The sequence below is a fragment of the Peromyscus leucopus genome, chromosome X, assembly GCF_004664715.2.
Source record: "Peromyscus leucopus breed LL Stock chromosome X, UCI_PerLeu_2.1, whole genome shotgun sequence".
Classification (NCBI taxonomy): domain Eukaryota; kingdom Metazoa; phylum Chordata; class Mammalia; order Rodentia; family Cricetidae; genus Peromyscus; species Peromyscus leucopus.
Genome location: NC_051083.1, coordinates 47,165,621 through 47,293,385, shown reverse-complemented (window position 1 = coordinate 47,293,385; position 127,765 = coordinate 47,165,621). Strand labels below are relative to the sequence as shown.

Sequence of the window (127,765 nt, the reverse complement as noted above, 5' to 3'; positions counted from 1 at the left end):
TCAGCAAATGGTACACTTCGTTCTTTGTGGGTCCCAGGGATTGAACTCAAACCATCAGACTTGGTGGCAAGCACCTTTATCCACTGAGTCATCTCTCCAGTCCTAATTATTTGGAGATAGGGTCTCATTTAGCCCAGGTAGTCTTGAACTCCCTATAGAGTAATGATCTTGAACTTTTCGTCCTATGGCCTTCCCCACCAAAGAGCTGATATTAGACATGCACTGACACCTGTTTTATGTGGTTCTGAGTATCAAACCCAGGGCCTCAGGAATACTAAGCAATCACTCTACCAACTAAACTAGACCTCCAGCCCAAGGGTTAATCCTGGAGTTTCTCTTAAAAGGGGGGGGAATCTATTCTGCATAAATTAGTGATTTCATTTTGTGCTAAAAGCTTACAAAACATTTGAAGTTGTTTCAACTTTTAAAAGTTGTTAAATTAATAAGAATACTTCAATATAACAAAAAGGTAATCTAATAATATCACATATATTATAAGTGTGGAATAAAGCTTGCAAACACTGTGGTCAACAGTGAGGGGGGAGGGCGGCTAGAAATAGAAATGGTGGTAAGAGGAGAGAAAGTGTGGGGATTCCCCCCCACACAAGATAATGGATACCTTGTCATGAGCAGCTAGATAAAGAAGAATTTGACATCCAAATCAATCAATACTATGCTACAGTTCATAAAAGAACACTTTATTATATGGACATTATATGGAGCCTTTTAGGGTTCACAGTCAAACTGAGAAGAAAGCACTAATATTCCACACACATCCTCCTCCAACCTTGTAAGATGCGTGCTTCCCCCTTTACCTGATTCCGACTTCAGAGTAGAACACTGATTACATCTACACTGTTACATCATCACTCAAAGTCCATAGTCGCAGTAGGGTCACTCTTTGTTTGGATTTGTAACACGAATTGCTAGGCAGTCATATTATTATTAATAATATTAATAATAATAATAATAATAATAATAACTTGGAGCCAGGTATTGGGGTGAACGCTGAAAGATCAGAGAAACAGAACAAGCCACATCCACCCTCACCTTGCCAACTTTTCAGCTGATCTTGTTGCTTCAGACTTAAAGCCTCTGAGTCCTCATCTGAATGGATCTCAGCTGTACTGCTGCTAAAAAGCCTAAAAGTTTAAAAAGCCTCTTGTTCCTAGTCCTCACACCTTATATGCGTTTCTGCTTCCTGCCATCACTTCCTGGGATTAAAGGCATGTGTCTTTCCCAAGCAAAAACATGAAATCTCAAGTGCTGGGATTAAAGGTGTATGTCACCATGCCTGGCTGTTTCCAATGTGGCCTTGATCTCACAAAGATCCAGCTGGATCTCTGTTTCTGGAATGCTAGGATTAAAGCTGTGTGTGCTACCACTGCCTAACATCTATGTTTAATATAGTGGCTGTTCTGTTCTCTGACCCCAGATAAGCTTATTGGGGTGCACAATATATCAACCACATTGGTTTTGGTTTTTTATTTGTTTGTTTTGAGGCAGGGTTTCTTGTAGCAAAATTGTGTGTGTAAGTTCAGGATGATCTTGAACTTCTGATCTTTCTGCCTTTACCTTTCCAGTGGTGGGATTACAGTATGTGCCACCATGCCAGATGCATTAGGATTACTCTTGGTATTGTACATTCTATGGGGTTGGGCAAATATATAACACACTGTACTCACCATTAAGCATCCACACAGAGTAATTTCAATACCCTAAAAATATCACTCATTCTACCCCCCTCCTTGAACACCTGGTAATGACAAACATTTTTAAGTTTAAAACAAATCTTTGGCAATTTCATAACTGATTCCTCCTCCTCCACCCTCCAGACCTAATTTCTTCTTCCCCTTCCCACATTCATGTCTTTTAAAAAAACCATTGAGCCCAGTTAGTGTTGCTTCATATACATGGATGTGGGGCTAGTCACCATAGGTAATCTAAGAGTAGCCATGCCCCTGAGGTAAAAATGACTTCCTTTCCCCTGGTAGCCATCAATTGCCAATAGATTCTTGGCCATGGATGGAGCTTCATGAGCCTCTTTCCCATCCATGTCAGAATACCAACTGGTTTGATCTTGTACAGGTCTTGTGCAGGTAAGCATAGCTGCTGTGAATTCATGAGTACAATGATCATGCCCTGTTCAGAAACTAGCATTTTACAAGTCTTCCCCATCCTCTGGCTCTTTCGTTTTTTCCATTCCTCCTTCAGTGATGTTTGCTGAGCCTTGGGGAAGGGTTTGATATAGGTGTCTTATGTAGGGATGGGCATTCAACAGTCACTTATTTTCAGCAAAACGACTAGCTATGAGTGTCTACATTAATCATCTACCACTGCAAAAAGCTTTTCTGAACAAGGTTGAGAGTGCCACTAATCTATGGGTATAACCATAAATATTTAGAAGGCAGTGTAACAACATGCTTACTTAGTAAAATAACAGTAGCAGATTCCTCCCTAGTGCCTAAGATCTACCCCTTCATGGGACTTTGACCAGGTTTACAGTACCATGTTGCACAAATCCTAATTGGTCTTATAATAAAAACCCAGAGCCGGATATCAGGGTGAAAGCTGAAAGATCAGAGAAGCAGAGCAAGCCACAGCCACCACCTCTTACCCCATCAACTTCTCAGCCTGAAAGAGCCAGAGTTCCTGTCTCCTGCCTTAAATTCCTTTCTCTGCCCAGCCATATCACTTCCTGTTTCAACCTTCCTAGTGCTGGGATTAAAGGTGTGTGATCCCAAGAGCTGGAATTAGAAGTGTGTGCCACCACTGCCTGGCTCTGTTTCTCTTTTCGACCAGATTAATCTCATGTAGCCCAGTGTGGTCTTGAACTCACAGAAATCCAGACAGATCTCTGCCTCTGCCTCCTGAGTGCTAGGATTAAAGGTGTGTGCCACCACTGCCTGATCTCTATGTCTAACTCTGTAACTGGCTCTGTCCTCTGATCTTCAGGCAAGCTTTATTACAGAATATCACCACAGTACCAGGCATGAATTCCTCCTGTTAAGTAGTCCTCCTATCCAATCAGAAAGCAATTGGTTACCCCCATAACAGCCATGTCAGTATTGTACCAGTAGGCATATTTTGCCTGGGAAGTCCACATTGTAGCATGCAGTGCCAATTTCTGCCTGTGTCTATTGACTATTTTTCTCCCCCAGCAGCCTACATTGCACTTCAGACACTAGGAAATCTTACTAACAGGGAGGAACTGTTATCCAACGTGTGTTGTGTCTTCAGCAATGGGGTTTGACTATGTAGCTATAGTGGGCAACTAAGAACAATGGCAATAGCCTGCATTGTTGGGAGAACCTCTGGAACCTCCCTGACCAATAACTTTTGGGGGTATCCTTTGCTGGCACTGAGGTTTTCATGTAATAACCCATGTCTTCTGGGGAAAACATTTTCCACACATGCAGGGTAACTCCATTTAAATGCTTTTATAAAACATTATGTATTTTAACTAGTTTGCAAAGCAGTAGGTTTTCGAAGTAAGACTTTTCATACATCCTTAGTTTGGGTTAGCCCACCCCACCTTCTCCTTATCTCATCTCATCTCCCTATAAACAAACTTTTACCTTTATACTCTTTCTATACATTTATCTTTTTTTAAAGAACATCACATTGTTAGACTCATGCAACATGTAGGCTTTACACATCGACTTCTTTTACTTAATAATATATATTTATGTTTCCTCCATGTTTTTATAGCTCAATGGTAGATTTATTTTTAACATTCTTATAACAATCCGTTATTTGGATGTATCGTAGTTTATTCACCTACTGAAAGACATCTTGGTTGAGTCTAAGCTTTGAAAATGATGAAGGAAGCTACAGTAAACATCATTTGTGAGCTTTTAAATGCTAATACATTTTCAATTCACTTAGGTAGATACCATGGAGTGTGACTGTTGGATCATACGCTAAGAGTTTGTATGGTATATAATAAACCATCAACCTAGCGGAACATGGTAGCTCATACCTGTAATTTCAGTATTCAGAAGGCTGAAATGCAGATTGTCACTAGCTTAAGGACAGCCTGAACAGTGGAGTAAAACCTTGTCTCAAAAACAAACAGAAAACAAGAGATTGGGATTCAGCTTAGTTGGTAAAGTGCTTGCCTGTTTTGCAGGAAGCTCTGTGTTCTATCCTGGCACCTCATAAACTAGATATGGTGGTAAACTAAAGTAATCCCAGCCCTAGGGAGGTAGAGGCCAGTCTATATAGATAAGGTTAGAGACCTTATCTCAAAACATTAACCCCCACTTCACCCCAAAAATTAAAGCTGAAGCCAGGCATGGTGGGACATGCTTGTAATCCTAGTAATTAGGAGGATCAGGAATACCAGGTCAGTGTTGGCGACATGAGAACCCTATAAAAGAAAGAAAGGAAGATAGGAATAGAGAGGAAGGGAATAAGGGAGGGGGACATGAGACAGAAGAAAAGAAATAGAAAATGTCTCTGAAATAATGTCACAATATTTTTCAGTAATGGCTCAATTATTTGTATATGAAATGTTTTTGTTTTTATCTTGGAGAAGAGTAACTTTTGATTGATTCTATGCATTATATAACGTATGCATTAAGTTTTTATTTTCAAGAATAATGATAAGTACCAAAGACATTTATGTGCATCCCATAACCTAGTGATTGATGTCACATTTAAGTAACACTCCACAACATACCTTGATTCTTATCCTTATTTATTTCATCTATTGTAAGTACAGTTGAATTAACACAACTCTTTCTACTCTCTTAATAAAGAAAATCCAAGCAAGACATAGTAGCATGAACTATTGGTCCCAGCTATTCAGAAAGCTGAGTTTGGAAGATCACTTGAACCTGTAAGTTTGAGATCAACAAACTAGGATATCTCAAACATTTTTGTGTGCACATATATGTATGCATACACACACACCTCCTTCACAAACATATATGTCCCCCAAAGGAAAATGTGGATTGCTTCCCAAAAGAGATGGTCCCACTAAAAAGACAATGAAATCCAGTCATGGCAGCACACACCTTTAATCTAAGCACTTGAAAGGTTGATACAAGGAGATTGCTGAAATTTTAAAGTCATCCAAGATGACAAAGCAAGACTTGTCTCTAAAGATCAACACACCCCAAAGACAACAAATACACTTCAACTAAAATCATTGTCCCTCTCTCTTTTTATGTCCTAATTCAATGATAACTGAATTTTCAGCCTGATAAATTTTAATTATTAGCCCATTAGTTTAAAGCCACTAAATGAAGGCTTATAATCTCATTGAGATTAGTAAATACTCTTCATTTGTTCAATTTATAAATTAAGCCTACCACTTGACTTGTACAGAAGGCTGACTATTCTTTATGATAAGAGTACTTCAAAAGTCTCCAAAAGTTTAAACGTAATATAAGTGTAGAATGTGAACCCAATTGTGGTTAAATTAGCATTTTTGTTAGTATCTGTAATTTTTATTTCTCTGTATAATGTATCAATAGGCAAATAATCAGAAAGAACATACATCTTTGTCTCTCTTCCATTAGCCAGTAGAGACTTGGTTTGTAGCATAGTAAAATAAAGACAAACAAGCATGTACATAAGAAAGAAAGTATGGGGGTAATGTGAGACTGGTAAGGTTCAAGTCAACCTGGGTCAAAGATTGAGAGTCTGGCTTAAAAAGAGGAAAAAAAACCCTAGTTTTGAAGGAAGATTGCTGTCAGAGGCTGTAGAAAAACAAAACGATCAACAGGGTATGGTGCTGCATACCCAGTACACAGAAGTCCGGAGCAGGAGAAGAATGAGTAGGATGCTAATCTGCGTTATGTAGCAAGACCCTATCTGAAAAAAACAAAACAACAAAGAAACAAACACACAGCCAGTCATGGTGGCATACACCTTTAGTCCCAACACTTCCAGGCAAAGGTGGATGGGTGGATGGATCTTTGTGAATTCTAGGTCAGCCAAGTGCTACCTAGTGAGACCATTTCCAACACACACACACACACACACACACACACACACACACACACACACAGAGAGAGAGAGAGAGAGAGAGAGAGAGAGAGAGAGAGAGAGAGAGCCAAAACAGCCAGTAATCCTAACTTAAACACCACTTTGTTCTTAATAAATCCAACCATGATTTTAAAGATGTTCCAGGGATCATTCTTGTCCCAGAATAAATTTTCTTTTTCTTTAATTTTTATGTGATCATGAACATTTTTTTTTTTTTTTTGAGACAGAGTTTCTCTGTGTTGTCCTGGAACTCACAGAGATCCACCTGCCTCTTCTGCTTCCCTGCCTCCAGTGTTGGAATTAAAGGTGTGTGCCACCACTGCCTGGGCTGATCTTGAACAATTTAAATGTTTGATTAGCATATGTAAATTACTGTTTCAAGAATCCCTTCCCTGTGGAGAGGTGAACAAAACCTACTTCCTCCTGCCCAAATCAACTGCAGCTACCCCTGAAGTAAGACTCCATTAAAGTTCACCTAGAGAGACCAGTGAGTTTGCTAGGCTTACTTTACAGAGCATGGGTGAACAGTTAGGGGCTGGACTGGAGTGTAGGAGATTCTGAAGCAGCTGTCTGTACTGAAAGGTCAGCACTCAGCTTGGGCAATGGCTTCCTCACTGCAGTATAGACAAAGCCTCTTCCCTTAGCCTCCTCCAGCCTATAACTAGCACCTCCCTTAATCATGAAAGCCATGTGCATAAAAATGACTGGAAGAAGTGGCTGGAATATCAAGTACAGGTCCAGTGTCCCCACCCTTTCCTCTCTGCCTCCTGTGGACTCTTACAAGCAGGTACAGCTGATGTGATCAGCACAGTGGCAGTTTTGTTTGGGAAAGCGTGCAGGACAGCATTCCACTGCTTTCTCTGGTTCTTACACCCTTTCTGCCTCCCTCCTCCACAATGGTCCCTGAGCCCTAGAGGACGTGACACAGAGCTGCCGGACTTTTCTCCAACTCCAGCAAGGTACTAAACCTTCATGCCCTCTCACCAATTCCTCCAGCTGAAGAGAGTGATGGGTGATGAGTCTTGGACATATTCCTTTTACTAGAAAACCTGAGAGGAAAGGGAAGAAAATGGGAAAGGGAAAAATATCTGAAGGACACTGACAGCAACAATAACGGAAGTTGATTGTGAGCTTTTTCTCTATAAATGGTATTTTGACCATCAAGGCTCAATATTCATTTCTCCCACCTTGTAAAATTTTTGTGGAAATCTTTTGGTCTCTTCTACCTGGTTAAACTTTGTTTATGAAAAGGGCCACCATCCTTCATTACCTTTGCGCTGATTCTTTTATAACTAGTTAATAAGGAAAGACCATGGGGTTGGACTCCAATCAATGGTGAAAAGACACAATCACCACCTGCATTAGAGTCAAACAAGTGACCGCATTGCTCCAGTGTTCTCGCTAGCCCAGTTTGGTTTCTGGCACACGCTTTTTACAAAATCAATTTTCTTCCCAAGCAACTCTCACTTTATCCATGTATTCCTTTGTGCAACACCTAGATTATTCTTTGTTTGTTTTTAACAGCCATAAACAGTATGCTGGGAAAGCTCCTTAGCTGGAGCTTTCACATTCATTTAACAAAGTAATTGCAGTTACTTCTTCACTGGTGCCTATTACTTGTGTTTTAGTCAGTATTCTATTGCTATGAAGAGACACCATGACCACATCAACTCTTATAAAGGAAAACATTTAATTGTGGCTGCCATACAGTTTCAGAGGTTTAGTCCATTATCATCATAGGGGTAAGCATGGTGGCACATAGGCTGACATGGTGCTAGACAAGTAGCTGAGAGTTCCACATCTGGATTGCAGGCAGCAGGAAGAGAGAGTGACACTGGGCCTGGCTTGAACTTCAGAAACCTCAAAACCCACTCCCCCATGACACACTTCCTCCAATAAGGCCATACCTACACATCCAATAATGCCACTCCCTATGAGTCTATGGGGACCAATTTCATTCAAAGCACCACAACTTTTTTGGCTACAGATTTTTAATCTAAGTATCCAGTTCTGGATAGAAATTTTCCCTCATGGAGTGAGCCTTAATCCCATCAAAAAGTTAGTTCTATTCAAAAACCACTCAAAAATTTATTGAACTATCTAATACATCTTGTCTGGCACTTCCATTATGAAGCACGCAGGATTCACAGCTGAGCAGGGTTTTTGGCCATAATTCTCCCCAGCAACCTTAATAGCTCTTTCCAGCAATACAAGACCTAGAATACAGGAAGGGGATAAATTTTGGCTCAGCCCTGCCTTTAATTTTCTAGTCCTGAAACCAAATCATGTGGTGACTTCAGTAATAGGGTCTTACTATTTAGTTCTGGAGTGCAACCAATATCAGTGGCAATAGCCATTATTGATTGATTAGGGTCCTCTAAGGCCATCCCTGTATACCAATAACTCCCTAGGAGGTATCTTAGTTACTCTCCTATTGTTTTAAAGAGACATCATGACCAAGTCAACTTATAAAAGTGAGAGTTTATTGAGAGTCTCAGTTCCAGAGGGTCAGAATCCATGATCATCATGGTGGGGAGCATGGTACCCTATTCTACAATGACTCTAGTTTGTGTCAAGTTGACATAAAACTAAAAACTAGTCGGCACAATTGACCCCTTATCAATTTGACACACAAACACAGCACTTTTTTTTTTTGAGACAGGGTTTCTCTGTGCAGCTTTGGAGCCTTTCCTGGAACTCACTCTGTAGCCCAGGCTGGCCTCCAACTCACAGAGATCCTCCTGCCTCTGCCTCTGAGTGCTGGGATTAAAGGCGCGCCGCCGCCGCCGCCGCCGCCGCCGCCGCCGCCGCCGCCGCCACCACCACCAACACAGCACTTTTAAATCATAAATGTTCCTGTCTGTAGCAGGATTCTTAAAAGTTCTTATTAATAAAATCAAACCTGAGGCCAGTTATTGGGGTCCATGCTGGTTGATCAGAGAGACAGAACAAGCCATAGCTATCTCACCTCGCCGGATCCTCAGCTGGTCTTGTCTCCTCAGACTGGATGCTTCTGTGTCCTCATCCCGAATGGGTCTCAGCTGAATTACTGCTCAAAAGCCTGAATGCTTAACCAGCCAAAATCTTAACCAGCCAAATGCCCCTAGTTTCTGGTCCTCACGCCTTATATACATTTATGCTTTCTAGAATCACTCCTTAGGATTAAAGCCTTGCTTCCTGGGATTAAAGGTGTGAGTCACTATGCCTGGCTGTTTCCAATGTGGCCTTGAACTCACAGAGATCCAGAGGGATTTCTATCTCTGGAATGCTAGGATTAAAGGTGTGAGTGCCACCATTTCCTAGCCTTTGTATCTAGTGGCTGTCTGTTCTCTGACCCCAGATAAATTTATTAGAGTACACAATATTTTGGGGGACACAATACTACCACACCTGTCTTTTTGTTCCCAGTGTCATTAATATGAATATTACAACATAAAACATATTCCAAATTTTAAAAGTCCCATAGTCTTTAAAAATTCAAACTTTCAAAGTCCAGTCTCTCTTTTTTTTTCTCTTTTAGTTTTTTGAGATAGGGTTTCTCTGTGTAGCTTTGGAGCCTGTCCTGGAACTTGCTCTGTAGATCAGGCTGGCCTCGAACTCACAAGCCTCTGCCTCCTGAGTGCTGGGATTAAAGGCTTGTGCCATCACCACCCAGCTGAAGTTCAGTCTCTTTAATGCCCAAATTCTTGTGCTGGAGAGATTGTTCAGAGGTTAAGAGCACTGGCTGTTCTTCCAGAAGTTCCAGATTTGATTCCCAGCACCCACATGGTGGCTCACAAACCATCTGTAATGCTAGTTGCAGGGAATCTAATGCTCTCTTCTAGCTTCTACAGGTACTGGGAACATGTGTTGTACAAATATGCATGCGGGCAAAACATTCAAACATGTAAAATAAATTAAAAATTTTAAAAATATATCCAAAGTCTTAAAAATATCCAAATTCTCTCTAAAACTTCAAAATCTCTCAATTGTGGTTTCCTGTAAAATCAAAATTAGTTACATACTTTCTTTCTCCAGGAAGGAAGAGCCAGGCACAGTCAAATCTGAACAAAGCAAAACCAAAGTCCAACAGTGTAAAAAGCTCAGTGTTGGATATCTGGCATTCACTCACCATGTTCTGGGTTCTTCCTAAGAACTTGGACCACATCTTGTATTGACCCTCTACAGCACACATAGCTCATCTCCTAGGTTCAGATCAGTTCCACTCCACAACTGCTGCCATCATTGGTGGTCTTCTCATGGTACTGGCATCTCCTAAACGTGGGGGTCTTCACTGCAACAGGACTGCACCTTCACCAATAGTCTCTCCTAGGCTCCCTTCAGGGACTCCGAGCCTACCCTTTCAGTCCTGGGGCTTCTACTTCAATTGATGGTGCCCTTCACTGATGGCTTCTGCTGGCATCTCTTCAGGGACTCCAACCCCTACCAAACAGTGCCAAGCTTCAGCCTATCTCCACCACCCCTTGATGGCATCAAAACCCAGGGTCCACTTTTACATATTACCAAGCTCAGCTGCCAGCACAAGGTACTACTTTCGCTGCTTCTGCACCACAGCTTCCATGTGGTGACTCTGAAGAGACACTTCCTAGGAGATTTTTGCCTCAGTGATGCGGGTCTCTTCTTCATCACTGCTAATTTCTCAGCTCCAGCTATCCAGCATCAACTACCCCAGCAAAGAAAATCTTTTACTTCACTGGTTTTTTGTCTCCTAATAATCACAGCCAGTTCTTCAGTCCCAGTTGACCAGAACCACAGATGCTAGTCTTTTAAACACCGTATTTTTCTATTTTATTACATTTTTATTATTTAAAACAATTTTTAATTTAAATATATTTTGATCATATTCTTCCTCTCCCCCAAGTCTTTCCAGATGCTCTCCCCTTCCCTATCCATCCAACTTTAAGCCCTTTCTCAAAACAAAACAAAACTCAATTCAACAACAGAACCTCCCTAAACCAACAAAACAAAACAAAACACCAAACTGTAACCAAATAAAAGCACACATAAAAAACTGTGGAGTCGCCGGGCGGTGGTGGCGCACGCCTTTAGTCCCAGCACTTGGGAGGCAGAGCCAGGCGGATCTCTGTGAGTTCGAGGCCAGCCTGGGCTACCAAGTGAGTTCCAGGAAAGGCGCAAAGCTACACAGAGAAACCCTGTCTCGAAAAACCAAGAAAAAAAAAAAAACTGTGGAGTTCATTTTATGTTGGTTGCCTACTCCTGAACATGGAGCCTGTCCTGGAGTTGTTGATATACACAGTGTAAATCCACTGGAAAAAAACTGATTTTCCCTTTCCCAGCAGATATAAATGACAGTTCAGTTGTTAACCTTTACTCCAGTGGCTAGGTTTGCATTCATTCATTCATTTAAAAAAAAAACCAAAATAAAATGTAATAAAACCAAAATCTATCACATTGGAATTTGACAAGACAAACCAACAGAATAAAAAGAGCCCAAGAGAGGGCACAAGAATCAGAGACCTACTCATTTGCGCACTCAGAAATCCCATAAAAACTCTAAACTGGAAGCTATAATATATAGGCAGAGGACCTGCTGCAGACCTGTGCAGGGCCTGTGTATGCTGTGAGTTCATATGAGCTTTGAACATGTTGATCTAGAGGGTTTGATGAATATTCTTGATTGCCAACAGTTATATCTGGACCTTGAGGCAAGAAACAATATGCCTTTAATCCAGACCTCGAGGCTGGAAGGCACACTTTAATCTGGACCACACCTTCTGCTGGAAGGACAATGGAAGAAGGAAGGTGCTGTTTTTGTCCTTTGCCTGCTTGCCCTGGCCTTGTCAGCACATCTATTTCTTCACGGGCGTTGGAGCCTACTTCTTAGGGATTCCAGCATTTACAGAAGACCAGCTGTGACACCCAGCCTCATGGGACTGAGCAAATACTTGAACTTTCTGTTCACAGCTAGCCATTGTTGGACTGCAGCCTGCAAGTAATTCTAGTAATTTCCCATATACATACATTTAAATTTGACTTAAGGCCCACTCCATGAAATGTGTGTGTGTGTGTGTGTGTGTGTGTGTGTGTGTGTGAGAGAGAGAGAGAGAGAGAGAGAGAGAGAGAGAGAGAGAGAGAGTCACTCTATAAGTTCTGTGTCTGTAGAGAACTCTAATACAGAGGACCTTGTTTTCTTGGTGTCCTCTGTTAATATTCTGACCCGCCCATTGGTGCTGCTCTGCGTCTTGATGTAAAAATCTCATTTTAAGGAAAAACTCCTCTCCTTTCTCTTTCTCTCTCTTTTGCTGTTCTTACCATGAAGTGTGCACCCTCAATCTCTCTCTCTCTCTCTCTCTCTCTCTCTCTCTCTCTCTCTCTCTTTCTTATCTTTCTCTTCATCTCTCTATTATAATAAACTCTCCACATGGATGCAGCATCTGGGTTGTGAATTACTGGCCACCGCCATGCCTGCATGGTGTACGTCTGCCTTGCATGCCAGCATGTTTCCCTGAACATGCAGGATACCCTCGGGGGTCCCCCCCCAGCACAAATTCATAACATCCTCCATCTCTGCTGACTCTTGTACTCTTTGCTTTTCTTCAGTGGGGTTCCCTGAGCTCTCAAGGGAGGGATTTAATGGAGATATACCATTCAGGGCTGAGTGTTCCAAGGTCTCTCACTCTTTTCGTAATGTCTGGCTATGGCTCTCTATATTCGTTCCCATCTGCTAGAGGAGGAAGCTTCTCTGATGATGCCTGAACAAGGTACTGATCTATGATATGAGTATAGCAGAATATCATTAGGAGGCATTTATCACTATTTTTTTTCTTTTTTAGACTAGTATTATTTGGTTTTGCCCTTGATCACTGGGCTCTCTAGTCTCTGGTTCTTGGTCACCCATGCAGTGATGAATATAGGTTCTAATTCATGGAGTGGGCCATAAGTTAAATCAATTATTTCTCGGTTATTCCCACAAGCTTTGTGCCACCATTGCGCTAGCATATATTGCAGGCAGCGCACCATTGTAGATCAAAGGGTTTGTGGCTGGCTTGGTGTTTAGGTTTTTCTTCTTATAGAATGCAGAGTACCTTCCTGTATCAAAGACTCTAGAACATAGGGGTGAAGGCTCCACGTATGTACCAGCTTGACATCTCCATGTTCGATGAGTTGTATAAGTGTTGTTTTCAGCAATGGAGCCTTGCTGTAAGTTTGTGGAGAACGACCTATAGTCTTGGTAACAGCCTGGGTTATTTGGGGATTCTCGTGGGGTTCCTTTGTTTGGCCAACAATTCAATGAGATATAACCCAGTCTTAGTATTGGAAGCTTCACTTGGTGACAAGAGATGGCCAGTTGGGGCTCTGAATCCCCCATATTTGGCAATTTCATTTAGAATGACTTCATATATGGATATATATATATATACATATATATATATAAGTTTCGACTGTATTAGGTTTCCATATTACAACTCAATTGCCCCTTAATTTTAGCTGACTTCCCCTGTACTCCCACCCATGATTCCCTCTCCTCTCCCCCTCCCCACTTGATCCCCCTGTTCCATCCCCCCCCATTCGTCAGTGATTATCTATTCTATTTCCCTTTCCTAAGGAAATCCCTCTGTTCCCTCTAGTCCAGTGGTTCTCAACTTTCCTAACTTTAATATAATTTCTCATGTTGTGGTTACCCTTATCTATAAAATTATTTCATTGCTACCTCATAATGTAACTTTGGTACTGTTATGAATTGTAATGTAAATATCTAATATGCAGGATATCGGATATGTGACCTTTGCAAAAAGGGTCTTTTGATCCCCAAAGGGTCACGACCCACTGTTCTAGTCCCTTACTCTGCACCTACCCTCTGTAGTTCTACAGATTGTAGGTGGAAGAACCAAAGATTCTTAATTCAAAGCATCAGATAGCCATGACAGAGTCTTTAAGGAACTCTCAAATTTCCCTCTGAAACATCACAAACCAGGCCTCTTTAATCTGCATTGCTTTCAACATTCTTAGCATTCATTTTCCCACAACAGCCCATTAAGCTCTGAACATTCAATAGTTTTTCACCCTAAAGTTCCAAAATCTTTCCACAATATTCCTCAAAACAAGACCAGATCTGCCACAGCAATATTCCATTCCTGATGCCAATTTCTGTCTTAGTTAGGGTTTCTTTTCCTCTGATAAAACATGACCCAAATCAACTTGCGGATGAAAGGGTTTACTTCAGCTCTGTGTTTCCAGGTAACAGTCCCTCGTAGAGGGAAGTCAAGGTAGGAACCTAGAGGCAGAAACTAAAATGGAGGCAATGGACAGATGCTGCTTATTGGCTTGTTCTTACAGCACCCAGAACCACCAGCCCCCAGTGAGCTGGGCCCTCCCGCATCAATCACCAATCAAGAAAACTCACCACAGGCTTGCCCACAGGCCAGTCTTGTGAAATCATCTTCTTAATTGAAATTCCCTCTTCTAAGATGACTCTAGCTTGTGTCAAGTTGACATAAAACTAGCCAGCACACCTAGAAAGTTCTTTTGCAGGAGATAAATGTACAGTAAGTACTTAATCTTTAGGGATAACTACCTACCCCTGGGATATGTTTAATAGTCTTTACCTACACTGTTTCATCATCACTGCCTTCTGTGAACTATTATTGAGATTTCAAAACTTTTCTGTTCAATGATACATTAATGGCTGCCAAGTTCTTCCTCAGACACTTCAGCTTGACACAAATCTTGCCACATTTCTCTTCAAGTAATCCATGCAGACCTCTTTCATTTTGTGTACATAATTTACATGCTGGTCAAGGTCACTTAGATACATCAAAGTCTGTCCTACTTCATAAAACTCCCACCCCACCAAGGAGCTTAGCAATGCCACTAAAGTTCATGCCAGTATTGAGGTTCCTGACAAATTAAGTTCTTCCTTAACTCTCTTGTGAACAGTTTTACCTGATGCTGTGCGATGGACTGAATGAGTTTACCCCTCCCCATGCCATATAATTGAGCATCTGAATATTTGGCCCTCAGTTTGTGGGAATGTTTGAGGAGGCTTAAGGGGTATGGCCTTATTGGCAAAGGTATGTCAATGGTGGTAGGCTTTGAGAATGTAAAACCTTACCTTTTCTGGAGTACCCTCTTTCTGTTTCATGCTTGCACTTCAAGATGTAAGCTCTCAGATGCTGTTCCAACTGCCATGCCTTCCCCCTGCTCCGCTATGACAGACTCATCTCTCTGGATCTGTAAACCCAAACAATCTCTTTCTTTTATAAGTTGCCTTGGTCATGGCATTGTATCAAGCAATTGAAAAGCAACTAATATAGCCTGCGAACTGGGCATCATACACAACACACTGCTTTCCTCATACCCAGTTCCTACAGTAGTGCCCTGTCCATCTTCTTTTGTCTTCCAGCCTCGGATATCCCTGGGGACCTCTATTGGTGATGACAAAGTACCTGTAATAGCTGGTGTGAGCTAGTTCATTAGGGAACTGACTGCCCTTTCACTGTTTCAGATTGTGCAGCCTTTGTTTCTAGGAAGGATAGGTGGTTATACTGCTCAGTTGGTTTATTTCTGAAGCACTCAGCTTGATCCTATTGTTCCCATAGCCCACAGCCTCATAAGCTAGGTGGGGAGAGGTGTTACGGAATATTTAACTATGCAAAGATGGGTTGCTTTTGTTTATGTTTCAGATATTTGTTTAACTATGTAAAGATGTGTTGCGTTTGTTTAACTACGTAAAGATGTGTTGTTCTTTTACCTTGCCTGCCTAATTGGTCTAAGAAAAAGCTGAATGTCCAATAGTGTGGGAGAGTAAGTAGGAAAAGGAATTTAGGCTCCAGGAAGAAGAAAGAAAAAGAATTATCAAGGAGACACCAGGGTTCAGACAGACACACACGGAGGAAACAGGAAAATAGGACGTAAAGAATAAAAGGTAAAAATCTCCAAGGCAAAATGTAGATGAATAGAAACAGGTTAAATTAAGTTAAAAGAACTAGTGGGACAAGGCTAAGCTAAGGCTGAACATTCATAATTAATAAATCTCTGTGTCATTATTTGGGATCTGGTTGGAAGCTCAAAGAAAATTCCAACTACAAAGAGGCTCCTTCATTGATTGTTTAAGGCTTGTCCCTAATTCCAGCAATTTCACTGCTGAATAATCTCTGATTACCATAGCCTCTCACACAGACCATTGTTAAGATCCCCATCAGCAAGGCCAGATCATGCACTTTCCTTTTCCCTGTATCAAAGGTTAGACCAGAGTGCTGTCTTCTGTTACTTCTATTTTGCTCTTTTCCTCTTTACATCCTCGGGCCTTTCATGAGTTCTAGGCCTTCCAGGGGCTCCCAGGAAAAGCTCTTTAGTATGGATCTGATTGGTGATTCTTTTACCTTTCCCCCAACCATGAGAAATAGCAAGCCAATACCTCCAGCTCCTCCTCTCTTTTATCCAATTCACCCACTATATTGGAAGCCAAAGCAAAGGATGCCAGATGAATGACTTTCTCATTGACTTTTCTCCCTTTCATTCACAAGCTCCTTCTGAGCAACTAACTAGGCCTCAGAAGGATTTCTTTTTACCCATAATATGGCCAAGCAACCTCTGTAGCCTCTTGTCAGTACTCATGATCTTGAAGTGCTACTTTCAAAGACTGTAATAACTGCTGTAAACATTCAACAGTTCTCAAATAATTTTCAGATTATGGCATATCCCACTCATTGAATAAACATGCCACTCCAGACCACTTAGAAGCTACCACTCTGAGATTGCCATTACAGATACTCCATCTTCAGGTGTTCCTACCTTAGTTACGTATCTCACGATACTCTCAGTTGTCCATGCCACTGCTGCTACTCACAAAGGGCATCCCGCTACATGACATATGAGGATGGACAGCCATGTCAAAATTCTCTCTGGGGATGCTTCACCCTTAGCTTCAATTGTCTGTCTCATTACCCATAACAGAAACAATGCCATTGCTCTCCCAAACTCATCTCTGGTTTTGCCACATCTTGTTGACTATGCCAAGTGTTGTGAGAATTCCTTCTCCAGGGAGACTTAAATACCTACCAAAAGGTTATTCCACAAAGTCCACCCTGGGGAACCACTGAATTTATTAGGCTTACTTACAGAGCATGAGTGAGAAGTTATGGACAGGAATTTAGGTGACCCTAAAGCAGCTGCAAAGGAAAGTCTGCTCCCAGCAATGTACAATGGCTTCCCTATGGTCGCAAAGATGGGAGTACCTTCTGTTAGCCTCCCCCCCCCCCCCGACAATAATACTCTAGTACCTCCCCCATACACTGAGACCATGTGCAATTAAGACAAAATTGCATCCAAATGGCTGGGAGAATTAGCTGGAATACCAAATGAACTTCCAATGACCCACCACAGTCCCCTCCCTCTCTGGGAGAATATCTACAGTCTACAGGCCTGTTCCTCATAGACTCTTGCAAGCATGTACAACTCATATGAAGACAGTAGATGTTTTTTTCTTAGAAGATAGTCCTGGACAACATTACACATAATAATAGGTTTTATTATGACATTTTCATATATGTACAAAATGTATTTCAAATATATTTAACCCCATCATCCTTTCTTGTCTCTACTTGTCTCATTACAACTGACCCTTTCTTCTTCCCAATTAGTCCCACTACATCCATGTTTTTTTTTTGGTGTGTGTGTCCCCCAATGAGGGGTTTCATTAGGGTTGTTTACAGGAGCATGGGAAAGAGTTTATTTAGAGAAGCATGTGCTTCTTACTAGTGGTAAATCATTGAAGACAATGTTTCTTCATCCCTCATCAACTATTTTGTACATGTATGTCCTCAGAGAACAGTTGGGTCCATGAATCCCTTCCCTAAAAACAAGTTTCCAAACTATAAATGCCTCAACAAGTACCAGTTACTATACTTCAAACATGTTTGGAAGATGAGAAATTCTTCTCTCTCTCTCTCTCTCTCTCTCTCTCTCTCTCTCTCTCTCTCTCTCTCTCCCTCCCTCCCCTCCTCTTTCTCTCAAACATACACAGTCAAACCAGACCTTATTATGTTGCATTGACTGGCCTACGCCTCACTATGAAAACTAAGCTACCTTGTCTAGAACTCATATATATATATATATATATATATATATATATATATATATATCCATTTGCCTCTCCCTTTCCAGTGCTAGGATTAAAGTTGCATGCCACCATGCCAGGATAGAAAAGAGGAAAATGTCTGCATGCTCATATTTGTACTTTTTCAAATGTTCTGTGATTTTAGTTATAAAAAAATTAATAATTAAATTGCATAGAGATGACTCTAAAATATTATACATGGACTGTTTCTCTATTGTTGCGTAAGAAGTGAGTGAGTCCAAAACTACATGGGGCATGCTGCTTAAATGGCTCAGCGTTTCAGACCAATGGCTGTGCAATCATGAGGTCTGGATTTCAGATTCCAGCACCCACATGACAGGTTGGCTGTCTCACAAATCTCTGTAACTACAGCCCCAAGGGCTCCAACATCCTCTTTTGACCTTCACAGACAAATATAAACATACCGTGCTCATATTAGTGCAAGTACATCCACAGATACATGCACACATGCATGAAGTAAACCTTTAAAAATACTAAGTGGCCAAAAAACAACAAACATTTATTACTTCTCATGATCTTCCAGACTAATTAGGCACAGCTGAATGGATTTTAAGTTCTATGTAGAATTGACCAAGGTCATACATTTAACTAGGTCACTCATCCAGTAGCATCAACAGCTGGGAACTTGCTGGGGTTATACTATCCAAGATTATTTTGACATCTCTAAACATTATGACTGTTAACCTGGGGTACCTTGGGTCTCTACATGGCATCTCATTTGTTGGCAGTATAGATTATCTTTCTCAGAGAATGGCAGATGAGTTCCTAGAGGGATGGGCTGACTTCTACATATGAGCTTTTCAAATCTCAATGTGTGTCTTGCTAATAGTCCATCACTTGTACAAGTCATATTGTCTAAGCAGAAGGTCAGCATGGGAGGGATCAACAAACGGACATCATTGCTAGAAAGCATGAGTCATTGGGAGCCACCTGTCTAGCGGTCTACCCAGTGCACATGCGTGCGTGCGTGCGTGCGTGCGTGCGTGCATGCGTGTGTGCGTGCATGTGTGCATGCATGAGAGAGAACTACATTCATTCATTCATTCATTCATTCATTAATCACTGATACAAACTCAGGCCCAAGGGATATAACAATGATCAGGGCAAAATCCCTGGCAACAAGTAACCTACCTGGTTACATTTTGAGGGGAAGAATAAAAGAGGCTATAGCTGTTAACTTGCCTCTCAGGACTTGAGTTGGGCCTCGATTGCTGAAGACAGCACACACTTAGGATATAGGACTCAGATGATTCCAGATAGATTTGACCTGAAAGCCTCTTTTCTGGACTCTAGCTTTCATTGTTCCAGAAAATACTATGTGTGGTGGTTAGAATAAGAATGGCCCTCATAGGCTCATATATTTGAATGCTTGCTCACCAGGGAGTAGAACTGTTTGAAAAGATTAGGAGGACTAGGAGGTGTGGCCTTTTTGGAGTAGGTGTGGCCTTGTTGGAGGAAGTGTGCCACTAGGGGTTGAGCTTTGAGGTTTCAAAAGCCCATGGTAGGCCCAGTTTCTCTCTCTCACTCTCTGTCTCTTTGTCTCTCTCTCTTCCGGCTTGTGGATCAGGTTACATAGCTCTTAGCTACTTTGCCAGCATGAACATGCCTGCCTGCGGCCATTCTCACACCATAATAATGGATGATAATGATAAGATAATGATAATGGACTAAGCCTCTGAAATTGTGAGCAATCCCCCATTTAAATGCTTTATTTTGTAAGAGTTGCCTTGGTCATGGTGTCTCTTCACAGCTATAGAACAGTGACTAAGACAGAAGTTGGTACTGGGAGTGGGACATTGCTGTGACAGGCCTGGCCATGCAGCTTATTAGCAGAATATGGAAGACTTTGGGACTTTGGACTAGAAAAGTGGTTGGATGCTTTAAGTGTGGCCTTAATGGGCCACCCTAGCAGGAGCATGGAAGACAATGCTGAGGGCAATTTGAACTGTGGGGCCCAGCTCAAGAAGTTTCAGAGGGGAAGAATATTAGCAAGTGGCCCTGATACTAGACTGTTCTTATGATAGTTTTGCAAAGAATGTGGCTGCTTTCTTCCCTTGTCCTAAAAATTTGCCAGAAGCTAAACTGAAGAGTTTTGCGTTAATGGAATTGGCTGGGACCTGAAGATTTTAGATGACAGCATATGTAGAATGTATAATCCTAAGGCCTATATAAGCTGGTAAAACTTTGTTTGAGGCTGGTTCCTTTTCTGCATTAGCCAGAACCAGTTACAAATTAGTATTAAAGAGACTTTCCTTTATTAATCTCACTAAGCGTGTGGGAATCATTAACTTTATCACAAGTTAGGCTTTCTATTGTGGTGATAAAAGTAACCCAAAAGTAACGTGGGGAGGAAAGGGTTTATGTGGCTTACACTTTCACATCACAGTCCATCATTAAAGGAAGTCAGTGCAGGATCCCGTAGGCATAAGCTGATTCAGAGGTTATGGAGAGGTGTTGCCTACTAGCTTACTGCCCATAGCTTGTGTAGCCTGCTTTCTTACAGAACCTAAGACCACCAGCCCAGGGATGGCACCATCCACAGTGAGCTATACCCTCCGACTTGTGTACAAGCCAATCTTATGGAGATATTTTCTCAAATACAATTCCCTCTCCCCAGATAGGTTGAGGTTTTTGTCAAGTTGACAAAACACAAGCAGGATACTGTTATAGTCTCACCCTGTTATGATTACAGCACTGGGAAGTGATATACAATTTTTAGTAGTCAGATTCTTTTGTACTGGATATTAAACCAACTCTCCCTACCCCACATGATAGGGAAGCACTTTACTTCTGAGGTACATTCCTATCACTCTTTTTATTTTTTATTTTGAAACAGGGTCTCACAGAATTGCCCAGCATGGTCTTGAACCCACTCATTAGCCTAAGCAGTTATTAACCTTATGATTGTTCTTTCTTTAGCCTCCCAAGTATCTGGCACTGCAGGTGCACCACATGGCTAACATGCATATGAATAGAGTCTCTAAATTGCAGAGAGGCAAGACTAAAACTCAAGTATGTTTAAATTCCTTATCTGTTTCTACATCTGGTACCATATTACACAAACACTTCACAGATCTGCTCGTCACCCCAATTCCATAAAATGATATGCCTGTGCTTTCCATTATAAACATTTCTAACACTAACTTTCCATGTTATGCTTTTATTAGCTACATCTATCTATATACATCATTAAAATAGAGGAAGGATTAAGAAAATGTTATCTTTCTAAATTGATTAGGTGGAAAATTAAGTAAAACTTTTTTTTTTTTTTTAAAGGACAGTGTCTCACGCTGTAGCCAGGCTTGCTTCTAATTCTTGGCAATCTTCCTGTCTCAGCCTCCTGAGAGCTGGGCTTCTAGGTGTAAGCCAGCCACCACATCTAACTAATAACTGCTAGTTCTTAGGCAAACATGAGAAGATCAAGGAGTGTTACTAGAATATTCTCTAGGGAAATAGGTTTTCTGTTTATTCAAGATCTGCTTAAGTTAACAAAGAACAGGAAAAACCAGAGAAGTAATAAGTGAAACAATGAAAGATTCTCCATCAGGGGTTAACATTAGTTTCCTGCTCTACCAGTCAAAAATCATGACAGCAAGGGCCAGATACAGGCATACACCTGTAACCCCAATACACTGGGCAAGTGGAGGTTGAAGGGTCTGCCCCATTCTCTTCAGTAATATAGAAATGTAGAGGCTGGGCTGGGTTACCTGAGACTCCGGTGAAAGAAAAAGAAAGGGAGAGAGGGAGAAAGGAAAGGAAAAGGAGAATTATCTCAGTGAGCTTTAGATGGCTCAGATTCCTTAAACTATTTGTATGAAGAACATCCATCCTAGCCTTCACATCTGGATTGCTTTGGGAAAAGCAGACTTGACAATAAAACTACATGAATTTGGCCTTTCCTGCCTAGCTGTACTGCTTGTACAGTGCTTTCAGAGACATTATTACGTCAGTTAAGTCTCAGTAACTCGATCACGTCACTCTCGGTGACATTTTCCCTATTTTACAAGAGAGCAAAAGGAAGCCATAAGTGATTCGAGGTCACAAATATTAAATGTTGAACGGCAGAGGCACTGCTTTGCCTGAGATCTGTGCTAGTGATGGGGAGAATGATCAAGGAGGACCAGCATATACGATCTTCTGTTCTATCCATTCAATTCTGATTCTCTCCTTTCGGATTCTCTTCAGCTTCCATTCATTTAGGCTGTTGTGAAGGACACTAGGTTTGATGTCAGAATGAAATTCTAGTCTTGGATGTCAGAATGACATTCTAGTCTTGGAGGCTGGCTATTCTCAAATATATCTATTGTCTGTGCTCTCTGGTCTCTGGGACTCAGCTGACCTAGTGTTACTTCCAACATTTTCATACTGTCTCATTTGACAATATAAAAATGGAAGCACAATACCTATTATTCAGTTTCATAGAAATTCAGAATTTTTGGACTGCAGCTGAAGCTTGAAGGGATGGAGAAAGGGGAAGTAAAACAGAATAATTCTTCTTTTTCTTCCCTTCCTTTTTAGACAAGGTCTTATATAGACCAGTTTGGTGTTAATTCCCTTGTAGCTGAGGATGACCTTGAATTCCTGATCATCTGCTTCTACCTACCATGTGCTGGAATTCCAGGCATGTCAGCCTGACCAGATAAAAGGGAGAAAAATCAATCTGTGAAAGTTTAGGATAAATATTTAGGTTATGGAATTAAGATAGGCTGGGCTAGACTCTCCCATTTAGGACCCTTTTCTGGTCTCTTAGAGGACATTTGAGATATGAAAAATTCAAATAATATTTTGACTTTTCACTCTGTTTTGGTGAAAGCAATGAAGTTGTGAGATATATATACTGCTGTAAGAACCACAGGAAAAATAAATTGAAGGCTTTTCATGTACCTCTAGTTCCATTTAGTTTGAAATGACTGAATTCCGATCCCTACTGTGCTGCTGAACAAATAATTTGCTGTCCTGTTGGAATCTGAGCCACAACTGTGCTAAAGTTCAGACGTGGTCAGGATTTTTTTTTTAATGGTTCAACATAGTAAGTTCGGTGGCTTTGTTTTTTTTACTGACTTCTAGAACTAAGGAAATCCTTTCCCATATAATTTATTGAATTAATTAATGCCTATCACAGGTTCGACAGAGGCTGGCCTACTTTCCTCATCTGGAACACCAGGCTCTGATGTCTGGGTAGAGTATAGGAAATTGTGCTTTAATAGCAAATGTAGTAAAACTATATTAACACACATATAAAAAGTATATAAACAAATATGGATGAGTGAGGTGGAAGAGAGTAAAGTAAATTAGTGAAAATAGAAGGGATGTTGCAAAATAGTGTGACATTCGGAAAAGGGATGGAAAGAGATTGGGAATAGTATCAGTTTTGAAAATGATAAATAGCATGGTGGCTCACAAAATAATTTCTATGGTCCCCCTCCCCCTTTTTCGTAAGGTATCACGTAACCTAGCCTGGTCTTGATTTTGCTAGTTAAGGATGGCCTCAAACTCCTTTCTGATCCTCCTCCTACCTCCTAAGTGGGTTATATGGGCTTGCATTAAACCGCCTAGCTCGATTTAGTGACTTTTTTTCTATCAGGTTGTTTAAAAAATGGTATGCTATAGAGTGAAATACATAGAATGCATAGCATAGACGTGCTTTTAGAAAATACTTAAAATATACATGACTATATAGCATATAATTATTAAACATAAAATATGTGCAAGTGCAATGAGGAGCCCACAAACACCAGCCCCAGGTTGTTTTGAAAACTATTTCTCACTGTGTGTCTAGACCAAAGTTTGAAAAGCCTCTAGAACACAGGGCTCCAAAAGATCTGGACAAGGTAAATTCAAGGTCAAGTGAGAATCCCATTTCGCTCCCAACGTAGTCCATGGAGGTTAATAAAAGAGAGCGGAAATGGCGTGTAGGGGAGGGCATATTCGAGTGGAGCCAAACGAAAAAAAGCAAGGGCGCTTCAGGGCCAGGAGATGCCAGCGGCTTTTTTCTTGGTTGGTCAAATTGAGCTACCTGGAGACAATAATTTGAAATGTTTTCCTTACATAATAAACCGAAATAACTCGCGCGTTTCTTGTCCCTAGCCTACAAAGGTGAGGGATTCGCGTGGCTCCTGCGGCTGATCGCACCCCGGATCAATCCCAGTAGAAGAGTTTATTTATTATTATTATTAACCGGGGCTGAGCGCACGGGGCGTGGGAAGCGCGGGAAAGAAAAGACGGGGTCGTCCAGCGGGCGACTCAGGTCGCGCTCGGCACAGCCTACGGGAGAGGGAACAGGCGGTTCCGCACTTTGGGTGCCTTCTGCCGGCACAAGCCTCCGGGCCGGCTCTGCGGGGAGTGTTCTGGGCTTGCTCCGGGCCAATAGACAACGACCGCCTCCGCCCTCGGCTCAGCCTTAGCCTGGCTAAAAGCAGCCGCGGCTCCGCCCCCAACCATGTGACCCACCGCGCGGGCCCCCGCCCCCGCCGTAAAGCAGACCCCGCCCCTTTGACGTCTGACTGTCCTCAGACTGGCACGCCGCGGGGGCCTCTGTCCGTGGTTGCTCATTGGCCGTCCGGGAAGACAGCGCCCCCTTTGCCGCGCCCCCGAAGCCTCGGGGAATGCGGGCCGGGGCGGGGCCTGAGCCGGAGGGGCGGGGCGACACGGCCCGGCGCGGGTAAAGGGGCTGCCGAGGAGCCGCGCGAGCCTTCAGCAGAAGCGCGCTGCTTCACCCTCGGCTCTCCCTACTCCGCCCTCCGCGCCCTCCACAGTCACCCGGGAGACCGGTTGTCTTAAGCTCTCCGACCTGAAGCTGAGTGATTTCCATGGCAGCCGCGAAGAAAGCAGTTTTGGGGCCATTGGTGGGAGCAGTGGACCAGGGTACCAGCTCAACACGTTTCTTGGTGAGCCCGGGGTGACATCTCCTAGCCCCTGAACCGGGACGCTAGCTGGAGGAGGAAAGGCGGGGTGTTGCGTTCTCAGTCCGCGCCTCTTGCTTTCCTGGGCCCTCGGCTGCTGGGGCGAGGAAGGGAGGCCAAAAAGGGGACCTACCATGCTGGGGTTGCCCAGTCCTGGCCTGGGGGGATCTTGGCCTCCCAAGACCCCCCGCAGCGGAGTTGAACAGTCTCAGCCTAGATAGTGGAGCCAGGTCACATACCAGTGGGGAGATTCTTTCCCCAAAGAGAGCGAGTACTCTCCGAGCATCCACACTGAGCGAGCGAGGTGCAGCAGGGGACAGGTGGTCACACTGACACTGCAGCGGTCTTCCCCAGGAGCATTTGGCCTGCTAGGGCAGGACGTCCTTGGATGGAGGGAAAGCTGTGTCACGGCTGTGGTAACCCAACAGAGCGTCCTTTGGAGCAGTAGAACGAATAAAGTGTTAGCGTGATGATGCATTGTCATCCTCTCCCACAGAGGATAGACTACTGAGGGGGTGGCAGAGCAAATTAGGAAACAGACACATTACAGTTATTTTGCTGTAATCTCTTTCATTTCTAGAGCTTAACATTTCAATTCGGATACTTTGCCCATTACCAACAAATATTGTCCACTCCACTTGACAGTCTAATGTGACAGGGCAATTCTGTTCGTTTAGTATGCATGGCTAGAATTTTACCATAAAGAGGCACTGTTTAAATATCTCTCTGCTGATTAGTTTTGCAGTTAGGAAGTTTAGCTTTTTTCTTTTTTCTTTCTGTTTTGTTTTTGAGATGGGGTCTGCCTCTGTAGCCCAGAAAAGCCTGGAACTCAGGATCCTCCTGCCTCAGCCTGGCTAGTGCTGGGATTACAGCCACTAGCCAGGCTAGTGAGCCACTGCTCCCTCACAGCTAGGAAACTTGCTCTTGAAGTGATCTAGCACTCGGTTCAGTGAGATCATTTAAAAGTAATTTAAGTAAATAGAGCGTTGGTAAAAGCCCATGCTTCAGTGGACATTTGACTAACCTGGAAAGTTGATGTAAATATTTAGTGATTTATTACCTCCTTTATTTCTTTATCAAACATAATTTTTCTCAATTATTTATTTACTTTGTGCCCTTAAGGGTTGATGTCCTTGCCTGTAGCACAGTAGCAGGCACTCAACCACTGAGCTACACCCTCAGCTGCTCTTCCTGTAATATATATGTATATAATATTATTATACATTATATTATATATTATACTATATGTGTGTGTATGTATTATGTGTATTATACGTATGATATGTGTATTTTGTTCAGTTGGCACTTGGCTAAAAACTGTTGTGTTGTGATCATGAGAAGTCTTTTTTCTAAATTGAGAAACTTTCAGTCCACTTTAAATTTAAATCTTACTTACTGACTTAACCCTGATTTGAGCTACCCAACCACTGTTTCACATCTGCATTTTTAAAATCTTATGATCACATAAGGTAGGTTTCATTTTGTTTTATATTCATATAAACGTTCATATAATCCTGAATCACAAATAAGAAAGTCTTCATAGTGTGATCATGATCTATCCCTGGTGCGTGAGCTGGCTTTCTGCACTTTACTACCTATGGTTGGACACCTTGCTCACCCCTGCTAAATTGGGGAGGGGCTTGGTCCTGCCTCAGTGGAATGTATCAGGCTTAGCTGTCACCCCATGGGAGAACTTACCCTGTTGGAGGAGGAGAGGAGGGGTGGGGGAAGGGAGACAGGGTGGGGGGTGGGAGGAGGTAGGAGAGGGGCACCATTAAAACATGTGGACTGAATAACTAGGTTGATTTTTGTTTGTTTCTTTGTTTTTTGAGACAGGGTTTCTCTGTAGCTTTGAAGCCTTTTCTGGAACTTGCTCTGTAGCCCAGGCTGGCCTTGAACTCACAGAGATCCTCTTGCCTCTGCCTCCAGAGTGCTGGGATTAAAGGCGTGCACCTCCACCACCCAGTCAATTTTTTAAAATGCATTTATTTTATGCGTGTGGGTATTTTGTCTACATGTATGTCTATGAGCCATGTGTGTGCATAATGCCTGAGGAGGCCAGAAGAGGGGGTCGGATCTCCTGGAACTTGAGTTAGATACAGTTGTGAGCCACCATGTGAGTGTTGGCAATCAAGTGAAGATCCTTTGAAGAGCAGCAAGTGCTCTCAGCTGCTAAGCCATCTCGCCATGAGCTGATTATTTTGAGGTAGTATCTTGTTATGTAGCTCAGGCTGTTCATAAACTATGTAGCACAGGGTGGTCTGAATTTTACAGTCATTCTGTCTCAGCCTCATAAGTACTGTGATTAGGAGCACAAGCCACCAGAATCAGCCATGTGGGTTGAATTTTAAAGCCACATTTGGGAATTGTCACCCTAAGGGTTGGAGAGGATGCACAGTGGATAAAGGTGCTCGTTGCCAAACCAATGATCTGATCTTGATCCCTGGGGCCTACGTGGTGGGATGAGAGTAACTAACAAATCTTCCATTTATTGTCATCAAAGCTGGGGCTTTTGAATCTGTGGCGAGACATTCTTGCTTTTTTTCTTGTCTTTCCAGGTCTTAAGCGGTAATAATTACTAACTCAGAGTATTGGGGGAAACCAAACCAAGTATGATAATTGTTTGCAAGTTTGTGTAGCCTTTGCCCTATATGAATGTGAGTAAAGTGTTTTACAACTTTAGAGGTTTCCTTCTTAGGAGCCAGCCTGAATGAGCTTGCCTGTAGTCCAAGCAGGTTTTTTTTTTTTTTGGTTTTTCGAGACAGGTGTGCGCCATCACCGCCTGGCCAAGCAGTCTTTTTTTTTTTTAACGCACTGCAGGTTAAATGGTGGTTTATGGTCCTTCATGTTTTGTTGATAAAGAAGGAATTTACCAAGTTCTTAATGCTATAATCATTTGTTAGTTTGTAACATGAACAATATTAAGTTTCAGAAGCTGGGCATGGCGGTATATGCCTGTAATCAACACACCTGGTAGATGCAGAAGGATGAGAAGTTCACATCACCTTCCACTAGGTCAGCCTAGACTGTAAGAGACTTATCTAAAACAACAGCAACAACAAAAACCCTGCCGGGCGGTGGTAGTACACACCTTTAATTCCGGCACAGGGTGGTGGGGGGGTGGGGTGGGAGTGGGGTTTGAGGCAGGTGGATCTCTGAGTTGAGGCTAGCCTGGTCTACAGTGAGTTAGTTCCAGGACAGCCAGGGCTACACAGACCTGTCTTGAGGGGAAAAAAAAAAAAAACATAAAAACAAGCTGGGTCATGGTGTCGCACTCCTTTAATCCCAGCACTCAGGAGGCAGAGCCAGGCAGATCTCTGTGAGTTCGAGGCCAGCCTGGTCTACAAAGCGAGTTGCAGGAAAGGCACAAAGCTAAACAGAGAAACCCTGTTTTGAAAAAACAAACAAAAAAAAAACCATAAAAACAAACAAAATTGTGTTTCAAACTGGGAATATTGTTCATTGGTAGAGCACCTGCCTAGAATATGTAAGGCCCTAGGGAGATACCTGGTGCTGTAGACAATGTTTGGTTGCAGTTATTGGGCCCTCTATGAGCACAATAATAATGTTCAATTTCAGAAGATTCCTCCCTACTGGGAAAAAGATATATAAAAGTTAATTAAAAGTCAAATGTGGTAGTTTATACTTTTTTATTTTTATTTTGTTTTAGATTTATTTGTGTGTGTGTGTGTGTGTGTGTGTGTGTGTGTGTGTGTGTGTGTGAGAGAGAGAGAGAGAGAGAGAGAGAGAGAGAGAGAGAAGAGAGAGAGAGAGAGATGTATGTGTGTCCCTTTGGAGGACAATGGGACCCCTAGAGCTGGAATTCCAGGATTTGCGCTGCATGACACAGGAGCTCGAAACTGGAAGTCAGGTCTTCTGGAAGAAGCCCTAAGCCATCTCTCCAGTCCTGGTGGTGCGTACTTGTAATCCTAGTGCTTAGAAAGTTAAGGTAGGAGGATTGCCGAGAGTTCCCTGCGATACTCAGTTCTAAGTCAACTTGAGCTACATAGTGAGACCATGTCTTAGGAAACAAAAATAAATAAATGATAAATGACTAAAAATAAATGCTGATCAATAACATTGTCTGTTCCTTAAGAAACAACTGCGAAATAATGCCAAAGTGGGTAATTTGGAAAACGTGGGAATGGTTTAGCAAGATAGTGTTTTCTTTGGCTATAAAATTTCCTGGAGAATGCAGATAGTTGAATTGCTGAATAAGCGCTTCACTCATAAGGCGATTCCCAGGAGTTGTTCCTATATTACTCTTCCATGTTGTAATGATGACTCAAAGCTAATATAATGGCCTACCTTCTCAGGTAAGAGTACAGTGGGGAGGAACTGTTATAGATAGGAAGCTCACAAGTTAAAGACATTTACACAATCTAATTAGTCTTCATTTAATTTGCATATTTAAGTTATTGGAGGCCAGTATCCTCTTTAGCTTTCTTCTTCCCTTTTTTATTAGTAAAAGCTTTATTTCTGCTCTTTCATCCAATGTGAATTCCTCTTCCTCTGTGCCCTATATGTTTCTTATGGTTCTATTCGACCTGTAAATAGTAGTACAGTAGCCATCCATCTCTTTAGTTTCCCGCAAGCCCTTAATCATAGCTTCTCTCTTCCATCAAAGCTTACTGATTTATTTTTGTGGTGCTCAGGATCAAATGCAGGGTCTGACACGTTACCAAGCAAGCGCTAAACTACGGAGTCCCCCATCCCACCCCTGTATAGCTCTTTCTATACTACCATCAATAGCTCTTATCCCCTTGACCCTTGTTTGTATTATGTACCTGTTATATTGAAGGAAGAGGCCTCCTTAAAAGCCCTGTTCATTCCTGTATTCCTTAAAATTTTTTAGTCATCAGTGTAGCAAATAAGCTTGTGTTTTGTTGACACAGAGAGAGCAATCAATCTATTAAATAGAAATAGTTTTTGTTCTTTGATTTTTTTTTTAATGAAATAGTTTCACAAAAGCCAGATTGGTTTTGAACTCACTGTATGATAGGAATGACCTTGAATTCCTGTTCCTTCTCTCTTCACTTCCTTAATAATTGCTATCACAGGTAACCAATAGCATGTCTGGCTATTACATAGATTTTTATTCTCTTTTAATAGGTCAACTGACTTTTAATTCTGGTATTCTTTCCTTAACTTGCCAGAAAAATATATAAACTTTCTCTGCCTCTGTCTCTGTCTCTCTCTGTTTTGAGACAAAGATCATGTCTCACTTTGTAGCGCAAAGTGAATCCAAACTTGCAGCAATCCTCCTGCCTTTGGGTCTGGATGGCTGGACTACAGATGAGCCACCACACCAAGCAAACAACAGAACACAACAAAACAAAAAACCCCATTCAGATTGGATTAATTTCTTTTGACTTTAGTAGTAGACCTTCCATTTTATTTCTATTATTTTTTAACATGTATGGGTGTTTTGCTTGCATGCATGTACCACATGCGTGCATGCAGTGTCCAAGGAAGCCACAAGAGGTTTTTGGATCCCCTGCAACCAGAGTTACAGATGGTTGTAATCCACTATATGGGTGTCAGGACTTGAACCTGGGTCCTCTAGAAGAGCAACAAGTGCTCTGAATCACTGAGCCTTCTCTCTAGCCCATAGACCTTTCATTTCAGATCTAAAAAATGTTCTTACATTTTATCCATTTATTCACTGTGTGTTTGTATGTGTGCACATGTACATACACTCAGTATGGCATTTGTGTGGAAGCCAGAGGACTACTTGTGAGAGTCACTTTTTGTTTGTTTGTTTGTTTATTTATTTATTTATTTTGAGACGAGCTTTTCTATATAGCCATGGCTGTCCTGGAACTCTCTCCGTAGACCAGATCGGCCTCAGATTCAGAGGTTCTTCTGCCTCTGCCTCCATAGTTCTAGGATTAAAAGTGCCCCACCACCACCTGGCTTGAGAATCACTTCTTTGTTTCCACCTTGGAGATCTGGCGGGGTTCAACTCAGGTCATCAGGTTTGATAGCACACACCTTTACGCACCAAGCCAATCCTCCCAGCCCCATGCTTATTTCTTCACCAATTGTCAAAGAGTTCAATTTTGGGATCCTGTGCAAATGTTTTGTACTAGAGGAAAATCCCCAACTTGTCTGATAGGCAAGTGAACCTGTGTTGGCACACAGGTTGCAGAGTAGGAAGGAACTTCTTGGAAAGAGAATTAGTGTAACAGGTTTTAAGGAGGGGCAATTTCTTCGTGAGAGAAAAGTTTCAGCTTAAGCAGTCAACTTCCTTCTCTACTTTGGTAACTTAATTTTTTCCCATTAAGTCAAATGTTTACCAAAAGGTTTGGTTTGGAGAATGTTGTGACTTCCAATATGTCAAGGACAGAGTTGAGAACTTGCCTAGCCTCATTCGATTTGGTAAGATCTAGATAGTATTCAGGGAAGCACCTTTCCCTGGGTGATGAGACTGTGCTGAGGATTTGAGGATTGGGCCCAAGGTCACATAATAACTGGTAGAACAAGAATTCAAGTCCAAGTTCTTGTACTCTGAGGCAGATTATACGAACCAGTGCCTGGAGAATGGTGAAGAGGGGAGAGATTCAGGAAGGCCCTAGCCAGTCAAGTGTCACTTCTGATTATAGGATTATAGCCATGCATGAATGACTGTCCACCAAGAAAAACATAGTCTTACAAATTGGCTTCACAAGGTATGAATAAATCCTGCTTTGACTAAGTACTCAGGTTATGATCATTTTGTGTGACTCAGGTTCAGTGGGTCCTGGGCGGGGCTCAGGTGTGTCACCATGGATAATGGTTGTGTAATCACTTTCCTCCAACAGCCAGTGTATATGAAGAATGAAAAGAATTGTGGGTCTATGCTTACTTTGGCAAGAAACTTTGCCTTGGCCCTAGTTGTCTCGTTATACTTAGAGATGTCAGAAAGCTTATGGATAGATCTCTCTCTCTCTCTCTCTCTCTCTCTCTCTCTCTCTCTCTCTCTCTCTCTCCTCTCTCTCTCTCTCCTCTCTCCCTCTCTCCCTCTCTCCCTCTCTCCCTCTCTCCCCCTTCCTTTTTTTTCCTTCTCATTCAACACATCTGTTTTCGTTTTTTTTTTTTTTGGAGACACTCTTACCACTGGAGCCCAAGCAGGCCTGGAGCTCACTATATAGCCTAGGCTGGCCTCAAACCTAACACTCTCTTTCTTCCTGCTTCACCTTCTTCCGTACTGAGCTTACTGGAATGAACCACCATGCCCAGCTTTTACTCTCTTTCTTCCTGCTTCACCTTCTTCCGTACTGAGCTTACTGGAATGAACCACCATGCGCAGCTTTTAAGAGCTTTCGATTTTGACCGTGAAGGACTTGGCCATATCTTCGTTTCGTCCCTAATGGCTTGCAATAGTTATTTACTATCCATGAGCAAGTGCGTGAATCAAATGAGCATCCGGGGACTGAGATGTGTTGACTGAATGAGAACTTGGGAAATTTCAAATTTGACCACTAGCTGTTTTAGATGTCTGCCTATGTGCTGAAATATTTTTTTTGGTGCTGGGGGCCAAACTCGGGGCCTTGTAAATGTTACATAGGAGCTACAGTACTGAGCTATGTGCTTTGCTTTACGAATTTGTTGCTGCTGTTTCAGATGACCTTAGGTATCCCAGGCTGGTCTCAAATGTGGTATGTAGCCAAGGATGACTCCTGATCTACCTGTCTCCACTTCCCAAGTGCTGGGATTGCAGATGTGTACCACCACATGTAGCCTACAGTTTCATTCTGTTTTTATTACACACACACACACACACACACACACACACACACACACACACACACGCATGCACACATGCAGACACACATAGACACACACACACACACACACGCATGCACACATGCAGACACACATAGACACACACACACACACAAACACACACGCGGGGTGGGGGGGTGGGGGGGCGGTGTACCCGTAGGAGTGTGCATTCTCTCAATTTCACCAATGGGTCTTGAAGACTGAACTCAGGTAGGCCTGGCAGCAAGGATAGTTACACTTGAGCCATGGTGCCAGCACAATTTCACTTATAAAAGACTTTATTTTTATTTTATTTTACATGTATGAATGCTTTGCCTGTGTTGTAAGTCTGTGTGCCACATGTATGCCTGATGCCCACAGAGGCCAGAAGAGGGCATTGGATCCCCTGGAACTGCAGTTACAGAAAGTTTTTGCATTGTGGGTGCTGGGACTCAAACTCCGTTCGTTTAGAAGAACAAGTGCTCTCAACCACTGAGCCATTTCTCCAGCCCCTGTTTTTCTTTTTAAGACTTTGTTTTACTTTTGTATGCATATATCTGTATATATGTGTCTGTGTAGGTGTGTGTTCACGTGTGTGCTGATGCCTATAGAGGCCAGAAGAAGGTGTCAGATCACTTGGGAATACTGGGATCTCAACTCAGGTTCTCATGGTTGGGTACTAAGTAGTCTTAGCTACTGAGGCATCTAGGCTCCAGTTTCATTCAAAATGTTTTAAAATTACATTGTATTTGGTGGGGGTGTGTCTCTGTGTATGTGAAGGTCAGAGTTGGTTGCTAAAGTTGGTTCTTTCCTTCCCCTATGTGAATCCCAGGATTTGAACTCAGGTCCTCTGGCTTGGCAGCAAATGTCTGCCTGTACCTGATGACCCTTCTCACCGGCCCCTACAATTCCAGTTTTAGGAAATGGTGTAATGGTGCATGGCTGTAATCTTCTTGTGATACCAAGGCCACTCACAGAGATCTGCCTGCCTCTGCCTCCCGAGTGCTGGGATTAAAGGTGTGTGCCACCACCGCCTGGCTCTATTTTGATTTTGACACAGGGTTTTATGTGCAGGGTGACCTCAAACTGGCCATGTAGTTGAGGATGATCTTGAGCTGCTAATCCCCCTGCCTCCAAACCCAAATACTGGGATTGTAGATATGTGCTACCACACCCAGCCTACATTCCTGAATAATGTCTTATCACATAGTAAATTTTAGTGTACCATAAAATAGTAGGCTGCTGGAAGGGTTGTGTGGGCAGGAAGATGAATGTGCATGTTTATGATGGTATGGCTAAATTAGTCATAGGCTGACAGAAGCAAACCTGCAGGGCACTTAGGAAAGAGAGCATGGAATCTTTCTATGACGCTTCACAAGTCAGGGGACGTGTCCACCAGTATGTTTCAGCAGACTAGTGTAAAAGGTTTAAAATAACAATTTTCATTCTGCAGTTCGCATTATCTCTGAAATTGAGTAGTCATTTAGTTGTAGAGGTGGAATAGAGGTCTGGGGACTTTTAAAAAAGTGTTTGTGAGAGTTCAAGGTCTCACATAGCCCAAACCTTTGAATTTGCTACACAGCCAAGACTGGCTTTGAACTCCAGATCCTCCTGCCACTGCCTCCCAAGTGTTCGGATTGCAAGTGTGTGCCGCATTGCTCAGCTCCGCTCTTGTGACATCTAATTCTGCTTCTAGCAGGTAATGCAGTAAGCAGGGTAAAGGTAGGAGGAGGAGTAACACATATGTTGGAAACGGCAACTGGATCTGTGCTGTAGCTGCTCTCTGCCAAATGCTTTTCTACGTTACTTAGCCTTAGACTTACTCTGTAGCTGCAGATAACCCCAAAGTTCTGATTCTCCTAGCCTGAATCTAGTGTTTACAGGTATGTACTACCATTCCTGCTTTATTCCATGTGGGGCATTGAATATGGGGCTTTATTTATGCATTCTTAGCAAACATTCTACCACCCAAGCTATATCACCAGACTACATATTAGCTTTACTTTTTTCCTTGCTCTCTTTTTCTTTTACTTTTACTTTAAAAAATTTTATGAATGGGTGTATGGCCTGCATGTATGAATGCATACTTGGTGCCCAAGGAGGCCAAAAGATGGCATCAGATTCCCTGAAATTGGAGTTGGAGAGGATTATGAGCTACCATGTGGGTGCTGGAAATCAAACTCTGGTCTTGTGAAAGAGCAGCCTGTGCTCTTAACCACTGAACCATCTCTCCAGCCCCATATCTGTATTATTTCAATACTGAAAATATAAATCAGGACCCAGGCAAATAAATGATTTACTACTGAGTTATGTCTATAGCCTCCCCAGAACAAATCTGGAATTGAGATATGATGTCTAGAGGTAAATGATTTATTTGTTTGTTGTCATTTTGGGACAGGATCTCATTTAACCCAGGGTGGCCTTAAACATAATATGTAGCCAAGAATGACCTTGAACTCCTGTTCCTCCCGCCTCTACTTCCCAAATTCTGAGATGGTAGATATAAGCAACCACATCTGACTGTTTTATTTCATTTCATTTTTGGTCTTTATGTATTTTATTTATTTGTTTATTGAGACAGAGTCTCATTGTCCCAGGCTGGCTTGGAACTCAGTATATAATCCAGGCTGGACTCAAATTCACAAGACTCATGCTTTAGCCTTCTAAGAGCTGGGGTTACAGATAGGATCCTCTATGTCTGGCTCCAGGTTATTTTTATTCAGACTTTTGTTTTTTTTTTTAAAAAAACAAAACAAAACAGAGTTTCTCACTGTATATCGAACCTTAGGTTGGCCTAAAATTCTCATACTCAGTATGCTGGGATTACAGTCATGCACCACCATGACCAGTTATTCACAGATGGAAAATTCACGAGGCTCAGAAAAAATGAAAGTCAAACAGCTGATGTGGGCAGGGTGGAGGCTCAACCTCCCCATGCTTTGTGTGCCTCCAGGTCCTATGCTTTTTTTGCTTCTGAATTATGCCAAACATGAAGTTCTTGTCTGCTTCTCTGGCCCACAGGAAGTTTTGAGAACAGATACTTCTTGAAACGGATGATCTGAAATAGGAACGACTGGGTGCTGGGCATCCTTACTCTGAGCCAGGGCAACACCTCAAGCGAGCATTGTCCAAACTGAAGCCTGCAACCTGGCTCCATTTTTCCTGTCCTGCAGCTGTTGCACTGCCCCGCTTTGTCCTGTAAACACTGTCTCCACATGCTAGCCTGCCACAAGTTGTGTCCTTTCGGAATGCTTCCCCTTTTCCTGTTGCAGCCTCATACTTAGATTTCAAGTCTCTCAGTCCCAACTGCCGCTGCTTCCCTGAAGGAACCCTCCATGTGGCATACTTATTCTTACTATAGGTACAATAGAGTGGCTTTCCTGGACCAAGCCTTGTCTCCGTCTGCTTCTACCATAGCAGTAGAGAGCATTATGTACTCTCGCCCACCTGTACACCCCACTCACATGCATTTCCTGCATCATGTGGCCACATTTCTGTTTAACCAGTTTAGAGGTTAACACTTCTGGGAGCCCTTACCTGACTCCCACACGTCTGGATGAGATGTGTCTTTTACTCTTCATAGCCCTAGCAGGTCTATGTGAGAAGATTTCTCTGTATCACTGCCATGGGATAGATGGTGAAAAATAAATAATTGTTAGTATGATGTCAAAGTAGGAAAGGACTGTGTCTTAAGGTTATTATTGCTGTGATTAAATACCTGATTAAAGCAACTTAGAGAGGAAAGGGTTTATTCAGTTTATGCTTCCACATCACATCTCATAATCAAAGGAAGTCAGGACAGGAACTCAATTGGGGCAGGAACCAGGAGGCAGGAGCTTATGCAGCGGCTATGGAGGAGTGCTGCTTACTAGCTTGCTCCTCATGGCCTGCTCAGCCTGCTTTATTTTCTTTTTTGTGTTTTTTTAAAGATTTATGTATTTATGTATTTATTTATCTATGTATTTATTTATTTATCATGTATACAGTATTCTGCCTGCATGTGTCCCTGCAGGCCAGAAGAGGGCACCAGATCTCATTACAAATGGTTGTGAGCCACCATGTGGTTGCTGGGAATTGAACTCAGGACCTCTGGAAGAGCAGTCAGTGCTCTTAACCCCTGAGCCATCTCTCCAGCCCCTGCTTTCTTACAGAACCCAGAACTGCCAGCCCAGGGATGGCCCCACCCACAATGGGATGGCCCTTCCCCATCAATCACTAATTAAGAAAATACCCTACAGGCTTGCCTATAGCCGATCTTATGGAGGCATTTTCTCAATTGAGGTTCCCTACCCCCTGATCACTCTGACTTGTGTCAAGCTGACATAAAACTAGCCAGCATACACTGAATTGGTATTGAGAAATCTGATCCTTAGCCATTTCTCAGTATTATCTAGTCTGGCTCCTCACCTGGTAAATATGAGTATAGTGTTATTGGAGCCACAGGTTCCGGTTGGTAATGTCTTTTGGTTTTTTATCTTAAAACTGTTGTTTATTTTTTGAAGAATTTGAAGGTGGGAGCTGAAGTCCAAATATGATCTGCAGGTAGGATCTAGTCTGCAGGCTCAGCCGGAGGCTTTTGTCTTTCCTTCCCAGCTTCTGAAACGTTCTAGAGAAGTAATAGCACTGTTTGAAAATGCTGGGCCACAGGATCTCTAGCATGTCTTCTTACTCCCATAACCTCATTGTGCTTTGGTTTTGTTTGTTTTTCTGAGACAGGGTCTCCTGGAGCCCAGGCTGGCCTCACACTTATGATCTTGCCTCATCCTTTCAAGTGCTGGTATTACAGATGGCAGGCTTGACAGTGGCTTCTGAAGTCCTCTTGGGAAAAAAAACTGTAACAACCAAGTAGAGTTACTGGTAATGTGTTATTATGTGCAGTTAGTTACCTTCCACCATAGAATTCCTTAAGACTGTTCACGTGACCCTTGATATATATAAACAATAATGTACTGTAGACTTCCTAGCCTTATGTGACTATTGACTATTTTTATTTTTTTCCTTATTATTTTCCTCCCTTCCCTGGATTTGAGACAGGATCTTACTCTGTACTCCATGTTGGTCTGGAACTCACTATGTGGTTGATGTGGTTTCGGCTGTCCTCAAATTTATGCTAATCTCCTGCTTCAGCCCTGTGAGTGCTGAAATTATGACCATGCTGGGCTTGAAAAAGAAAGTGTCTCTTCTTCATTCGTTTTTTGCATGTGTGTGGTGTGTACGTTGCATGAATGTGAGCGTATGGGTGCATGTGTCCATGTATGCACATGCAGAGACAGGAAGAATACAGCATGTGTCTTGCTCTTCTGCTTTTCACTGTATTCCTTTAAGACAGAGTCAGTGATAGGGAATCTTGTCATTCTGGCTGGGTTGGCCAGCCAGTGAGCCCCAGGGATATACTTGTCTTCAGCACCAGTGCTGAGGTTATAGGCACATGGAGTCATGCTTGGCTTTTAATAATGAGTGCTGGTTTTTCTAATTCAGCTTCTCATATTTACACACACATCATGCAAGTCCTGGCACACACCTAGCCATCTCCCCAGCTATTTTCTCTACTATCTTTTCGAAAGATGATTTTATTGAGCTGTCTTCCTAGTCTCCACCAATCTGTAGAAAGAAAGGCTCTTACATTATAGTCTAGACTGGCCTGGAACTTACCATGTAGCTAAGACTAGCTTCAAACTTGAGAGTCGTCTTCCTGTCTTAACCTTCCTAGTCCTGGGATTACAGGTATACATCACCATACCTAGCTCCTAATCTACCATTTCTGTTTGTTTGTTTGTTTCTTATTTACTTTGAAACAGGATCACATTAGGTATCTCTAGCTGGCCTAGTACTCACTATGTAGACCAGCTGTTCCCAAACTCAAAGAGGTCTGCCTGCCTGTGCCTCCAAAGTGCTGGGATTAAAGGTGTGCATCATCATGCCTCGCTATTTATTTATTCAGACAATGTCTTATGTAGTGAAGCCTGGCACTGAATTCTTGATTTTCCTGTTCCTACCTCCTAAGTGCTGGAATGAATTTTAGGTTTATAGGTATGTACCATTGCATTTAGATTCATACAGTTCTGGTATCAACCCCAACGTGTATTATAGCACATGCTTGGCAAGCATTCTACCACATGAACTGTATCTATCTCCCTAGCATTCTTTTTTTTTTTTTTTTTGGTTTTTTGAGACAGGGTTTCTCTGTGTAGCTTTGTGCCTTTCCTGGAACTCACTTGGTAGCCCAGGCTGGCCTCGAACTCACAGAGATCCCCCTGCCTCTGCCTGCTGAGTGCTGGGATTAAAGGCGTGCGCCAACACTGCTCAGCTTTATCTTCCTAGCATTCTACCATCTCATTTTACCCCTTCCTTTTTGTTTTTTTGTATGTTTATGTTTATTTCCTATGTTCCTCTGACTGACCTCTAGCTCAGTAATATGTAGATATCTAAGACCAAGCTAGCCTTAAACTTGCAGTAGCCATTTTCCTGCCTCTGTTTCCCCATTTATTAGATTACATATGTGAGCCACCGTATCACCTCTGCTATTTCTTATCTGATAATTTTTCTTCAAGTAAGTACTTATAATAGAGTATACTTTTTTCAGACCTTCAACAAGTGTGCAAGGTACTGTTCTGTGTCCTGGGCATATGTCCATAAATAAAACATAGCCAATTGAGCCTACATCCTAGGTACATACTTTAGTACTGAGCTATAAATCATAAGATATGAAATGGGGTTCTGTCAGCTTATTTCTTTATGATGTTGAGTTAACCTTTGACTTGTAAGATATTTTATCTCCTCAGAGAACTTTAGAACTTGCCTTCTGGCTTTGTATTTATCACTTCTCCAGAAAAAGTGGTGTGCATCAAAACAATGGAAGGAAGCAACTTGCCAGAGAGTGTTTTCTAATCTTTATTTTTGCTTTTTTTAGTTTGTAGTCAACAGGTATTTTTCTCACAGGAAACTGAGGCATGGAGCTACTCTCTGAACTAATTAGAAATGAACTTTATGCTATAGTTACAGTGACTTGGAGAGTTAATTGTAGTTAAATTATAAATTCTTACTCTGAAACCATAAAAAAATGGGTACTCAAGTACAGGTACTAACTGGTAGAAACAATATCTAAGAAAAACTGTGACTAAAGTTTTAAAAAGTGCTGCTTAACTTCATTGAAATTGTGGTGAATTGTATAGCTTCTTTATTAGCTTTCATCCCCTGGTTTTAATGTTTTATATCAAGGGTCTGCTATTTATGGTACAGATGCCTGGTGGATGAGGCCTCTAGTTAGCTATTTTTCTCCTTGCTGATAAGGCTCTATTTTCCTGGTAAACGAGCATGATAAAGACACTACTGAATCTCTCTGTAAAGGAATTCACAAGTACCAATCCTGTGTGAGCATCCTTCTCATCTAAGATAAATGAGGAGTGAAAGCTGCTATTACCATCAGTATTATGTCAACTTCCTGATTCTTCTTGGTTTTTCTATTCACCAAGGAAATCTATGCTATTAATTGTATTAATTTCCATTTTGGCTTATTTAGGGATAAAGAGCCATTTTTTCTTCTTTCTTTGTTATTTTGAGGTAGGGTTTCTCTGTGTAGCCCTGGCTGTCCTGGAACTTGCTCTGTAGACCAGGCTGGCCTCACATTCAATGATCTGCCTGTCTCTGTCTCCCGAGTGCTGGGGTTAAAGTGTGCACTACCACCACTATTATTATTATCATCATAATATTTGATTTTTTTGAACACAGCCTTGCTACGTAGTTCAGGCTTGTTTCAACCTTATGGCAATCCTCCTGTCTCAGTCTCCAGAATGAATGTTGGGGTTACAGGTGTATACCATCACACCTGGCAGAAAATTTCCTCATTAAAAAGGTTATTATGTTTTATTTTCATGGGAGAACATCTTTTACATATGTTTTTAAGTTTATTCTTTGACCCATCCAGTCATATGTCTCATGGATTTTAGTTGTTTTCACGCCCATTGCCCTCTCGTTCCTTCCTCCATTTCCTGCTGCAACCCTTCTGCCGAAGAAGTTCTGCTCTTGCGTCTCCCTTTTATTGTATCTGTGACCTTCTGACTTTAATCAGAGTTGCTTGCATGAGTGGGGGTGCCATTGCCAAAGGTCTGTCAGGGAGATGGTGCCTCCTGAGCCCCTCTCCATCTCTGATGAAGCACTGAGAGATCGAATCTTGTGTAGGTATTGTGCAGGTAAGCACATCATGAGGGCAACGACCATGTCATGTCCCAAAGACATCTTCTTGTGCCATACACTTCCTCATCCTCTAGCTCTTGCATCGTCCTCATCCCCTTTTCTCGGATGTTCCATGAGCCTTGGAGGGATGATATAGATGTCCTGTCATCCATCATCACTTTTATTCTCGACACTTGGATTACTAATGGATCTCTGCATTAACTGCCACCCACAGCTACAAGAAGCTTCTCTGAAGAAGATTGAGAACAGCTATGGGTAAAAACATGCGTATATAGAAGGCAGTTTAATAACATGTCCATTTAGCAAAGCAGTAGTAGCAGGTTCCCTGCTAAGCCTACATCCTGCCTATCCATAGGCCCCTGACCACGTTTACAGTACCATCTCAGGAGACAATTATTTTTTAAAAAGATTTATTTATTTTTATTTTATGTGTATGGGTGTCTTGCCTGCATGTATGTCTGTATACCACATGCATGCCTGATGTCTATGGAGGCCAGAAGGTATCAAATCTCCTGGAACTGGAGTTACAGAGGGCTGTGAGCTGCCATATGGGTGCTGGGAATTGAACCCGGGTCCTCTGGGAGAGTAGTAAGTACTCATGACCACTGAATCATCTCTACAGCCAACCACATTGTAATGTTTTATGATTCTGCCTGAAGAATACGCCAAACATTCTTCATTGGTGGCCATGTCATCTGATTCATTGTTTTATATATGTTAATAAGAACTTCATTTGCTCAGTAACTTTAAACAGATTTTATATCAACCTGCATTATTATACTGATGTGTTTTTCAGGTTTTCAATTCAAAAACAGCTGAACTTCTTAGTCATCATCAAGTAGAAATAAAACAGGAATTCCCAAGAGAAGGGTATGTTTCTTAATTTAATATGTAAAGACATGTCACATTATTGGCTTTCCTCACCCCATGTACTCTGTGAATTAGTTTGATAAACTTAGCCAGACACCATCTTGAGAGGACCTGAGAGATTGGGATTGGCCAAGAAATGCAGCTCTAATGTCGTAGTTCATCAAGGGTAGCTTAGGAATTCAGCAATGGAAAGCAAAGTCTAATATAAGTAACACATCAAAGGCATAGTAACCATCAGCAGTTCTGCATCAACTCTGAAGTCATTTAATTCTGTGTCCTTATTGTTACTAATGGTGCTAAAATGGTGACTGTTTAGGAGATTGGTTTTGTTTTGCTTTATTTTCTGGCTTTTGGAACCAGGATAGTCTCACTCTATAGACAAGCCTGTCCTGCAACTTAAAACAGTCATCCTGCTTTAGCCTCTCAAGTGCTGGGATTTGAAGTGTGAGCTACCACACCTGGCTAGTGACCATCCTTAGAAGGATGGGTTATTATAATGTGAAGAATAAGAAAAATGTAAGGGAAATAGTTTTTTTCATTACTTTAGAATGTAGAATATAGATATGCTTTGCTTTCCTATTTTTTTCACTTATGTGCTAGGCACATCTAATGGGTTAACTTATTTGTGGAAACATGTTAGGTTTGTAATGAATTCTTGGAGACTAACACATTTATCCTTTTGTTCCAAAGATGGGTAGAACAAGACCCGAAGGAAATCCTGCAGTCTGTTTATGAGTGTATAGAGAAAACATGTGAAAAACTTGGACAGCTCAATATTGATATTTCCAACATCAAAGGTATTTTGAGTATTTTCATCTTCTAGTACAGCTCTGCCAATCCCCTTCATTAATTTATCCTTTCAGCTCATAATTGAATCTTTATGTACTACAAGCCTTTTTGTGAGAACTTGTGGGCACAACAATAAACAGGATTCAGTCCCTGTTCACACAGCCATTTTATTCACATGAACACAAGGAAAAATAAAAGAAGACAATACAAGTTAATTTCAGATACTAATAAATTCCATGTGGGAAATTAAAAAATGAGTGATATGATAGGGTGTACCTACAAGGGCTTACCTTAGATTAGATGGCCATGGGAGGCTTCTCTTCTCTGAGGAGGTGATTATTTTGCTGACATTTCAAGGGACATGAGGAGTCAGTCATGTGACTGTTGGGAGAAAAACATTTGAAGAAAAATAAACATTGCATGCAAAGATCTCAAGGTGAGACTAGACCAAGGTAGTCTAGGGTCACAAAGAAGACCAACATGTCCTAAAAACAAGTTGAGTGGACAGAGTGGGTAGGTAAGGGGTTTAATGGAGCCCAAATTGGAGAAATCAGTGGGGTCTTCTCAGCATATTTTTGAGTGTGATTGTTAGTTTTAATATCAGAGGCCGCAGGACATGACTTCCCAGTCAGAGACAGTTCCATACCTGGTGTGTAGAAAGTGGACTGTGATGGAGAGACCAGTGTGAGGCTTCGGTAGAAGTGTGGCAAGAGTATGGGGGCTTGACTGACAGCAGTCACATTGAAGCAAGGAAGAAAGACCAATGCTTGCTGACTGGCTGGCTCCTAGGGTAGTAGAGAGTAGTGAGTATTCGGGCAAGGGGAAGAAATGGGTCAAAAGTGATGCTTCAGAGTCTTGTAGTTTTTGTTTTATTTTGTTTCGCTGTATCTGGTTGTACATTGCTCCTGGGTAGATGGGATGGGATGCCTTTTATTAAGAAGGAAACACGACGGGGAGGAATGCTTTGGGGGAATAGTTTTTGAAATCCAAACACTTTACTTATAGAATTTCTATGAAATCACTGTCAGAAAGAACGAGTTTGTTGTAGATATCTCTGTGAATTCCTAGTTTCTGGTAGAAGATCTATGCTTGGCTATTTATTATTTATACAGGGAGAAAAGGTTACTTGCTACCCAAGGGTGCTGCAACATTGTATAGGGTGAAAAATCAATGTGGTCAGTTGCTGCTTCTTGTCTCTTGTAGCTTGTATTGTGTTGTTAAGTTTTGTTGAATATTTGTTTGACTTTTGTTTTGAAACAAGGGCTAAATAAATAGACCCATCTGGCTTCAAATTTGCTATAATTATCCTGCTCCTGCTTTCTTTCTTTATATATATATATATATATATATATATATATATATATATATATATATATATTTAGGTTTTTTGAGACAGGGTTTCTCTGTGTAGCTTTGGTGCCTGTCCTGGATCTCACACTGTAGACCAGGCTGGCCTTGAACTCACAGAGATCCGCCTGGCTTTGCCTCCCAAGTGCTGGAATTAAAGGCGTGCACCACTGCTGCCTGGCTGCTCCCGCTTTTTAAGTACTGGAATTATAGGCATTTGGTGTTTTGATTCATAGCCTCTTGGCTTCAAGACTTACCATACTCCTAAGATTTTTGTCCTAATTGGATTTTTTCTTTATTTGATTATTTTTGTTGGTATTATTATTTTCTTTTGGTTTTGATTTTTAAACAAGGTCTGTCATAGTCTGTAGCTGTGAAGAGACACCATGACTGTGGCAAGTCTTATAAAGGAAAGCATTTTATTAGAACTGGCTTACAGGTTCAGAGGTTTTATCTGTTATCATAGCAGGAAGCATGCCTGCATTCAGACAGACACGGTGCTTCAGTAGGAGCTGAGAGTTCTATGTCTAGATCAGGAGGCAGCAGGAAGAGAGATATAGGGCCTGGCTTGAACATTTGAAACTTCCAAGCCCACCTCCAGTGACACACTTCCTATTCCACAAGACCTCACCTACTAATAGGATCACTCCCTTTGGGGGCCTGTAGCTGGAATTTTCTCTGGTCTCACCCAGCTCTGCTGTCCTGCAGCTGCTTATAAAATAATCATTCAGAGGCTTATATTAATTACCAATTGTATGGCCTATGGCAGGCTTTTTACTAGCTAGCTTTTATAACTTAACCCATTTCTATCAATCTATAAGTTGCCACGTGGCCATGGCATTACCAGTCTGCTGGCATCTTGCTGCTCCTTTGGCAGTGGCCAGCCTCTCTGCAGATTCCACCCTTCTTTTCTCTGTCCCTCCACTTGAATTTCCCACCTGGCTATAAGCTTTCTTGCCATAGGCCAAAAAAGCTTTATTTACTAACCAATGGGAACAATGTATATTCACAGCATACAGAAAGACATCCCATAGCACTTGCCCTTTTCTGTTGTATCAAAAAGGAAGGTTTTAATTTTAATATGGTAAAATTATATATAACAAAGCAGTTATTAAGCAGGAATTACAGTTACAATATCTAGTTTATTTATATCTGGCAAAATTAGAAAATATTCTACCATCTATCCTATTTTGTGAGTCTAAAGTTTCATATCTAACTTATCTCTTATCATGACTAAGGAAAGCTAAAATTATAACTATCTAGTCTTCAGTTCTATCAAAGACCTCAGAAGGATATATTACCTAAGTAAACTGGAAGTGCATTGTAAGCAATTTCCAAAAATCTAGAATGACAGAGACATCTGGCTGCTTGGACAGTCATCCAAAGTTCCTCTGTAATGTTGGGGCATCCATCTTCAGCCTATAGGCCTAGAGTTTCCCTGTGTCTTGTAGAATGTCTGGCAGTCTCCTCTGCAAAGCAGGAAACTAAAGGACCATTTTGCCTTGTTTTGGCAAAATTTAGTGGCCATTTTCCAGTGGGTCCTGTATGTCCAGTTTATACAACATATTATCAAGCAGTCCAGACACAAGCAGTTTCTTGCCCAAATGGCTATTTTTGCCAAGAAGAAGACAAACTCCATATAGAGTGTCTTAGATGCCCATCTTCCTCTTTGAAGTAAATTGGTGCTGCCAGGAGCAGACAGGTTTGTCTCATTGTCGAGAAAAGTCTAAGTTTTTAAAACATTTTAAATGCCATATTCTGTAGGTGTTTGAAGATTACCTACCTAATTGAAATATATAACATGACTATAAGTTTGATTATCATAGATAATTAACTATTAATCTATATTTTTTAATGATACATTACAATTTTAAATGCATTGTATAAACATAATACGTTAAGTGAGTAAAAATATACATACAGTATAACAAAATTAACTTTAAATTTCTGTCAATAAACTAAAATCCATAGCAATGTAAAATATTTCAAACAAGTTGCTCTTTTTTTGGTCTTTTTGTTATTTTGTCTTTTTTTTTTTTTTCTGGAGCCGAGGACTTAACCCAGGGCCTTGCACTTGCTAGCTAGGCAAGTGCTCTACCACTGAGCTAAATCCCCAACCCCCAAGTTGTTGCTCTTTAAAAGTAGATTCAATAATCTACCCTTTCCTATCTATATCCTAAATTTCTATATCGGGGCCATTTTCTTTCAAACCACCACATTCTACTCCCTGGCCCCAAAGGCTTGTAGCCATATCATAATGCAAAACTGCATTCAGTCCAACTTCAAAAGTAACCCTTCCATAGTCTATCACAGTCTCAACACTGTTTCAAAGTCCAAAGTTCGAAGTCTCTTCTGAGAATCATGGCAGTCTCTTAACTTTAACCCCCTGTGAGATCAAAATGAAAAAGCAGATCACATACTTCCAACATACAATGACACAGGATATACATTACCATTCCAAAAGGAGGAAAGGGAGCATAGTGAGGACATACTGGATCAAAGGAAGACTGATGCAAGAGCTCTTCAGATCTCCAACTCCTTTCAGCTTTGTTGACTCCAACACCCTTCTTTCTCTTGGGCTGGTCCACTCTCCATTAGCAGCTCTCCTCGGCAGGTATCCCATGGCTCTGGCATCTCCAACATCTTGGGGTCTTCACCTTCTCAGCTTCACACAAAGGCCATTCAGAGACACCTCTGACTCATGCCTGGCCTCAGCAGGCTTACCTTAGTGATGGAGGAAGATTTCATAATCCCTTTCTTGTATCCTTAACTCTAAAGCCAAAACCATGTGGCCAAAGCTGCCAAATTCTGCTGCTTTCTGGTGCTGGAACATGGCCCACTCGTTCAAATACATTTTCAAAGCCTTCTGGTTCTGATAGTTTCTTTCACTGCCTAAGCTTGGCTTTTCTGAAACTTGAACTGTAGACCAGTCTGGCCTTGAACTCTGCCTGCCTCTGCTCAGAGTGGGATCTTGCCCTGAGGTCACCACTTCCTTTATTCCATTTAGGATAAGGCTTTTCTTTAAACTTATCTCCTTGGGCTCCGTTACACTTCCTGGTGCACCCTTTCTCCTTAAACAGTATATTCTGTGTACAGTTTCCTTGTTCCTTGTTCAGCTTGCTCCTTTTCATTATAGATCTACATGATAATCCATTAATAGCCACACAACACAGTCAATGGAAGGTTGTTTGGAAATGCTGTTAATCCACAACTCTTCAATTTAACCTCAGGCAGATTTTTGGGACAAGGGCAGAAAGCAGCCACATCTTTGTCAGAATATCACAAAATTAGTTTCTAGGTCACATCCTAAAGTTCTTCTCTGAAACCTCTTGAGCTGAGCTCCCACAGTTCAAATCATCCTCAGCACCACTGTCTTCCATGTTCCTACTAGGATGGTGCATTAAGTCCCGCTTAAAGCATCCAAGTGCTTTCTTAACCCAAAGTCCTAAAGTCTCCATTTCCCCCCAAACAAAAGCACAGTCAGGCACATCACAGCAACATCCAACCCCTGGTACCAGCTTCTGTCTTTGTGAGGGTTTCTCTTGCTGTGAAGAGGCATATGAACATGACAACTCCTATAAAGGAAAACATTTCATTGGGGCTGGCTTACAGTTCAGAGGTTTAGTCCATTATCATCATGGTGCAAAGCATGGCAGCACACAGGCAGACATGGTGCTGGAGAAGGAGAATTCTGCTTCTGCCTATCTTTGCCTCCCAAGTGCTGGGATTAAAGGCATGCACCACCAATGCCCAGCTATTCTTACATCTAAATAGAAGTGCAATCACCAAATTGATGTGAGCTGTACATCAAAATGATTGCTATTTTTTCTTGGGGGATATTCTAACAGTCTGCAACAGTATAAACCACTAATAGATGCTCAGTAATGCTCAGAAGAAGTAATGTCAAAAGAATCATTGTCTCTGAGGCATAAATAAACTTCACAGCTTAAAGAGATGTTTCATATAGAGTCCAGGATAACTGACCTCGGCATTAACATTGTTCTACCTTCCTGACACATAAGGTGGGATGCAATATTGTGCCTTCTGGGTCCACCCATATACCTGTCTTTCTGGGGTTTGTGGGGTATGTGAAGATGACACACAGTTCCAAAAACCAAGGAATTTGTCTTGCAATTGCAACAACTGGCCTGTAAGACTTCAGCATGTATCTGTTTCCTCTACCTCTTCCTCTTTCTCCTCCTCCATATGTAGTTCTGGCTGTCTTGGACCTCTCTATGTAGATTAGGTTGGCCTCAGCCTCAGACATCCACCTGCCTCTATCTCCCAAGTGCTGGGATTAAAGCTACTGTCTTGTTGATATACCTATTTCTCCAATATAAAAGTCATACCAAACCAAAGTGATTCCTTCCCGGCAACAACAGCCTGTAGCCAAGAATGAGAATATCCCATAGTGCCTGCTATACTAGGCAAGTCACGCTACTGCTTTCCCCTGATAATTTACTGAATTGTCATCAGAAGGGCAAGATTTTGCTTTCCTATGTAGAACTATAGGTACCCGAACTATAAAAAGTGTAAAGGATCAGCAATCACCTAAAGCAGCTTTCTTTAACTGCAGTGGAGGAAGAAGACTGTAGGACATGTAGCTGTTCATTAACAGAGGGCATTAAGTACTGCTCTTATAACTCTTGGACCAGTTTTTTTCCCTGAGCCACATTGTTAATAATCTCTCAAAACATTTATGTTTCCTATGCAACAAGTGAATGAGCTTTGCCAGTGAAGAGCAGTATCATTTAGTCTTATCTGATAATCATTGACAGAGTTCATCATATCTGGTTATAAACCTTTCCCAAATTCCTGATTCATTCATTTTAGTTGTCTCCATCTATCAAAAAGTACTGACTTTGAAGTTGAGTGTGATCATGCATGTCTATATTCTCAGCACTTGGAAGGCTTAAGCAAGAGGATTACTTATGAGTTCAAGATCAGAGTGATCTACTGAATTGAGACACCTTTTTCAGACACCCTCACCATAAAAATGTCTTTTTTAAAAAAACTTAAGCCACTGTGAACAATGTCTCCTAAATTAAAATATACTATCTAGTTGAACAGCACATTTAAACCTAAAGCCGGGCAGTAGGCTGCTCTGTCTGTGTTAGGCAGTTATGTTTGCCTTTAATGGCACTTGAGGAGTTACCGCATCCACAAAATTACAATGCCAGATGTTCTCGTTAAGTGATAGGCAAAAACTGTTTCAAAAACGAGGCCATGGGTCCTCAGGAGTTACATTCACAGCCGTTATTTTGGTGATAGAGTAAAGGAAAACCCACACATCCACTCTCACCCTAACACACAGACTGCTGTCCTGTCTTACGCATGTGAACCTCATGAGAGTCTCAGGGAAGCACCTTTTTCTGCAAAATAAAGTTCCACTAGTGGCCATATCTCATTTTGAATTTTCAAGTATACATGTTACGTGTAAAACTACACATAGTTTTTCACTGCCTGAAAAGCAGAAAGGGTTTTTTTATTTTGAGACAGTGACTAGCTGTGTAGTTAGTTGGCTTTGAACCCACAAACTCTATCCTCCTGCCTCAGCTTACTAAATGCTGGGATTATAGGCATATGCCACCAAGCTCAGTGTGAAAAGCTTAATACATCTTCCCACATGTTGCTTGTAGTAGCAAGAAAGCTATTTTTGTAAAGCTTATTATTTTTCTCTGTGCAATTACAGGTTTTAATTCCAAAATGTGTTGCAGTGTTAAATTAAACCAGTATTTACTGATTTTAGCTGGGGATTCTGTACAGGGCCCCATACATGATAATCACTCAGCTGTATCCTACTCTGTTTTATTTTTCAAAGAATTCATATTATCCACAATATGGCCTAGATAATAATTACTAAGACTTCAAGTTTTAAGTACAAAGACTTTTTCTAAGTATATTTTGTTAATTGTGGTTATAACTTTTTGTTCGTCTATATGTATGTATGGTTTTATGTTTGTTTGTTTGTCTTTGAGATAGGAGATAAGATCTGGATATGTAGTCCAGACTTGTCTGAAACTTACTATGTACTGAGACTAGTCTCAAACCCATAGTGAACCTCCTCCTCCAGTCTCCAACATGTGCAGGGATTGTAGTCATGAGCCACCATGCTAGGCTTTGGGCAGGTAAGATTGCTCAGTAGTTAGAGGCAACTGCTCTCAGGCCTTGCAACCTGAATTCAACCCCCAGGCCCTCCATGGTGGAAGGTGAGAACTAATTTCTGCAAGTTGTTCTCTGACCTCCACCTTCAAGCCTCCTACTCAATAAATAAGTGTGATATATATATATATATATATATATATATATATATATATATGTGTGTGTGTGTGTGTGTATATGTATATAAATGTAATTATATATATATATAAATGTAGTTTAAAAAGGATTTTAGGGTACAACAGCAAGTGTTGGAACACTGAGAAAGCTCAGTGGCATTGCAGACCTGTGTGCTCTAATAAAGATACCTGTGGCCTGAAGAGAATCCTGAAAAGCGATTTCAGTGGACTTTGATTGTCTGCAAGGAAAGCAGTTTCACTTGACATGAAGAAATGGAATTAAGACAGAGGAGAAAGGGAGTGGTTTATAGAGAAATCCTGGACCCAAGAATCAGATGGAAATAGCTCTAGATTAGATTCTCAGTGTGAGTCAGAAGGAGCCAATAAAGAAAGGTTGCATGACAGACATGTGACTTGAGGATTGTGACTAAAACGAGCAGCCAGCTGATTTACAGGGAAATTAGCAATGAGGAAATGGACTCTTAGTTGTGAATTCACCGTGGTTCCACATTGTGAAGTTTTCATTTTCAAACAAGTATCACTTTCGCAATATTCCACTGTAGCCACCCATTGCTAGGCTCCTGCTGCTGTACCATCTGAGATTCCAAGGGATTCTCTTATCCTGCTCAGGCCAGGCTCATTGTCTGCAACAGTCTCTGCACTCAATGGTGATGATGACGGCAGCTCTGAGTGACATTTGCTTCAATACTTATTTCTACCAGACATTTGTTTTAATATGTAGTGACTTACTGCTAGGTGGGGACTTTGAACTTACAAGAAATGTTTACAGGAAATAAAACTCACTTTACAAGAAATAAAACGCCAAGGAGACAAAATAAGGGGACTCAAGATTGGAATTTAAACAAGTAGATATTTGGCTTTGGTGAGCCTAAGTGCTACTGAATATTTCCTTAATATTTCTGAACTTTGTAAAGACAGTATGTGTTGGGGTGGGGTTGTGTATGTACTACGGGAGTGTGTGTGCAGGTCAGAGGATAACTCTGTGGAGTCTTTGTAGTTAGTTCTCTGTTCATTTATCTTGATTCCAAGGAGCAAACTCAAGCCACCAAACTTGTGTGGCAAGTACCTTTACCTGCAGAGCCATCTCACTGACCTGTCTATCTTCGGGGACAGTGCCTCCCTTATATAGCCCTTGAGTTCCCTATGTAGCCCAGACTGACCCTGACTTCTGGTCTCCTTCCTCACTCAGCCCTAAACACGGCGATTGCAGGCACGCATTCCTACTACCGTGCCTGGCTGTGGCTATTTCCTTAAAATGCGTGTATGCACATATGTACACCTATAGGAAGGGACATTTCCCATAACAATTAGTAAACAAATTGTTTATTGTTGCACATAATACCAAATCAGTCATTGTAAACTGGTGAAGTTATTACATCCTTTGAGACAGTCTGGAGCCTTTTCTCAATAATGACAAGGATCCATGTCATTGTGTGCTTCAAGTGACGTAGAAGGATTCTGTAGCGTTAACAACTTTACATTGTATGTTCACTTTTTTCCCCCAAGGGTATTTAAGGAAAATAAACCAGATATCACTACCAATATTCCAAATGGAAGGCTGGGTATGGTGGCCTGTGTCTTTAATTATAGCATTCTGGAGGCATAAGTGTGTGTGTGTGTGTGTGTGGGGTCAGTCTCTGCCAATTCAAGGTCAGTCTATCTACATAGGGAGTTCCAGACTACATAGTGAGGCCCTGTCTCAAAAAAAAAAAAAAAAACCCGCAAGGTTTTAAAAAACGTTAGTTGTTCCTATTATCCTGAAGTAATATTCTACGTGTTTAATGTCTTCTTTCTGTTGACTTTCTTGTTAAAGCCATCGGTGTCAGCAATCAGAGGGAAACCACAGTAGTCTGGGACAAGCTAACTGGAGAGCCTCTCTACAATGCCGTGGGTAAGCCATCATGCAGAGGTGCAGCACAAGCCTTGTTCCATTTGCAGAGGTGGTCACACTAAGTCATCTGACTGGAAAGCCGTAGGTTCATGTTTCCTATAATCGGAGATGGGCAGCAGAGTTCTCTTCAGTTTTTTCAGATCATAGTTATTCACATATTTATTAACTCTCTCCCTTGCTTTCTCCTTTTGCTGATTATTTGTAATCATATAAATGGGTGGATAGTTCCAGAACTGTTTTATGACCCCCACTGTGTTTCTGACATCTCAGAGATCTTTCTACCCGCTACCCTAAAAACTCAAAATTGCAAGTGTTCAAAATTGTCTATAACCTATTTGTATATTGGTCCTTTCTATCTAAAAATTTGAACTTTTTAACATAAATTATCAGAATTTTAGATGATTCTGTTATGGATTTAACTGTTTTGTAGGGTATACAAAGCTCAAAAATCTCAAGATTACCAGTAGGTGTCACATCTTAGATGTAAATCTCCCTGAGTAGATACTAGCTAGCATCATCCTTAGCACATGACAGTTGCAGAGCACTAAATTATACTGTTACTTCCTGAAAGGAAAGTTGCGTTCTAAATCTATACCCATTAAAAGATTTATGTCACAAATAGGAAATCATGCTGGCTATGAGGGCACATGCCTAAAATTCCAGCACCGAGGCAGGAAGATTGTCTCAAGTTCAGAGCCAACTTGGATTACATGGCATGTTCTAGGTCACCTAGGGCTGTAAAGGAAAACTCTGTTTCAAAAAAAACAAAAGGAGAAAAGAAAAGATAAAATAATGTGTGATTATCATAGTAAGTTATAAAGAAGGGAAACTGAATGATTTTCAAAAAGAAGGAAAGGACTATGAAACAAGAATGGGAAGCAAATAAAAACATATAAATCTAAATATGTATCTGTTAAAGGACAGGATTTTTCTGTGCGGTGAAATTTATTCATTGAAACTGCTAGTTAGTTACTGAGATAGTGCAGTGAAAACGAAGAGGAGAAAAACTGGCCAGACCTCTTAGAGGCCAGATCCAGCGGTGGGTTTGTGCACTGGAGAAGTCCTAAGCATGAAGGAGGCGACTATTCTCTGAGAAGCTCACACTCGTGTTCTAGCTTGTGTCTTTTTTTTTTTCTGGATCCCTCTTTTCTTCTTAGCACTGTGCTTAAAATCTGTATTACATCTTTAGCAAAACCCCAGCACTGTTTCACAAAAGAGATGATAGAAAAATTAAAAAAATAAATTAGAGCTTATGAGAATGGAAGTTAGTTAAGTAATATTAAGGGAGGAAAATAGCTTTTTGTTTTATATGAGATATTAAATTTCTGATTGAAGCTATTTTCTAGCAATTAGCAATTAGATTGTTTTGAAAGTTTTTATTTATTTATAGTTTTGAAAGATTTGCCTGAAAGCTCTTATTCCATTTATTTATTGCATTTGTTTAGTTATTTTCAGGGAAGGCAGGCATACATTCTGTGGCAGGCATGTGGAAAAAAGAATAACTGACTAGGGTTACTTTTCTACTTTCACCTTGTAGATCTCAAGGGTCAAACAAGTTGTCAGGCCGGGCACCAAGCACCTTTCCCGCTGGGCTGTCTTGATGGACTTTGTGTGTTTTAAGTGTTCCATGCTGGTCTTGAACCCACTATGTAGCTAAGGATAACTTTGAACTCCTGGTCTTCCTCCCTCCACCCCCAAGTGTTTGATTTACTGGGGTGCACCACTACACTTGGCTTTAAATTGCTTTCAAAGGCCGGGTGGTCATGATGCATACCTTTAATCCCAGCACTCGGGAGGCAGAGGCAGGCGGATCTTTGTGAGTTCAAGGCCAGCCTGGGCTATAGAGCGAGATCCACGAAATGTGCAAAGCTACTCAGAGAAACCCTGTCTTGAAAAACCAAAATAAATAAATAAATAAATAAATAAATAAATAAATAAACAAACAAACAAACAAATAAATTGCTTTCAAAGCAGATTTGGAAATTTCCAGCACAGATGTGATCATCTCAACTTATTATAGATGACTTCACTATAGGAAGGAATATACAATTAAATCCAAATGCTTGGCTAGATACCTTTGTATGTTCCCTGTTCTGTGGTGACCCCTAAATATACCTCAGCAAATCAAGGAGGCTTGTCGTTTAGCTTTGTGTCACAGAAATGAGGAGTAGAAATTTGGCAGCTAGAAGAAGAAATGCCAGGAGAACTAGAGAAGAGAAAAGATTTAGAGAAAGAAGCTGCTTAACCGTCACAAGGAGAGATTTTCCTCCAACTTCATTTCACCTAGAAAAACATCGAATTATCATCCATCCATGTAGGTTTCAGTTGAGAGTTTCATCATGGTATTAAATACTTAGCAGCTTTATTCAAAAGAAAGATCACATGGGATTAGTGGAAACAGAATTAGATTGCCCCATGGATATGTGGTCAAGCTTCTTTGGCTTGTTTTTATTATGGTGTGATGTTTGCACTTTTAATTTTCTCTATCTTAATTCAGGCTGCTAGAACCAAAATACCATAGACTTGGTGGCTTATTCAGTAGATTTGTGTTTGTGATAGTTGTGGATGTTAAAAGTTTGAAGCTAAGATGAAGGTGCCCTCACAAGACCAAATCAACTGGCACCTTGATCTCCATATGGTGGAGAGCACGGTGCAAGAAAGCAAACTCTTTCCAGTCATAATTTTATAAGTGTACTAATCCCATTTGTGAGACTCTGTGGTTCTAACCTAATCACCTCCCAAGGGCTTCCCATCCTAACTCCTTCAAATTTGGGGTTAGGAGTTCATTATGATTTTTTTCTATGATGTATTCAGTCCAAAATCATTGGTGGTACATTGATCCAAGCCCTTGCGGCATGGAGCCAGGGAGATCAGGAGTTTATATGTACATATTCACTATATATAGATATTCCATATATATATATGTGTACACACACACACACACACACACACACACACACACACACACACACACACAGTATAGTGAATCTGAGGGCAGCCTGGGATATACATGACTCTAAACAAAACAAAACAGTGAAATCAGTTCAGAGCACTCTTTTTCTTCCTTTTCCTTTTCCTCTTGTAAAGCTGTCACTCTAGCCTATTTTCATTTTCCTGGTTTGACTCAACTGAATTATGTAACTAATGAACAATATTTATTATGAACAAGCAACTGAGAAGAAATGTTTGTATTTTTCTGTTTTAAAATTTCCCTGAGATGGCTTATTGGGTGCCTGATAACTTGAGTTTGAGCCCTGGGATGGATACGTGGAAGGAGAGAACTAACTTTGCTAGTGTCACAAAACTTCCATACACATGCCAGGCACACGCACCTTTACACACACACACACACACACACACACACACACACACACACACACACACACACAATGAAAAATGTAATAAAACAAAATGAAAAGAAAATCCCTTTCATGTGGCCTTGTTTTTTACTATATGCTTGGTAAACAGTGAATATATTTACCCCTAGTACAGGAACAGGGGACATAAGATGTAAGATCTTAAATTAATTAGTGGTCATGGTATAGGTTTATCCAACAAACAGAATCCTGACAAAGGCTATGCTAACTTGCAATAAAGCTGTGTGCTTACTGCTGTCTTTTCCAGCTGTAAACAGATGAAAGTTCAGTGGATCCCATAGGTACATATGACCTATTGTTAGCTGTCCACATATATGTTTATATATATATACATATATATATATGCATGTTCTAATATATATTAGAATTAATAAGGTACACAGTAGTACAGTTCACTTTACATCACTACTTCCCAGACACTGAGGTCTGTCATTGGCATTTTGGCTTTTATGTACTAACAGCTAAAGTTGATTTCAGATTCTGCATGTATATGCATTTGCAAACACACACACACACACACACACACACACCCCTTTCCTACTCCCCATTTTTCTTATGGCCCCTTTCTGTTATTGAAAATATTACCAAATGAGGGGCATAGTCTCTTCTTCCTTGTATATGAGCTTTTAACCAGCTTAATTCATAGCTTAACTATTGGCACTTACAATTCATATATTATCGACAGGAAAGAAGCCAGCAACATTTTATAAAACTCTGGTGGTCCTTGCTTATGGTGTGCTGGATAACATGGAGCCTTCCTTTCATCTTACCACACTGCAAACTGCTCAGGACAAACCATCTCAGAGGAGACTCACTATTTGCTTTGTGCTTAGCCAACCAGATATAGATGATTCCTAGCGATTTTTTCCATTTTCATTTTCTTAGATGTGCTTGTTGCTTCCTGTTGTGATGATTAGCCAAAATTGTTCAGATTTGTGATTTATTATTCAATATCCTCTGAAGATGATGATTTCTTCTGTACTGTGTATATCACTTAGCTAACAATGGTCCATAGAGATTGAAGGCAACTACATTTCTCTTCACTCTAAAACTCTTTTGTCAGGACAAACTAAATATATTAGAAGTGACTTTATTCACACCATCTAAATTATTTTTGTAAACTATTCATTGGATGGTCTGGACCATTGAAATCCCTATTTTCTCAGTCTAAATAAAAGCCATTAATAACTTCTAGAAGGGGTTTATATAGCATTCTGTGCTCCTTAGAGTTTATTTCCTACTATATATTACTTTATAACTTTAAGAATTAGCAGTTTCCTATTCCTAGTAAACAGTGCTGTTCCTGTCTATGGAAATGATTTTACTTCCAGCTACCCAATGAGGAAAGTACTTTCTTGGGATTGTACTTTCCCAAAATAGCTCTTTCATGTCCTGCAGCATATGACCACAGCAGGGACTGTAACATGTTCTTTTAACATCCCCTGAAGATGTGCTCTTGTAATGTATCATGCATGATTTTAGTTCGGTGATTTTTTTTGAACTAAGATGCATATATGTTGCCAAATAGGGAAGAATTTTTCTGAACAAGAAACACACACTTACATGGTTTTCATCCAAATGGAAGTGCTAGTGAACCAGACATTCAGACTGGACTTTCTTTGTTCCCTTCTACTCCATGCCTTTTCCATTTCTTTTTCTACATTCACATGTGTAGAAAAAAAACATTCACTCTGATGAACTTTATTCATTCTGATGAACTTGCCCAAGTGATCTACCATTTCCAAACAAGCATACATAGACCTTGAACCTGGCTGTCTCTAGCATGAATTGCCGTTATTTCTCCTAATGCTCCAGCTGCTCCAGTTTCTCCTGGCTCTTCAGTTCCAGTTGCCGTTGTGCCCTCTGGCTCTTCAGTTCCAGCTGCTGGTACTTCCTCAGGTATTGGTGCTCTGGCTATTGCTCACGTCCCAGCCTCCCAACTCAGACACGTTGGGGGAAACTGACTGCTGCTGCCAGATCTGGATCTGTCACTTCTTTTGATCTCAGAAATTACCTCCACAAGGGGCTTAGGCCTCCAGATTTGGGGGTCTTCTCTTTGGCTTTTGATCTCTTATTCTGCAAATCTAATTCTGCCATCTTAGCTTCTGTAATGAGTTTTCTAATTGTTTTGTTCTTAATTCAATTAATTTTGAACATTTGTGAGTTGCTTTGGTAGTATATCAACAACCACTGACATCTTTTTTCTTTGCCATTTATACTAATTCATTCCATATACTCTAATTGCCATGTACTCTTTGATTATAAAAAAATAAATAAATGTCATGGCAGCCTTCTGCAATCCTGGAACAGTGGAAGGAAAAGGACTTTAGATGCCATCCACTCCAGCATCCTTATTTTATATTTAGAGGATCCGGGTCAAGGAGGATTTAAATAATTGCACAAGTCATAAAGCTTGTTGGTAGCAAAGCCAAACTTAGAACTTTGATTTCATGATTTTACATTCAGTGTTTTGATTCTTTGTAGTGAGGATTTAACTCCACAGATACCACTGTTGTCAAGCTTAACTGCAAGCCTGGTTAACTAGTCTTTGTTAAGAGCAATAAAGTCCTTGGACTACTGAGATTCCTAGTGCTACCTTACTGTCAGTGTTTGCTTTGGTTTTCAATTAATTATTTGGAGCACATTAATACACTAAAGAACATGCCCTACAAAAGACATACTCACCAATTAGTATTGTGTTGGACTACTTGGAATACTCATAGAAAAGTACATAGAGTTAGGCCTGGCCTAGACTTAATCCAGAATCCTGCAAGGTAGGTCATGGTTAGATGAGTTCAAAATTTCCTAGGTGGTTCTATTATGCTTCCTAAGAAAGAATCACTGCCATGGAGTTCTAGTAGTGGTATTTGGAAGGAGGGCACTTATTTAAAGAGAAATTTGTGGGTCCAATTCACAGCTCTACTGTGCCCGAACCGTGAAGTATGGGGCCTGTCTTTCAGCCCCCCAGTAAGTGTTGTGTCCATTAAGATGTTCATAAACAGGGACTGCTGGTGTGGAATCAGTGGAAGAGTACTTGCATGGCATTTGGGAAGTCCCTATTCCATCTCTACCTAACCCCAGTGAGAGGCCAGGATGGTGGGGAGGGAGGAAGAGACAGAGGAGGGAGAACACCAGATGTAGGAGGCTTATATTATCAAAGAGGCCAGCAAGCCAAGAGTCTATGTACGTCAAATATATTTGTTTAGATCCCTCTCTAAGAAATGTATTTTATATTATGATTCAACAAAGCCATATAACTAAAACAAATGTTTCCCAAATTCATCTTTATCCTATGAAGTACAATAAACTCTAATATTTGCTATCCCAATCTACCATTAATTTTTTGAAGTAGGAATCAAAACTCACTAAATTGATTTTTCACCTCATAGCTCATTGTAGTTGAAAACACTGAGAATTAAGATGTGTTTGTTAATCGTACATATCACAGATTTAAAAGCTCTCTTCTGAATCCTTCCACTTTCCAAGTTACTCTTGTTAATCCAATAACATCTGCTAAGGTTGTTTATCTGTGAGCAAAGTCTATTTTTGCCATCATCACACAGTACTGTTACTTTGTAAAATGGAGCTGACTCTTGTTCCCTTGATATGGGAGATGTTGCCACCTCTGATGATATTGCTAATGGTTTGTGTCCTGACATTGTACTAGAAAACTCAGCTCCAACTAAGTCAAGTGAAAAAAAAATAATAAAAGCAGTTTATTTTGCTAATGGATCTAGTCACCCAGTGGTAGCGTAGTTTAGGTGTTGATTGGTTCTGAATACAGAAAGTCACTGGTATCCCCTTCAAGTCTATCTTTTCCAAGATGGCTCCTCACATGACAGACTCAGATCTCCTGTCATGAAAATAGCAGGCCCAAAACACACAGTGCCAAATGTAGCCGAAAATGACGATTGAAGGCTGACCATAAATCTCGGTTCGGTGATTTGGCCAAGAAATTTCTTGTGTAAGAACTTAGGGTTCACACCTCCCCCTGGAACTTGGGGTAGGGGAAATCCTTCGATAAACCACACAGCTGAGGGTTATGGAAATCTAAATCTCCCAAGGGAATTTGAGATAATGCTTCCGGAATCAAGGAGTAGGTGCTGGGTACCAAATGAAGATCTTACCTATAGGCCATCTATTTTAATGAGTTTTGTTCTCCTTCTCTTTTCTTAGTTATCATGTGAGTCACTTGCTTGCTGCTTTTTATACCTACAGAAACCAGTATTTTATCCTGAAGTCTCTGGTTTAAATCTCATGGGAATTAGTACTGTCAAAATGAAGCTCAGAGCTATTTAGATAATTAGAATGAATTTGTAAAAATTTACTACAGTGAAGAACTGATTCTAAATGAATAGAACAGAATAACACTGTTAAGTGAACTAAACAAGGTATCTGGCAACATTAAAAAATGTCGTGTGCAAGCTTGCATTATCTGCCCTGGAGTCCTTTAAATAGACTATGGGCCTCAGATTTTTTCAGGAAGCATCTGAGCATAGTGTTCTAAAAATACTGACTTACCACTAGTAGATTAAAAGTTAAATACAATAGACCCAGTCTCTTAAAAAACAAAAGATAGCAAATCTGGTTTATTGATCACTTATGCAATCTATTTTATAGCTTTTAGTGCATTCTCCTCCCCAAGCTTCTGTCACAAAGCAAAATGAGATATTTTCTGCTTGGAGTTCAGAAAGCAGGTAACAGAAACTTAGGAAAGAAAATGGTGGTCCATTTAAAGTAGAGTTTTCCCCATATAATCCAGCAACGAAATGGATTGTAATGAAAGAAAATAATGATTTCAGATCTTGCATCCTTTGAAAGATTTTATTACAAATAAGCATCCCGTCGGCTTCTCTACTTTGTCTTTGTCACAGTTTTCTCCCAAGGTTTCTAAGATATACATTTTATCCTGAGCTGTGCGTTTTGCACTGCCAACTAGCCTGCCCGGTTCTTAAGTCTTCTCTCTACTCATGTGTGTTTAGAAAATCCCTACTCCAAATGCTCTTTCATAGTTGTTGTCTTTCCTGTAATAATACAAAATAAATAATGCAAAATAAAAACCCCAAGGTTTGTATTGTTCCTATAATTTGGTCTGTAATTTTGCATAAAAGCTTTCAATTCTCCTTTGTAAATATATTTTCTTCTAACAGTATGTCTATTCATTTCTAATTTTCTAATTTCTATCCTTTAAAAGCTATAGCATTTTAATTGCTTATGGAAACTAATCAGTCTCTTATCTGTGACAGTGATTTTGCTAAGTTCTCATTTTTATGATGTTCTTCTTATGTATTATTATGTTTTGATCCATAGTGTGGCTTGACCTAAGAACCCAGTCTACTGTTGAGAACCTTAGTAAAAGAATTCCAGGAAATAATAACTTTGTCAAGGTAAGAAATCTCTTCAGAAGTACACTGTAAGAATGTGTATTAAAAAACAGTTTGCAGATTTCATGAGAAAAACTATTTCAGTCTTACAACCTATGGTAAAATGGTTATTTTATACAACTTGTAGAATATTTCTTTCAGATAACTGTGGTCAAATCAAGTCTTTAGCTTTCTTTCTTGTTCTGTGGGGAAATGAAATAACAGTACCCCAAGAGGACAGACTGGTAGAGATCCTAATGTCTCAGTAGCTTAAATCATATTCCCCAAGGGCTGCTTTCTTTTTGCCCACACTTTCAGACTCCATCAGCATAGTTCCCTATTGTCCACTGAAGAATGTCCTGAGTGCTTTTGAGTTTTTAGTAACCTGGATTCGGTGAGAAAGAAAAAGTAAGTAGGATTCAAGACCTTCACTAAAGACCTTTTTTTGTGTTTGTTTTTGTTTTAAATAAAACAAAGCAAAAAATAAAACAAACTTTTTTCACATGAAAAAGAATAATAAAATATGTCTAATTTTAAATCCTTATATAGATCTCTCTCTTTAGATAAGTGAAGTTAATTTCTTAGCAAGTTCAAGTTCTTCTAGAACCCAAAAGGAAGAAGTTCTTTTTCTTTTAATGAGATGTGTCCCCTTTTTATTTGCCAGTGGGAACTATGTTGGTTCTTGGATCTGAAGCTAATATTCAAATACCATTAATTATAACAGGCTAGCAGACAATCCCATGTCTGCTCCCTTCCTTGCCTAAGTAGTTTCAGGCTCGTCTTGCCCATTTATTTTCTATTTTTCTTTGTTTTGTCACCCTGCATAACCCTGCCTCCCACTGTCTGCACTGAGCTTCAAGGCTTGTGTAGTTTTCCCTGCATTACCACTGCAGGCAACTTTTACATTCCCTGTCTGCATCATTTAAGACTGTGTCTATTAGGTTTGCAGGATCTTCTGGAGGACAGCCTGTACCTCTGCGGGATGACCTTGCAACTCAAATAATATTTCCATGTGTTACTGTCTTCCCTTATTTCTGAGCACTGATACTCTCTACCCCCAACAACCCCCAAAAAGCTAGAAACCTTAAGATTTTTAACTTGCTGATGGAATTAAAGTATTTGAGAACATAATGGTTTCTGGTTATATGTTTTTATGGATTTTCTGTGTGTGTGTGTGTGTGTGTGTGTGTGTGTGTGTGTTTCTTTTGTCTTTTCTCTTTGCTTTTTTAAAATTATGGTTTGTTTGCTTATTTGTTTACTAGAAAGAGAGAGAAAGCACGTGGAGTTGAGTGGGTGGGGGGTGTGAGGAGGTGTTGTGGGAAGGGAACTGTAATCGGAATATATTGTACGAAGATTTTTTTCAATAAAAAATTTGGAAAACATTTTTTGAGACAGGGTCTTACTGTGTAGCCCTCCCTGCCTGACTTGGAGCTCACTGCATATACCAAGCAGGCCTGCCTCAAACTTGCAACAATCGTCTTCTATACCTTTTATTTTATTTTATTTTAAGTGTCTGGGTGTTTGCCAGCATGTATTAGCTGTGCACTGCATGCATGCCTGGTGCCCTCATAGGCAAGAGGGTGTTCGGTTCCCTGGGCCTGGAGTTTCAGACAGCTATTAGACACCATATGGGTACTGGGAACGAAACCTGGGTCCTCTGGAAGAGCAGCCAGTGCCTTAAGTGCTAAAGCCCCTCTCTCCACCTCCTCAGCAATCTTTTTGCTTCTGCCTCTCAAATGTTGAGATTATAGGTACCTACGTATCAGTATAGCACATCAGCTATGATTTGAGTTTTTTCATGACGTATGTTCATATGAGGTAAGAATAGGGGCATAGGATAAGGAGAGAAAGCTAATTGTATGACTTTTATGTTACATTAATTACATCTTTAATCCCTTTACTTGAACTTTATAAAGAAATTGGATATTTAATATGCTAACAAGAATTGGACTTCACTCATTCTCAAGAAAGAGCAATAAGCACACATGAGTTCCATTTTCTTCCAGTCATTGTATGTGCTGACTTTAGCCAGCTGCTTTCTTATGGACAGCAATTCTGTATGGTTTTAATCTGGCATGTCATTGACCTCTGCTTTATTTATTTATTTTCCATATGTATGTATGAATGGATGTATATGTGTATACACTCAAATATGGTATGTCATTAAATTATGTGTTTGAAAGTAGTTTTCTTGCTATTGTTATTAATTTATGACTATTAAGTTCACAGTCTATCATGAAAAGAAAAATAAAGTGCAAACTTTTGGTTTAGATCTACAGATGAGCGATTTATTGCAAACTGACATTGCACTGTCACTATCTAATTAAAAGATGGTGTGTCACTTAGTTTTCTTGTTACCTTGCTTATGTGATACTCTTTGAACTGCAAACATAATCACTCTGCTCTTTGGTCATGAGCATGCTTCTCTGTCCCATGGGATAGGAAAGGTACTTTCATTTGAAAGCCCATTGGATTGTCTTTAGACAATCCACTGAGCAGTTTGTTGTTGTTTTCTTTTCTTTAGAAGTTTGGTTTTCAGCTGTGGTAGGTGTAATTTACTGACTGCACTGTGGAACTGTTCTAGTCCAAGACAGGCCTTCCACTTAGCACTTACTTCAGCGCGGTGAAGCTTCGTTGGCTCCTTGACAACGTGAGAACGGTTCAAAAGGCTGTTGAAGAAAATAGAGCTCTTTTTGGGACCATTGATTCATGGCTCATTTGGGTATGTTTAAATGTAATGAATGCACAGAGAATGGTTGGGGGATTTTTTTTAACTGTCCTACCTACTATTTTTGTCCAACATTTTAGACTTTTATTTAGCATCATTATTGAGGAAAAACTACTCGAAGCAGCAGAATGTCTGTCTCCATTTGAGAGACATTTTTGTCTACTTCCCTTTTTACTTTTCTTGTTTCATTTGAGTGACAGCAGAAGATAATTACCAAAACCATATTTCATAAGTCTTATCATTGGAGCATGTCATTTAGGTAGCTTTTCTCTCGAGCCTAGCATCTCCTTCTATCCCACTAGTTATTTCTAAGATTTTATTTATTATGTATACATACTGCCTATATGTCTGGTGCCAGAAGAGGGGCACCAGATCTCATTACAGATGGTTGTGAGCCACTGTATGGTTGCTGGGAATTGAAATCAGGACCTCTGGAAGAGCAGCCAGTGCTCTTAACTACTGAGCCATCTCTCTAGCCCCCCCCCCTTTTTTTTGAGACAGGGTTTCTCTGTGTAGTCTTGGTGCCTGTCCTGGAACTCACTCTGTAGCCCAGGTTGGCCTCGAACTCACAGAGATCTCCCTAGCTCTGCCTCCCGAGTGCTGGGATTAATGGCGTGCACCACCACTGCCCAGATAAGAAATAACTATTTCGTGTATTAAAATACTTTTCTCCTTCATGGTCAACATTTTATAGCTTTCTCTTGTGAAATCATGCCAGGATATGCAACCAAATCATAGCACAAGTTAATATTAAAATGTTTTGTCTATAGCTGAACACAGACCAGTAGATATTAATGGCTTAGATATTTACATGACACATTTTTCTGTTTCAGCTTTTTTTTAGATAGGGTCTCAGTATATAGACCTGATCGGCCTGCAGTTCACTATATAGACCCTATTAGACTTGAACTTGTGCCAATCCTCTGATATCTGTCTCCTGAGTCCTGAGATGCAGACATGTGTCACTATATCCAGTGATTTCCAATCTATCTCTGTCTGAAGGTGTTATAGAAAACTTCAAACTGCTTTCAGGATGTGTGCAAAAAGATGTGTTATGAAAAAAGAAAAAGTGAATATAGAAAGTTTTCTATAAACCTTTGGAGGTAATATTCCACCTACTCAAAATTTTAAGGCTCTGAATTTTCCAAAGAGAGAAGATTAAAAACAGTACTGATTTTCACTGAATCAGAAATGAGCTAGAATTGTGTGAATAGAGTAGCCACATGAGTCTGGACATCTGAGTGCTCTCATTCTGAACTATAGTGAGTGTAAAATACACACTGGATTCTACAGATTTCAGACAAAAAGAAAGTCAAATGTATTAATAATGTTTTTCATTGATTATGTGTTCAAATGTTATTTTAGACAGATTGGCTAAATAAGACGAAATACAGGAATTATAGGTGTATTTTATAGTTCTATTTCTTTTGTGTTTTTTTTTTTTTTTTTGGTTTTTCGAAACAGGGTTTCTCCATGTAGCTTTGCGCCTTTCCTGGAACTCGCTTTGGAGACCAGGCTGGCCTCAAACTCACAGAGATCTGCCTGCCTCTGCCTCCGGAGTGCTGGGATTAAAGGCGTGCGCCACCACCGCCTGGCTCTTTTGTGTTTTTAATGTAGCTACTTTTTTTAATCCCATTTACTTGTGGGGGGGGATGGTGAGTGCATGCCATGACATGTGTGTGGAGGTCAGAGGACAACTTGTGGGAGTCAGTTCTCTCCTTTTTTACCATGTGGGTTCCAGAATTAACTCAGGTCCATCAAGCCTTTACCCGAGAAGCTGGATCTTGCAGGTCCAGCTACTAGACATTTTAAAATTACACGTGTAGCTCAGCTCGAATTTCTATGGAATGCTGCTGAAACCGCAATAATGGAAAGGTTTGGTTCTTCCATTTGTTTTATGTGCCCTGCTGCTAATCATTGCCCTTGACAGTATATAAATACATGTGCAGATTAGTTCAGGACTAACCTGTCCCTTTTGTTCTGTCTAGAGTTTGACAGGGGGAATCAACGGGGGTGTCCACTGTACAGATGTAACAAATGCGAGTAGGACGATGCTTTTCAACATCCATTCTTTGGAATGGGATAAGGAACTCTGCGAGTAAGTTATGGTTTGACCTCAGTGCAGTTTTTTTTTTTTCTATACATTCTTGTGTGCGTTATTTATTTAGAATCTAAATCTTACTGTTTGCAGATGGTAGTTGTATACTAACATTGTTACATTTCAACTACAGTTTGCAAGTCTATTTTCATATGTGGGTTTTTGTTTTGTTGTTGGGGGGGCGGCATTTTTTGGCCCAGCCTAATCTTGAATTTGTGGTGATTGCTTTGCATCAGCTTCACTAGTTCTGGGATTATACGTATGAACCACCACACAGTTTCTATTGTGTGTGGGTTTTTTTTTTAGCTTTCTTTTTATTTATTCTTTGTGTCTTTCACATCATGCATCTTGATCTCATTCATCTCTTCATCCCTTCATATCCACCCTTGCAACCTCCTCCCCAAAATAAAATAAAATAAAATTTGAGAGAGAATTAAAAAAAATCTCATCATGGAAGCTGTAGTGTGACACAGAGAGTTATCCTTTTGTCCATATATTTTCACTTGCAAGGGTTCATTTCAAAGAGTCATTGGTCTGGTTTGAGGCCTCTGGTTTCTACTACAGCCTCCCTGGGGCTCCTCTTGGGTACCCTGTTATTGCCCTATGTCATGGAGAATCTGTAGCTTTGGATCTGCAGGACCAGCCCGTTCATGTGCTCCACCAGATCATAGATGGAGTGGATGTTCTGCTTGGCCAACTCATAACCCTGGTTCTGGTTCTGGACCTGTGTAGTTGCAAGGATGATCAGCCTATCAGCGCCCCCCCACCCCCCGTCCTTACCACCAGGATGAGCTGTCCAGCATTGCCACCCCCATCCCCCCACCCCTACCCTCAGGGACACCCAGGTGAGGTGAGGGACAGGGACAGCTTTCTAGGTGGCATCTTTCCCTCGCCCTCACCATGTGTTTGTGTTTTAACTTCATATATTATATGTGAGTGTACACACTCACGTTCAAGGACACAGTGGCTATGATGTGTGTATGTAGGCCAGAGGGAACCTGTATGAGTCACTTTTCTCCTGCCCTTTGGATTTCATGAACCACACTCTGGTCCTTAGGTTTGGTGATAAGTGCCTTTACCTGCTGAGCCAGCTTGCCAACCATAGCTACGGCACATAGGTCAACAGGTCATATTAATTATTCTTTATGGATTAGCCTCTTTTAGAAAAGTTCTTTGCTTTCTGAGTATGCTTTAAAATTTGTAATGATTTGGTTGGCTAAGGTTGGACTGCTAAATACCCAAACATACCGCTATGTTTTCTTGGCTAATATGTTTACCACTATTGAATTCTATGCTCAAATGTACCTAATTTCTAATTATTTATATTTAAAATGTTTCCAAGTTTATTCAAACAGTGTTATATACCCAAAGCTATTATTTTTCAGATTTTTTGGAATTCCAATGGAAATTCTTCCCAATGTCCGGAGTTCTTCTGAGATCTATGGCCTAATGGTAAAATAAATAATAGGAGGAGGGGATTTTATTAAAAAAGAAAGATCTTTGCCATTTAGAATTCAACAGTCAACTTTATTATATTTTATAGTTTGGGATTTGGGACTTTCTCTGTGAATGTCCGTAGTATGTAAAATAAGGATTTAATGTTTTTAAATAGCTTTATAACTAAAAACTTCAAGTCCTTACTACCAATTGATTTTATATTTATAAACTTGAGTTGGCTTTTCTTTCAGTAATATTGTTTTTGTCTTTTGAATATTAATATTTTGAAGTATTATCGATAACCTAACTCTCAACAGCGGTGTGGGAATGTTTAAGCCAGTTTTCCCTTCCATATAACTGTAGTAGCTGTGATGTCTGCTTTTAATTTAGAGCAGGTACTATTCCCATCTTAATAGTGTTCTTTTTCCTAGTTAATCCCTTCCAATGACTGAACCATTGTTGTATATTTCATTCTTTGTCAGTTTGGAAGAATTTAACAAAGAAACTGAAAGCAAAGAGTCTGTTTCTAAATTAGGTTGCAAATTAAGGCAATTTCCACAACGGGCATTTTACTGAAACCCAGAGGGAGAAAAGTAAGTGTGCTTAGCATCACTGAAAATCTGTAGTCAAGTATCAGGAAGAGAAACCTTTAGGAGGTTTTGAACTGGTATTTCAGCACACAAATTTGAAATTCATGATAAAACTTATAAGTTTAAGGAAGCTTCAAAACTAGCCATTTCATGAAAAATATTAGGCATGCCATTCATGCAGTTAATAAAAATAGAATTGACTGCCAAATGCTTTAGCTGATGCTTGAGCAAGAATTTTTAAGTGTTCTTTGTAGAATAAGGCTTTTGAAGGCAATGTGGAATTGCTTAAGGCAGGCATAGTCCCTGCTTATCTATAGTGCTTTCATAGTTTCAGAATGATCACAGAATCACTGGGATCAGAGCAAAAGAGGTGACTTTTGAAATAGCCTCAGAGAATAATAGAAAGAAAGCATTTAATCAGCCTAGTTTTCTCTTGCATTGAAAATATTATGCTTCTGTCCCCTCTCTCCCCTTGCTGACTATAGAAAATCTCTCATAGTCTGGTGAGTAGGCTATCCACCGATTATGCTACCCATTCATTTCGAAAAGATACAGTGCATTTCCATTTATTTTCAGACAAGCACAAGTCCATTCACTAAACAAATGTTTCTAGAATTTGCATAACCTTCCAAAATATTATAAGCTGTAGTCATATTTTATTTTTTGAAAGGAAGCAGGATCTTGTTTATTTGTTTTCCCTAAGATTAAAATAGATGTTTCTAAAATTCTGGGGGAGGTTTCCAGAGATTTGGATGCTACTCATTGCAAAGTACAGTTGTGGTGTACTTTGGCCTTTAGCCTAGTAGGGAAATTAGAAATGCTTTTTAAATAGCCTGTGTATCGATTTTTCTAATATGTTGTCCAATGTCTCAGACCAGTTAGTTGGAAATGCACTGTCACTTTTTTTGCATGCTTCCTCAGAGGACCCTCCTGGAATCCTCCAGAAGCCTTTCCCCATAAAGAAAACAGAGCGCTTTACATGCCTGAACATTCCTTAGATTGTTTTAAAAGTTTGATTGTTGGAAAGTATAAGCAGACTTCTTATAATAAATTATCAAGATAGAAAGCCTCTAGGTTTCCTGATGATTATAGTTAAACCTTTTTATTTAGTCTAATCTTTATTAGTATCCAGGCTCATTTTAAAAGAATATATATGTATATAAAATAAATATCAGGCTGTAGACGGGGAGCGTAGCTCAGTAGTAGAGGACTTGCTTACTTTTCAGTAGGCGCTGAGTTTCATCCCTAACACTAAAAGTCCAACCTTGAAAAATAACTAGTCTTTAATTAACTAGAAAGCATTAAAGAAAGAAATAGTAGGAATCTAGAGGGCATTTTCTATTTTGATAAGGGCTTCCATATATATATACACACACACATATATATACATACACACACATATATACATACATACATACACACATATATATGTATATATATAAAATGTTGTTTCCTACTATCAAAGATACATGAGGAGGGTACTAGTGTTACCTTCTTCATGCTAACAGCTAGGTGTTACAGATCCCAGGGCCATTTGCTCACAAATGGTAGGCTCAGGAGACAGTCTGAAGGTTTTCATTCAGTGTTCTTTCCGCTACATCATCCTTACTTTAGGGATCACATTCCTTAATTTCTCTAATTCCTTAATATCTGCACAAATTGCTCTGTTGTAATGTTTTCCCTGCTGTGGCCCTGGGAACCAGACCTGAGGCCCAGCATATGCTAGGCAATAGCTGTAGCACCGAGATATATCCTCAGCCTTGTAATACGGTTTTTCAAAAACTATTTTATGAAGTTTTGATAACCAGCCACTAAAATCTCACTTCTTGCCGGGAATACCGATTGAAATTAAAAAAAAAAAAAAAAACAACATTCATAAATTAACTGTTACTTGTCCAAATTTAACTTTCTCTGAACAACTATCTGAAATCTAAGTACTCTTGGTATTTAAAAGTAGTTTGAGTAGAGAGAAGAGTTGATAAAATACAGCTTTCCGGAAACTATGTTCCATGCTAGTTTGATAGTTATTTAAAAATATCTCAGTTGTCGTTTCATAACAGCAGCAGCAATATCAAAACACTAACTTTGATCTGTGATTACGTAGCCCAGTTGTCAGTTTGTAAATAAACGAGTTGTGTAGAGCGATTCAGCAGCCTGCTTGTGGCCTAACACTAACTAACCCGGGCTAGAGCCCATGTCTCCTGACTGCTAGTCCAGTGTTTTCTGTTCCTCTGCAATGCCATGTCTCTTCTTGTCATTTCTATGAGTACTTTAGTCTCTGTCTCTGTTCTCCTCATGTAGTTGAGATACTTGCTTTGTCTTGTCTGCTCACATCCTTTGGCATGTTGCTCTTCTTCTTCATTCCTGTATAAGTTATGTTAGTAGAGCCAACATTTTGTGACTGTTCCTAATCCTTTTTAAAAATTTTATCAGAAAGCTGGGGCCTTGGAAGGAGTGCCAATATCTGGGGTAAGTATCAGTACCAACTATCTTCCTGTCATATCCCCGATCCCCACCTCTGTCTCTATCCTGCATTCCTCCTCGGTCTTAGTCCTTGCCTTTTCTTGAACTGGGGAGGACAAGTCAGAGCGGCACCACTGGCCACTTCTTGTTCTTCTGTGCCACAGGGTCGGTCACTCAGAATCTTTTGAGGAAATTCTAAGCCTGGCATGGTGATGCAGTACAAGCCCAATACTTTGGGTCCCAACTTTAAGTCTAGCCTCAGCCACATAGTGAGTTAGAGGCCAGCCTGGGTTACACGAGATTATGTTTCAAGATGCCTTTTATCTTGATTATCAAATGGGGGTAATGCCCATGGGAGACAATGTGAGGCACAGGTATTTCACTCCTTGATAAATTAAAATACACAAAAAGCAACCTGTGACTCAGGACTTTTTATTGTCATCTATAATTTCAGTGTTTGGGGGACCAGTCTGCTGCTTTGGTGGGACAAATGTGCTTCCAGGATGGACAGGCCAAAAACACGTGAGTTGACGAAAGCGCTTAGAAAGCGATGTTGTTTTCTTTCCTTCTCTTCCCTGCTGCTTTGAAATTCAGCCAGAATGCAATACTTTAGTCACTTCAGTATGGATCTGCACATTATTTTTATAATTTGTCTTCCCCTTTCTCCCCCTCTCCTGCTTTCTCTCTCTGCCTTGAGTTTTATATAGCCCAGGCTGGCCTGAAAGCCCCATCCTCCCGTCGGGATTTACAGGCATCTCCCATGACACCCAGTTTTATACAATTGGCATTCTGCCAAGTTAACTCCATCCCCTGCTCTGATTTTTGTCTTTCATTTTTAATTTGGTTTTGGTGTTTTTGAGATGGGCCTGACTCTCAGCTCCTGAAACTTGCACCAGGTAGCTTAAGACTACTAGTCAGAAATTCATGGAAATCCTTTTGTCTCAGCTCCCCATGTTCTAGGGCTTTGTTTTGTTGTTTACCCCAAGGCCATATTCGTTCCTTTTTTTAAAGCTACATTGGTGGCATTGGGAAGAAATGAGGAAAAGCCGTAATAGGAATTCTACTTTTCAGTGTGTTATCCTGCTCAGATGTTTCTACCTGTGACCAATCTCAAAGTATATTTTTACAGGATATTTAGTGCCATTTTCTTGACATGATGCTTTCTGTCTCATCTGAAGTGTCTCCACTGATGAGGAACAGAAAGAATGAAAGAAATGAAGACTTGATAATATTTTCCTCCTATTATTTTCTCTTAATTTGTTTTATTAAAAAGTGCCTACCCCATTACATATATTGAATGGCAGAAACAATACGTCCCAAGAGCTGAAATAATAGTGACAATTATAACACATACTCAGACAATGGCTATTGTGTTATTATGTAATGGTCCATATACTTGAGATATTACTCAATCCACATAAATTTTGTTATATGGGAATCCAGTTATTCCTGTTTTATGTCAGGGAACTAAGATTTAGAGAGGTAACTAATCTAGGTAATGTCATGCATCTAGTAAGTCGGAGGCACAATATTTGTACCTTAACTCATTGTATTCTTTAATTGTGGCTCTAACTCCTATGCTTTATTTACTGTCTATAATGTGTAGAAAATATTTTCATAAACATGGAAGACTGTCTTTTTAATGGTTCTTCTCATGATGAGTTCGTAATTCTGTCATCAAGAGTTTTTGTTCATTGGTTTGGATTTTGAAGGTTTTTTGTTATTCTTGTTTTGTTTGTTTGTTGTTTTCTTTTTGGAGACAGGGTCTTGCTATGTAGCCCAGTTTGCCTGGATCTCACTATGCATCTCAGTGTGCCATGAAACTTATCATCCTCCTGCCTCAGTCTCCCATGTGTTAAGATTAGAGGCATGTATCACTATACCTTCTCATGAGAGATCTTGTTTCCTGGTAGCTTGACTTGTTTTTCAGACGTCTCATGTAGCTCAGTCTGTCCTTGGACTTGTTATGATACTCTTGTCCTTATCTTGCTAGTTCTGGGATAATAATGATGGGATTGTAGGCATGTGCTACCATGATGACTTTTTTATTTTTGACTTAGGTAATTAAGTTCTTTCTCTGCAAATAATGAAATATCTAGCAGTCCTAAAATAATTGCTGCTCAGCAGGGTCAGCCACCCTCATGTGAGTGAGTAAGCTTATTTGAATGAAAGTTGGTTGGGAAGAGGATATATGAAAATTCTTTGTAGGCTGTGATGACCTCAGGTTATGAAGGAACACTTGAGCCAACATAATTGTGAAAACATTTTCTTTGAATCAGGGTTCCAGCAACTGAATCAGGAGTCATAGAAAACTAGGCTGTTTTTTCCCTTTCCTCCTCTGCCAGGAACACTAATGCTAGTAAATCAGATGCTATCTCTATGTGTCCATTACTTAGCACGATAAATAGAACATGGTAGGGACACAGTAAAATAGCCTTCATTTCTCCCTCTTCTGTTCCTTTCTTTCTTTCCCATTGTCAGCCAAGTCCATAAATTATTAATTGAAATCAGGTAATAATTGTTTGAGTACCTGTGTAGCTACTGCAGGTTGGAAAAGGGAAACGGCAAATCATAAGATCTTGATCTCACGTTTCTTACCCTGAGGGGAAACAACACAGATAGCCAGTTGATGGTGTATAAACTAGAGCTTGCATGACATAAGAAATGTTGCAGTAATGCCATTGGCTTTCAGAGTGAGGCCAGACAAATCATAAATGATTTTGGAAATGGCCTCAGCATATAGCTCAGTGGCAAGCTCAAGAGAACTCGCCTAGCATTCACAACACCCTGGACTTGATCCCAGCACTATAAAAGGAAAACATTATGATGCTTTAGAGGAAGAGCAATACTGGAGAGTGGAAGAGACACTCGACAAGGATACGAGGAGGAGGATTTAGTATAGAGAACCTAGAGAACCCTGGAGTAGGAAAATGGTAGAGAACAAGATGAGCCCAGCGGCTCTGAGTTATGTTCCAGGTAATTGGGAGATAGTCTGGGCTAAATGGTGAGTTCCACATCAGCCTGAGCTAGTCAGTGTAAAAAACCAAACAGGGCTGTGGGGGCGGGTGGGTATTTAGAAGAACAATGTAGTGGGAGCCCCATGTACTGGAGAAATTCCCATCATGGCAGACAGGAGGAAGAAACAGGACAGTAGATTGAGGACTTAGTATAACCTTCAGAGGCATACATCAAGGGATGTACACCCACTAGCTAGGCCCCACTTCCCAAAGCATCCATAACTTCCCCAAATAGCAGCACTAGTTGGACCAAGTGTTCAAATCATGAGCCAGTGAGGGGCATTTCATTCGTACCATAACAAGCATGCTGGAAAGCTATTTCAGGTCAAGACTTTTCTTTTCGTTTTCTTTTGATTTTTGGTTTTTTTTTTCTCCGCCTTGATAGGGAATGGATAACTTCTGAACATTTATGAGTTGGTGTTTAGGTGTGACTGGAGCTGTCAGTTAATATGATGACAGTCTTGGGTCTCAAAGCAAGGAGAAGGCAGAGGCCAAGAACCTCTGGTATAAACCACTATATCCTAATGCTACAGATTCCGAGGATGGGGACAGAAAGGAAGACTACAGGGATACGCAGGATGCTGCAGAGAGTCAAGGGAGAAGACCCAGGGATGGAGGGTTAAGATTAGCCAAAGTAAGGAAGAGGTCCAGTGAAGGAAGCTGTGTTTGGAACACGTTTGTGGTACTGCTAAGTTATGCATTGCACACACAGGGAAATGTGAAGAAGTGAGTTAGTGTAAGTTGTTTTCTGTAAACGTTTTGCCTACATGGGTGTCTGTGTACCACATGTGTGCTTGGTATACACGGAAGTCAAAAAGAGCATCAGGGCCGGGCGGTGGTAGCACACGCATTTAATCCCAGTACTCTGGAGGCAGAGGCAGGAGTATCTCTGTGAGTTTGAGGCCAGCCTGATCTACAGAGTGAGATCCAGGACAGGCACCAGAACTACACAGAGAAACCCTGTCTCAAAAAACCAAATACTACTACTACTACTACTACTACTACTACTACTACTAATAATAATAATAATAATAATAATAATAATAATAAAGAGCATCAGTTAACTTGGAACTGGAGTTACAGATGGTTGTGAACTACCATGTGGGTGCTGGGAATCAAACTCAGGTCCTCTGCAAGAGTAACAAGAGCTCTTAGCTGCTAGGCCATCTCTCAAGCCCCTGTTTGCCTTTTAAAAGCATAAAATTATCAGGTGGGTTGTCACATGCCTTTAATCCCAGCACTCTAAAGGCAGATCTCTGAGTTCCAAGACCAGCCTAGTCTACATAGGGAGTTTCAGGGCAACCAGGGCTACATAATCTAGTAAAAAAAGCATAAAATCTGTGTTTGAAATGCCTTTCAGTAAACTGCAACTCTTCTTTGAGACATCGACATCCATATTCCTGGGTATTGTTTTATTTTTTTCTTGAGTGCCTTTCTTTCTACTTTTAATAAAATCCCTACTCTGCTTCATAAAAAAAACAATCAAGTTTCCGTTTTAGTGGTGGGCAGCAAAAAAGTCCAGTATCTCATGTGCTCCAGTTTGTAAATGTATTGCCTGCACTTAGTGTATTTGGTAAGTGTCCATTCAAACTTCAATATTCAGTGGTCCCATACCTTTGGATGCATCACCTGTTCATTGAGCAGCCAGAAATCCACTTGGGTAAAAAGAGATGGAGTATTTAGAGGTAAACATTACTCTTATTGTGTATGAAGAAAATATTATCAGGAAAAAATGCATTTGGTTTGTGTTTATTGTCCCCCTCCCCAAATGAAGCCATCATGGTAGTAGTCATAGATTCTGCCATCACCATTCTGCCAGCTTGGAGACTAGGCACTCTTAGAATGTCACCAATGCAGTTTTAACCATGCTAGCACATAGCAAAGGAGCAAGACCTGTGAGGCGGGAATTCCAGGCTTAGGCAGAGTTAATGGTAGCTATAGCAGCCTTGGTACCTCTGCTCACTTGAAAACCGTTTCTCAGCTGTGTGGTGGTGGTGCAGAGGCAGACTGTTGCCTGCGTTCGAGGCCAGCCTGGTCTGTAGAGTGAGTTCCAGGACAGTCAGGGCTACACAGTGAAACCCTGTTTCTAAAAAGAAAACAAAACAACAAACCAGAAAACTGTTACTCTGTGACCCTTCCCTGTATCAGTTGAGGTTAGCAACTGATTTTACACACCCGAGTCAAAACTGTCCATTATGTCCAAGTGCCGGATTTGTGGCAGTGTCCAGAGCTAATACTGGTAAACTACCACAAAGGAAGTTCCGTTCTTCCATAGCAGCAGTGTTGAGTTCTGGTTGTGATTATCCCACCAGTGTTGGCATACATTACCCTGCAGGGAGAATGAGATCAGTAAGCCTTAACTAGCTTCTCCTTGTTGGTCACTTTTGGCCTAGTTTTCCAGCTGTCCTGTCTGCTGGTCCATGCTCATCCTTTCACCCTGCCAGAACATAGTGGTGGTTCTCAGTTCCTAGCTATTATTAGTGATAGCGCTAAGCTGGCCATCTCAGTTGGCGAAGGGCTCCCAGTCATGTTGCGTCACCATATGTGGACTGGTAGTCACTTAACGCGACTGACTGTAGAATTTGTTGTAATTAGTCATACTTTACAAACATACCCTTGGCCTCTGACTGACTAAATGCTAAATCCTATAGCTGCATTTTCCCCATTAATTATTCTCAATCTATGTCCTTCTAGACTGATTTTTAAAAAATACTCTTAAAAAGAATATTTAGTGTGTGATGTTTGGTAGCTTTCAACACTTTTTAAAAGCCTTCATAAAATGACTTATTGTGCTAAGTTAATTGTCAGTTTTTGATTATTGGTAGAACTAAGATTTTGCTATTTGCTTTTGATAGAATTCTCATGCTGTTCATTCTTCCTCCATGTATAGGTATGGAACAGGGTGCTTCTTACTGTGTAACACAGGCCGTAAGGTTGGTTTTTCTTCTAAATTCACTTTGATACAAGTCTTCTTTACATTCATATATATAATGCTTGAATCTAATTCATTATTAGTGTGCTTTTTGGGTCTTCAGCTTTTACTTAATCTTTATCATTGTTTAACTTGGTTCAATAGAAATGTTGAAAATCATGAAATTGGAGTGATTCTAACAAGAGGCCTTTTATGCTTTGTTAAAATTCCTATATATTCTTTTGATTGTGTTAATGGAAATCTAGACTTAGTGTCATGTCAGATTTTTTGTGAAAATCTAATTTGAAACAAGTAATAATGTTTTAGCTGTCTGAGTGTGTTCTTATTACCAATGACGAAGACTTAATTTTAGTAATTATTATTTTATTGATGGAATTATTATGAATAAACATTCTATTATATCTTTAAAAATGTTTTCACACTGAAGCTGGGCATGGTGGTATATGCCTTTAGTTCCAGCACTTGGGAGGCAGAGGCAGGCAGATGTCTGTGAGTCCAAGGCAGACCTGGTCTACTGAGTTCTAGGCTAGCCAGGACTCCACAGTAAAACCTTATCTCAAAAGAAAAAAGGCTTTATACTATCCTTTAAATTTTTTCCACACTAAAATATTTGTTTTTCTTTCCTACAGTGTGTATTTTCTGAACATGGCCTTTTGACCACCGTGGCTTATAAACTTGGCAGAGACAAACCTGTGTATTATGCATTGGAGGTAAGTTCTTTTCAGTCAGAACAGATATGACATCCATTCATAATTACAGAAAATTACCATGCCTTCTTGGGGAAGTGTAGCTAGAGTTTTCCTGCCTGGCCCACAGTCAGGACAAATCTTTGTCACCTGCCAGTCCCACAGCCGCTCAGACCCAACCAAGTAAACACAGAGACTTATATTGCTTGCAAACTGTATGGCCGTGGCAGGGTTCTTGCTAACTGTTCTTATATCTTAAATTAACCCATTTCTATAAATCTATACCTTGCCACATGGCTGGTGGCTTACCGGTGTCTTTACATGTTGCTTGTCCTGACGGTGGCTGCAGTGTCTCCCCCCTTCTTCCTGTTTCCCCAATTCTCCTCTCTCCTTGTCCCGCCTATACTTCCTGTCTGGTCACTGGCCATCAGTGTTTTATTAATATAGAATGATATCCACAGCACTTCCCCTTTTCTTCTTTTTTTTTTAAAAGGAAGGTTTTAACTTTAACATGGTAAAATTACATATAGCAAAACAATTATCGAGCAAGAATTATAGTTACAATATTAAAGATGTCCTATCTATCTTATATTTGTGAGTTTAAGGTTTTATATCTAACTTATCTTTTATCATAACTGAGGAAATTACAACTATCTAGTCTTCAACCACATCAAAGACCTCAGAAGGATATAATGGTACCTGAGAAATGGTAGATGGATGCAAGCAACTTTCGGGAATCTTGCAAGAGTAGACCAAGACAGTTGGCAGCCTGGACAGTCACCTAATGTTTCTCAGCATTGTTGGTGCATTCAAAGTGGCTACAGGCCTAGAATATCTGACAGACCATTTTTAGAAGCAGGAATTCTGAAAGACCATCTCACCCTGTCTTGGCAGAGTACAGTGGTCGCTTTCCTTGTGTCCCACTTGTCCAGAAAGGACAGCATTGCATTTGTACTGTCAGCAGTCAAGGCAAGGGCAGTTCTTTGCCCAGTAGGCCATTTTGTATCAAAAAGACAAACTTCCAAATGGAAATGTCTTAGAAGCCCAACATTCTCTCGGGATCAATTGGTGCAGCCAGGAGCAATTGTGTCTCACGTCAACAGAATTCTAAGTTATTTAAATGCCATATTCTCTAGGTCTATGAAGTGTTTGAAGATTACCTATCTCTCTGAAATATATCTATGTATACGTAGAAGACTTAACTAACATGGCTACAAATATGATTATCATAGATGACTAATTATTAATCTATTTTTTAATTATCCATTACAATTTTAAATGAGTTACATAAACATAATACCTCAAACAAGAATATATATATATATATATATATATATATATATATATATATATATACACAGTATAACAAAATTAACTTCAAGTTTGTATCAATAAACTAAAATTTATACCAATGTAAAACATTTTAAACATAAACTAAAATCTATACCAAAGTAAAACCTTTTAAACAAGTTGTTCTTTAAAAGTAGGTTCATTAATCTACCCTTTTATCTTATCATCTCTATATCCTCGTATATATCTATATCATATCCCCTTTTCTTTTTTAGAAAGAGATCACATTTATAATCAATCTGTTTTAAATAAAAATATTGGTTTTTCTCTGTCCCACACCAGAGGGCTCTTCTGATTTGGGACACAAGAATCTCTTAACCATTATTTTTAAGCAATATGTCTGGGTTTAGAGGGGGAGTGAGCCAATTCCACCTCTAAAGCCAGCTTGGTATATTTGGGAATTTGGGCATAGCATATATTACTACTTCCTGCTGGAGGGGGGCGCTGTATCTTATGGGGACACAAAGAAAATTTTAGGCCTATGGGGTAGTCCTTGAGGCTGTATTGTGGGAGCCAGTTGCCTTGAAACCGTTCTGGATGTTGGATCATCTGGGCCATGGTGTCATCGGATATCTTTCAGGGGGTCTTGGCTGGTGAAACCTGATGTATCTTAATCTGGTACAAATCCATAGCCTCTGGCTTTCTGTGGAAACAAAAGCAGAACCTCTTTTCCAAAGCAACATATCCTTATATCCAAATTTTGAAGTCAAGGTACCTTTAAAATTTACATTTTGGCATAACTGAACAGCTTTTATAATCAAATGTTTTTGTTTAGTTACGAATATCAAAGACAACATAATCCAGATTTTGTGTGTGATAGCCATCTTTACGTGGCTTATTACCTTTAGTGTTTTTTTTTTAAACAATTATTTTTAGATACTATTTGTTTATATAATGGTATATTTTTTTTTGTCTTTTAAGCCTACGTACATTTTTACATGTATTATAAACTATTTTATCTGAATCAGTCTTATTGACTGTAGCCTTCTAAGCCTGAAACGGAGCTGTGGCTGCTGGCTCCGCCCCTTCAGCTTTTCAACATGGTGGTGGTATGTTTTTTCCAGCTCTGGGAGTCATCAAGTCTCAGAAATAGTGGGTCTACGCTTTTATCAAAGCATCGTGTAGCCCAGAAACCTCTTTTTCTAAAATACTAGTAAAGACTAAATCTACCACAGAGATTAATGTGCTGCTGGCAGACACCTCATTCCCACCATACTGCTGGTCAAATGCACACGCCAGGAACCCGCCAGTGTTCAAACCTCTGTTTTGTGGTGTCTAGCTGCCCGTATGAGACAAGAAGCAGGAACCTGGTTTTGGCTCTGTTTAGAATTGGTTATTAAATATTCTCAGGTTTAAGGTGGAAACTCGAGCCGTTGGGCGCCATTTGTTGCTGGAGGGCTTCTCTCCAGCTTCCACCAAACCCCGCAGTCCCACAATCCACGTATAAAATAATCACTCAGACGCTTATAATACTTATAAACTGTATGGCCGTGGCAGGCTTCTTGCTAACTGTTCTTATATCTTAAATTAACCCATTTTTATAAATCTATACCTTGCCACATGGCTGGTGGCTTACCGGTGTCTTTACATGTTGCTTGTCCTGGTGGTGGCTGCAGTGTCTCCCCACCTTCTTCCTGTTTCCCCAATTCTCCTCTCTCCTTGTCCCGCCTATACTTCCTGTCTGGTCACTGGCCATCAGTGTTTTATTTATATAGAATGATATCCACAGCAGGGAAGAAGTATTATTTTTAGGCAGGATCTTGTCGTGTATCCCTGGCTGCTCAAGAGCTCTCTGTTGTCCTTTTAAATTGGTCTTGAACTTATGGCAGTCCTTCTCCTCTTGCACTCACATGAACTGCCACACCTGGAAAAGTTGCCATGTTTTCTAACCTCTTTTCTCATAATTTTAATATATGGGACTCAAACATTCCACTTTTTTGTCCTTTGATTGTGTAGAAAGAACCTTGAACTAAACTAAACTAGGGGTCAAGACTTCTGTGAGACAAGAATATACCATCTCCTTAGTTGTTGGTACCAATTGATTTTGTCACCTTGGGGATGTTAGTTTCCTGCTGTACAACCTAACATTTTCTGTCTTTAAACTTTAACGCAGGGCTTGGCTGTCTCAAGTACTTCTTTCCACTTAAAACTTTCTGCTTAGTAACTGAAATGCCCCAGTGTTCCATAGTGAATCATTGGGCACAGAAAGGCAGAGCAATTAATTCTCTTTACTTATATCTCCATTATTATTATGTTATGTATGGATGCGAGAAAGAAAGAGAGGAAACATCTGTTGCAAATACATTTGCAAATTATCGTAGGACTATGTCGATCTAATTCTGTAGGACACAATAGGTTTGTACAAGAGACATTAAAGGAGTTGGTGTAGAGCTCAGTGATAAAGTACTTTGTCTAATATTCTCAAGGTTCCAGCTGAATCCTAGATTCAGGCTCCAGAATCATGAGAAGAAACAAACAAAGCAATAGTTTGTTTGTAAATGCAGACACGTGTCTCGTGATTGGCTCTAGGACCTCAGGCGTACTAACTAGAAGCTCCATTTCTAACCCTGTATAATTAACATTGGAAGGACTACCTGAGAACTTATGGGGACTCATTTTTTTTTTAGAATATCTGATGATAATTTAGTCAAGGACTTAGACGTCTAGTCATGGTTCAAATATCTCAGCTGGTAGACCTAAAGCCCCCTTCTTTGTGGCACCAGTGGCTGAGCTCAGGGAATTGAAGCTGCTAAGCAAGTACACTGTGACTGAACTATATGCACAGCAATCTCAAGCCCTCTTCTTTAGACAAAGGCATCTAAAGCTGTCCTAACACTTCTTGGAATTTCAAATCCCATGAGCCCTTTCTCTCCTTTATTCCTCACTTTGGCGAATGCTCAGGGCAGCACTGTTCACATAAAAAATGGATGGTTTGGAGGATACCATAATTCTAGGAGCAGCTGGAGTAGTATTAATATGCTTTCTTTGCTCTTGCGTGAGAGACAGAATTTTAGGTATTTTAGATCTGGAAAAGGCCTCAAGGACGGGGTCACCTACTCTTCTCACCCAGTGTGAAATCTTCCTCTTGTCTCCTTTTTCTTTTGAAAAGTTAGAATTCCAAGCTGTTGGCTTTTTTTTTCTCCAGGGCCTTGTATATCTCAAGCAGCCTCAAATTTGCTACGTAGCTAAGGATGAGTGAACTAGAACTTCTGATCCTGCTGCCTTTACATCCTGAATGATGGGGTTGCAGGCATGTGCCTCCACACCCAGTTTCAAACATTTTCTTAGTAACATCCCTAGTAATGGGCCTAGGTCATCTGTAGGTCTCAAGTGCTAGGAGGCATCTCTCAGTTTGTCCGGTTTCAACTGCCTGAGTGCCCTGTTGTCAATCACTCACATACTGTATTAGATACATTCCACATCTCCAGTCTTCCATGTAATAGTTACTGCGTGTACTCAGCAGTGTGCTTTGCGCCTCTCTCACCATAAGCATGCATCTGCTATTCTGGCCTGAGAGTATATTTAATTTAGTCTAATACCTGCTGTACACCACCGGTTCTCAGAACATTTGCTAAAATATCCTCTTTCGCAAACCACGCCTGCTCCACTGTGTATTTGTAGAAGACTTTTCAGTTAATCTGATTGAGAACTTTATTTCCCTCTTATTTTCAAGATAGTTATACAGGGCTATTGTGCTATTGTCTCAGTTATTTTTCATTTGCCATAATATGCATGCACACCCATTCATTAAAAACCAAATTTTAAAAATATTAGTAGGTAGAATCCCCCTTTTTTCTTTCCTTAAACTTTTTTGTCAGTTAACAAATATTTAAAAACCTTTTAAGAAATTAAAACGAACTAAAAAAGAGGAATAACGCTAGGTTGATAAAACTTAGTAAATTTATACTAATTCTTATTTGTCAGCCTTTCAATACATATAATAATCATGCCTTTAATTTGACACATTGTTAGTAGGCTTTGAAATCAAAGCTATGAAATTTTGACTTTCTGCACTCTTTAGAAACTGAAACCATAGCTGTCTATCTTCACCCTATTTTGTTTTTGAGTCCTGAGATAGGATGTCACTCGATAGCCTGGAAAGTCCTCCTGCCTCTCTGCCTCTCTGCCTGCCAAAAGAAAGACTTCCAGATCTGAGCCGCCACATCCAGCTACTCAAGTCTTCCTTCACTCTCCTGCTGATTTGACAGATCAGATTTTTTTCAGTTTAGTGATTTTTTTTCTTTTACATTAAAAAAAATTGAAGTTTTCTAAAAGTATATATATATATATATATGTACATATATATATGGTTTGTCTATATATGTGTGTGCATGTGTATAACATATATATATATATATATATGTTTAATAGTTTTAATTTCCCAACCTTGATGAGGATTTCAAATACTGTATTCCTAGAAATTCTGCTAACAATGTTGAATTCTGTTGTTGAAAGCTTACATTTTCTCTTTTTTCTTCAACATAGCATTAGTAGTTTGCTTTGCAGTTGAGAATAAACCATATTTATTGACTCATTAGATCCCTTTCTGTATCCAATATCCTTGTCTGGAGGCTTACTCTGTCAGTGTAAGCCAAGCTGGCCTCTAGCATGCTTGTCTCAGCCCGCCAAGTGTCGACATGCTGTATATTCGCCACCACAGCCAGCCCCGGTGCCATTTCTTTGGTCCCAAACCTTTTATGTCTCCATTCAGTTTTCTTTTGTTCTTGTAATTCTTGTAGTAAGAATGTAGGATAGTAATCCCATTCTTTTTTAGGCTTTTTATTTTGTCCTTATTTGGGGTAAGTATAAATTTCTAGTTTTCCCACATCCCTTATGGTGCATTTGATTGTTTGAGACATGATCTTCCTTTGCAGCCTAGACTGGCCACAAATTCTAAATCCTCCTTCCTCTGCCTCCTGAGCACTGGAGCTATAGTCTGAACTAGCACAGCTGGCCTTTGGTACTAACGAGACCACAGCTGTCGTTTAAATGGAACTCCTTTACAGATTATTTCTTTTATTGCCTGAGAGCTTTTAATATCATCTCTTTATCATCAGTGCTCTTTAGCTTTGCTGTGAGGTTCCTGGGTTTGGATTTATTTTTATTTGTCCTGTTAGGTGCTTGGATCCCAATTTATCATCAGATCTGGAAAATTCTCAGCAACTATCTCTTCAACTATTACTCCATTACTTCCTTCTTCTTCTTCTTCTGGACTTGCTCTTGGATGGATATTGGAACCTTTCCGCCAATCTTCCATGTCTCTTAACTATCCTTGTTTATATATATTTGATCTGTTTCTCTGTGCTGCACCCCTGGGGAGTTACTCAGTATCTACCTTCCATTTCCAAATTCTGTCTTTAAAATAAACCTTAATACATAAAATCCATTTGCTTTTGCATTGTGAAATGTGAAGACACCCGAAGAAATACAAATTAGAGCTGAGAGATAGCTCATCAGTTAAGGGCATTGACTGCTTTTTCAGAGGACCCAGTTTGTACTTCCAGCAACTGTGTTGGCTCACACCTTCTGTAACTCCAGTCCCAAGGAATCTGTCTCCCTCTTCTGGCCTCCAAGGGCACTGCATGTAGGCCAAATACCCATACAGGTGAAACATAAAAACAGATTTGAAAAAATGGATTGGGAGAGGGGAAAAAATATGATAAAATATGTTTAAGTTTAAAAATTGCTTTAAAAAATAAAAAGTAATAAAATATTAATTAAATCCCGCTGTACATCTTGTCAAATTATTATAAAGAGAATATGGTATAATCTCTTCTCAGGTCCAGTAGTAGAATACCACCAACCTCTAGGAGCCGCTTTATGCCACCCACAGTCACAATGGCCTCCCTGTTCCCCTGAGATAAACAGTGTCCTAACTTTTAGCATAATCGTTTCCTATGTTTATTTATAGTCCTAAGACTTAAATCTGTAACCTCAAACACTAGAGTTTGGTTTTACATGGTGATGATAGCTTATATGTTAGAGAAGGTGGGGAAAGATAAAGAAACATGAATGTGTGCATTTGAGTCTGAGTCCTGCCTCTTTGGTCTGGCTTCTTTCACTCAGCATTATTCTTGTGAAATTGACCCGTGTCATTGGAGACAGCTGATTTTTCACTCCTTCTTATTGCTGTAGTTTTGCATGTATGTGTTGACACCTTTCTAGAAGAGTACAATTCTAGGCCAAAGATTGTATGTGTGTGTGTGTGTGTGTGTGTGTGTGTGTGTGTGTGTGTGTGTGTGTGTGTATTCTCTTTGAGTCCATGTTGCAAACAGTTTGTCACTGTACTGAGTTCAACTCCTCCTCCAACAGCAGTGTAGAGGATCACTAATCTACTCATCTCTGTGTGGTCTGGAGCTTATCCCTTTTATTTCATTTCGTATTTTTAGTTAAAGGAGTCTTCGTTTGTTTTTCAAATCTAGTGGATTTTGTTTCTTCTCTCACTGATTCACAATTTCTTGTTTGTTTTGAGAAAGGGCCTTACTCTGTAGTACCAGCTGGACTCAAACTTATCAGCTTCCTACTTAAGTCTCCCAAATCCTTGGATTATAAATGTGTGCCACTATGTCTGGATTTGTTGCTATTATTTTTAATGGAAGTCATGTCCTAATTTACTTCTTCAAGTTTGTTTTTTTTTTTAGCACTTACGTTAAGGTCATTGTCAGACTGAAATGAATTTTATCCCAGATGTTAAGTTTTGTAGGTGAACTTTTATTGTGGATTTCTTTATGAATTTAAGATTCTTTTAGTACCAGTCTCATCTTCCAGTATGGTATAGCCTTAGCCAATAAGTTGACTTTTTCCACACCCCTATACAAGCAGAGCTCTACCTAAGCCTCTGGCTCCGAGCCTTGAGCCTGATTGTCCTCCCTGTCTTGCACAGAACATTCTGGACGAGTTTCCTCTAAGGAAGCAGTTTCTGGCTACCACTCCTATTTCTTGACACACACACAGAGAAATCCATCAGAAGCCATCCTGCTCGCAGCCACAGTCTCACTGTGCTGCACATTTCCAGTCTTGTCCACGTAGATGTTACTGTGCATTTAAGTTAGGGTGTACTAGTTTATATGTCTTTCTTTATTTTGCCCGTTATCCTGTGTTGAAAACAAGCAGCATTTTAAAAATACGACTGACTACATTTATGTAAGCATCTGCATCGTCTTCATTGCCAAGAAAATTGTTTCCCTGTTCCTCCCAGGCTGCTGGCAGGTGATTCTAGGCTTAATATTTTTATCTCTGAGTTCTCACTTGATCGTATGTGAAAAGGAACTGGAGCACATGGTCTTTATCTTATTCTGAAACTGCAGTCTTGTATCAAGCTGCTTCAATTTGTCCTGCCCTTTCTGTTTGGAAAATGTTTCTCCATGGTGGAAGAAAGCAGACCACAGGAGGGCACTTCCGTGCTTCTGTCTTCCCTCTGTCAGTGGTCTGCAGGATACTGTCTTCCCAAAGCCATGCTTTCCTTTTCCTTGTCCCGCTTCTTTTTCTAGGTATTGTTTCACAAAACAAACCGCCCTTTTGGGGGCCTGTAATATGGTCATGAACTTGACCTTACAGCTTGAGACTTCCATGTTCTGTATTTTATTATTAGGACATAGGCTTTTTTTTAAAAGTGTGTGTGTGTGTGTGTGTGTGTGTGTGTGTGTGTGTGTGTGCGCGCGCGCGCGCGTGCACATGTGCATGTGCATTGAACATGGCATGGCATGTGTGTGAGGTCTGAGGGCAGCTAGTGGGAATACTTGCTGACCCCCATCATAGGCTTTCAGAGGCCAGACTGTTTTGCATATCCCTCTATTCTAACGGCCTGCAAAAATATAAACAAGATTAAAGCCTATGTTAAGCCATATTTTTCTCCTTTTAAATATAAGCATTAGAAGCTTCTTTATCTTCTTCTACTAGCTTCCTGAATGGTCTCTTTGTCTACCTCTACATTGGTGTGATTTATGATTACCATGTTAATACTATTTTTGAGATTTTCATCTTTCTTGCACAAGATTGTACATTTTCAGTGGAAGCCTCTGTAGTAGCCAGTTATTTGATATATAGCAATATGACCACAAGGTTGAGTGACTTAAGTAACACCCATTTATTGCCTCTCAGTTCTGGGTACTCTATCTAGCATCTCAAAAGGCTATAGTTAAGTGTAGACTGAGGCTCTGGGCTTATCTGGCATGCCATCTGCTTTCAGCCTGATAAAGGCTTTTGCCAGAATCTAGTTCCTTCTCCCACAAAGGGCTGTAGATGTAACCAACCATCTTATTAAATAAGAAACACAGAACCAATGCAAAGAAGAAAGCCAAGAGATCAGAGCTAAGAGCCTTACCCTGCAGCTAGCCTCTTCAGGCAAGAGACCTCTCCAAAAGAGACCTACTTTCTGTCTGTTCGTCTTTATATAGACTTTCTGTTCTGCCTTCTCATTGGTTGTAAACCCAAACACATGACTGCCTCATCACTGCCTGTATGTACAGCCCTTCAGGTCTTCTATGGTTGGTATTGAGATTAAAAGCATGTGTATCCAATGTTGGCTGTATCCTTGAACACACAGAGATCCACCTAGCTCTGCCTACCAAGTGCTGGGATTAAAGGTGTGCACCACTACCACCACCACCACCACACTCTTGCTATGGCTCTAATAGCTCTGGCCCCTGGGCAACTGTTTATTAACATACAAATCACATTTTAGTACAAATAAAATACCACCATAAAGGGCCTCAGTTTCTTCTTAGCTATCAGCTGGAGACCACTCTCAGCATCTAGAGGCCTCTTGTAATTCCTTGTCCCGTGGGGCTTCTCAACTTGGCCCTTGTCTTCTTCAGAAAATACAGGGGCAGGAGAGTGCCCAGCAAGACAGAGCAGTGGTTTTCTGCCACATAATCACATAATTTTTGTATAATCCTTCCACCTTTGATGAGCAGCAAGTGATTGGTTCCATTGTACAGGAAATCATGAAAGAGTGGGAACATTGGAAATTATGAAAACTATATCAATTAAGAATATAAATATTTGCCATTAATAAACATTCTTTGGACTTTTATAATGTACATTCTTGGAGGGAGTAGGGTAGCTCAATTGTAAAGGTGCTTTCTTCATAAGCATGAGGACTTGAGTTCGATCCTCAGAACCCCTCTGGAAAACAATTGGGCATTATGATTTGTAACTTGGCAGAGACAAGTGGTTTTGTAGGGATCACTAGCCAGCAATCCGAGCCTAGTGTAAATAATACATTCATCTTGTTGTATTATCATTTGATTTTTTTTAATACCATCTCAGTTTTCTATTGAGTCTTCCATGGAGTGCAACTGTTGATGCTTATATGCTTACATGAACCTTTACCAGTGAATTTAAACTTAGAACTGAGGCTCATTCCTCTTTGTAGGCGAGACATTGAAAGGTTGCATCTTTGTAGTTAGGATACAATTCGTGGTGACTTGAATAGACACTTTTGGTTTCTTCTGTACTCTTTTCCTGTCCAGCTTCAAAACATTATGCTATATTCTATTTTGTCTCCTGCCTCTGAATTCAGAAAACCACATGTCTTTTTTAGATTCACTTTAATAAATTCATTTCTTTTTATTTATGTGCATGTGTGTTTGTCTGTGTAAGGGTCTGCAGGTGCTCAAAGACGCCTGAAGAGGGCTCCGATCCCTTGGAACTGGAGGTACAGGGAGTTGTGAGGCCGGTGATATGAGTGCTGGAAATGGAAGAGCAGTAAATGCTCTTATTCACCAACCTTCTCTCCAACCCCTCATGCTTGTCTCTTCAAATAAGAGGTTTATGTCATTTTTATTAATTTCTTTAAAGTCTAAACCATACTATGTATTAGATCAAGATACCAAATTACATTCTTGTTTCAGATACACATTTTAGCTACTTTTATTGTTCTTTATTTCTTCAATTAGAACAAAACATTCCTTATCTCCTGAAAAGCAAATCTTTATTTATTGAGTGGCTGTGAGCACACATGTCACAGTGCAGGTGTGGAAATCAGAGGAGAATTTTGAGGAGTCAGTTTTCTCCAGTGTGGAGATTCTGGGGGTTGGCTCCGGCTTGGTAGTCGGTGCCTTTACTTAGTGAGCCGTCTTGTGGGCCCCGTGGCTTTGTAATTTTTAAAGCACTCGCTTTCGTTGAAACAATGCTCTGTAGTTGTTACCTTGTAATCAAAACCTTGGTCTTCCTTCTGTGTATTACTCCTTTAGCTGCTCTTGCTGTCTGTTGTCACTTTTGTTTTTCAACAAGATCTGATGTACCCCAGGTTAGCCACGGTGTGCCGCCGTACCCAGCTGCTTCCTTTTTCCTGTTTCTTCCATGTGTTTATTGAGGAGATGCATGGCATGGCACGTGGAGGTCAGTTCTCTCCTCCTGCCATATGGGTCACAGGGATGGAGCTCTGGCTAACAGGCTTGGTGGCAAGATCCTTTACCCGCTGAACCGTCTTGTAACTCCAGAAAGTGGTTCCTCCACGTGCACACTATAGCAGGGGCATGTGAAAACACACACACACACACACACACACACTAATAATAATCATAATTTTAAAAGATATTTTAGATATTAAACTCAGTACAAAGAAGAACTCAGTGATTTTAATATTTATTACATATTTAAATTTTACATTAATATGTTGTGTTAAATATACTTTAATTTTGATTTTATTTTTATTTTTTTTTTACTATTTAATAATTTTGCATATAAAGTTACTGTATAAAGAAAAACAGTGTATTATTCTTTGTGAAGACATATAGTGACTTCCATAGAAACTGGTAGAGGATATCAGTATATTCTCTGATTCATTTGCATTTTGGCAACTGACATCCAAAAGGGACATTGGGGTTGGTTGGTTGGTTGGTTGTTTTGTTTGTTTGTTTTTTAACCATTATTTTTATTCTATGTATATGGGTATTTTGCCTTCATACTTTTCTACAGTGCCCAAGGGAGCCAGAAGAGGGCATTGGGTCACCTGAGACTGGTGTACAGATGGTTGTGAGCTGTCATCTGGGGGCTGGGAAGTGAACCTGGGTTCTCTGGAATAACAGCCAGTACTCAACCTCTGAACCATCTCTCCAGCTCTTTTTTTTTTAATTGAAGGAAGGACCTAATGGAGCTCAAGCTGGTCTCTAACTCACTAAGTGGCCCTGGATGGCCTTGAACTACTCCATTCCCCCAAGTACTGGAATTATAAATATATAACATGATGGCCAGAAACACAATTTGAAATTCATTTAACTGACCTGGTGACAGGTTCTTACACTTAATATCATCTGATATTTGGTGTGGAATGACTCAACAGAAACAATTTTATGGCTGAAATTACAGAGCAATAAATTTGAATCCTTAAATATTGTTTTTGATATATTTTCTGCCTCTAGGATCTGATTGTTTGTTTGTTTGTGTTTTTGTAGGATTTGGGGTTGAGCCAGGACCTTAGACATGTTAGACAAGCTCTTAGCCACAGAGCCAAAACCCTGGTCTAATATGTTTTTATAACTGCTTTATTAAGTCCAAGCACCAAAATATCTTTTTTTAAGATTATTTCCTATCTTTTCATTTTTTTTTTCTGATTCTGGGAATGGAAAATAGGGCCTTGTGTATGCTAGACAAATTACTCTACCAACAAGCTACAATTCTAGCCCCAAATTTACCTTTATCATGTGTACAAATCTATGGTCTCTAGTATAGTTGTACATTTTTTTCTTTTTTTCCCCTTTTATTTTTTTTTACAATACAATTCAGTTCTACATATCAGCCACAGATTCCCTTGTTCTCCCCCTCCTGCCCCGCTCCCCTTCCCCCCAGCCCACCCCCCATTCCCACCTCCTCCAGGGCAAAGCCTCCCCTGAGGACTGAGATCGACATTTTTGCAAACAACAGCACAACAACTCCAGAATATTTCATAACCCTAAAGAAAAACCCCATTACAGCTCTGCCCCACACCATCCCACCCTGCCTCATTCAGACCTAAGCAAATATTAACTTACTTTCTTTCTCTATGAATTTACTGATCTTGGTCATTTCATATACATGCGATCATAGTTTATGCTACTGACAATTAAAGATTAAGAAGCCAGTGTTCATGTTTAGAAAGGAACTTGATGTGTATGCCCATAGTAAGAGGCATGGTAGTTTGTTTAGATAAGTATTGTAATAGTTACCATCATTCTGTAGGTAAAAACATGGACCTCAGAAAGCCTATATAATTTATCTGAGATCACATAGCAATTAAGTACTAAAACTCGACTCACATCTGACTACATTTCCTCCTTATTTCTCCCTCCCAATCCCCTGGAGATTGACTGGGTATAGGAGGGATACTAGAGATCCAATCCAGCGCCTTATCCATGTGACAATGTGATTGATTTTAAAGAATAATCACTTATGTCTGGTAGATTTTTGATTTTTTTCTGTGCTCTCTCTCTCTCTCTCTCTCTCTCTCTCTCTATATATATATATATATATATATATATATATATATATATATATATCATACTTAAATTTTTCGCTCTGTGGATGATGTAAGTTTTTTTTAATAGGTGACACTATGCCTCAGTAGCTTATCAGATTATACAAAGATCAAAGTGCTCACATGGTGGATGGTCAGCTTTTCGGATGGGTTCAAGGGTGTGCTACAAGAGTCCATTTTTTCCCTGTCTCATAGTCTGGGTAAAACGGTTTCTATTGGAAGTCATAGTTTTCCTATTTGTGGGGAGCTGAGAATGGAATTGTCGGACTATTCTCTGCTTCGAGGCATCATACATGGAGAGTGCCTTTCTCGTGGCAGCACATACTCCAGCTCGGATTTCTTTCTCCCTTAGGGCTCCGTAGCAATAGCCGGCGCTGTCATCCGCTGGCTAAGAGACAACCTGGGAATTATTAAGTCCTCAGAGGAAATTGGTGAGTAGGTTTTCTTGTAAAGAGTTAAAGTGTCTAAAGAAAGCCAGCTGTTGTGGTATGCGCCTTTAATCCCGATACTCAGAAGACAGAGGTAGGATCTGTGTGAGTTCCAGGCCACCCTGGTCTACACAGCAAGTTACAGGGCAGCCCCAGCCCCAGAGCAAGACTGAGCTTCAAAGGAAACATTCTAAAGGATGGAAAAGGTTACTGTTTTGTCCCTGCAGTCTGTAAATACCTACTTTGCCCCTAACCTGATCTATGAATTATGTAAAACCCTCTATGTAAATTTGATTTATCCAGAAAAGACTATTTGATGAAGATTTAGTACACAATAAATTGATGTAATTTGTGGTGGATATTAATAAAGTGGTAAGATGGGATATAAAAATTACCCATGCATGAAATTGAACACCAAAGAATGCCTGGTGGATCTGCAGGTAGAGCAGTGTAATTGCATTTTTCTGATGAGAAAGAGCTCTAACTTCTGGATTAGCGTGAGTATTAAAACACTGGTATCTATAAATTAGTATTAGTACGGCTATGGGTAATTAGAACTCAGCTATTCCCAGTTTCATCAACTTGTTTAACTTTGCCTGAAGGTAAGACCATCAGAAATGCATTTCTGGTTAGGTGGAGGAGAAGCCACCTCCTAGTCAAGAAACTTCAAAGTCCTGGAAATGGGGCTAGGGAGATGGTTCAGTAGGTAAAGTGTTGGCAGTGCAAGAACAAGGGTCTGAGTTTGGTTCCCAGAATCTACATTCGAAAAAAAAACAAGCTTGCTGACTTCCACATCTAATCCCAAGCCGGAAAGTTGCAGACAGGTGGCTCCTTGGGGCTGGCTACCTCTTTGGGGCTGTCTAGCCTTTGTGGCATGTTCTGGGCCAGTGAGAAACATTGTCTCAATGAACAAGATGGACATCTCCCAAGTTACAACAACCAAGGTTGACCTCTGGCCATTACTTGCACACACACCCTCACCATGTACACAATACAGCAAACATACACATGGAAATGAACCAAAATACCCAAAGTAAATGAATCCAGTTTCTTGAGTTCAGTTTTTGTGAGGGCATTCAATGTGGGGAAATATTCTTACTGCTCTTAGCATTCTATTGTAACTTTTCTACTAGTGAACTAGAAATGAAAAATCCTGATCTAAATTTGAAAGTATATATGTTTATTTAACAAAGCGAGATACTGATTTGATTTTCTTTTTGCTTTTCGTTTTTCAATCCTAGAAAAACTTGCTAAAGAAGTGGGTACTTCTTATGGCTGCTACTTTGTTCCAGCATTTTCAGGGTTATATGCACCTTATTGGGAGCCCAGTGCAAGAGGGTAAGTACTTTCATAGTTACAAGTAATTTACTACATATTTTTAAACAGCTAGAAAAGAGGATATTGAATGTTCCTATTACAAACATAAGATAAATGCATGGAGTGATAGACATGCCTCATCGCACATTATATACCTGTCTCCAAACATCAAACAACACTTCATTAAAATATACAGTTGTTATGTATTAATTGAAAAGTAAATGATAATAAAAGACATGAAAGTCGAAGGCAAGCTAGTTGAGAAGAGAAAGGGGATTATTAGGAATGAGAGAATAATGTGTTGCATATGTTCAAAAAGTACTATGTAGATGTATGAAAATGTCATGATGAATCTCATTAGGTTTAACTAATATATGCTAGTAAAAATTAAGAACAATAATGAAAGAGGAATAGGGTTGACAATATGTGTTGGAGGGGTCTTGATTATTTATTAAATTAGTTAGTAACTGATTGTTTTCTGTCTATTTTCACTTGTACATTTTAGACCCTTAAAGCACTACCATCTAAATGAATGAGATTTGATTTTATGTTAATATCATCTGTTCTGTTAATCAGAGATATTTCCTGTGGATATAGGGTTATGGCCTGTAAAGATATTCTGAACTACTCAGTGAATATATCCAATTTTCTTTCCTGCCTACATTTCTATCTACTGAATTCACTCTTTACATATTTGAGACATAAGATCAGTGGCTTAATCGCAGTGCTGGGCTGTGGCTCAGCACTCATTTAAGCAGGTCTCTCTTTGCCCATAGATTAGTGCAGCTCTCAGTCCTCACCAGAGAAGAGGTGGTTAGTACAGAGACTCACAGCTGGCCAGAGCGCAGAACTAAGTGTCAGTAAAGTGCTCAGTTGTAACTGGGGTAGCTCCACTCCCTCCCAAAGAGTGAGGGACCATTGAAAGAGAAAAGACAAAAAGACTGTAGGAGCCAGAGGTTGGGGAGGGAAGAATAATCATGGATTTACTTCTATCATTCTAGTCTGAAAATCTTTTGTCTGTATTTTTAGGATCATCTGTGGACTCACTCAGTTCACCAATAAATGTCATATTGCTTTTGCTGCATTAGAAGCTGTTTGTTTCCAAACCCGAGAGGTAATGAATCTAGGCCTATTTTTCTTATACTTGATCCATTTTATCACTCTTCCATTAAATATTAATTATATATTTATGCCTGAAATTTATTAAGTACTTTAAATGTTTCCAATTGAAAAATGAAGCCTACATAAACACTGCTCTAAATACAAGTGTGCCCTCTCTTCCCTGCCATTTTCATTATCTTTTTTTTTTTTTTTGGTTTTTTTGAGACAGGGTTTCTCCATGTGGTTTTGGTGCCTGTCCTGGATCTCATACTTTAGACCAGGCTGGCCTTGAACTCACTGAGATCCACCTGGCTCTGCCTCCTGAGTGTCATTATCTTGTAAATACCTTCATCACCAACCACTGGGCATTTGATGTTGGAGAGAAGACTAGGCAGTAGGGTAGTACATATTGGGCAAAGGAAAGAACACAAATGGAGGCATCAATCCAGGAAATGAAGATGCAAAATAGAATGCTTAGCTTGCTGAACAGCAGAGTGAGTAAAGAAGTATGATGCCAGAAAAGGTTGGTTGCAACCAGATCAAGGAGGGCTTGGAAGAGCAGAATACGGTGTCTCAATTTCATTCTTGTAGGCTTTGATAAATACTTCCAGGTTTGTGTATGAAGGGTTGCCATTTTTAGACATGTTACTGTGAAGTGGTCTCATCATGCTAATTGCATTTGTTTATTTAAGATTTTGGATGCCATGAACCGAGACTGTGGAATTCCACTCAGTCATTTGCAGGTAGATGGAGGAATGACCAGCAATAAGATTCTTATGCAGCTACAAGCCGACATTCTGTATATTCCAGTAGGTTAGTAATCCTTTACTCCTTTAAACCCCAGAAGTAGTAATGTTGGGAAGAACTGATCCTTCAGGCATATATAACTACAAAATTCTTGACGTACTTTTCTCCTCTCAGTGAAACCATCCATGCCTGAAACAACTGCTCTAGGAGCTGCCATGGCGGCTGGAGCTGCAGAGGGTGTTGGTGTTTGGAGTCTTGAACCTGAGGATTTGTCAGCTGTCACAATGGAGCGGTTTGAGCCTCAGATCAATGCTGAAGGTATAGTTAAACAAGAATACTTTTTTTTAAAAAAATGTATTCTTCTTTCATGTATTATATTCCTACCACTGTTTCCCCTCCCTTCTCTTCCAAGTCCTCCCCCCACCTCCATTTCTGTCCCATATCCACTGTTCCTCCTTTCCCGTCAGAAAAGAGCAGACCTCCCAAAGATATCAACCAAACATGACATGTCAAGTCATAATAAAACTAGGCACATTCCCTCATATTAAGGCAGGATAAGGCAACCCAGTAGGAGGAAAACAGTCCCAAGAGCAGGCAAAAGAGTCAGAGACAGTCCCTGCTCCCACTGTTAGGAGTCCCACAGGAATACCAAGCTACACAATCATAACATCTATGCAGAGGATGTAGGTCAGACCCATACAGGCTCCCAGATTGTCTGTCGAGTCTCTATGAGCCCCTATGAGCCCTGGTTAGTTGATTCTGTGGGCTATGTTCCTTAGGTGTCTTGACCCCTCTGGCTCCAACAATCCTTCCTCAGATTGTAGGTTTCCCTCTTCTGCAGGATTTCCCAAGAAGAGCTAATACCAATATTCCTCAAATTATTCTACAACTTAGAAAAAGAAGGAACATTGCCAAATTCATTTTACGAGGCCACAGTCATCATAATACCCAAATCACACAAGGGTTCAACAAAGAAAGAGAATTAAAGACCAATTTCTTTCATGAACATTGATGCAAAAATACTTAATCAAATATTTGGGGCTAGGCGATTGTGGTGCACGCTTTTAATCCTATTACTTGGGAGGCAGAGCCAGACAGATCTCTGTGAGTTCCAGGCCAGCCTGGTCAATAGAGCGAGATCCAAGACAGGCACCAAACTACACAGAGAAACCCTTTCTCAAAAAAAAACAAAATAAAATAAAACAAATTACTCACAAACCAAATCCAAGAACACATCAAAATGATCATCTACCATGATCATGTAGGCTTCATCCCAGAGATGTAGGGCTGGTTCAACATTAGAAAATATGACAATGTAATTCATTATGTAAATAATCTGAAAGAAAAAAAGTGCATGATCATCTCAATGGATGCTGAAAAAGCCTTTGACAAAATCTAACACCCTCTTTTCATGATAAAATCTTGGAGAGATCAGGGATACAAGGGACATGCCTAAACATAATAAAGGCAATTTACAGCAAGCCTGTAGCCAATATCAAATTAAATGGAGAGAAACTCAAAGCAATTAGAATAAAATCAGAAATAAGACAAGGCTGTCTACTTCAATATCTACTCAATATCTACTACTATATCTACTAGTACTTGAAGTTCTAGCTAGATCCATAAAAAACTAAATGATAAAGGGGATACAAATTGGAAAGGAGGAATTCAAAGTATCACTAGTCGCAGATGATATGATAGTACACATAAGTTACCCCCAAAATTCTACCAAGGAACTCCTACAGCTGTTAAACACCTTCAGTGAAGTGGCTGGGTTACAAGATTAGCTCAAAAAATCAGTAGCCCTCCTGTATACAAATGACAAGTGGGCTGAGAAAGAAATCGAGGAAACAACACCTTTCACAATAGCCACAGATAATATAAAATACCTTGGGGTAATTCTAACCAAGCAAGTGAAAAGCCTGTATGACAAGAACTTTAAATCTTTGAAGAAAGAAATTGGAGAAGATATCAGAAGATGGGAAGATCTCTCATGCTCATGTGTTGGTAGGATTAACATAGGAAAAATGGCCATCTTACCAAAATCAATCTACAGATTCAATGTAGTCCCCATCAGAATTCCATCACAATTCTTTACAGACCTTGAAAGGACAATACCTGACTTCATATGGAAAAACAAAAAACCCAGAATAGTTAAAACAGTCCTGTGCAATAAAAGGACTTCTGGGGGTATCACCACCCCCAATTTCAAGCCATAGTACAGCACTATAAAAAAAAAAAAAAACCACATGGTGGCCGGGCAGTGGTGGCACACGCCTTTAATCCCAGCACTCGGGAGGCAGAGCCAGGCGGATCTCTGTGAGTTCGAGTCCAGCCTGGTCTCCAAAGCGAGTTCCAGGAAAGGCACAAAGCTACACAGAGAAACCCTGTCTCGAAAAACCAAAAAAAAAAAAAAAAAAAAAAAAAAAAAACCCAAAAACCACATGGTATTTTGGCATAAAAACAGACAGGTTAATTGTTGGAATGGAATTGAAGGCCCAGACATAAATCTACACATCTATGGATACCTGATTTTTGACAAAGAAGCCAAAAGTATACAATGGAAAAAAGAAAGCATCTTCAAAAATAGTGCAAGTCTGACTGGATGTTGGTATGTAGAAGAATGCAAATAAAAAATGAAACTTTTAATGGAATACATTGAAAATGGCCTTCATGTGGGGAAACTTTTACCCTTTGATTTGTTCACAAGTTATGGAGTAAAATAATTGGGCTGCTAAGCATATTGGGTTTTGCTGAGCAAGAATAAATGAGGGGAAATAGGTCCCATCTGTAGTATTTAGGAGAGTAACACTCCCACTTCAATTACAAAACCAAAACCAACAACAAAACAAACAAGAGAGAAGAAACCTAAGCTGTCAGTTACAGCTTTTAGGTTTTTAGGGTTTGTTAGATGTTTTTATTTGTTTGTTTGAGTAAGACGGGAAAGCCAGATGTGGTGGCACTCACCTTTAATTCCAGCACTCGGGAGGCAGAGGCAGGTGGATCTCTGTGAGTTCAAGGCCAGCCTGGTCTACAGAGCACGTTCCAGGACAGCCAGGACAACATGGTGAAACACTGTCCCAGGGAAAAGAAAAAGAAAAAAACTAAACTAAACCAAGTGAGAAGGGAGATATACTCTGTTAACTAGTCCTAAGCAGGAGAGCAGCATCGATGTTCATTTTTGTGTACTTTTCATATTACAGATCTTCACACTAGAAATCCTACTTTTTAGATGCTAGAGATGGGACAGTTACGATTTGAATCTTGTGAGCAATCCGTATTTGCTAATTTCTTCAACTGGACCAAACTCAATTCTGCTTTGTCCATGTTGCGCTTCACTTCTCTCCCCACGTCAGCTCTCCCCCACAAAGGAGAGAAAACAAATCAAATAGGATTTTCCTTTTGAAATCACCACCGCTGGCTTATTAATAGGCCTGTCTTCAGAGCAGATAGCCCGTCTCCCAATCTCCCTTAGCCGCCCGCTAAATTTCCATCATAAATCTTTCCTCCAGCTTCTAAGTATCTCCTCCACTCACTGCCAGATACCAACAAGCGTGTCCTTCCAAATCTGTGGGCCAGGAAGGACTCACCTTGGTTCAGTGTGAGCTATTAGGACTGCTGTGTAACCAATTTTAAGTATTCTGTTTTGACCACCTCAACAAACTACATCTCACATGGTTTTCCTTCTTTCAATTCTAGAAAGTGAAATCCGCTATTCCACATGGAAGAAAGCTGTGATGAAGTCAATTGGTTGGGTTACAACTCAGTCTCCAGAAAGTGGTAAAATAAGTGTTTTTTATTGGCTATTATTGACACTTTTTTATTTTACTGTTGACATTTTTTTTAGTGTGTTAAATAGTTTATATAAGTGTATGGCTGTTTATACTAAGCCAGGATGCTCTGAAGAAAAGGATTATCCTGCATCTAATGTTTCTCACATTTTGAAAACACTTTAGAATTTTAAACATAAAATGGAAATTATAGGTTAATATGCATACCTTCACTGTAGTCTGCCATATCATTCCTTGTTGATTCATTCCTGGCATGTCAATGAATAACTGAATTTTCCAAAAGTAAAATTATTATTTCTGATTCCTTTCTTATGAAAAAAATCAACTAGACTCTTTTATTTCCCCTCTCCCTGATCATATCTACCTTTTTGGGAGGCTTTCTTTATCCCCTGAAGCAATCAAGAAGTATATATTAACTTCTAGGCACTTCATGGAAAGTGTTCAGGTTGAGTAAACCATTTTGAAGTGTGAATTCCTATGAAATTAGAGAGGAGGAAGTAAACTAAATATAGTAAGTTGGAAGTTTTATAATTGAGAAATGCTATTAGCAGAAAATAAAGGACGGTTTTACTTTTCAGATCACTTAGGCAGGAAAGTCTTCAGGTTTAATAAAGTATTCAGGTTGAAATAGCTGTGGGCAGCCTTTGATGATGCAGTATTATAGTCCTTTCCAAGATGTGGAGTAGAATGAATGGATAGCACACTTTACTGGGGAAGAGTCTATCAGGGAAGTAGTATACAACCATTTTTAATTCACTGTGGCCTGTATTTTTAGCCCTGGGTGATCCTTATTAAAATTGTTCCCTTTTCCGACTAAGTAAATTTAATATGCTTTTGGTTTTGAGACTGGGCTTCTTTTTTTTCCTTTCTATTTTAAAAAAATGTATTTGTTAAGTCTTATGCATACCCCAGGATCAGCTTCTCTTTCTAAGATGGTGGATTAACTTATTTTTGCTAAGACTGCAAATTTTGAGACACTTTACAATTACATTTCTCAGTCACTCACTATGTGAGATATAACAAATGTGGACTCTGATTTCTTCACTTATTCCCCTAAATGAGTGCTATGCAAAGTTAGTTATGTGATTTTTTTTCAGACTAGGTGAATTTTTGTTAATGATACAACCATCCTGGCTTCCTCTCTCCTCCCCCATACCTTAATACATATTTCTCTTTACTTTCTGTTGAAGATATAATGTTAACTTCAACATTTGCACAAGCCCAACTGATCATTTTCCATTTATGTTTCTTGTTGTCAATGAATTTCAATACTTGAAAAAAAAAAAGAAAACGAAAATTGAATTTGTCTTTTTTCTTGTTTTAGTTTCATTTTTCTTCCCTTTTTTGTGTGTAGTCTCATCTAGCCTGAGCTGGCTCTGAACTTGCTGTGTAAAAGCTTGAGTTTGTGATCTTGTTGTCTCCACGTCTGCTGGGATTACAGATAGATGCCATTATGCCCAGCTTTAAAATTTTACATCTCTTTATTTTCTGCTGCCAGCATCAATAGTAAAGGTAATTTCATTTGTTGAGTTTCAATGTTTTTTCAGTACTAAAGACTGAACCCAGGGCATATGCATTAGGCAAGTGCTATATCTCAGCTCTCTTTTTTCTTTTTATATATTTTTTATTCATTTTTTAAAAATTCGCTTACAGAGTAATGGGTTTCATTGTGTCTAGCCATCTTTTTACTTTATATCTTGAGATAGGACTTCATTTAATTGCTCAGGATGCCCTTGAACTCACGCTGCAGTCTAGCCAGTCCTTGAACTTACTGATTGTCCTGACCCAGACTCCCAGGTAGCCAGGATTAAGGTCTGCACCAGCAGATCCTGCTCTTAATTTTATATTTGTTACAGTTATACCAATGATTAAAAATATTTCAATAATTTTATGAAAGCATTGAACTGTACAGTGTCTACGGGTAGTCTCTAAGCTATATAATTAACTCAGAATAATATTTAAGATTTTGCTAAATGTGTTCCTTTAAACAATATAAATTATATAATGGCAGCTTATATTTTGTATAAATTGTATGATAATGGTAGTACAGATAAAGCCCTAACCTAATAAAACCAAAAAGATATTAGAATTGTTACTTTGAAACTTATTCTCTTTAGTTTAACTTATGAAAAAGATATTATATCACTTAATTTCCAAAAGAGTTGTCATTGTTGAAGCAACCATATTATTTTGTTTATAAATGTGTTTGAATGCATTATAAACAATTTTAAAATAAAATATTACTTATATAGCTAATAATAATATAATCATACATATCAATATACTAATATTATAGATGACATTAGGAGATAAAGGGGTTTTGTTTTGTTTTGTTTTGTTTTTCGAGACAGGGTTTCTCTGTGTAGCTTGAAGCCGGTCCTGGAATTCGCTCTGTAGACCAGGCTAATTTAGAATTCATAGAGGTCTGCCTGCCTCTGCCTCCCAAGTGCTGAGATTGAAGGCATGTGCCACCACTGCCCAGCTTTATTTTTAAAATTTTAAATAATAATAATGATACATAGACCAGGGTGGCCTCAAACTGACAGAGATCTGCCTGCCTCTTTCTCCAAGTGCTGGGATTAAAGACATGCATCACCAAACCCAGCAGTTTATCTTACTGTGTATGTAGCCCAGGGTGGACTCAAACCTCAAGCCTCAGCTTCCAGACTGCTGGGATTATAGGTGTGAGCCACCATACCCAGCTCAGGATTTTGAGGGTTTTTAGAGAAATCCTATTGTAATGACTTGGCTTTGGATTTACAACATACCAAACACTTTGAAAATAGTTCAGATTGGTTTAAATATATTACACAGCTATAAATGCATAAAATATGAATTTATTGTATATAAATATATGAATACTTATGTAACATAGATGTGTGACCATCCCACTGGAAAAGAAATAGCTTCACCAAATGGGTACTACCTAAACTGATAGCTCAAGAGATCTTTTTGTTTTTTTCTTTTGTTCTTATTTTTGAAACAGCATCTCAGGTAGTTCAGGTTAGCCTCAAATTCACTGTGTAGTAAAGGATGACCATGAACTTCTAGAAGTTATGCCTCCATCTCTACCACCTCATTTTTGTGGTGTTGGAGATCAAACTTTTTGAGCTTTGTGAATGTTAGGCAAGTATCCCCTAGCCACAATCCTCCGATCTTTTCACACCGGAACTCACTGTGGGGACACCAGAAAAATCAGTGATTGTAAGTTACAACTGATGGCTTTCTTTAAGAGAACCAGGCATTTTCCTTTCTAAAATCAAACTAAAATATGGTCTCTACAGATCTGGAAATAAAAAGATTTATTTTTCACTTGAAAAAGTAACCAACAGTGACAGAAAAAAGCAAAAGGTTTATTGAACTCTACTGAAAGTCCAGTTTCTAAGGGAAAAGAAATCCATGACGAGTGGGAGAAAATCCTCTTCCAAAAGAGAACCAGCAATCTTCAGACTACATAACATAAAATATGCTCAGGAGAATCCTTATCTGGCGTATGTGAATGATGCCCTGTATTATAGTGGATTTTCAGAACTCTGGAGCCTTACCTTATATTCTAGGGTCTGGAAGTGTAGCTCTAAAGCCCTAGGTTTAATCTTTAACAACCCAGAATGTACTAAATAGTTGAGCTACATTGTGTGTAGAGGAGTGTGTGCGCGCATGCACATGTGTGTGTATAGGTCAGAGGACAGATGTGTGGGCTTGCTTTTCATCCTTCCACCTTTGCAGGGTACTGGGAACCGACCCAACTGGGACTGCCAGCTTTGCACAGAAGGCACTTTTACGCACTGAGCCATTGTGCCAGCGTGCGGGTACATAGTTTTTCAATTTAAGTAAATGCTACGTGTAATGCATATGCTTCAAAAGAAAGGATTTCAAGAGAACTCGGACCACAAAAGTACTCATGTTCTCCACTAATAAAATTTAGTTTTATTATTATACCATTTAGTTTCAGCAGTACTTCAAGATTGATTTCATTATACACCAAAATCTAGTTTAACACAAGATCAGTCAGTGTTTAAAACAAAAAAGACCTGAGTGTGGGAAAGTACTTACAGAGATATGGAGTGGGTAATAAGGGTAACGGGGAGATTAGAGAGCGTACTTCATATATATATATATATATATATATATATATATATATATATATATATATAAATTGTCCAAGAACAAATTCAGTAAAAATTATATATAAAAAGAATTTTAAGCTCATATAAAGTAGACTAATAAAACCTTTCTAATATATTCTTGGGTGAATTGCACTGCTTATTTTCTGTCACTGGGAGAATAATGTAGAAAGCACAAACCCACAGCCTCCCAAAAAGCTCTCTTTGCCTTTGCCCGTGGAAAGCTGACGTTGGCTATATGTGTTATGTTCTTGGCTACTGTGGCATGCTATCTGTATTGTTCATTAACTTTCATAAGCCTTGATATTGATTATACTTTTGATTTAAAGTAATAACTCTTTGCCAGCTTTTATGAATATGCTATTTTTATAACTTGTTTTGCTATCATGTGATTCTTAACATAAATATTGTAATTATGTGTCTCTCTTTTGGTTTGCTTGACTGGAATTCCCTTCTCCTTGGATGACCACAGGTGACCCTAGTATCTTCTGTAGTCTGCCTTTGGGCTTTTTTATAGTGAGTAGCATGGTAATGTTAATCGGAGCAAGGTACATCTCAGGTTAGTTACTCTTTCAATTAGACAACTTTTATTAGTTAGCTTTCATGTGTTTATGTGTAACTCAGCTGATAGCTTTTTAGTGTTTGTTTTCTTCTTCCTATGTTTAAAAATCCAGAAATCAATTAGAGGCCTAATTAGTTATATCAGTTCATCTTTGGGGACAGTTAGAATTAAGGACTATGACTTTGCTTAAACATTTTCAAAAGTCTTATCTGATGATTTCTTTGAAGGTTTACGTGATGCTGTCAGCTGCAACAATAATCAAAAGCAAAAAGTAGAAATGTTAATTTTTAACTGAAAGGAATTTCAGAATGACTGATGAAAGTTAAAATTGTAAATGTTAACATTAACCATCTTGGTTTTAAGATGTTCATGATTTTTTTGAGACTTCTGAAAATGTTCTCAGTATGTCTAAATAGATCCATTCTTGCAAGAATTTTGGTCAGATTGTTAGCTGAGTTCTGCAAAACCCTAAAACTGGGAAAGATATTCAGTTCTTTACTTTAGTTAAAAAATACATATTGTGAAATCTTCTCAATTATTAGTTAAATAAATTAGGGTTGGAATAAAATGGAAGTATTCTTTGCACATTAGCTTCTGCTGACTATTCTTATAAGAGTAATGGTTCGGGGTATTAGGAAATGCATAGCACCACTAGTATTAATTTAAACATAACTGGCATTGAGAAGCTACTTCTGGCAACTCTTTAATTTTTCTTCAGATTTTTATCTAAAATGGAAATTAGTTATTTTGTAACATGCTTCTATTTTTCAATATTTACATTTAGAGGAAAAGCTAGTTTAATTCTTGTACTCAATATGGAGATGCCTGAACTTGGTTTAAGATATAAAATTTAAACTACATTCTTTTGAAGAAACATTTGCTCATATCTTTAAGTTGATATCATTAGTTGAATGCCATATATAAGCATGAGATAAATTTGTTTTATCATCAGAACATTAGATTATATTTTAAGTAATGAGAAACTGAGTTATTTGCATGAGAATTTAAAATTAGATTGTATAAGATTTTTCTGTATTCCTCATGTTCAAGCATATACAGGATAAATTTTTTCAAATCACCTACTTCTGTACTAACAATACCTTATTTTTGGTATTGATGCTAATATGCTAAAGTCTCTGTCTACAAAACCATGTAACAGAATTAGCACACATTTGTTCTCTTTCTGTTTCTGAGATGTTTGCCAGAAGACTCGAAACATTGTCATGAGAACTTTAATTTAATTTTGCAAAGATAAGTACTGTTTTAGAAAATGTTCCATTACTTTTTTCATTATCTTGAATATTTTTGCTATATGATGATGACCTGGAAAAGATAAGGAAAAAAAATCATAGCTGAAAACCTTCATTGATTTTATTGGTTTTTGTTTCTTTTGATACTATGATAGCATGAAAAGTCCCAAACTCCAAGGAAAGTGAGACTTGTAGTGTGTCTTTAAGTTAAATTATACATTAAATATCAAAAATAGTAGGCTTCTGAAGTATGTATGGTCACCATCTTTAGGCCTGCTTTTTGGTGACATCTACTGAGATTCAATTATCGTAGCAATTGTTTGCTTTGCCAAATAGTTATCTATAGTGGTAATATTTGCTAATTTTGGAGTTGGCCTAGTTACTTTTGTTGCTCTATAACTATTAGGCATCACAGAGAAATAATGGAATTTGTTATATAGAAGTATGGAATTAGTAGCTCAAATAATTGAATGGCCTTTATTGTTTTAACCCCTGAAATGCATATATGCCTTATTGACTGTTATGGTTTTTGTCCCCATTTAGGTATCCCATAACTAATACCACCTCATGGATTCCCAAGATGCAAGCTTTTTATGTAATAAGAAAATCTGACAATTCTGTCTCATAATGTAATGATACTATTCATAGACTGATTTTTTTCATAAACCACCTGCTGCATGATCCTCCAAGTAGATCTATGGCCTGAAATAAAGAAAAATGCACCAGAAAGAATGCTCCAGAAACATTTAGTGTTGTTGTTTCCCTTTGGCAGACAGTTAAGGTTGGGCCAGTTTCCTTTGGGGCTGACCCCTCCATCGTTGTAACCCTTTGCCCTCTCAGGTCTAGGATGAGTTTGTGTCCTGTCCACTGGACTGTGCCATCCAGTATATTCAGAGGCTAGTGAACCCGGATTCGATTCTCTTCACTACACGTGTGAAGAAGGGGTTTGCTATTAACCTCTTCAAAATGAGTGGCTTTTGGCTTGTTTGCTTTTTAACAGATCAGATGTCTTCTTTTCTACCTATTAGAAGGCCACAACATCACTGAATATTTCAATGGAAACGTCTAAGGAATTATTAGATAATGATTTGCTGTTCTGATAACTTGGACATTTTCTGAACAGTGGTTGCCAAAATTGAAAAAGTTTCAGGTGTTTTACACTGTCTCACTAATTATGATGGCTTTCTGTCTAGATCTTACAAGATAGAACACTTCTTTTTCTGTTTTTTATTTCTCCTTTTTATATTTTTTATTCTGTACGTATAACATACATGCCTATATATTTTATATACTGAGGGTAGCCCATTTATAAATTAAGAGCACATTAGTTATAACAGGGCTGGTCTTAAGTGGACTACTATGTATATAAATTTGGGGGGAGAACAAGCTGTATACATTTTTGGGCAACGGTTATGCATATTATTTACCAGACGAAAATTTTTCTTATAAAATCCAACATTTGAAATTTAAGTATATATTCAATGTCAATAAAATAAATGTACTATATTGTGATTTCCACTATATTTCTTATAACTCTACCACTGAATTAGCTCAGCTGGAAGGAGAAACACCTGTGGCGTATAACAGTAAATACTGTTCTCAAATATCAGTCCTGCTCCAAATAGGAGCAGGACTTTGGGTTGATGTTTTCCATCTTGGAGATGCTGTTGAGGAATTGTCATCAATTAAAAAGCCAAGGAGAAAAAAAAATGTGTGAATAAAGCCAATAGCCTCCTTCAAATGTTATTACCTGTTAATAAGATGTTCTTCTTTTCTGGTATGATAGAAAATCACCTCTATGTAATGCCATAACTGGCAAAAAATAATTGTCATTGCAAATGCCTCACAGTGAAACCAGGAACTTTGCAAATATTTTGAATTATTTGTGATAACTCACTAATTTAGCCTCCTAACATCACTTTTTAAAACATATTTGTTTCATAGTAAAGAAACAATGTAGTATGAAAATAATGCTTCCTAATTATTTTGTTTTATCAGTTCAGAATGGAAAATATTGATATATTAATAGAAAAAGGTATATTTGATATTATGGTAGATGATAATTACTGCTGATTGTGCTGTTCCTAATTATTGAATCTTCTCGGTTTTACTGATATGGCTGCCACTTAAGCAGCATAAATAAATACAGAAAGGAACTGTGAAATTATTCTGGCAGTGATACTTTTAAACTTCGCTATATTTCTACAAAGCCAGGTTGCGCTAATTGTAAATAATTGTGCAAATCTCTGTTCAATAATTTTAAGATAACATTAATTTTTTTACAAAATGCAAGATTTATAAATGTTTGAAATTGTACCCATTGATAACTAATGGTAAATTTACTTAAAATAAATTGACCCCTTCTTTCTTATTTGCATTTTTCATTTACATATGAACATTCAGTTCAAGAGATGTTTCAGCAGACACAGCCGCCACCTTTTTACACTTGTTCGTGCACACTGAGGAGTAAGTCACAGCAAAAGTCGTTTCTGGAATGATGAGCACCTTATCATTCTGTTAGAGCAGACTGAACAGTTTCTACCTCAGCACTTCCAGAAAGTACGTGTTCAAGGCCCGCAGTCAGCAGCAGCTGAGTCTCACCTGCCTGAGACCTATATATCTACAGTTTTCATTCTTGGCCTCAGCTTCCGTCTGCCTGCATTAGTCAGTGGGCTCTGGCACACCATTGTTCTTTCATGCTGATGCCACCATCTATCTCAATATATTGTTCTACAGTTGATCCATAAAATAAACAATGCATTAATGCTTCTGCATTAGTATATTTCAGTTTTTTGTGAGACAGGGTGTAGCACGAATCTTAAAAGATCTTATTAATAAAAACAAACCTGAAGCCAGTTATTGGGATGAATGCTGAAAGATCAGAGAAGCAGAACAAGCCGCAGCCATCTCACCTTGTCAATTCCTCAGACTGGAAGCCTCTGAGTCCTCATCCAAATGGATCTCAGCTGAACGGCTACTAAAAGCCTAAAAGCTTAACCAGGCAAAAGCTTCTAGTTTCTGGTCTTCATGCCTTATATACCCTTCTGCTTCCTGCCATCACTGCCTGGGATTAAAGGCATGTGTCACCATGCCTGGCTGTTTCCAGTGTGGCTTTGAACTCACAGAGATCTGGATGGTTCTCTGCCTCTGGAATGCTAGGATTAAAGGTGTGTGTACCACCATTTTCTGGACTCTATATCTAGTGGCTGTTCTGTTCTCTGACCCCAGATAAGTTTATTGGGATGCACAATATTTTGGGGAATACAATATCACCACAGACAGGGTCTTGTAGCAAGAATCTTAAAAGGTCTTATTAATAAAAACAAACCTGACCCAGGTATTGGGGTGAATGCTGAAAGATCAGAGAAGCAGGACAAGCCACAGCTACCTCACCTTGCCAATTCCTCAGCTGATCCTGTTTCCTCAGACTGGAAGCCTCTGAGTCCTCATCTGAATGGGTCTCAGCTGAACTGCTGCTAAAAGCCTAAAAGCTTAACCAGGCTCTAGTTCCTGGTCCTCACACTGTAAATACATTTCTGCTTTCTGAAGGCGTGAGTCATTATGCTTGGCTGTTTCCAGTATGGCCTTGAACTCACAGAGATCCAGATGGATTTCTGCCTCTGGAATGCTAGGATTAAAGGTGTGAGTGCCACCATTTTCTGGCCTCTATGTCTGTCTAGTGGCTGTTCTGTTCTCTGACCCCAGATAAGTTTATTAGGATGCACACTATATTGGGGAACACAATATCACCACATTTTACCCCCTTTTTTCCCTAAAATTTAAAAAGCTTATAACTAATACAAGAAAAGCAATATACAATATATACAGTCAACAATTACATTAACAATGTCTAGTCCATTAACATTTGATAGATTCAGACAAAAACTTTCATTACTTATCCTATTTAAAACAAATAGTTCCTTTTAAAAAGTAGATTCAATATTTGACCTTTTTTATCTTATATCCATATTCTCTCTTTTTTCTTTTCATAATAGATTCACTAATCTACCGTTTGTCTTTTTATATCTTCCCCTTTTTCTTTTTAGAGTAGATTCAATGATCTACCCATTTAGCCTATTATTTCTTTATCTTTTTCCTCAGAGTAGATTCAATGATCTACCTCATATCTATATTCTCTTTTTTCTTTTCCTTTTTTTCAAACAAAAACTCTGAATCTAATCTCCTTGTTCAGCTTTTTTTCCTGACCATTAACAATTAACAACTTAAAACCAACCATCATGAACAGTGACAACTATCCATAAGCCATTGAATGACCAAAAACCACCCACCCCACCTCTTGGGAATGTGGGCGTCATTTTCTTAAAATTACTTCCTGCTTTCTGGGGGCAAAGTCATCTTTAGGGAATCCTGAAAAGAAAATTTTGGGGTTGTCAAGTCCTGTACCATTTGTTCAGTATGCATAATGGGAAAGTGCAGGCAGGGCTTGTCTCAAGTCCTTTCTTGAGTAGTTTGGGAATCTGGATCATCTCAGCTAGCCATCTCGAAAATTGTCCTGAGCAGTTTGTAGTCCAAAGCTGGTCTTTCCTTGGTGTTAATCAGCTTAATGGCTTTACCATAGTCCATAGTCCATGGGGTTCCGTCATCCTTTTGAAGATTTCAAAGTTGCTATTAGGTGTTATCATGGTTCCCTGCAGGTGTTTGTTTTTTGTTTTGTTTTGTTGTTGTTGTTTTTGCCTCCTCTGTGGTTTGGAGCAATCACAGTCTGATAAATGTCTGTCTCTTGGAACCATGAACATTCTTCCCTAGAAGAGAAAATCTTCACAGCAATTTCTCCCCACCATTTGTTTTGCCAAACTTTTCCAAACTGACCTTTGCTGATGCTTTCTTGTAACACGATGGTCCTGGCAATTCTTCTTTGAACAAGCAGCAGTAAACCCTTCGTCCCAGGTAGCAGCATCACCGCAGTCACCAACACAATGATAAGCAGCCAGCAATTTGGAGCAGCAGCCGCTGCCTCCATGGTCCCACTGCCACGGTTTGTGGCTCAGCAACGGGCACAGCTTCTCCTTAGCAAGCCTCCCAGGCTGGCCTCAAACTCGGGATCCCCCACCTCCTTCAGCAAATCCAGTGGCGTGCGCCACCACAACCGGCTGTCAGTAGCTCAGGTCTGAGCTGGGGCTTGAAAGGCCACAGCCAAGTAGCTTTTTTATGAATTTGTACCACGAACGTTGGGCGCCAGATGTAGCAGGAATCTTAAATGGTCTTACTAATAAAAACAAACCTGAAGCCAGGTATTGGGGTGAATGCTGAAAGATGAGAGGAGCAGAACAAGCCACAGCCACCTCACCTTGCCAATTCCTCAGCTGATCTTGTTTCCTCAGCCTGGAAGCCTCTATGTCCTCATCTGAATGGGTCTCAGCTGAACTGCTGCTAAAAGCCTGAAAGCTTAACCAGGCTCTAGTTCCTGGTCCTCATGCCTTAAATACCTTTCTGCTTTCTGCCATCACTTCCTGGGATTAAAGGCATGAGTCACTATGTCTGGTTGTTTCCAGTGTGGCCTTGAACTCACAGAGATCCAGATGGATTTCTGACTCTGGAATGCTAGGATTAAAACTGTGAGTGCCACCATTTTCTGGCCTCTATATCTGTCTAGTGGCTATTCTGTTCTCTGACCCCAGATAAATTTATTAGGATGCATGCTATATTGGGGAACACAATATCACCACAGGGTCTTCCTATATAGCCTCGACTGTCCTGTAAGTTGCTATATATACCAAGCTGGCCTTGAATTACAGAGATCTGACTGCCTCTCTATCTTCCCACTGCTGGGATAAAAGTCATATGCTACCATGCCCAGAACTTCAAGTCTTTTAAATTTTTTTTGTGGATTATTAAAATTAAGTAGCTTTAAAACATTTTTTTTCTGTCTCTGTCTGTCTCTCTCTCTCTCTCTCTCAATGTGTGTTTGAGATGTGTTATAACGTACACCATACTTGCCAGAACACACAGTGATCCTCCTGCTTCAGCCTCCTGAGTGCACCACCACATCTATCTTTAATCAACATTATTAAACATGATAAATCTTATTAGTTTTTAACTGTTACATTATTCATTCACAAGTAAATTTTGCTAATTCAAAATATTTCAATCATCAAAACACACATGAAAGAAAGGTTGGTTGAGTAAATTGTAATCCAGTCATAAGAAAATGAGAACACTGGCTAGAAACAAATAGAAACATTTAGAATGAGCAGAAAAGCCAGTGGCCAACTCCTGGATAAGTGTGGCACCTTTCTTTTAAATAAGAAAAGTAACATGAAACAGGTAACTTATGAACAGGTAAAGATTCCGTTGGAGAGAGCATTTTAATATCTTTTGTGGTGCTTAAAATCACAACCACTTAGCACTTTACCCAAGTACATTTTAATGTATACAGATGGCTCATGTTCATTTTAAACTGAGGAAGACAGGCTATAATTATACATTTATTTCAGTAAATAAATAAATATTTGATAATAAATATTCAGTAAGTAACTAAGTGTTTGGTTATACCTTCCCAAAATCTTACAATTATGCTTGGTCGGGAGCTGGAGCCCTGGCTCAGTAGTTCGAAGCATGTACTGCTCTTGCAGAGGGAGGGCCCAAGTTCACGGCCCAGCATCCCCACTGATGGCACACACTTGCCTGGAACTCCAGCTCCAGAAGACCGTGTGCACTCTTATAGCCTCCACAGGCATTTGCACCTTCATGCACTATTACACACAAACACATAATTAAAAATAAAATCTTTTTACACGTTATTGAAAAAGCTAAGTTTATGTGTTCACTTGCAGGCATAGACACAAAAACAAAATCAAATCACTAAAGCATATCAAATCTTAAGCATATCAGTTCCTGTAAAACCCATGATCTGATGTATAAAACAGTGCAAAAATCACATATTTATTAATTAAACATGATTGACTTAAATACACCAAGCCAGTTGTAAAATGCTGCTCATACAGCACTAAACTATCACCCTATTTTGTCTTTTTTGTTTGTTTGGGTTACCATGCAAAGAATGGGATTTAATTGTCATAGTTTGTACACACACGCACATACATATATGTATCATTGTACTTTGCTCCTATTTGCCATTCTGATCCTTCCCCCAAATAAGAGCTCCCTTCTACTTTCTTGTTATATACATTTTGTCACCCCCTCTTATTCAACAGTCCAACCTCCTTTAAGACTTCTCTGTCACCCCAAATAGAAAAGAAATAGATTACAATGTAAACGTTGACAGGCATTACCAAAATTCGTATTTTTCTCTTTAGTTAAATAATGCCATCCTCATGTGGTTAAAAACAAAAGAGTGTCTTTGACAGAATTTTCTTTTGTATATTCATAAATAAAAACGTCTCTTGGTGTCTAAAGAGCTCTAAACAATATCTGACAACAGCAGCTTAATGTCTGTTGTAGGAGAAAAGCACTAAAATCCTCCTGCACTGTTAAGTCTAGTTTTCTGGGATAAGTGAACAAGGTCATTACAACATTGGCCTCCTGTAGATCTAACAATGTAAACACCAATGAATATACAGCTTAAATTTTAAAGGATATAAAAGCCAGAGTACAATCATCAATTCAAATGTAACAAAAACTAAATAATTTAGCCTGTCATTTGGTAGTGAGAAAACAATATTGTCAACTTCATAAATGAAGGTCAGCACAGTCTGAAGTTTAAGAAAAACATTCAGTATGTCATAGTACTAGAGCTAAAGATAATTTAGAATACCGTTTCCTTTTTGCTTAACGGAAAACGATGCAAACACCATCAAACTGCTATTGTAACTCATTTTAAGGGAGTACAGTAACTGTCTTAGTTTATTGGGGATTACAGTTTCAGAGGCTGAGTGCATGACCATCATTGCAGGTAGCAGTCAGACAGGCATGGCATTGGAGCAATTGCTGACAGCTTACATCCTTAGAAAAAAGTAGGAGGCAGAAAGAGAGAGATGTTAAAATGGGATGGGCTTTTGAAACTACAAAATCTGCCCGCCCCCAGTGACATACCTTCTTCAACAAAGCTACACCTCCTAGTTCTTCCCAAAGAGTCCCACCAATTGAGGACCAATAATTCAAACATAGGAGCTTATGGGGCCATTTTCATTTAAACCTCCACATTCCACTTCCTGGCTCCCATAGACTTGTAGCCATACCATAATGTACAATACATTTAGTCCAACTTCAAAAGTTCCCATAGACTACCACTGTCTCAACACAGTTTCAATGCACAAAGTCTCTTCTGAAATTCAAGGCAATCACTTAATTGTAGCCCCCTACATAATCAAAAAGGCAAATTGCATACTTTCAACATATAATGGCTTAGTATATACATTTCTATTCCAAAAAGTAGGAATAGGGGCATAGTGAGAAAATGCTGGACCAAAGCAAGATTGAAATCCAGCAGGGTTAACTACAAATCCTGTAGCTCCACATCTGATACCAAAAGGCTTAGATGGCCCTACTCCTCTAGCTTTGCTGACTGCAATGCATTTCTCTTTGTTCTACTGGTTCCACTGTCTATGGCTCTCCTTGGCAGATATCCCACAGTTCAGGCATCTCCAATATCTTGGGTTCTCCAAGGCAATCTGGACTTCACTTTCACAGCTTCACACAATGAATGGCCTTTCTGGGCCTCAATGCAGGGACACCCCTCCCACATGTCTGGCCTCAGCAGCATTACTTCCTTAAGGGCAGAGACACGATTCCACATCCCCCTCTGCTCCTATATTCATGACTCTAATGTCAGACCACATGGACAATGCTGACAACTCCATCTGCTTGCTTGGGATGGAACCTGTCCCTCTCCTTGGATCACATTTACACAAGCTTTGATTGGTTGATGGTTTTAGGAGCAGAAAATCCCTCAGGCAGGAGACAGAGAGAAAGCTAACTAGAAATGCTAAAGGCTTTTGAAGCCTCAAAGCCCACCTCCATTGATACACCTCCTAATTCTTCCCAAACAGTTCCACCGACTGAGATCCAAGCATTCAAGTGTATGAGCCTGTGGGGCCATTCTCATTAAAACCACCACTGTGACCTTTTGGGGTGTGGGTACCCCACCTTACTATTAAAAAGAGACAAAAATAAAGATGTAGCCCATTAACAGGACACTTGGCTAGAATACATGAAGCCATATTTTCACCAAGTAATACAAAAATATGCAAATGAATTGAAACTACAGAAAAATACAAATTTCTTTTCCTTTTCTCTTTTAGAGGAGGAAATTTTCTTTTCTTTTTTAGCTTTCAATTAAAAGTTACATCATTTGGGGGAAGTCAAGGCAGTAACTTGAGCATTTAATGCCATCACATCTGTAGTCAAGAGCAAAGAAAGAATACAAGACATTCTTGCTTACTTGCTTATAGCTCATCTTCCTCTCGCTATTCTTATACAGTGCAGGGCCCAGCCTATGAAATGTCCACAGTGGTCTGGGTCCTTTCATATGAACTAAGAAGACAAACCTCCATAGACATGCCCATGGGCCAACCTAATCTAGATTGAAACTCCAGGTTAAAACACAAATTCTTACTTATCTTTTGGGATACAGAATAAAATGATAACATAACACCAGGGAAACAAGTGAGAAAGCACACACACATACACACCCAAACCATTGATATTATGCATACTATAAATACTTGTTAATGAACTAATTACAAAATTAAAAATTCTGAACTTCAATCCAGGGGTCATTGTACATGAATTTCTATAGAAACATTAATCATAATAGAAAGTAGCACAAATGATCTAATCATTGATGAGTGGATATGCAAAAGTTATATGACTGTACATGGAAGTTAAAACATCTGAGCCTTAAAATACTATGCAAAGTAAAAGAAGATAGACAAAACTGCCATGTGTAGTATGGCACTGTTTGTATGAAACGTCCAGAATTGGCAAATGTTTAGAGACAGAATGTAGTTTTTCATTTAAATTTCTGAGTACTGTATTTATATCATTTTTCTCTCCCTCTCCAACTTCCCCTCATGTGCCCCAGCTCCACTCTTCCTCAAATTCATATATATATATATAATGTATGCATACACACACATATATATATGTATATATACACACACCCATATAAAATCTTCCCTACTGAAACCATTTTGTGTTTATCATATGTGTGTATAACTTATCAGGGGGTTCATTTCTGAAGAAAACTGATTCTCCGTCTCTTAGCTGCCACTGGTTGCCTACAGCTCTTTACCTAGTGGTAAAGCCTTGTGAGATTTCACCCATCTACATTGGTATATTGATTAATGTTGTCATTATGCAGATTTTTTTAGGCAACCATACTGTTGAGATTTCATGGATCAGCTTCCCTGTCATATAGAAAAGACACTATCTAGTAGCAAGCTTCCAGGTCTTCTGTCTCTTGAAATTGTTCTGCCTTCCGTTCTGAGATCTTCCCTGAGCTTTTGGTGGAGGGATTGCTCTGTAGATGTGTCAACTCGGGCTGGGCACCCCAAGGACTCTTATTCTTTGTTTTTTAACAATTGTGAATCTTTGTAATAGTCACTATGTGCTGCAAAATGAAGTTCCTTTGATGAGGTGTGAGAGCTACCTTTATCTGTGGGTAAAAGGATAAGTATTTAGAATGTAGTTAGAAAGTAAATTGCTTTAGGAAATTGGTAGTAGTAGTTTTTCTTCTAAGATCTATGCCCTTTCCAACTATGGGTAGCTGGCTAGGTTTATAATACCAGGCATGAATTCCTTTCTATTGATCAGGCCTTAGCTTCAATTAGATGTTGCTTATCTCCAAAATAATAATGCCACTATCGTACCTTGGGGATATCTTGCCAGGCTAGTCATTGTTGTGGTTCACAGACTTTACAGCTGTTGCTTGCATAGTGTCTTCTTGGTACCGTGAGAACTAGTCCTCAGGAAGGAGGTTTCCAGGTCAGTTCCAACCAGATTCCTCCAAGTCCTGTGTCCAAAGTGTGTGGTGCTTTCAACATATGAGTCTTACTTCCAAGTAAGGCAATGGGAGCCTCTTGGAAACCCCTGACCAACAACTGGAAAAGAGGTTTCCCATGCCTGGCACTAGGGTTACCGTTGGATAGATTGTGACTTCTGGAGGGGAGCATCATCACCCTGTGTGGCATAATTCCATTTAACACCCACACCCACACACATGCATATATACATTTTATATGTTGTATATACTGTTATATGTATTTGAAGTAAGCTTATAAATAGTGTTTTCCTATAGTTTTGTCAACTGTTCTTAGTGTTTTTTTAACTCTCTTTTCTCCTTTTCCTTCTGTCTTACACTTCCCCAGTCCCCATACTACTTCCCTTCCCCCCCTTCATAGCACCTGTGTCCTACTGTCCCCTTCTCTAGATGAGCTCCTTCTTCCCAGATCACCCCCTTCCCCGTGGTCCCTTTCTCCTTTCCTGGCTTCTGCGGTTACTGCAAGTTATCCACTCAAAAGTAACGATTCGGAGTGATGGTTCACAGTAAGAGAGGGCCTGCAATGTTTTCCTTTCTGGGACTGGTTCCCTCACTCAGTATAAAATTTACTCCAGTCAGAATGTGTAAGATCACAAATTAGCTGACAACAAATGCTGGCAGAGGGGTTGGGAAAAAAAGGGAACCCTCGGTTACTGTTGGTGGGATTCAAAACTGGTGCAGCCATTCTGGGAATCAGTGTGGAGCATTCTCAAAAAAAAACTAAAAATAAGTCTACCATATGACCCAGCTATACCACTCCATGACATAATGCCCAAAAGACTCGACATCCTACTCCAGAGATACTTGGCCAGCCATGTTCATCACCGTCTATTTACAATAGCTAGGAAAGGAAACAACCTCAGTGTCCTTCAACTGATGGATAATGAAACTATGACATATACATAATGGCGTACTATTCAGCTATAAAGAACAATGAAATTTGTAGGTTCATGGATGGAACTAGAAAGTAGTTTATTGATGGCCAGAAGTAGAGGAGGGGAAATTGGAAATGACTCTTAATAGGTCTATCGTTTTTTTCCTCTGAGATGATGAAAGTATCCTGAAATTAGATGTGATGATTGCACAGCTTTATGGCGGTACTAAAAACCAGTGACATACTTAAAAGTGTGCATTTTATAGCTTGTGAATTAAATTAATAGGATGTAATTTAAATTTTCAGAGGTCATGAATTAGTGACCCAGATTCACCCTCTGGGCTTGTTTGAAACAGAATTATTTTAAATTTGCATGTACGTAAAATAAAGCATAAATGCCTAGTCTCTGATGGCCTGTGAGTTTGGGATCCCAGAAATAAAATTTATTACTCCTTGAAAAATGAATGTTAATAAATGCTAGCTCCTTTTTACTGTGCTAAGGAAGTGTTTTGGGGGGAGGGGAGGTATTTGGCTTACATATCCTGATCACAGTCCATCACTGAAGGAAGACAGAGCAGGGATTCCAGCTGGAGCTGAGGCAGGAAGCCATGAGAAGCAGTAATCAGTGTTTCTCCATGCTCTCTGTGTATGAGTGTGTGTGTGTTTCTGTCTTTCTTTCTGCAAATACTTTAATTAAAATACAATTACATTGTTTCCTGCTTCTTTCTCCTCCCTCCAAACCCTCCCATGGTCCCCTTACTTCCTCTCAAATTCACAGCCTCATTTCCTTATTATTCTGATACATAGATACATATGTACATAAATATATAAACACAACTTACTGCATCTATTTAGTGTTGCTTGTATGTTTATGATTTCAGGGCTGACCACTTGGTATTGGATAATCAATTAAGGGACTCATACCTGGGGAACCCTAATTCTCCCTCTTTCAACATTCCTTAGTTGCCTATAGTTACTTGTCTAGGGGTGAGCCCCATGAGATTCCTCTCTTCCATGATAGTATATCTATTGGACTTATCATTATTCAGGTTTTGACTGTGGAATGACCAGCTCCAGTAGATACAGCTACATCACAACCCTCAAACTTGAGGCTCAGGGAACATTGAGGGGAGGGGACAGAAAGACTGAGACAGAGGACTTGGAAGTCTGTTGTGAAATTGTGTCTCCTAGAAATGACAGGGAAGATATGCCGATGTTATCTCAACAATATGACTGCCTAAACAAGATCGGAATGATGTGGACATTTTTATTCCAGTTTCACTAATGTCTTTCAAGTGTTTAACCTTGAAAATAAGAAGTATAGGTCTGTCATCCCAAATACTTAAGATGCTGACCTTGTGTTTTACACAACTTGAAGGTTTACTAGAGAGGAAAAGTACTTTAGTTGCTAATATTACTTCATAAAATATGATGGAACAAACTCGGCCTTTCCATTCCCATTCCCAGAGTCTCTTCAATAGAATATACTGACGTTAAAGGATGCAGCTAACCCACACTCACTTCCCTCTTATACTCATATACCCCAGGGCAGGAGAGGACTTGATAAATGAGAAGACAGTCTTATGAAAATATTGGTAATATATTATCATAATTAGCAGTTCAGTGTTGCCCAAGAGGTAGCTTTTAACTGTTTCTTTATTTTCCCAAAGAATTAATTTCATCTGTTCATCATCTTTCCCAATTTCAGTAGAAACTTCCAGCATTTAATTTTCCATAAAATTTCCTCTGCAAATTTTACAGGAGAAAACAGTAAGTTTGTTTAGAAGCCATTGCTTTGATTAATTATAAACAAGTACCAAGTCAATCTAATTGAAATGGTGGTGAATATTTGCTAATTCACACTGTGTATCTGATTTCTCAACTGACAGTGGAGCTCTTTGTAAACTGAGCATTTCTGTCTAGTTTTTTTTTTAAATAAATCTATATGCTTGAGAATGAAAGTACTACTACTTTTAGAAAAACTGGAAAATAAAAGAGGCTAGAAAGGGTTGTATATCACCCATAGCTGTAAAATAATCACTGCAGCTATCATTTTGATTTCACCCCCCCCCAAACATCAAGGATGTGTTTTGCACAACTTGAAGATTAATAAACTTTATTAAAATATTAGGGTTTCCATACACACAGAGACAAAAATGTAAACTTGGTGTATTGTATTTATATATTTGTGCATACATATATATACATTTATACATATATAACAATAATCAAAGGCTATCTATTTGAGAGGGGGGAGCATGGGAGGGGCTAGAGGAAGGGGGAAGTATTGTAATTCAATTTTAAGTACAATGTATTTTTTAAATATTGTTTTTTTTTTTTTTTTTTTTTTTTTTTTTTTTTTTCGAGACAGGGTTTTTCTGTGTAGCTTTGGCTTTCTGAACTACTTGTAGCCACGCTCGAACTCACAGAGATCGCTGCTCTGCCTCCGAGTGCTGGATAAGGCGTGCGCACCCGCCGGCTAAATATTGTTTTTAAAATGTCCCCTGAAAGAGAGCTTAGGGGAGTGGAGATCCCAGCTGGATCAAGAACAGAGAGGGAGAATAAGGAATAAGAGACCATGATAAATGAAGACCACATGAGAATAGGAAGAAGCAAAGTGCTATAGAGGTCCACAGAAATCCACAAAGATATCCCCACAATAGACTCCTGGCAATGGTCAAGAGACAGCCTGACTGACCTACTCTGGTGATAGGATGGCCAATTACCCTAATTGTCGTGCTGGAAACCTCATCCAGTGACCGAGGGAACTGGATGCAGAGATCCATGGCCAGACCCCAGGTGGAGCTCCAGGAGTCCAATTGGCGAGAAAGAGGGGGGGTTTGTATGAGCGAGAATTGTTGAGACCAAGGTTGGAAAAAGCACAGGGACAAATAACCAAACGAATGGAAACACATGAACTATGAATAGGCTGAGGAGCCCCCAACTGGATCAGGACCTCTGGGTAAGTGAGACAGTTGATTAGCTTAATCTGTTTGGGAGGTATCCAGGCAGTGGGACTGGGTCCTGTACTCAGCTGTCTGTTTGGAACCTGGGGCTTATACAGTGGCACTTGGCTCAGCCTGGGAGGAGGGGACTGGACCTGCCTGGACTGAATCTATCAAGTTGAACTCAATCCTCAGGGTAGTCTTTGTCCTGGAGGAGATGGGAATGGGGGGTGGACTGGGGGTAAGGCACGGGGGGGGGGAGAGGGGGGAGAACAAGGGAATCCGTGGCTGATATGTAAAATTAAATTAAATTATAAAATAAAATTTAAAAAGTCCCCTCCTCTTTTTCATTTTTCTTTATTAAGAAATTTTCTACTCACTCCACATACCATCCACAGATCCTGCCTCTTCCCTCCTCCCATCCCCAGCCCTCTCTCCCAAGCCACCCCACATTCCCCAAATCAAAGTCTCCCATAGGGTGTCAGCAGACCCCAGCACACTGAGCCTAGGCAGGTCCAAGCTCATTCCCACTGCATCAAGGCTGAACAAGGTGTTGGATTCCCAGAAGCCTGCCCATGCACCAGGGACAGATTCCGATCCCCTTGCCTGGGTGCCCCCCAAACAGTTTGAACCAAACAACTGTCTTTCGTATCCAGAGGGCCTAGTCCAGTCCCATGGGGGCTCCACAGCCACCAGTCCACAGTTCATGGGCTTGCCACTAGTGTGGCCAGTCATCTCTGCACATCATCCCATCATGATCTCGATGTCCCTCACTAGCAGAATTCCTCCTCTCTCTCATCAATTGGATTCCCGGAGCTCAGCCTGGTTCCTGGCTGTGGATCTCTGCATTTGCCTCCATCAGTCACTGGATAAAGGCTCTATGATGACTGTTAGGTTATTCGCTAGACCAGTCACCAGAGTAGACCAGTCCAGGCACCCTCTGGACCACTGCTAACAGACCAAGGTGGGGTCAACCTTGTGGATTCCTGAGAGCCTCCTCAGCACCCTGCCTCTTCCTATTCCCATGATGTTCTTATCTATCATGGTATCTTCCTCCCTGCCCTCCCACTCCCTCCCTGTTTCAGCTTGACCCTCCCATTTCCCTATGTTCTCACTCCCCACTCCTTGCCCTACAGTGTCTTGTGTAGGCAGTCTGGCCTTAAGCTAGGGATTGAACTCTTGATCCTCCTGCAGAGTGCTGGGATACTGGAATGTGCCACCATACCTAGTCTTTGAACATGCCTTTAAAGGGTGACAGAAATGTGGGTAAAACAAAATGGCAGGGTGAGAGAAACATGATAAACAATTGGTATTAAAGGGAAAATTGGGCTCTGAAATAGACCTGTTACCCAATTTCACCCATGCTGTTGTCTTTTCCATTATATTTTAGTCCTCTTTGCTCACACTCATTGAGATGTTGCTTCTACTTGCTGGATCTAATAGATTTTAATGGAAGAGACATAACTAACAGCAAATAAAGTTGTTGGTGGGGTCTTTTCATGACTTTCATTGTTTATACATCCATCCCATGAATGGAGTTCTTCACTCAGTTTGAGTAGGAGGTTGAGGCAGGAGGTAAAGCAGGGTCTGTGTAGGCTTCCTGTAGCCCAGGCATGTCTTAGATTTGCTATGGAGCTGAGAATGACCTCAAACTCCAAATCCTCCTGACTCACCTCTCAACTACTGGGATTACAGGTATATGCCACCAAGTCTGAGTGTTAACCTTTAATTCTATATATCAAGTGTAAATTTGTATGTCTGTCTGGTAAGGACACCCTCCCCAAACAGAGTATGTATTTTTGTTGAGAGATTCTAATTTTTTCTATGAAGCCTGTACAATGATAAAGAAAACTCTGAGCTATTCTGTGGCAGAACAAAACAGTGACCACTATGCTGTGGGATGGTCTGTATGTCAAATTGCTCTGATTGGTCAATAAATAAAACACTGATTGGCCAGTGGCCAGGCAGGAAGTATAGGCGGGACTAACAGAGAGGAGAACAGAGAAAACAGGAAGGCGGAGGGAGTCACTGCCAGCCCCCACCATGACAAGCAGCATGTGAAGACGCCGGTAAGCCACGAGCCACGTGGCAAGGTATAGATTTATGGAAATGGATTAATTTAAGCTATAAGAACAGTTAGCAAGAAGCCTGCCACAGCCATACAGTTTGTAAATAATATAAGCATCTGTGTGTTTATTTTATAAGTGGGCTGTCAGACTGCTGGGGCTTGGTGGGACCTGGAGAGAAGCTTTCCAGCTACACCACTAGGAGTAAGTTTTTGATAGACAGGTATCCAATTTGTACACGCCATGTTCTCTGAAGTGTACACAGAGGCTTCCTTCCTTCTCAGAGGCTCATACCTGTTACATACACAGCTTTGCATGTGCTATAGCCTGCTGATTCCAGTGACTGCCTCCTAATTAACTCTAGTAACAGTATTTGGCTAGTTGAGATGCACAAATTGTTTACTCTGTGGGCCTCCCTGCAAAAACAGATGGCCTTCAAAACTAAGGAAGAAGGAGTCTTCCATACCCAACTCCAGAGTCTAGACTTGACCCAAGGAACTGAGTTGCCTAAGTTAGAGATTTCTGTCCTCACTCAAAGAACTAGTGATGGCACAGTGTGAAGCTGTGTTTCTTTTATTAGATCCTAGTAGACAGGTCTTTGAAATTAATGGTTGTGTCTTTTGTTTCTTTTCTCATTTTTCCTTCTTTTTCTTTTTCTTTTGAGAAAGGGTCTTACTCTGTAGTTCAAGCTGGCCTGAAACTTGGAGCGATCTTTCTTCCTCACCCTCTTAAATGCTGGGATTACAGCACATTCAGTGGGGATTTTTACTGAGTAGTTTAATTGAATTGTATTTTTGATTCCAGGTTTCTAGCCCAGGCTGGCCATGAACTCCCTATGTAACCAAGGATAATCTTGATCTTCTAATTCTCCTGCATCTGTCTTCCAGTCACCAGGCCTGACACTGCAGTGCTGAGGATCAAACCCAGAGCTACATTCATGCTAGATGAGCACTCTACCTAATAAGCTACATGCCAAGCCCACATCAAGCTTTAATTTAGACATAATAAAGCCAAAGTTAAATTATCATGAAATGGACAAATGCTGAGCCATTTCTTCCTATGTATATAAAACATGCTATTGAAATTAATTGAAAAGTGTATCAATAGAATTCCTCTTTTTTTCTCCAAGTGCATCACTTGTCGTTTATTTTATCAGTTGGCTAAAGGCCATTTAAAATAGGCTCTAACGTCCTTGGTTACTTTTAGAAACACTGCCTTCTTGAAAGAAACAAATTTAGCCTCTAGGTAGCACTGCTACCCGAGGTCAGGCTTCTCTGTGGACTACCTGCAGTGTGTACTGGAAAAAGTGGTCTTTGGTAATCACAGTTAAAGAAAAGCACCAGAGTGTCCCTGGGAGACAGACATGCTACAGTGCTAGGATCGTAAAAACAAAGGCTTGACTAATAGCTTACCACCACTGACATTTTCACAAGTCATTGATTTGCCTTGGGCTTTTCAACCTTTATAAAATCAAAATTATCTGTATTCTTTGTGTGTTTTTGCTGTTGTTACTGTCTGAGACAGTTTTACTGTATAGGGCTGAACTGGAACACAGTACTCAGCACAGGCTAGCCTTGAACTTGTGATCCTACTGCCTCAGTCTTCCAAGTGCTGAGATCACAAGCATGTACCACCACACCCAAAATAATATTTCTCTTCATACCTTATAATTTAACACTTAGCAATTGCACTATCTCATTATTATACATTATATATTTTCCTAAATTTATGCAAGTATAAATATATTCTTAGTTGATTGGCTTGGGACAATATAAGACAAATTAATTTCAAGGCCAAACGGTGTCCCCATTATAGTCCCAATACAAAATAAAGTACTTTTCATTCTTCATTGTTTGGTTAGTACCTTTCACTTTTTGTACAAAATTAGAAGGTTAAAAATAATATCTTATCACAAGCCATCAGCATTTTTATTATGTCTTTTGAGCACAAGCACTGTGGCATGAATTATTAAAATCAAACTAATTTCGAAAACAGTAAATAATCTAATTTATAAGTATTTTGCATGAAAAATGCATTTATATGAGACAAAAGGTATACTTGTTTTAAAAGTCACAATAGATTTAACCCAATGTCAATAAGCTACAAACAGTTAAATTCCTTCAATCATAAAACAATTATGGAAACAATAATTTTAATGCCTTAATTCCTTAGCTTTTTGCAGAGTGGGGGGAAACTATTTTAAATAGAATAAGAAACTAACTCCATGATAGAACACTTGCCTTTCCTATGTGTGGCCCAGATTCCATCCTCAGCATCTAAAAGGAAAAAAAAATAAAAAGAAGTTATAATATTTTTGCCTTTAGCATATTGTTTTAAAATAATGATAAGATATTTTGTGTTTGAATAATCTGAATTCATTATTGCTGAAGAGAAGGAATGACATATTTCTGCTCATTGTGCAGTCAGTAAGAATGCTGTATATAGAGATACTAAAAATACCCAACTATGATGGGATCGTCAAAGACACTGTTTTGATGCCAATCTGTTTTGGAAGCTCTCTTGTAGAAAGTCATCAAAAAGATTTTTATCCAAACCATCTGAATAAAGATGGTAGCTTGCAATAAAGTCAATGGCCTTAGGGTTGTACTATTTCTTTTTCTGTTCTTGGGTTTCTAGGTTAAGGAATAATGAGCTTTATTTCTAAATATTGCTTTAGCAGAGCTAATTTTAGTCCCCCTAAGGGTAAGGATTGGGGAGAGGAAGATGCAGTTTTCTTACCAAGCCTTTGTAATCAGCTGACTGTGGTGGGTCCAAATTAACTTGGCCACTTTAACTATGTAAGCGCAAACATTTTCCTGAAATCAGAAGAAGAAAAAAATTGACTTCTGTCAACAAAGAACTTGTTACTCTAGTAAACTATGCCTAGAGCATTAGTGTGTTTCACATAAGTATCTTCTCAAAATAATGAATAAGAGAAGTTAAGTCAGTGATGTTTTGGTAGTAAACTTTCACCTCAGAGCCTGGCATGATGATCCATGATTGTCATCTCAGTCCATGGAAGGCTAAAGGCAGGAAGACTGGCACAATTTGGAGGCCAGCCTAGGCTACCCAGTGAATTCCAGGCCAGGTTGGGCTACAGAGTAAGACTCTGTCAAAAATATATATATAAATAATTAAATTTCAGCTAAGGATTTTTTTGAGACAGGTTCTCAATACCATAGCCAAGGCTGGTCTCCAATGCATGACCCTCCTGCCACTTTGGCTTCTTGAATGCTATGATGACAGGTGTACACCAAATGCCATGCCTGCCTTAGTTGAAGATTTTGATAAATAATGGACTTCATGTATCAGTTGTCTATTACACTGAAACAGAAGATTGCCTACAGCTGGAGGAAATGTCAAGCGTAGTGAGGAATGCTGAATTTGGGCATGATTCGGCTGTTGCACTCTTGAACTCCTGCCAGCTGTGATTTCCTATACAGAATTGGCACAAGATTGGGTCTATGAACATCCTCTCATAGGGAAAGGGAGGGACCCATGATGCTCCAGCCCTCCCTGATGAATTAGGCACAGATAAACGGTTGATGGGGGAATGAGAGAGATTTTCTTCATTGGTGTAGCCACAGGTAAGTTGCACCTGTAAGAAACTCCCACCCAGGCTGTTACAAAGAACCTAATGCAACTCATTCAGTCACACTCACACAAATGAGATGCAGAAGTGGAAGAGGGTAGTTGGAAAGAGGAAGGGGATTTATTGGAGTAGAAAGGGAACAAGAAAGATTAATGGGGTGAATATTAAAGTAGATTATGTACATTTATGGAAATTTCAGAATCAAACCCATTATCATGTATTATTAATTTTTGCTAATAAAATCAGTAAAAGAACTTAGTGTCTTGAAACAGCAACCATTTTATTGATCACAATTTTGTATATCATCGATCTGGGCTGGTTGCAATAGAGACATTTCTGGTGGACTCATTTGAATTACTCCTGAGCCTACAGTCAGTTGGCCAGCTGCTAGAGGCTAATTGACCCCAGTTGCTCTCATACATTTGCCAAGGAACTGGAGCTGTGAGCCAGCATGCCCTGATTGCTGGGTTACCTACCAAGCATGATAGCTCAGACATCTTCTCAAGGTAATCTTGGTTCCAAGGAAGGAACGTAGAAATTGTAAGGTCTCTTGACATCTTGGATTGGTATGTCCCACACCAAGATTTCTACTACTTTATGAAGTCAAAGCAGGTAAGCCAAATTTTTACTGAAGATAAGGGAAAATAGACTGATATGGATAGTCATGTAGTAAATGGCCATAATAATCTTTCACACTAGGCATATTATCCAGTCAAACTTCTCAGTAAAAATATTTTAAAAAATACTGAAGTGTGCTAAGGATGTACCTCATTGTTAGAGCACTTCCATAGCATATGTAAGGCCCTGGCTTCAACCTCTAACACTGCAAAAAATAATGAGGACCTGAGAAGATAGTAGCAAAGTCTCAGGCAGTTTTCAGTTTAGGTCGATAGTCTATAATAAGAGTTATTAGAGGCCTCAGAGATGAATAGGCCTTATCATACTCATGGGAACCAGATGCAGAACCAGATGATTTATATATATATAAATCACAACACCTTACTCCCTATCTCAGTAGACTGCAGAGCAGGGTGATTTGGCTCTGACAAGGGCTCCAGGAAAAGAAATAAAAGAGAAAGACTCTCTGAGAAGTTGCTGTCACACACCTACCCCTACTGTATCCCAGAGACAGCCTCAGTGTTTAAGGCCCAGCATGGTGGATGCCATCTGCAATGGCCTTTGGAGGCTAACAGAATTGTTGAAAGGCAATGACAGTAATTGCTAACAAGGTTGGTATCATGAAAAAGAACCTCAGGAAATAACAGCAGAAAGTAAGTTGAATAGAGCCTGAAGAGGTGGTTCTTGTAGAGGATCCAAGCTGGATTACTTTTGCACCTACCCACACGGTGACTCACAACCATCTGTAACTCCAGTTCTAGGGAATCCGACACCCTCTTCTGACCTCCTCAGGCACCATCATGCACGTGCACACACGTACATGCAGACAAAACACCCAAATGCATAAAATTAAATAAATAAATCCAGAAAGAAAAGGAAGTTGATGCAGAAAGAGCACATCCACGTCAGGATGAAATACATATTGAGAAACTGTCTAAGAAGCCCTGAAATCATATACAAACAAGCGACACTAAACAGACTCAGCTTGTACTTATGTAGGTATACATACACACATATAATAATCAAGGAAAAAGGAACCATGGATTAGAGATGGGGTAGAGAGGGGTATTAGGAGGAGTTGGAGGGAGGAGTCATGGGAGGGGGTGGAGGAAGAAATGGTAAGAGGGTATATAATTCTATTTTAATTAAGAAAGCAAAAGAACAATATTTTAAGTTTAAAAGAAAACAAAAATAACTTATTTTTAATTGTAAAAGGGGGGTACTGTTCTAATGAATTGCAAATGGGATTTTATTTATTTTTCATTTTAATTTGGTTTTGTTTATTGAGATAGTCTCATTCAGTAGCCCAGACTGGCTTTAAACTCACTATGTGGCCCAGGCTGGCCTAGAACTCTCAGCAATCCTCTTGCCAGAGCCTCCTACGTGCTGAGATTTCAGGTGTGGGTCAGCACACCCTGAAAGAATGGCATTTTAAAAGGCCACTCTAGACCTGGTGAGACTGATGACTTGAGTTCAATCCCTGGAACCCACATAAAGGCGGAAGGAGGGAACTGACACCACAAGTTGCCCTCTGACCTCCACATGTATGCATGACATTTTCGCTCCCCATCATACACACAATAATAATAAATAAACATTTTAAAAATAAAAGAAGATGGCACTTCATAACTGATGGACTTCCTGGTGCTTATGGAATGATTTTCCATCTCATGTTTCAGAATCAAACACTTGAGTTTTTACTTGAAGAAAAGCTGGTTAGCCATTTTATCCCCTAAAAGTTGGCCCTGGAGTCACTTCTTGGTTTTTTTCATTCTCCTTAAAGGTTGAGACAAAATGAGAAAAACAATGGAAATGATCTAAACTATGGATGCAATTCTGGACCTAGTTCCTGCATATAATGATCCAACTATTACAAATGACACAGTACTTTGTCTTCTAATATGGGCACTGTAGTATGAGTAGAGAACGCTGCTGAGGGCCATATGAAAGCTGACACCAAACAATTAATAGTGCCTTCTTAGTGGATTATGGAAAAGCAGGCTTTTAATGTCTATTGTATATACCCATACTGTTTGACTTTTTAAAAAAGTGTCATAAAGAATTGTGACATTGGGTTTCTCCTCCTGCCTTCCTTGTGAGGATACAGCAAGACTTTTTTATTAGATGTGGAATGCTAGTGGCTCCCAAAGTATACGAGTCCTGTTTTGGGTAAGAATAGCACAGAAGTGATATTCCTGTTCATCTCAGCTAATCATATCAAGAGAGGCTTTCCTGGAAGGTACTCCATTTACTGATGAGAAGAAAACCAAAGACATGGGTCTTAAAACCAAAAGAATACAAAGGAGAGGAGGAAAAACACAATAACCTCCCTTCAAAAAAAATTGTGTATTTTAAGACCCATGTCAAAGTGAGCAATGCCTACAAAGGCCAAACAAGAGACAGAGAGAGGAAATAGGGAACATAGAAAGTGAGAGACAGAACTCTGTAAAGATACTTTATTTGAAGGGGGATTAGGAAATGCAGCCTCTGTTGGAAGATTGTAATTAGCACACTACTATACACACATTGGCTTCCTATCATTATAACAAATCATAGGTGAGTTTATAAAGAGAAATGGACTATTGTGGCTCAGTTCTGAAAGTTTCAGGCCATAATTAGTTGGTCCAATTGCTTTTACTCTTTGGCCTTTTGACGGACCACTCGCTAATTGGAGGACTTCCCACTAATGGTCATCAACTGTCATCGGTGTTATGCTGGAGACCAGACCTTTAACACTAAATATCTAAACTGTAATGAC

General features: G+C 39.8%; 1 protein-coding gene across 5 annotated transcripts; it reads left to right on the top strand.

The window, feature by feature from the left end:
• Positions 1-24,734: 24,734 nt before the first annotated feature.
• Gk (glycerol kinase) lies at positions 24,735-106,726 on the top strand. 5 transcript variants are annotated; one of them, XM_028857917.2, is made up of 22 exons: positions 24,735-24,984; positions 41,735-41,808; positions 42,499-42,605; positions 52,057-52,134; positions 57,327-57,410; positions 60,822-60,898; positions 63,459-63,596; positions 65,591-65,700; positions 67,086-67,152; positions 68,213-68,230; positions 70,161-70,196; positions 70,645-70,712; positions 76,098-76,140; positions 76,769-76,849; positions 90,985-91,063; positions 92,302-92,398; positions 93,407-93,491; positions 94,171-94,291; positions 94,400-94,543; positions 97,925-98,005; positions 102,613-102,699; positions 104,496-106,726. In XM_028857917.2, exons 1-22 carry the CDS (start codon positions 24,907-24,909, stop codon positions 104,504-104,506), a joined length of 1,764 nt encoding a protein of 587 aa, XP_028713750.1. In that variant the 5' UTR covers positions 24,735-24,906; the 3' UTR covers positions 104,507-106,726. The 5 variants fall into 5 exon arrangements, with proteins under 5 accessions (XP_028713750.1, XP_028713751.1, XP_028713753.1 ...); XM_028857918.2 differs by lacking the exon at positions 68,213-68,230; XM_028857920.2 differs by lacking the exon at positions 102,613-102,699.
• The last annotated feature ends 21,039 nt before the right edge of the window (positions 106,727-127,765 follow it).

What these genes read in the sequence shown, in the direction of transcription:
- Gk (XM_028857917.2), top strand. Translation starts at nt 24,907, where the DNA reads ATGGCAGCCGCGAAGAAAGCAGTTTTGGGGCCATTGGTGGGAGCAGTG. An exon ending in TGGGAGCCCAGTGCAAGAGG is followed by an intron (nt 92,399 to 93,406) that starts GTAAGTACTTTC and finishes CTGTATTTTTAG; the next exon opens with GATCATCTGTGGACTCACTC. An exon ending in CATTCTGTATATTCCAGTAG is followed by an intron (nt 94,292 to 94,399) that starts GTTAGTAATCCT and finishes TTCTCCTCTCAG; the next exon opens with TGAAACCATCCATGCCTGAA.